Here is a 126,888-nt window from a genome sequence, read left to right as displayed (position 1 = left end):
CCGGTTAGTAATGACCTCTACGACTGCTTGGAGCCTGATAATTCGATTTAGCATATAGATAGGAGTGCGATATCCCCATGATCCGTCCTGTGCCCAAGTAGCCGGCCCATAGTATTCAATAATCCGGGCCGGTGGCCACTCATCCCCCCAATCACCGACTTGGATATCCCTTGGCGACCTACGCAGGGAGTCAAAGAGTTTAACTCCCAAATCATCGCCTTCCTCCCGGGTTATAGGAAGAACGCAGGTCGTATTAGACCCAGGAAGCATACCCCAGCCCATCCCATGGGCAGTTTGGAGTATGCCTGATTACCGCATATCCAAAATAGGCCATCTGGAGCAGGCCCTCCCTGCCTCACAACGTCATCCCACAACTCCTTTACCCCAGGGACGCCCTCATAAGGACCAGGACCACTGCAATTCCAGTATTCGGATTGTTGACCCCGTGGCAGAGTCTGGACAGGATTATTCCAGCATTGATTCCCCTGACAACCACCGCTCCACACTCTTTTCATGCCATCGGAAGGGTCAGCACTTAGCTCGTAAGAGGAGGAATCAGAACGTAACCGAATGCAATTTTGATGATCTCGGTTTGCAATGTACCAAGCAATATTCTCAGGCCACCATACTCGCGTGGTTGCATCCAATATATTCTGACAGGGGCTAATCCCTACCTTCACGGTCCCCTTGCCTTCAATACAGAACTGGCCCTCAGGGCTGTTTGTCAGTCTCCACCCCTGGCTTTTTCTGTCTTTGTCATGAGTCCAAGTGGTTTGCAGCAATTCCCCTATGTCTAAGCTTTGACCAGTCCACGGCCATTGTTCCGACATATGCGGCCCCCCACAGACCCAGCAATTGCTAACATTTAAAACAGTGGCTATTCTAGAGGTGAGATCAATAAACAGGTTTTGTGTAACATCAGGGAGTTCAATCTGTCCTTCTACCTCTTCGTATACAGATGGCACTTTAGGGAGCACGACCGTTCCCTGACGGTCTTGCTCTTTCCCCAACCCCCGATCAGGGATCTGTATCTTGGTCTCCTTGACTCTGTCAACCTGCTCCCTGAGCAACACAGAGGATAGGTCCCACCTCCCAGTTTTGCTAATACACACCCAGTGGTCATTTATAGGGCATCCATGGATTTTGCCACCGTATCCTTTATTATATACCTGATAATAGGGTCTCCCATCCTCCCAACATTCATGGCGTGCACTCACATCGTAACACCTATCGTCCACATAGGAATGGGACACAAATGATCCCGAATAGATTCGAATCCCAAGTCTTACTGTAGTTCGACATTTGTCACATCTCCCCTCACCCTCCCCCACATACAGGAGTAAACTGATCAATATCCCCACCAATACAGTCCAAGTAGAGTTCATTATTGCTGTCTTTTCAGTTTTACCGACAACGGCTTGTCCCCTTGCTCGCATGTCCAGGTGCTTTCTTCTTCAGGCGGAACGGGCCCCTTTATCCTTGATGCGTGGACCCACCCTTTTTCTTTCGTTCGAACAGCTGCCTCAGTTGTTAACAGAACCAGGAACGGTCCTTCCCACCGCGGCTGGAGCTTTTCGGCCTTCCAGGTCTTAACAAGTATCCAATCTCCGGGCTCCACCTTATGCAGGAGGAAGTCGAGCGGCGGAGTCTGAGCCAGGAGACCTTTCCTTCGGAGTTCTGCAAAAGAACGGGATAAGGCCAGTAAATAGGTTCGGATAAATACATCCCCCCCTTGTAGAGTGGGACATCCATCAACCTTACTCCAATACGGTAATCCGAAGAGCATTTCATAGGGGGAAACCCCGACATCTCGGCGAGGTGCCGTACGTATCCTCATTAGGGCAATGGGCAGGCACTTTGGCCAGGGTAACTTAGTTTCTAACATCAGCTTAGTCAATTGGGTCTTGAGCGTGCCATTCATTCTCTCAACTCGACCCGAACTCTGAGGATGCCAGGGTGTGTGGAATTTCCATTGGATACCCAGGGCATTACAGATCAAATGGTGTAGCTTAGAAATAAAATGCGTCCCGCAATCGGAGTCAATAGATTCCATTATGCCGTATCTCGGGATTATGTTCTCTAACAACAGTCTGGCCACGGTTGGTGCATCGTCTTTGGCAGTTGGGAAAGCCTCTACCCAGTGAGTGAAATGGTCTACTATTACTAGCAGATATTTCCATCTCTGTACTGGGGGTAATTCTGTAAAGTCGACTTGGATCCTCTGAAATGGCCTAATCGCTAGGGGCTGACCACCAGCTGGCATAGAACGCATGGTTTTCTGATTAATACGCCGGCAAGTGGGGCATCCGACTACCTCTTGTTGGGCTAATGTGTATATCCCCCTGCATACATAGTCTCTCAGGATTGTGTCACACATGGCTTGCACCCCCCAGTGGGTCTGATGGTGTAATCGGTGCAGAATACCCCAGGTGATCTGTTTGTTCAGTACTTGTCTCCCATCAGGAACCGTCCACTTCCCGTTAGTATCTAGCCGGGCACCCAATTGATCCATTTTATCAATCTCCCCCTGGGTGAAGACGGGTTGTTTAGCGAGGCCTTCCCTCAACGGTATTAACGTTAACAATTGGACGGATTTTTCGACCGCTGCCCGCTTGGCTTCCTCGTCTGCCAGCCGGTTTCCCACCGCTTCCGGTGTCGACCCCTTCTGGTGACCGGGTACATGGACTACTGCAAGTTCCGTAGGTAACGCCAGGGCTTCCAACGTTAGGCTGATCATTTGTTCGTGAGCTAATTCTTTTCCCCGGGAAGTTATCAATCCTCGCTCTTTCCAGATTTTCCCGAAAGTATGAACGACTCCGTATGCATACTTTGAGTCAGTATATATGGTCCCCACTTTCCCTTCCAACAGCTTCAGGGCCCTCTGGAGGGCGTACAACTCACAGGATTGGGCTGACCACTTCCCGGGCAGTCGTCCAGACTCAATCGTCCGTTTCGTTGCACCATCTATAACAGCATAGCCACTGTATCGTACTCCACTGATGCACCGGGAGGACCCGTCGATATACAGTTCCTGTCCCTCACCCAGCGGGGCTTCTTGCAGGTCCTCTCGGCTTTTGGTCTGCAAGTCCACAAATTCCACACAATCATGCTCCTGTTCCCCGTCTGCAGGACGTCCGTACAGAAACTGGGCTGGGTTGCAACTGAGATCTTTTGCAAAATTGAGATCGTTCCCGGTCATCAAAATCGTCTCATACTTTAGGATGCGAGAGTCTGTTAACCAGCGGTGAGCCTTCTGAGCCAGTATGGCACTAACCGAATGTGGGGAGTATACTGTGATCCTTCCTCCAAAGGTAAGTTTTCGGGCCTCTTCTACTAACATTGCCGTAGCTGCCACTGCCTGTATACAGGTCGGCCATCCACATGACACAGGGTCTAACATTTTTGACAAAAATGCAACCGGCTGACGTTTCCCTGCCCGCAGCTGAGTAAGCACACCCTGGGCAATTCCGCCGGCGCTATTAACATATAACTGGAACGGTTCCTTCAGGGTGGGTAAAGCCAATACCGGAGCTCGAATCAGTTTATTTTTAATAATATTAAATCGCTGCTCCTCCTCATCTGACCAGTCCACCTTTTGTCCTTCTTGTCCCAGTTTGTCGTACAAAAATTTTACTAAAGTGGTGTAACTTTCAATCCATATCCGGCAATACCCTACTAGCCCCAGGAATTGTCTGATTTCCTTCTTCGTCCTGGGTATTGGCATACCCGTAATTCCTGATATTCGTTCTGGCGTGATACGGCGGTGCCCCTTACTGACTTGATGGCCCAGATATCTTACTTCTCACTCCACAAACTGGAGTTTTGTCCTGGAGACGCGTAGACCCTGTTTCCCCAGGAAGTTCAACAGGGCAACGGTGTCTGCTCGTACCTCCTCTTCTCTTGGTCCTGAGAGTAAGAGATCATCGACATATTGGAGCAATTGATTCTCCGCGTTACACTGAAATCCTTCTAAGATCTGCTCCAGTATTTGTCCAAACAAATTGGGTGACTCCGTGAATCCCTGCGGCAAGACCGTCCATCTTAACTGTCGCTTTCGTCCTGTGAAGGGATTCTCCCATTCAAAGGCAAAAAGGTTCCGACTTTCTTCGTCAAGGGGGCAACTCCAGAAAGCATCCTTCAGATCTATTATGCTGAACCATTCATGTTCGGGGGGAATTTTACTCATTAACGTGTAGGGATTAGGTACCACCGGGTATCTAGCTTGGACTACTTCATTCAACCCCCGCAGGTCTTGCACCAGCCTATATGTCCCGTCCGGCTTCCTCACAGGGAGTATTGGAGTATTGAAAGGGGACATGCATTCCTCCAGTAGTCCATCTGTGATTAATCTTTCTATCACAGGTTGTAACCCCTCCCGTCCTTCCATGGCAATCGGGTATTGTTTCCTTCTTACCGGGCCTCTTCCTGGTAACATGGTGATTTGGAGAGGTTTGATGTTTAGACCCCCTCTGTTCCCCTCTCGGTACCAAACTTCCGGGTCTATTTGTTGATCATCTTCTTCGGTGAGGGCGAACAACCTTACCACCATTTCCCCGTTACTTGGTACCGTTCCGATCCCTAGTTTGACCTGCAAGTCTCTTCCTAACAAATTAAACCCCGCCGATGGCAGTAGAAGGAGGTCTCGTTTAGTAGTTCTGTTTTCATATCCAATTTCCACGTCCTCCACCACTGGGACTTGTAATTTCTGTCCTCCAATTCCAGATACCCCCATAACTTTTCCTCCTGCTCCGGTGCCGGGGGGTATTTGGATTATACTTGATCTTTCGGCTCCCGAGTCCACCATAAATGTGATCTCCGATCCTTGGGGCCCTACTTTCAAGTTTACCAGGGGTTCCTGTCGATAGTCCTTTTGCCCCAAGGGTAGGAACCCCCGACCTCCCTAATCTTCCTCCATCAGGGCGTACGACCTCACCTCCCGCTTGTAGCGGGAGCACTCCCGTTTAAAATGTCCCTCTTCATTACAATAGTAACATCTGAGTATCCTCTTCGTTTCCCTGTCGCGGTCTCGCGTTCCTCCACTCTTCCTTTGTTCCGGCCATGGTTCTCTTTTCCTCTGCTCTTGCCACGACTCTCCCCTTTCCTGTTTCTGCCACGGCTCTCCCTTTTCCTTTCTTCCAGCTGTCATTTGTTGCACCGTTTGCATCATTATCTTTGTCGCCTTCCTTTGCTTCTCATCGTCCCTTCTCACAAACACCTTTTGCGCCTCTCGTAGTAATTCACTTAAAGATTTACTATCCCAATCATCCATTTTCTCTAACTTCTTTCGTATGTCCGGCCAGGCTTTTGATACAAACTCTACCCGTATGAGTTGTTGCCCCACGTCCGTCTCAGGGTCCACCCCAGCAAACTGCTGCAAATTCTTCCTAATCCTGTCTAGGAAGTCCGTAGGGGTTTCCTCCGGGTTTTGATGATTACCAAAGGCCTTGGTAAAATTGTGCCCCTTCGGGGCTGCGTGTCTTATTCCTTTTATCCAATATTCCCGCATGTCTCTCATGTTGCGCCGTCCTCCCTCCGTGTTCTTATCCCACTCGGGGTCGGTGAGGGGAAACTTCTGCTCCCCTCCTTCTCCCCCCTCTCTCTCCCAGACCAAGAGCGCAGCTTGTCGTATCATCTGACGCTCCTGGCTAGAGAACAATGTTTTCATGATGGAACACATCTCTTCCCGCGTGTAAGTATTCGGACCCAGGAACTGATCCAATTGTTCAGCAAGTCCCATGGGGTCCTCTAGTAGACCCTTCATCTCCCTCCTGAAATTCCGTACTTCAGTACTCGTCAAGGGAACGTTCACATATCCCGTCCTTCCTTCCTCGCCCCCCATGGGCACTTCCCGGAGTGGATTCATTCTTACAATCGAGACAGGGTTTTGTCTGTGACCCTTTTCAGCTTGAGATCTGGTCTGTACCCCTGAGGTAGTTTGTGATTCCTCCCCATGTTCTTCCCCTTCCCCTGAATCGTCGTCACCCGAAGGAACATTCTGTGGGGCAGACGGGGTCACGTAGGGCGGCGGTAAGTGATCTAAAGGGTCCCATTCTTTCTGCCCTTTCGAGTCTTTATTAGTTACCTGCATTTGGCAAGATATCGTAACCGGCAGCCAACAAAGGGCATAATCACTTTCTTCCAGATTAACATCAGGTTTTGAATTGACATATAAAATGAGGGCTTGCCGGACCCAGTCTTCGTCAGTACCGAATCTAGGCCACCACACTGAGTCGCCCTGAATAGGTTTCTGGGACCACTTTTGACAGTATTTTACCATCTTCCTTTTAGATTTTCCCTTTCTTCCACCCTGATCCCAATTATTTAGCATTTTCCCTAACGGACTATCGTCAGGTACCCCGGGGTATGTGTCATTGTCCCTGTTTAAGCCTACCTTTCCCTTAATCACCTTAGATCCCTTATTTCCCATTTCCGAGGACTTCGTATTTTTCCCGTGATAATCTATCACAATGTAGCCAATTCCCGGACCTTCAGTCCCGTGATCGCCCAGGTTCCTTTGCAGGCACCCCCGGTCTTTGGATTCCTGTGTCCTACGTCTCTGTGACACAAATCACAGGCACCCCGTAGGTACACGTTCCTCCTCAAACACGGTCTCTGCAAAATCCCTCACAGGCGAACCCGGTCTCCAGATTCCTGAGTCCCACGTCTCTGTAGAAAAAAATCCACAGGCACCCCGTAGGTACCCAGTCCTCCGGAAACACGGTCCCCGCAAGTTTTGTCTTACCTGGGTTCGGTGCACCGAAATTACTCGATCGTTAACCATCCCCACTGCCTCGGGTACACCCCTCCTTTGTTTTCCTGAGCCTCCCGGATATCACTCGCTCAAGCCGCGCGGGGCGACAAGCAAGGAATCAGGGACTACTGAACTCAGCAGGGTGCACCTTCTCCGATATCCTTCCTCAACTCCCCTTGCGGCCGGAGTGTTGATCCCGGATGACGAGCCCCCAAGTTGTTAGAAACGAAAATCGCTTCTCAATAATCGCTCTAGACAAATTCAGGAAAACAAAGTTTTATTAACAAGTCAAGTCTGCAGAGTCGGGCACCCTTAAAGAAAAGGAGCGCTGAGGCTTACAAAGTCTCCATTATATATAGGACAAGTCCCTCCTCTCCTTGGCTCCAACAAACCATGAGGTTCTCATTCTTAAAAACATCATTATTTTTATCACAAAGTCTGCAACAAAAGGCTCCAGAGTCTCCAAAGTTTGTTGTTTTTCTCACCCTGTAGTCTTATCAGTCAAAGGCTTTAATCTGAAACAGATGTCTCAAGTCGTCCTCCCATCCTGGAGTCTTATCAGCCAAGGACTCATCCTTCTCTGCTGTGTGAATGGCTTCATTAATCAAGAGCCTGCTTGTTTTTACTATCGCTCACAAATTGTCAGCATTCTGCACAATTTAAACTACTCTACTTTTGAGTATATAAAATGGTTGTTAGAAAAGAAACGAAGGTTTTGTCTTTTATTATAGATCAGTCTGTGGTCCAGGCACATCTTAAAGTTTAAACCGAAATTACCTCTCACAGGCACTAAAGTTTTCAATCAGCACTGATTATATTAAATTGTGCAGCAGACTTGAAGAAAGGTTGAATGGCCTACTTCTGTTCTTATGAATCTATAGTGAGTGTTGGTGGATCTGCACTCAGCAGGCTAACACGGGTGTGTCCATCATGACTTGTGCCTTGTAGAGTGTGGTTAAAAATCACATAACACCAGGTTATAGTCCAACAGGTTTATTGGAAGCACTAGCTTTCGGAGCGATGCTCCATCATCAGATAGCTGTGGAACAGGATCATAAGATACAGAATTTATAGCAAAAGATTACAATGTCATACAGCTGAAATTATATATTGAACAAACCTAGGTTGCTGTTAAGTCTTTCATCTTTTGGAACGGTTTGCAGGTTTCGATTCATTAATATGCAAATCGCAGAATTTCTTTTAAGTCACATTCTCGAGAAAACTTAAGGTTTTATTAAAAAAAGTGACATCTCTGCTCAGACAATATGTTAAAGCTGTAAGGTTAGAGTCTGTCTGTATCCCAATCTTGAGTCAGACTGGTTCTATTTCCAAAGTAGGAATTCATAAAATATTACGTGGATTGACTGCAGATTGTGTGCTTTTAAATAAAATAAAACGTCTCTGCAAATTCAAATTCACCCTATAGTCTTATGTGTGTGTGTGTGTGTGCATGAGAGCGTGAGTGAGTGCATGTGAGAGAGTGTGTGTTTGCATGTGTATGCTTGCTAAAGTTTGTTGTGAGTGTGATGGAATATAAGCGTGTGAGAGGGTGTGTGTGGGTGAGTAAGTGGTGTGTGTATGTGTGTGTGTATGAGAGTGGGTCTGCATGAGTGTGAGTATATGTGCTTGTCTGAGAGAATGTATAGTGTAATGGGGTTACCTGTTGTGTGACATGAACTCAAGGTCCCAGTCGAGGCCATCCTCATGGGTTCCAAACTTGGCTCTCAACCTCTGCTCAGCGACTCTGTTGTTGCGTATCCCGAAGTCCGCCTTGGAGGATGAACACGCGAAGATCCGAGGATGAAGGTCCCATCATTATCTGAGGAGTTGTGAATGGGACTAAGTGCTATAAATGTTCAGTCTTTGAATATTTTTGAGGTAAAGGTTGTCAGATTTCTGATTACCAAATGCAGTAAGGAATTATGGGGCTAAGTTTTCAATCAGCCATGATTGTATCTAGTGGTGGAGAGGATTTAATGGGCTGAATAGTTCTACTCCTGTTCTTTGGTATGTTGAAGTTAATCAGATTTTAAGACAGAAAATAACAAGCTAATTGTACAGTAAAAACATATAACCACTACAAGGACTGATCATTGACTTCAGAAAGAAAGTAGAACACAACCCCATCTACATCAATGGAGCAAAGGTTGAGAGCGTCAAGTTCCTAGTAGTGATGAAAATAGACAAACTGTTCTGGACTTCCCATGTAGGTGCAACAGGCAAGAAGGACAACAACCCGTTTCTTCCTCAGGCGGCTCAGGAAATTTGGCATGTTCATAAGGACTCTCACCAACCTTTACTGATGCACCATAAAAAGCATACAAGCCAGGTGCATAAAGGCCTGGGCAACTGCTCTGCCCAGGATCGTATGAAATTACCCAAGGTTGTGTGCACAGCTCAGACCATCACGGAAGCCAACCTCCCATCCTTGGACTCCATTTAGACATTTTGTTGCTGCTGAAAGGCTGCCAACATCATTAAAGACTCATCCCATCCTGGAAATGCTCTCCTCCAACCTCTTCCATCAGGCAGAAGGTACAGAAGCTTGAACACACGAACAGGTTCAAGAGCAGCTTTTTTCCTGCTGTTATTAGACTGATGAATATACTCTCAAACTTCAAATATTATTGATTGTTAATGTTTATCTTGCCTCTTGCACTTCCTGTGCAATGTAACCTGTATGCCTCACTCTGTGTTCAAGGCTTTTCCCACCCTATGATCTGTATGTCCTTGCTTACTATGATCTGTCTATATTGCTGAGAAACAAAGCTTTTCACTGTACTTAGGTACACGTGACAATAAATCAAATAAACAACAGTACTGGTCTAAATAGGTATGTACAAACAACTCTTCCTCTTTTTTTGAAATGTTGTCCAAACATTGCAAATTATCCAAAAACATAAGCATGATGTTAGGTTCTTTTCATGAGGTTTCACACGAGAGACAATTCGCACACACCAACTTCTGCAAACAGTTAAAGTTTATTAAAGCCTGTACAGGCTAGGTGACTCGCTTTGACTCTCCTTGTAGGCATGTGAAGTCAGGTCAAAAGAGGCCCTGAACAAAGAAAACACATCGCCTTCATACGGGTCAGTTGGTAATGTTCACAGATACTCTAGCCACCCCCCCAACCAACCCACGCCCCCATAATTACGTTACCCCATTTACAATAATAGGATGAGGTCATCCCAGAGATAATAGTAAACGTAGATGCCCTAATCCTGGTAAATTGTTATGCAAACAATTTCCTGACTCAGTGATTCCCCCAGATAATGCAGGTGTGACATACCTAACTTCGGGGGATGGCTATGAAAGTATTTCTGAATGGAAGGGTGAATGATAGTTTAATTTGAGAATAGTAAGGGAAGGTTCTAAATGATAGTTTAATTTGAGAATATTAGGGGAGTAGTAGCGAATGACTGTCAAAATGGTGTGGGAGTCATCCACATTCCTGCATGAATGTTGTCCCACCCACTTCCAGGATGTTCAGTTCGTGCAGTTTAACCCTTTAATATTAATGCCCCAGAGAGATAGTCCAACTTAATCTTTCAACATTACAATGAGTGAACCCTCAGAAAATTTTCTCACTACTTCACGTGGGTCTCCCAAAGTCTCTTGCCTTATACGTTGTCATGCTTCTATGATCTTTCAGTAATTTATTTATGAAACACTCTTATAAAACATGAGTTATTTGTTGAAACCTTTGTTGAAAAGCTTCACTTTTATAATGAGCTGTTATAATAACTATTATTAACCAATGAATAATTCATTAACATTAAATTTCACTCTACTTTCACACACTAATGTAATTTCAGCAACATAAGAAGTCCACAGCTTTGTAGTCTGTTTTTTTAATATCTACCATTCATATTTCCATACTTGCCAAGACCTTGTCTAACCACAGCCCCTTTCTGGTCTAGGTGCAACTGTCATCACTTAGGAATTATAATTTCATTAGCTTTATTTCTAGAGAAACAAAACCTTAAGCAGTTTCCAGCAAAACAAATTTTGAAACAATCTTATTCCTTTATTCAAATGGAATAAAAACATGCGCGCGCACACACACACACACACACACACACACAAACCCAAACACTAGACATCATGCTAAATTTTTAACAGAGTGCGGTCAGGCATCTTTGCTTTTGTTGTATCCAGTTCACTCAGTTGTCTTTTTTTGATATAGTCAATCTCATTGGCTGAAGGCTGGTATCTATTTGCTTGTGATCTCAAGAGGAGGCTGAAGTAGATTATCGATGTCATTTCTGGCTGAAGATCGCGGTGAATGCTTTCGCCTTTTAATTTAAATTAATGGTGAGCCCTACAATCTTTGAAGATGGGGTTACTCATAGAGATTCCTTTGTCGCCCACCATTGATAACTGGATGTGAAAAAACTGCAATGCTTCGATTTGATCTGTTAGGAGTAAGAACCTAGGAGTTAGAATAATGACCTCTTTGCCCTGTCTATAAACATGTCATTTCCACTGTTTAATGCGGCTGCAACAGTATGCACGTTGTTAGCATCTTGCTTTTAAGATATACTTGGTCCCACTTCCACATTCTTCATTGAACGATTAATCGTCTCCTGGCTTGATGGTAAAGTGAGGCATATTGCAGGTGAGATTGTTGTTGAATAGATTCTGCTGCTGCCAATGACCTACATTGTCTCCTGGATATGCAGCTTAAAGCTGTTTGATCTGACAATAGACAATAGGTGCAGGAGTAGGCCATTCGGCCCTTCGAGTCTGCACCGCCATTCAATATAATCATGGCTGATCATTCCTAATCAGTATCCTGTTCCTGCCTTATCTCCATAACCCTTGATTCCACTATCTTTGAGAGCTCTATCCAACTCTTTCTTAAATGAATCCAGAGAGTGGGCCTCCACTGCCCTCTGGGGCAGAGCATTCCACACACCACTCTCTGGGTGAAGAAGTTTCTCCTGAGCTCTGTCCTAAATGGTCTACCCCGTATTTTTAAGCTGTGTCCTCTGGTTCAGCACTCACCCATCAGTGGAAATATGTTTCCTACTGCCAGAGTGTCCAATCCTTTCATAATCTTATACGTCTCAATCAGATCCCCTCTCAATCTTCTAAACTCAAGGGTATACAAGCCCAGTCGCTTCAGTCTTTCAGTGTAAGGTAATCCTGCCATTCCAGGAATTGACCTTGTGGACGTACGCTGCACTCCCTCAAAAGCCAGAATGTCTTTTCTCAAATTTGGAGACCAGAACTGCACACAGTACTCCAGGTGTGGTCTCACCAGGGCCCTGTACAGCTGCAGAAGCACCTCTTTGCTTCTGTACTCAATTCCTCTTGTTATGAAGGCCAACATGCTATTAGCCTTCTTCACTACCTGCTGTACCTGCATGCTTACCTTCATTGACTGGTGTACAAGAACACCCAGATCTCTCTGTACTGCCCCTTTACCTAAATTGATTCCATTTAGGTAGTAGTCTGCCTTCCTGTTCTTGCTACCAAAGTGGATAACCATACATTTATCCACATTAAACTGCATCTGCCATGCATCTGCCCACTCACCTAACTTGTCCAGGTCACCCTGTAATCTCCTAACATCCTCATCACATTTCACCTGCCACCCAGCTTTGTATCATCAGCAAATTTGCTAATGTTATTGCTGATACCATATTCTATATCATTAACTACAAAAGAGTTTCAATAAACATTTAACACATTCTGAACCTATCCCATTTAGGTCAATGGTATCGGATCTGAGGCTGGAACGACTTTCGAAGGAACAAGCTGGGTTCTGAGGATGGATGAGCCTGGGTTACTAAATGCTCCCAATCCTTTTAAAAAGTACAAATGCCTTGAAGCACCATCCACCAACACCATATGGAGTTTGGATTCTCAAATCACTCTCAGATGAGTCCCAGTAAACTATTCAAGTCCTAATTACCCACCAGGTACATTTTGGCAACAAATGCTAGACTTGTCAGTGATGCCCATATTTTGGGAATAAATTTAAAATCTCTGCACTGTCAGCCAAGATTCGATAAGATATCACAATTTAAGGAGTGAAACTGGGAGTTCCAGTTTTTTTGTCAAAGACTTTACTTCTTCCAGAACAATTAGGAAAACTAAAAGACAATAACAGAAACTGCTGGAAAAGCTCAGCTGGTTTGGCAGCATCTGAATTCGGAGAGTCACTTGACCCGAAATGTTAACTCTGATTTCTCTCCATAGATACTTCTGAGCTTTTCCAGCAATTTCTACTTTTGTCTCTGTTTACAGCATCCGCAGTTCTTTCCGTTTTTATTTCAGAAAACTGAAACACTGCCTTATTTTGCCATTGTCAGAATTGTAACTATAAGTGATCAAGTATTAATGTCACACATGGTTTATACATTTGCAAATTATTATATAAAGCCACAAATAAGACTCCACTTTCTGTAGACCAAGTGCATGTAAAAAAAAAGATAGTTATGAAAAGGATCAGCATTTAATTCAGTAATCCAGCAATTTTATTTGTAAAGTACACTGGCCGAGTAGTCAGCTGTGGCAAGTTATTGTAACTGTTCAAGTCCCAGGTAAATTCTGGGAAGAAAGGAGAGGAAGTTGGCCACCAATAGACATGGATAAAATGACACTCTTCTTGAATAATTCAAGGATTAATGATTTCAGATATCATAATCCCACTGAAAGCGATCTGGTAAATCTTGGAACTTGAGCAATGTTGGAAAAAAAATCCCACATCTTTTATGGCCCAAGTTGCAAACATGCTGTCCATGTTTTCCAAAGTAGCTGTTCCTCCAATATATGGAGTTCTGCCCAGTTCTCACCAATTTACAAGTCATAAGCAACTTTCAGCTCTTCAGTGTCTTCTCAATGGCGCTCAATTCTTCTTGGGTTAAAGGGGAAAGATTGAATCCTTTAAGTTCAGGTTTTCCTGGAATACAAGTAGTAAGATAATCAGAATCGTCAGCAACAATTGACATCAGTATCCCCATCACCACAGATATTACAGAGGTACTTAGACATACCTTTTTAGTAAATTGAAAAGTGTGGCACTGGCAAAGCACAGCAGGTTAGGCAGCATCCAAGGAGCAGGAAATTTGACATTTTGGGCACAAGCCCTTCATCAGGAATTCCCAAAACATCGATTCTCCTGTTCCTCGGATGTTACCTGACCTGCTGTGCCTTTCCAGTGCCACACTTTTTGACTCTGATCTCCAGCATCTGCAGTCCTCATTTTCTCCATACCTTTCTAGGACTCAGATATGCGCTATCTTTACCGAGCAAGACCTCAAGTAAGCTCCCAAGCAAGTTATTTGATGTCAGCCATATTTAAAATATACAACTGTTCTAGTAGAGCATCTTTACTAATATAAAGCGTTCCAAGATACTTAACAGGAGTATTATCAAACAAAATTTGACACCTTGCTATATGAAAGCTAATTGGACAAGTGACCAAAACTCTGGTCAAAGACAAAAGTTTTGAAGAAACATCATGGTCATTAATGGTATGGAAGGAAATTGAGGATATGTAAGAGGCCAGAAATGGAGTGGTAAAAATAAAATGTGTTAAAGATTTGAAGAAGATGAAGGATAAAGAGGGGTGAGCCCACAAATGGATTGAAGACAAGGATTAAAATTCGTTTTCTCTTCCTCTCAAAAGGCACATTGGCAGACCAGGTTCTGATGTAAGTAAGCAAGAACAGATCTCCAGAGATTATACTGTGAGTTTACCACACACTTGGGACTGATCAATAGCCTATGATTAAATAGTGGAAAGAACAGAGACAAGAAAGACTAGTCCCAACGGGAAAGAATTAAGACACAGTTATCCCAAGCTGTACAAATGTAAAGAGACTATATAAAAACCCATTTACCAAGTATTCAACTACAGTTAGTAAATAGAAGAAATTGGTTTAGAGGATTTTAAGCGAGGAATAAAAACTCATGACAGTTTAGATACAATAAGCTTTGGACATTCATGCAAATTAAAGTAGGGAAGGATGTAAATTTAAAAGGAGATATCAAGAACTATTACTTTACTTCAGTAATTATTGAAATAATCTGTCTAGCAGAATTTTAGAAACACATCTTGAAAAACAGCTACTTACAACGACATTTAGGGCACCAGAGGGATCAGCTTCAATTGACTATCCTTATATCAAACAGTTTTATTTAAATTTCAGGCATTGTCTGACCTTACAAATGTGTGAGAAATTATATGGAAATGTAGGTGAACTAAGCAACTTTGAACGAAACAGGCCATTGTGGAAAATCTGTTCCTTGCTGAACACCTTCATGCATAAGTGTTAAAAGAGGAGCAACAGGGTTCATTCCCTCTCTGCCGCACAGGACAATATCAATTACAGTGCCCCATCATTCCACAAAATCAATTAGATCAGAAAACAGGGTTGAAATGATCAAAGGCCATAGGCAATTGTAGGTATACATAACACATACACAGAGTTAAAGGAACAGGTTAAAAAGTCACCTTGAGCTTCATTCAAACGATTAACTTTCACTTTCATCTGCTTATAAAGCTTATGTATCTCTTTATCCAATTGTTCTTGATCTGAAATATCAAAGTAATGTTCATGTTAAACCAAGGTAAATACTCATTACCAAATTATCACTTATACAAGTTGATAAAACGTCATTTATTGAGATCCATTATATAGTTCCCTAGTTCCATGTTATTTTTGCTTAGCTCAACCTGTTACAGCCATAAACTATGTGTGCCAACTGATCCACGTAAAGACCTCTTCCCATGTATGTACAGACTTCTCTTGGGTACTTGTGTCGAATCCCTTAAAGGCCTCTATCTGATTGTCTCAACTATTTCACTAATGACCCCAGTACTCTTAACAGGCAGAATTAAGGATTAGAATTTTGTTCTTTTAACCAAAAATTGTTTTTATTTTTTGGGTTTTTTAACATATTATCGAACTAAACTGAAGCTGCTTTCAAGGGTTCTTGATCTCATCTTAGATGGTGGGGCAGAAAATAACGGAGACATAGGAAATAGGAGCCGAAGTAGGCCATTCGGTCCTTTGAGCTTGCTCTGCCTTTCAACATGATCATGATTGATCATCCAACACAACATCCTTTAGCCCCAAGTGCTATATTCAATTCCTTCTTGAAATTATATGCTTTTGCTGCAACTGCTTTTTGTGGCAATGAATTTCGCAGCCTCACTACTCTTTGGGTGAAGAACTTTCTTCATATCTCAGTCCTACATGGTTTACGTGGATCCTTAGACTATAACCTCTGGTCTCCTCTGCCATCAGGAACGTCCTTCCTGCATTAACCCTGTCTAGTCTGTTAGAATTTTATAGGCTTCTAGAAGATCCTCCCTCATTCTTCACAGCACCAGCAAACACAATCCTAACCAATTCAACATCTCTTCAAAATGTCAGTCCCACCGTCCCAGGAATTCAGTCTGATAAACCTTTGCCGCACTCCCTTTATAGTGAAAGCATCCTTCTTCCGATAAGGCACCAAAACTACATGCTGTATTCCAGATGTCGTCTGACCAAGGCCCTGCACAGTTGCAGGAAGATATATCAAACCCTCTCACTATGAAGGCCAACATTTAAGTTGCCTCGTTTGTTGCCTGCTGCACGTGCATGCTTCCTTTCAGCAATTGGTGCAATAAATTGAAAAAGAGTAAAGTGGACATCATATTTATCCACATTATACTTTGTCTTGCAAATGCCCACTCTTCCAAATTGTCCAAATCACACCAACGCATCTTTGTATTCTCCTCATAGTTCACCCAGCTTTGTCTCATCTGCAAACTTGGAGATATTACATCATCAAGTCAGTTAGAGAAAATAAAAAAAGTGAATGTTTGAACCACGTTTCTCAAAAACATAGAAAGAAAATAAAGTACTGAATATCTGTTTCACTAAAATTGATTTAGTAGTAATCCAAACACAAAGACTAATTTAACACATTGAATTTTCTGATGTGAAACTAATTTATCCTTCAATAAGGGCTCAGCTCCTCTTTCTCCCAAAGACGAGGATTTTTTAAACAATGCTGTCAGTTGGTTTAATATTATTTGGACTCCATCATTTAGCATAGTTGCCCCACTCAAACACAAACATGTTAAATAACTTGTACACAAACACATACCTTTCTGGATCATGTCTCTAGTTCTAGAATTGGGGAATTTGATAAACATGTTTCCAAAACAAACCATCACATTACCTGAGACAAAAAAAGAGAGACAGCAGTTAGCAATCTAAGTGGTCTTGAGCTTTGATGACCTAACATGACTAAGTTTCACATGGTCAGAAAGGAGAGATCACATCTGGCGTGAGACACAGCCTGAGTGAGTACATAATTTGGGGAATTTGGAAGCAATATGAGAATTTGAAGCAATGTGGAATTCAGTACAAATAGTAAAAGGTGCGTTTTGTTTGCTTTCTTTTGGCTCAAAGTTAGTAAGATTTTTATTTTAAAAATCAGGATAAATTGAAGATCAGAATCAGGGACCCATTCAAAAGAATGACAGAAATAAACCATAGATTCCATTGGTTGGAGATAGTTACTAATTTGACTATTATAGGTTACTTTCGGATAGAAGGTAAATACAAGAATCGTTTAAACAGGCTACAAACTAAAAGACCAAGACAAATCTTTTAAAAAATAAATTCAGTTGCATGGAGAATTATGGAAAAGGTTAAAGTGGGGGAGGGTTCAGCAGAGGTTATTAAAATTTCCACAACAAGTAACAGGAAAGAGTGTGGAGAAGGTCAAGAATCTAACTTCAGGCACAGCAGATCAGGAAACAACTATGAGAAGTGGGAACAGTCAACACAGTACTGAGGGTGTTGTACTTAACACGTACGCAGTATTGAAAACAAATAGCAAGTAGTGATATAGAGTCAGAAAGCATAGAATCCGTGCGGGAATGTTGAGGACCACAAAGGAAAAGAGACAACCATGATGGGAGTTGTGTCCAGGCCTCCTAACAGTAGTGAGGGTGTGGTAAAGAAAGTAAATCAGGAGATAGAAAAACCATTTAATAAAGGCACTGTTACAATAATATGGAGGACTTCAATAAGAAAGTGGACTGGAAAAGTCAGTCTACAAGAAGGTTTTCTACAGCAGCTTGAGGTATAGCTCACAAGGGAACAGGCAATTCTAGATGTGGTGATGTGTATTGAAGCAGACTTGATTAGGGAGCTTAATGTGCAGGAACATCATAGGGGACAGTGAGCATAATATGATTATAAAATTCACCCTGCAATTTAAGGGGAAGAAGTTAGAATCAAATGTAACAGTATCGTTACTGAATCAGAGAGTCTTACAGCACGGAGACAGGCCCTTTGGCCCAAACTGGTCCATGTCAACCAAAATGTCCATCCATGCTAACCCCATTTCCCTGCACTTGGCCCATATCCTTCTAAACCTTTCCTATCCATGTATTCGTCCAAATACCTTTTAAATGCTCTTAATGTACACGCTTCAAACATTTCTGCTGGTAGCTCATTCCATATGCATACCACCCTCTTGTGTAAAAAAAATTTGCCCCTCAGGTTCCCTTTTATTCTTTAACTTAAACTGATGTCCTCTAGACCTTGATTCCCCCAACCCTGGGAAAAGGGGGAATTGAGTAAAGGTAGCTACAAAAAGACATGAGGGAGGAGCTGGTCCAGAGTTGATTAGAGGATTGGGATGGCTTTAAAAAAAAGAGGATAACTAAGAAAGCAGTAGAGTAGAGAAGATGAAATAGGAAAGTAAACTAGCTAGTAATATAAAAAAAATCATGAGTTTTTTAAAAATATCTAAAAATTGAAAGGGAGACACGAATCGACATTGGGCCATTGGAAAATGAGAAAACAGAAGTAGTGATGGGGAACAAAGAAACGGTGGAGGAACTGAATGATACTTTGCATCAGTTTTCACAGTGAAAAGTATCAGTAGCATACCAGAAACTTCAAGAAAGTTTCGGGGCAGAGGTGAGACTAGTGGCAATCATGAAGGAGAAGGTGCTGGGGGAACTAAAATGTCTGAAGGTAGAAGAATAACCCAGACCAGATGGACTACACATCAGGGTTATGAAGGAGAAACTTGAAGAGATTGTAGATGGATTGGCGGTGATTTTTCAGGAATCACCGGAAACAAGGAAGGTCCTGAGAACTGGAAACTGGCTAATGTAACACCCCTGCTTAAGAGGAGAGGAAGGCAGAAGACAGGAAACTACAGACCAGTTAGCCTGACCTCAGTCATTGGTATGATTTTAGAGTCCATTCTTAAGGTTGAGATTGTGGAATATTTGGAAGTGCATGGTACAATAGTGCTGAGACAGCATGACTTCATATCCACTGGAATTCTTTGAGGTGGAAACGAGCAAGTTAGACAAAGGAGAGCCAGTGGATGTGATCTATTTGGATTGCCAGAAGGCTTTTGACGAGATACCACACAGGAAGCTGCTAAATAAGATGAGAGCCCATGGAATTAGGAGAAAGTAACTGGCAATGGATAGAAGATTGGCTGACTGGCAGAAAGCAGAGAGTGGGGATAACGGGGTCTTTTCATGATGGCAGCTGGTGATGAATGAAATTCTGCAGGGGTCAGTGTTCAGACTACAACTACTCACAATATACATTAATGATCTGGATGAAGCAAATGAGAGCATCGTTGTGAGTTTGCAAATCACACAAAGATAGATGGAGGGACAGGTAGTGTTGAGGGAGCTAGAAGGCTGTAGAAGGACTCTGACAGTCTGGGAGAGTGGGCAAGGAAGTGACAGATGGAATACAAATGTGGGAAAGTGCAAGGTAGGAAGCATAGACTATTATCTAAACGAGAAATGGCTTTGGAAATCTGAAGCACAAAAAGGGATTTGGGAGCCTTATTTTAGGCTTAACCTGCAGTTTCAATTTGTAGTTAGGAGAGCAAACGCAATGTTTGCATTCACTTCAAGAGGGCTTGAATACAAGAGCAGAGAAGTACAGCGGAAGCTGTAAAAGACTCTGGTCAGACCGTATTTGGAATTTTGAGAGCAGTTTTGGCCTGTATCTAAAGAAGGATGTGCTGGCGGTAGAGAGGGTCCAAATGCGGTTTACAGGAATGATCTGGGGATGAAGGGTTTGTCATATAAGGAGAAATTGAGAACTCAATCTGTATTTGTTGGAGTTTTGATGGGATTTGGGGGAGGTGGGGTTGACGGTTGAGGGGGTGTCTCATTGCAACTCACACAATACCCAGAGGCCTGGATAGATTAGATTAGATTAGATTAGAGTACATTACTGTGTAGAAACAGGCCCTTTGGCCCAACAAGTCCACACCGCCCCGCCGAAGCGCAACCCACCCATACCCCTACATTTACCCCTATACCTAACACTACGGGCAATTTAGCATGGCCAATTCACCTGACCTGCACATCTTTGGACTGTGGGAGGAAACCGGAGCACCCGGAGGAAACCCACGCAGACACGGGGAGAACTTGCAAACTCCACACAGTCAGTCGCCTGAGGCGTGAATTGAACCCGGGTCTCTGGCACTGTGAGGCAGCAGTGCTAACCACTGTGCCACCGTGCCGCCCACGGATAGAATGGACATGGAGAGGTTTCATTACTAGGAGGGCCTAGGATCCAAGGACACAGCCTCAGTGAGTGTAGGGACAACACTAAAACTGAAATGAGAAGGAATTTCTTCAGTTGGAGGGCACTGAATTTGTGAAACTCATTGCCGTAGCAGGCTGTGGAGGCCAAGTCATGGAGTGTATTTAACATAAATAGTTAGGTTCTTGATTGGTAAGGGGATCAAGGAGTACAGGAAGAAGGCAGCAACACAGGGTTAAAAAACATATCAGCCATGATTGAATGGTGGAGGAGACTTAATGGGTCAAATTACCTAATTCTCTTTGTATATCTTATGGTCTTATGTAAAACCTGAAGGCAATATTTCTGTACTAAAATGAGAAACAAAAAAGGTAACAATTCCAAACTATAAATACAATATTACAAGAAGCACCTTGATAATTTTCTTGTATTTGATAAATCAGCAAATTCTATCCATGCAATATGTCTCAGTGCTTTAAGTCAGTGGGGAGAAGTTACAGCCAACAAGCTGCTATAGACCATCTAGTGACATCTGCTGGAAATTGCGTATTGTGAACACTGGTCAACAGCATTCACTGCTGAATAGACTGCTACCAGTCCATAGGAATAACCAGAAGATAGCTTCAGAAAAAGAATACCAGCATTTTAAACAAATCTTTAAAGATGCACTTTTTAAAATTTCAGGGGGAAAAAGGAAATCCTGTTACTATTGACAGAGATCCTCACAGAGACCAAGATTCAAGTTCAAATGTGAGTTTGTTAAATGACTAATTAGAACCATAATGAGCATGGGTATTCAGATCTCCTGCTAGATTGAAAAGAAAATAATTCAGAGATTCCGCTCCTGATTAGTATCCAATACCTACAAGGGTCAGTGTTGTATAAGGAGGTTAGTATCTCCTTAGGACTGATTCTGAGAGGAGCTAACCAGAGTTGTAAGTCTCCTATGAGTTCAGAGTTATAGAGGGTTCCTAAACAATTATTTTCATATTAACAGCATGAAGCTAAAGTAGTAATATGCATTTATTCTTAAGTTGAGACTGATGTCTCACAAGAAACAATCATGATGTGGAGATGTTGGAGTAGGACTGGGGTGGACAAGGTCAAAAATCAAATGATTCCAGGTTATGGTTCAACAGGTTTATTTGAAATTGCAAGCTTTCTGAGCTCAGCTCCTTCCTCAGATATGGTCTGACAATCATATATTGTACATATGATATAATTATCTTTTCAGTACTTTGTAATAAACATTGTTGTTTAATCCAGAGTCTACCTTATGCATAAAGCATTATTGGGCCATCCCTCCCATGGTGTAGGTTGATCAGTTAATACTAAAAGATGGATTGGTAGTGACAAACCAACACAAGGTATTCTAAATGTCTAGAAGTTAAATTTAGACCACGCATGCACCACTGGGATACAACATGACAACATGGCCTAATTTATAAGGCATGGGGATCCTAAACTAGGAGTTGTGGGTTCAAGTCTAATCTGGGGTGTTTTTATGGGCAGCACGGTGGCTCAGTGGCTGTCACTGTTGCACCTCAGTGCCAGGGACCTGGGTGTGATTCCAGTCTTCTGGTGACTGTGTGGAGTTTGCATGTTCCGTGTCAGTGTGGGTTTCCTCCCGCAGTTCAAAGATTGGCAGGCTAGGCGGATTGGCCATGCTAAACTATACATAGTGTCCATGGATGTGTAGGCTAGATGGATTAGCCATGGCAAATGCAGGGATATGGGGATAGGGTAGGGTGGTGGATCAGGTTGAGATGCTCTTTGGAGGGTCACTGCAGACTTGGTAGGCCGAATGGCCTCTTTCCACACTGGGAATCTATGATTCTATTACAATAATCTGGATTGCATTTCACCGACTACACCCCTCACACTCATCACCTGGATTAACACTTGAAAGAATCACCACTTGGGTAAAGCAAGGCAAGTGGAGCATACATCAACAGAAAAGCCTTAGAAAACAGTGAACACAATTAGAACAGGTAGGGAAAACGTCAAGGAAAAATGTAATGCAAATTTCAGTAAGAATTGAAGCGATCTCATTAAAGAGGTTTAGAATAAAAAATTTGTGGGTGAAACAAGAAATAAGCAATGGAAACCTTTAAAAAAAGATATTTACGTATCAGCTACATTCTCAGGGGAATTGGAGAAGAATAACCTCCAAAGATAAAATTTCCTGGATGTTTGTCTCATTTGCTCATGGGATGTGAGCAACACTGGCTAAGTCAGCATTCACTACTCATCTTAATAACTTTTGAGAATATGGCGAGGAGCCCCTGCAATCTTTGGGATATACGAACATCCACAGTGCTGTTAGGAAGTAGGTTCCAGGGCAACAGTAAAGGAACTGTAATTTAGTTCTAATCAGTGCTTAGAGTGGATCTTGCAAGTCATGGTTATCTGATCATGCTACCCATGTCCGTCTAGGAGGTCGAGTTCACAAGTTTGCAAATGCTATTGGAGATGACTTGGTGAACTTCAGTGTATGTAGATAGTACACACAGCTATTATTGTGCATCAATGGTGAACAGTAAATATTGAAAATGGTGGATAAAGTGCTGGGCTGCTTTATTCCATGTGGTTTTGAACATCAGTGTTTTTGGATCTGTATTCATCCAGGCAGTATTCCATCACATTCTTGACTTGTACCTTGTAGATATTTTCTATGGATGTGTGAGATCAAGAGCAACAGATCTCTTTTAGGAAACAGAAGGCAAATTACTCCTCAGAATTCAAAGCTTCTGACCTGATCTTGTAGGCAGTCTTAAGGTAGAGGTTGGAAGGCAATAGAAAAAGAGATTGCAGATGAATATGAAAGATATAGTCAAATCCTGGATAAGGTTAATGAGGAACCTAAAAAAGGGATTTTACTGGAGAGCGCAGACTTGGCTGAAATACTAATTGAGAACTCTACATCCATATTCACCAAAGTTGTCAAAATAGTTTTATTAGAGTCATTTGTGGTACATGGTCATCAATGACTGGCCATCATTTATTGCCCATCCTGAGTTGCCCTTGAGAAGGTGGTGGTGAGCGGTTTTCTTGGACCACTGCAGTCCACCTGTTGTGGGTTGACTTACAATGCTGTTAGGGAGGGAATTCCAGAACTCTGACCCAGTCACAATGAAGAAATGGCAATATATTTCCAAATCAGGATTGAGAGTGGCTTGCAGGGATACTTGCAGGTGATTTTATTCTCATGTATCTGTTGTCCTAGTCCTTCTAGATGGAAGTGGTTGTAGGTTTGGAAATGTGTTGGCTATGGGTCCTTGGTGAATTTCTGCAGTGCATCCTGTAGATAATACACACTTGCTACTACTGAACGTTGGTGGTGGAGTAAATGGATGTTTGTGGATGTGGTGCCCATCAAATGGGCTGCTTTGTCCTGGATAGTGTCAAATTTTTTGAATGTTGTTGAAGCTGCGTCCATCGAGATAAGTGGGGAGTATTTCATCACACTCCTCATTTGTGTCTTATAGATGGACAGGCTTTGGGGAGTTACTCCCATCAATATTCTTAACCTTTGTGATCTGCTCTTGTAGCCAAAGTGTTTATGTGGCAAGTCCAATTGAATTTCCAATCAATGATAAATCTAAGGACATTGATAATGTTATGACACAGGGTAAACCCCTCTGCTAATTTAAACCAGCAATACAGAAGAGACTCACCTCGTGCCGTAATCTGTTAAAATTAGAGAGGCAAAGATTTATCCCAGAGGTCACTATTTAAAGTAAAAATTAACAACTTTAAGTCCAACAGAGAATATCAAAACCAACAACTCCTTTTGTTAAACCTATCTTTTAGCTCCCATTCCACAATACTGGTCCAATAAAAAAAATCCTGATTAAGATTTACAAAAAAATTAACTTTCAAAACCAGTCAGCTGTCAAATCTTCTTTCTGTATCTTCCTTTGCAGATTTTCCTCTGTCGTCTTTTCAATGTTCTGCTGCGCAAACGTTTTATAGATAGGTACCTTTCAGAGAGCTGTTCTGCTGGCAGTCTGCACTTCTTGGTGGCTTGGCAGTTCTCCCCCTAACTGTTCAAAATGTCCGGTTTTATACCCCAAAACATCGGATTGTTTCATTGGTTTTAATATTATCAAAATACTAAATTCAAATTTGATTGGATTCTGGCATCTTGGGCATAATTTTAACTGATTGGCTGAATTTGAATTTGTTTTTGTGTTTCACAGCAACATACCTGTGCTATTAGTTTCGACTAAGTGTTACATTGTTACCTTGTTTAGAACATTGTGCGCTATGTCAGGCAGTCCTTGCTAGCTTTTCAACTCTCAAAGGTACAGTACTACCACACATTCAAAACAATAGTGGAAGATTCAGTGAATGTCAAGGGGTGATGGTTAGATTATCTGTTATTGGAGATGGTCATTGCATTTGAGCAAGACTTCTTTAGTGGAAGTGGAGTAGATAAATTGGGACAGGATAATAGTCAAGGGAGAGTCAAAAAAGCACTGGCAGCAAAATGTTTTAAAGGTCATCTGGTGCAGGTAGGATGATTCTAGGTTACTGAGGGAAGTTTAGAACTGGATATTGTGGAAGCTGTGGCCACAAGCTTCCAAACCTTTATTCTGTTGTCCCTACAAGCTTTTTAAGGTCAAGGAGAAAAGCTGATTTCATGAATTTGAATGCACGAAGAGTTTGGATGGAGTAAATAAAGGGAAACTGCTTCCAGCGGAAGAAAAAAATCCACACGAATTGAAAATTTGATAAATAGTTGTAGAGACAAAATAAACTTACAGGGCTCTGGGGAGTAAAACTAACTGGATAGCTCTTCCAAAGAACCACCAAAAGAACAATGGGTTGTATGACCTCCTTTTATGTTGGATCATTTTATGGTTTTTCGAGATGGAGTACCTCCACCTGGTCAAGAAGGTGGCTCACCAACTTCGAGAGATCCAACTAGGAATGCACAATAAATGCTAGCCTTCCCACATTCAGAAATTTAAAAATATAGTTAAATAAGGCTTTCATCATTAAATGATGCTTTCCCACTCTCAAATCTGACAGACAAGCCTCACTACTACCATTCTTTCAGTCTTTAGTTTAGTGAATAGTAAAAGATATTCGTACCAGACTTCTCTGTGTTCTTACATAGGGCCCTCAGTGCTTCACGGTTCTGATTTCTCTTCAAATCAAGGTCAACGATCTGAAAACCACCAGATGAAAATACAGAGGTTCAGGTACAATTCATTTTACCCATGTCCTTTGTACCCCTTGGTACCAATTTCAGAAAGCAAACTGATTTCTTTAACTTGATTACTTAATTGTCCAATTAAGTGTTTGAATATTGTACAAAGTTTGCTATATATGTGCACAAGAAAATATTTCACCGAACTGTAACCGGAATTGCTTAATGAACAAAAGGTCCACACTCCAAATGGTCTATCCTCTGTCATCTTCTTGGTCATACATACAATAAATTTAAGTGTTCACATGTTACAGCAGTCAGTCACTCTCTATTCACAACTATAAACTAGGTTTTATCATACATCAATTTGATCTAAATAGTCTATTTCAGATCCAATTTGAAGATGGCTTAATACCTTAGGTGGACAGGAAGGCATGTGGCCTTCTTTAGTCAAGGTACAAGGTTATATTGAAACTGCATAAAACATTACTTATTCAACATCTTTATATTGCTTACGAGTGGTGTCAGCTTTGTTTCTGTTCTGTGTGCCACTTCAAGGTGGCATTCATAGGATACACTGTCTATGTAGGAAGGGATTGGGTAGGGCAGACAAACTCACTTTGAGGGTAACAGGGTTTTAAATCGCATCTGGAGTAATGACCGAAATATGCATTCCTAAGGGTCTGTAAGACCAGCAGAAATCCCAAAACAACGAAGAAATGCTTGAACTGGAGGAGATCATTAACACTAGATGAATTATGAGCAAGGCATTGGAATACAAGGGTAGCTTTAAAAAAATTGGAAAATAAGGACAGGGAATAAGAAACACTCAACGAGAATGGATCTCACCTGAAAATCAAATGTCTGCACTCAACAAGTGGATCTGAATCAGCTTTAATATCATTGTTTCTTTGGGTGTGGGAATGGGGATAGAACAGCAAAAGAAGGATGATGGTTGGTTTACTTAGGACTTAGAGGACATAGGGGAGACTAGAACAATGGTCAAAGAGAATGAAATCACAGCAAACCCTTGAACAGGGTTAATTCATCAAGGTGGAACAATTTCAGAAGGAGGAAAGGTCACAAATCAGTTCCACACAGAAGTCAAAAGGGGGCAGCATAAAGGAAAGTGTACATCAAAATGCCAGGCGTACTGGCCGGCCTGCCAGAAAGCTTCCTCCTACCAACAAGGAGCACCAAGCAATCTGAATCCAACTTGACAGATGGATCTCTCAGAGTTCTGCTATCTCTGCAGATTATAAATTCACAAGCTAGAAGAGCAGAATTAGGCGATTCGGCCGATAGAGTCTGCTCAGTCATTCAATCATAGCTGATATGCTCCTCACCCTATGTTCCTGCCTTCTCCATATAACCTTTGAACACTTTACAATTAAAATCTGTCTAACTCCTTAAAATTTACTCGCTGTCCCAGCATCCATCACACTTTGGGGTAGTGAATTCCACAGAATCACCTTTGGAAGAAGTAGTTTCCCCTCAACTCTGTTTTAAGTTTGCTACTCCTTATTCTAGGACTACGACCACTCGTCCTAGAATGCCCCACAGATGTCTGCTCCAGATCTATTTTATCCTTATCCATATGGATGGCACAGTGGCTCAGCGGTTAGCACTGCTGTCTCAGCACCAGGGTCTCAGGTTTGATTCCAGCCTCGGGCGACTGTCTGTGTGGAGTTTGCACATTCTCCCAGTGTCTGCGTGGGTTTCCTCCGGGTGCTCCAGTTTTCTTCCACAGTCCAAAGATGTGCAGGTCAGGTGAATTGACCATGCTAAATTACCCATAGTGTTAGGTGCATTAATCAGAGGGAAACTGGGTCTGAGTGGGTTACTCTTTGGGGGGTCGGTGTGGACTGGTTGAGCCAAAGGCCCTGTTTCCACACTGTAGGGAATCTAATCTTTTATTATTTTGAGTCCCTCAATTTGATCTCCCCTCATTGTTCTAAATTCCAGGAGAGTATAGACCTAAATCATTCAATCTCTCTTCATAAGACAAACCTCTCATCTCTGGGATCAATCTGGTGAACCTCCTCTGAATCCAAGGTAGAGGATGGGAAAAATTTCTGGCTGTAACAGTGGTTCCTTTTTTGAGGTATTTTAGGCGTTGGAGGTGATTTCTTCAAATTCCAGGAGCAGCAATTACTGTTTCATATGCTGTTACATTTTTTTTTCCAAAGTTCCAAAACAAAGTTAAAAAAAGTCAAAACAACAGCAGTTTTAAAAGGGAGCAGAACAGACAAAAGAAGCACATGGTGAGTTCAGTGCAGGAGAGACAGAAAGGAACTGACACTACACTGAACCTGCACAGTTAATGCCTTTGCTGTTTGAATTCATGTATCGCTGGACATCGGAGTGTGTCTGGAAAAATCAACAGTGAAATTCACAACAAATCTTGGAGGAACTATTTGGGCCAAGTCACAGCACAGAAACAGATAAGTGAACAGATAACCTGGAGCAGAGTTTTGTAGAAGAATAAGATGGTGTTATTTTCTGGGTCTGTAAATTGTGAAGGAGCAAAACAAAAAAAGGCCTTTAGTAGAGTGATATGCACTTCTTGTCAGATCTGGGAGTTTAATGAGACTTTACAGGTTACTGTGGATTATATCTGCAATAATGCTGTTGGTTGCGAATCCTATCAGATCGAATGGATCAGTTGGAGAGACAGTTAGAGGCAATGAGGAACTTGAAACAGCAACGGTATGTGATGGATGGCAGTTATAGGAAGGGGGAAAAGAAAACAAACAAAAAAAAAAATCGCAGATACAGTCATACAGGTGGGTTAACTCCAGGAAAGGTAAGAGAAGTAGGCAGCTAGTGCAGGGGCCTTCTGTGACTATACCCATTTCAAACAAGTATGCTGTTTTGGAAAATGTAGGGGGTGATGGATTCTCAGGGGAACATAGCATGAACAGCCAATTTCTGGTACTGAGACTGGCTGTAACGTAATGAGAGGTATGTTGGGTTCCAAGAGATCAACTGCGTTAGGGGACTCTCCAGTCCGAGGTACAGACGTTTCTGTGGCCAGCAGCAAAAAATCAGAATGGTGTGTTGCTTCCCTGGTGCCAGGATCAAGGATGTCTCAGAGAGGGTGCAGAATGTTCTCAAGGGGGAGAGGGGCCAGCAGGAGGTCATTGTCCACATTGGAACCAACAACAAAGGAAGGGAAAAGGTTGAGATTCTGAAGAGAGATTACAGAGAGTTAGGCAGAAATTTTAAAAGGAGATCCTCGAGAGTAGTAAGATATGGATTACTCCCAGTTTTATGAGCTAGTGAGGGCAGGAATAGGAGGATATAGCAGATAAATGCATGGCTAAGGAGCTGGTGTATAGGAGAAGGATCCACATTTTTAGATCATTGGAATCTCTTTTGGGGTAGAAGTGACCTGTACAACAAGGACGGATTGCACCTAAATTGGAAGAGGACTAATATACTGGCAGGGAGATTTGCTAGAGCTGCTCGGGAGGATTTAAACTCCTAAGATGAGGGGGGCTGGGACCCAGGGAGATAGTGAGGAAAGAGATCAATCTGAGACTGGTACAGTTGAGAACAGAAGCGAGTCAGTCAGGGCAGGCAGGGACAAGGTAGGATTAATAAATTAAACTGCATTTATTTCAATGAAAGAGGCCTAACAGGGAAGACAGATGAAAACAGAGCATGGTTAGGAACATGGGAATGGGATATCATAGCAATTACAGAAACATGGCTCAGGGATGGCAGGACTGGCAGCTTAATGTTCCAGGATACAAATGCTACAGGAAGGATAGAAAGGGAGGCAAGAGAGGAGGGGCAGTGGCATTTTTGTTAAGGGATAGCATTACAACTGTACTGAGGGAGGATATTCCCGGAAATACATCCAGGGAAGTTATTTGGGTGGAACTGAGAAATAAGAAAGGGATGATCACCTTATTGGGATTGTATTATAGACCCCCTAATAGTCAGAGGGAAATTGAGAAACAAACTTGTAAGGAGATCTCAGCTATCTGTAAAAATAATAGGGTGGTTAAGGTAAGGGATTTTAACTTTCCAAACATAGACTGGGACTGCCATATTATTAAGGGTTTAGATGGACAGGAATTTGTTAAGTGTGTACAAGAAATTTTCTGATGCAGTATGTGGATGTACCTACTAGAGAAGGTGAAAAACTTGACCTACTCTTGGGAAATAAGGCAGGGCGGGTGACTGAGGTGTCAGTGGGGGAGCACTTTGGGGCCAGCTACCATAATTCTATTAGATTTAAAATAATGATGGAAAAGGATAGACCAGATCTAAAAGTTGAAGTTCTAAATTGGAGAAAAGCCAATTTTGACGGCATTAGGCAAAAACTTCCAAAAATTGATTGAGGACAGATGTTCGCAGGTAAAAGGACAGCTGGAAAATGGGAAGCCTTCAGATACGAGATAACGAGAATCCAGAGAAAGTATATTCCTGTGAAAGGAAAGGCTGGTAGGTATAGGGAATGCTGGATGACTAAAGAAATTGAGCCCTTTCCTGAAGAAGGACTCATGCCCGAAACATCGATTCTCCTGCTCCTTGGATGCTGCCTGACCTGCTGCGCTTTTCCAACAACACATTTTCAGCTCTGATCTCCAGCATCTGCAGTCCTCACTTTTTTCTTAAAGAAATTGAGGGTTTGGTTAAGAAAAAGAAGGAAGTATATGTCAGGTATAGATAGGATCGATCGAGTGAATCCTTAGAAGAGTATAAAGGAAGTAGGAGTATACTTAAGAGGGAAATCAGGAGGGCAAAAAAGGGACATGAGATAACTTTGGCAAATAGAATTAAGGAGAATCCAAAGGGTTTTTATAAATACATTAAAGACAAAAGGGTAACTAGGGAGAGAATAGGGCCCCTCAAAGATCAGCAAGGCTGCCTTTGTGAGGACCCGCAGAAAAGGGGGAGATACTAAATGAGTATTTTTCATCAGTATTTACTGTGGAAAAGGACGTGGAAGATACAGAATGTAGAAAAATAGATGGTGACATCTTGAAAAATGTTCAGATTACAGAGGAGGAAGTCTTGAAATGCATAAAGGTGGATAAATCCCCAGAACCTGATCAGGTGTACCCTAGAACTCTGTGGAATGCTAGGGAAGTGATTGCTGGACTTCTTGCGGAGATATTTGTATCATCGATAGTCACAGGTGAGGTGCCGGAAGACTGGAGGTTGGCTAACGTGGTGCCACTGTTTAAGAAGGGTGGTAAGGACAAGTCAGGGAACTATAGACCAGTGAGCCTGAGGGACAGGATGTATATGTATTTGGAAAGGCAAGGACTGATTAGGAATAGTCAACATGGCTTTCTGTGTGGGAAATCATGTCTCACAAACTTGATTGAGTTTTTTTGAAGAGGTAACAAAGAGGATTGATGAGGGCAGAGCGTTAGATGTGATTTATATCGACTTTAATAAGGCATTCGACATGGTTCCCCATGAGAGACTGGTTAGCAAGGTTACTCACGGAATACAGGGAGAACTAGCCATTTGGATACAGAACTGGCTCAAAGGTAGAAGACAGAGGGTGGTGGTGGAGGGTTGTTTTTCAGTCTGGAGGCCTATGACCAGTGTAGTGCCATAAGGATCGGTGCTGGGTCCACTACTTTTCGTCATTTACAAAAATGATTTGGATGTGAGCATAACAGGTATAGTTAGTAAATTTGCAGATGACACCAAAATTTTAGGTGTAGTAGACAGCAAAGAAGGTTACCTCAGATTACAACAGGATCTTGATCAGATGGGCCAATGGGTTGAGAAGTGGCAGATGGAGTTTAATTCAGATAAATGAGAGGTGCTGCATTTTGGGAAAGCAAATCTTAGCAGGACTTATACACTTAATGGTAAGGTCCCAGGGTGTGCTGCTGAACAAAGAGACCTTGGAGTACAGGGTCACAGCTCCTTGGAAGTGGAGTCACAGGTAGATAGGATAGTGAAGAAGGCATTTGGTATGTTTTCCTTTATTGGTCAGAGTATTGAGTACAGGAGTTGGGAGGTATGTTGCAGCTGTACACGACATTGGTTAGGCCACTGTTTGAATATTGTGTGCAATTCTGGTCTCCTTCCTATCGGAAAGATGTTGTGAAACTTGAAAGGGTTCAGAAAAGATTTACCAGGATGTTGCCAGGGTTGGAGGATTTGAGCTATAGGGAGAGGCTGAACAGGCTGGGGCTGTTCTCCTTGGAGCGTCGGAGGCTGAGGGGTGACCTTATAGAGGTTTACAAAATTATGAAGGGCATGGATAGGATAAATAGACAAAGTTTTTTCCCTGGGGTGGGGGGAGTCCAGAACTAGCGGGCATAGGTTTAGGGTGAGAGGGGAAAGATGTAAAAGAGATCTAAGGGGTAACTTTTTCATGCAGAGGGTGGTACGTGTATGGAATGAGCTGCCAGAGGAAGTGGTGGAGGCTGGTACTATGGCAACATTTAAAAGGCATTTGGATAGGTATATGAATAGGAAGGGTTTGCAGGGATATGGGCCGGGTGCTGGCTGGTTGGACTATATTGGGTTGGGATATCTGGTCGGCATGGACGGGTTGGACCGAAGGGTCCATTTCTGTGCTGTACACCTCTATGACTCTATGAACTACCTCCAATGCCATTACATATTTCCTCAAATAAGGGGACCAAAACTGCAGAATACTCCAGGTGTGGTCTCACCAGTGCCTTGCAATGTTGCAAAAATCCTTCCTTACCTATATATTTTATTCCTTTAGCTATAAAAACAACATCCTCTTTGTTTTCTTTATTATTTGCTGTACCTGCCTGCTAGTTTTCTGTGACTCATGAACAAGAACACCCCAATCCCTCTGCACCGGAGCACCCTGAAGTCTCTCCCCATTTAGATAATAGGTCACCTTCACATTTTTCCAACCAAAATGCATGACCTCACACTTACCCACGTTAAACTTCATCTACCACATTTTGGCACACTCTCCGAACCTGTATATATCCATGTGTAAGGTTATTTCCTCATTGCAATTTACAAACGTGCCTATTTTATGTGTCATTGGCTGTCAGAGCAAACTTGGCTATAAAGCCTTCTATCCCTGTATCCAAGTTGTTAATGTAGATCGTAAATAGATGGGGCCCAAAGACCGAAGCCTATGGTATCCCACTAGTTACTTCTTGCCATCCAGAAAAAATAAACATTTATCCTGACTGTCTTCTGTCCATCAACCAGTCACTGGTCCAAGCTCATAAATTACCCCTAATCTTATATGATCCAACATTGTGAATTTGTGTAGCACCTTATCAAATGCCTTCCAGAAGACCAGATATACTAAATCTCAGGATCCGCATTATCCACTTTGCTTAAGTGCTCAATCATCGTTTTCAGCTCTGGTGAGAAGCTGGACAACATAATCTGTAAATAATGTGTGGCTCAGAGATCTAATGTGCAAATAACTACTAACTATATTTGAAATGGAAATTAAGGCTTAGCATGAAGGAATCCATTTATAACCCTTGAAATCAAAGCTTTATTGAAGAAACATTTATCAGGTTTTTCTCCTAAAATATAACTCGAACTAAATGTATTTGCAATTTCTTTAGATTATCTATAGTCTCCATAGTGTTTACACAATAACAAATATTAATATAATACCTTCACGGTAATAAGATGTCCCAAATCTCACCAGAGGCATTATGAAACAAATGTCACATTGGAAGATATTAGGGAAAATGACCAGATGTTTGAGAGGATTTAAAAGGAGGAAAATAAGGTAGAGAGGCATAGGAGGAAACTGAAAGCACAATAACCAAAGTGGAGCTATTAAAATTTAGAATGCTCAAGGAGGTCAGAATGAGAACAATGCAGATATCTCATAGGATTATATGGCTGGAAAAGATTCAAAGTTAAGGAGGAGTGAGGCCAAAGAAGGATTTATAGACAGTAGACAATAGGTACAGGAGTAGGCCATTCTGCCCTTCGAGCCTGCACCACCATTCAATATGAACATGGCTGATCATCCTTAATCAGTATCCTGTTCTTTCCTTATCTCCATAACCCTCGATTCCACTATCCTTGAGAGCTCTAGCCAACTCTTTCTTAAATGAATCCAGAGACTGGGCCTCCACTGCCCTCTGGGGCAGAGTATTCCACACACCTACCACTCTCTGGGTGAAGAAGTTTCTCCTCATCTCTGTCCTAAAAGGTCTACCCCGTATTTTTAAGCTGTGTCCTCTGGTTCGGCACTCACCCATCAGCGGAAACATGTTTCCTGCCTCCAGAGTCTCCAATCCTTTAATAATCTTATATGTCTCAATCAGATCCCCTCTCAGTCTTCTAAACTCAAGGATATACATGCCCAGTCGTTCCAGTCTTTCAGTGTAAGGTAATCCTGCCATTCCAGGAATTGACCTCGTGAACCTACGCTGCATTCCCTCAATAGCCAGAATGTCTTTCCTCAAATTTGGAGACCAGAACTGCACACAGTACTCCAGGTGTGGTCTCACCAGGGCCCTGTACAGTTGCAGAAGAACCTCTTTGCTTCTATACTCAATCCCTCTTGTTATGAAGGCCAGCATGCTATTAGCCTTCTTCACTACCTGCTGTACCTGCATGCTTACCTTCATTAACTGGTGTACAAGAACATCCAGATCTTTCTGTACTGCCCCTTTACCTAAATTGATTCCATTTAGGTAGTAATCTGCCTTCCTGTTCTTGCCACCAAAGTGGATAACCATACATTTATCCACATTAAACTGCATCTGCATGCATCTGACCACTCACCTAACTTGTCCAGGTCACCCTGTAATCTCCTAACATCCTCATCACATTTCACCCTGCCACCAAGCTTAGTATCATCAGCAAATTTGCTAATGTTATTACTAATACTATCTTCTATATCATTAACATCTATTGTAAAAAGCTGCGGTCCCAGTACTGATCCCTGCGGTACCCCACTGGTCACTGCCTGCCATTCCGAAATGGAGCCGTTTATCACTACTCTTTGTTTCCCATCAGCCAACCAACTTTCAATCCAAGTTAGGACTTTGCCCACAATACCATGCATCCTAATTTTGCTCACTAACCTCCTATGTGGGACTTTATCAAAAGCTTTCTGAAAGTCCAGGTACACTACATCTACTGGATCTCCCTTGTCCATCTTCAGAGTTACATCCTCAAAATATTCCAGAAGATTAGTCAAGCATGATTTTCCCTTCATAAATCCATACTGACTCTGACCTATCCTGTTACTACTATCCAGATGTGTCATAATTTCATCCTTTATAATAGACTCCAGCATCTTTCCCACCACTGAGGTCAGACTAACTGGTCTACAATTTCCTGCTTTCTCTCTCCCACCTTTCTTAAAAAGTGGTACAACATTAGCCACCCTCCAATCCGCAAGAACTGATCTTGAATCTATCGAACTCTAGAAAATAATCACCAACACATCCACGATTTCTCGAGCCACCTCCTTCAGTACCCTAGGATGTAGACCATCAGGCCCCAGGGACTTATCAACCTTCAGACCCAACAGTCTCTCCAACACCAATTCCTGGCAAATATAAATTCCCTTCAGTTCAGGTCTTTCAGCCACTGTTATCTCAGGGAGATTGTTTGTGTCTTCCCCAGTGAACACAGATCTGAAGTACCAATTCAATTCTTCTGCCATTTCTTTGTTCCCCGTAATATATTCCCCTGTTTCTGTCTTCAAGGGCCCAATTTTAGTCTTAACCATTTTTTTGCCTTTCACATACCTAAAAAAAGCTTTTCCTATCCTCCTTTATATTATTGGCCAGTTTACCTTCGTACCTGATTTTTTCTCTGCGTATTTCCTTCTTAGTAATCCTCTGTTGTTCTTTAAAAGCTTCCCAGTCCTCTGTTTTCCCACTTATAATCGAGGATGGATTTTTTTTTTGTGAAAAAAAAAGAGGAAATGCTTAACAAAGAAGCAATGCTGTTCAGTAAGCTCAGGGATGATGGGCGAATGGTGATAGTTAGATATCTGCAATGGAATTTTCCGTGACCTCAAGTTTACCAGAATATGGGAGGCTGACCAGGATGAGGATTTCAACAGCAGATGAGCTAAGATAGGAATGAAATTATTGAGGTGGAAATAGACAGCCTTAATGATGAAATAGGTGTGTGGTTGAATACTCATATATGGCCAAATCAATTAAACAGTCCTGTTCATTTGAAGGCAACAGGGACAGCTATGGGTATCACATCAAAGGAGCAGTTTATGGAAAGAACCAAAACCAATGATTTCAGTCTTTGCAGTATTTAATTGGGAAAAAATTTCAAGCAAGCATTCTGATAATTTAGCTGCAGCCTAAGCTTGAAAGAGATTGAAATGGAGGAAAGATTGACAATATATGTACATGTGAAAGCTGATGTGTTTTTGGATGATGTCATGAGGCCAAGTATGTAAATGAATAATAGGAGAAACTGAAGGACAGATCAAGCAGATTTGTCTTGGTGATGACAGATTTGAAAGACTGGACGTCAAGGGAGAAAACTGTAAACAATCTTAGCTAACATGGGTAAGGAAGAAGGTGCAACAGTTCAGTTGGAATTGTTCAAGAAGTTAGTCTCATGGACAAGTTGAGCTTGGAGAGGCCATGATGGGAGACAGGAGAAAAACTGGGAAGGAAGCAAATTCAGGGCTTGAGAATAGGCTGCATATGTTGCAGTTTTTCCCAAAAGAGAAAAAAGTGGCAGAGGCAGGTAATCAAATGATCTCAATCTTAATGTTGAAAAATCCATAAATTTGTCACAGTCATTGCAGTTGAAAGCTAAGGAAACAGTTTACAGTAGAGAAAAGTAGCTGGGAGTTATCTATTAGCTCCAAGATTACCCTGGAGTAAGCAGCTTTCTGAAAACAGCAGAATGAGATATCTGGTCCAGCTCAATCTAGTGGTAAATGACTCAACAAGGTTTCAGCCATAGTACTCATGCCTCAGACCATAAGGTGCAGCAACCTACTGAGTCTGGTCCACCATTTGATCATGGCTGATACGTTTCTCAACTCATTCTCCTGCTTTCTCTCTATAACTCTTGATCCCCTTACCAATCAAGAACTAATCTTAAATACACTCCATGATTTGGCCATCACAGCTTTTTGCAGCAATGAGTTCCACAGATTAATAAACCTTGACTGCAGAAATTCCTCCTCATTTCAGTTATAAAGAGTTGTCCCTTTAATCTGAGATTGTGGCCTCAAATTCTAGTCTGTTCTTACTAGTGGAAACATCTTCTCCACATCCACTCTATCCAGACTTCTCAGCATCCTCTAAGTTTCAGTGAGTTCCACCCTTCATCCTTCTAAACTCCATTAAGTTCAGAGCAGTGTCCTCAACCACACCTCATAATAACAAGCCCTTCATCCCTGGGATCACTCTCAGAAACTTCCTCCGGACACTTCCGATGTCAGCACATGCTTCCTTAGCTAAGCGGCCCAAAACTGTTCACAATATTGCAAATATGGTCCGACTATGGCCTTATACAGCCTCAACAATGCATCTCTGCTCTTCTGGAAGTAGACAGACTTGCAACTACAATCACGAGCCCCTCATTTAGGGAAGAGTAGAAATTAATCAAGGCTCTTCCTGTTATCCAATGCATTATGCTTTTCTGATGAGAAATATTTCTCAAAGTCCAGTTAATGGCCCTTTTATGCTGATACCTCCATTAGTGTAATAACCTAGAGAAACGGTGCATCTTTGATTTGTCTTAATTATTTCTTTTGTGTATTTTCTATTGTATATTTTTAAATTTGTAATTAAAATGGCATCAGAGTATGGAAAATTAAACACTTTTCATTATTTCCCTAAATACAAGTAATAATAAATTAGTATATACTATACTAAATGCTAGCATTGCATTAGCCTTCCTAACTGCAAATTGAACCTGCATGATAACCTTCAGAGAATCTTGAACTTGGACTCCTAAGTCCCTTTGCACTTCAGATTAGGAAACAGAGATGAGAGCTGTGCCAAGCATGTGGCCAGGATTAGACAGAGTAATGATTTTAATGGGGCCAAGGGCACAAAAGCTAGAGATGAAGGGGGTGACTGAAGCATTACGGTGACCAGACAGGCAGAGGTAGATGTTCAGGGATTTAAGAGTTAATTTAATTGTGAGGATCCCTTTCCCCATGGCAAGATACACATAGGTTCTTTTTTCCTGTGATTCGTACACACTTGATGCAACTGCAGTATGCTAATTTCTGTGAACAACCGAAATTTATTAAGCACAGTACAATACAAGCTTTCTGGAAAAACCCTTTAATGCATTTCGCAAGGCTTGCGAAACCATGTCAAATGATCTCTCTGAACAAAAGAATAGTTCTTCCTTTATACAAAATCTTTACATCATAGTCAGTAATGCCCACAAGACAACCCCACAGTTACATACCATTCAAGACACAATGCAGTGACATCATTTCCAGAAACAATATAACATAAATCATCCCTTAATGGTCAAATCTGTTGTGAACCATTTTTCAAATGTAGCGAGTAGTCAAAATTCCAACTGAAGTTTTCTACTGGTTTCTGCATAGGGGATGATAATGTAAATTCACTCTGAATAACTTGGAAATGGCCATGTAAATGGCTCATTCCTGAAGAAGTGCTCATGCCTGAAATGTCAATTCTCCTGCTCCTTGGATGCTGCCTGACCTGCTGCACTTTTCCAGCAACACATTTTCAGCTCTGATCCCCAGCATCTGCAGTCCTCACATTCTCCTAAATGGCTCTGAATGGCAAGGGATGGCAATATAAATTCCTTACATTCTACCTGTAAGACAGAGACATCCCAGCCCAGCCTGAACATCCAATTTCCTGCAGGTCAGCAGAGCAAATTGAACCTTTAATATATCATTAGGCTAGATAGAACAGCAAAGGTATTTCGACCACATTATGACAGCTGGCTTTTGAAGTAATGAATAATAAGTGGTTCGTAGAGTTTACAGCACAAGCCATTACTCGGTCTATTACTCCAATAACTCCCAAGGCAGTTGGTACTGAATAGAGCAATGTCACGCTGGTACAAGTCGAAGCTGCTGTCTGGAATTTGAAGACAACAATGCTCGGAGATTTCTGACCCTGCAGCTGACCCGGTCTATATCTATCCTGGGTAGGCTGACATTGAACACAAACACATTTGGAGACGGCCCTGTGCCCAGTAGGGGACACTTGGTCCAGCAGTAAGCGCAGTATGGGCACGGGCATCAAGGGCCTAGGATCCAAATCAGCCTAACCCGAAACGCAATCCAGCAGTGTACCTGCTGTTTATCGGCCAACAAACTCTCCGCCAGCTCTTCCACTTCAGTCAGGTACTTCATCAACAGCTCCGGCTTCCGCGCCATCTTCAGCCTGAACCAACTTCCAACCGTCTCCGTCTGGGCTGTCAATCAACATCCCTCCTCCTGTTTCATTGGCCTGTTTTGCCCGGATATCCCGGTAGTGATTGGCGAATATGTTGCCAATCAACGGTATCCCCGCCTGCAGTTGTGACGATTACTCAACCGCGCAGCATCCTGGGAGTTGTAGTCCTTTCTGGACCATTCCTCCCAAATGATCCAGTCCAGCATTTATGTTCTACAGGAGCCGTCCTGTCTGTACTTTTCTCTCTTTCTACCCTATGTGTTTCTCTGGCTTCACCTTCGTCAAGGTTATAGGCGGAGGTGTGGGAAGTGGAGGAGAACTTCAACTACAATATATGGCGGCACGTTCCTCGTTTTAGCCACTCAATGGATGAAAGAGTTACTCCTGAAATCTTTGTTTTATTTAAACACGAGAATACTGAAAAAACTGATTGTCTATGGAGATGGAAAGCGTTAACGCTTCAAGTCCGGTACTGGAGGGTTTGAATTATGAGAGGATGGATATGCTGGGATTTTTTTTCCCCGTGGAGTATAAGGCTGGGGGGTGACCTTATAGAGGTTAATCAAATTGTGAGAGGCATAGGTTAGGTGAATAGCTAAGGACTTTTCTTCAAGGTAGGGGAGTCCAAAACTAGAGGTGTGGAAGGGTTAAAGGTGAGAGGCAAAAGATTTAAAAAGGACCTGAGGGACAACTTTTCCTCACAAAAAAATAGTGCATTTATGGAAACAGCTGCCAGGGAAAGTGGTAGAGGTATGCAGAATTACAAAATTCAAAAATTATTTGGATGGTACATGGATAGGAAAGTTTTTTTCAGAGGAATATGGGCCAAATACATGCAAATTGGACTATTTCAGTTTAGGAAACCTGGTCAACATGGACGAATTGGGCCAAAGGATCTGTTTCTGTGCTGTATGACTACTCTTATTCGATTATTTACATGCTGCTGCATAACATCCGAAAAGGTGTTATCTTATACTTATCAAGGTTCAGTATGGATTTCAAATAACTTTTCCAACTTTTCAAACTATACCTCTTGAAATAAAGCCTGATGTTTGAATTTCTTATTTTATTGCCTTGCTGACCATGGCACAACTTTAGCAATTTGTGTATTTGTACCTTAAGTAACCTACCCAGACTGGCGCCTTCAAAGTCATAACTGATCTCCCAATTCATCCTACCAAGCATTGGTAGGAGTGCATCTGAATTACGTGTGACTTTTTGGTCGCACTTAAGAAAAGTTATCATTATATTAGAAGCAATTCTGATAAAGTCCACTCAACTCAGACCTGGAATGAGGCTATTATCATATGAGGAGAAGTTGAGCTGTGTAGGTAGCATCCATTGGACTTTAGAAGAATGGGAGGTAATAATATAGATATGTAAGATCCTAAGGGAATTTGACAGGGTGGATTCTGAAAATGTATTTCTGCTTGTCGAAGAGAACTAGGGGATATGGTTTCAAAACTAAGACAGAGGTGAATAGGACTTTTTTAAACTCTTGAGCATTGTGGGTATGTGAAAGTCATCCCTATAGTATGGTAGAGGCTGGATCATTTGAACATTTTTAAAGGTAAGGTGGAAACATCCTTCAGTAACAAAAGGGTCAAACAATTTTGGGAAGCAAAGAGGTAAGTGGAATTAGGGCAACAATCAGATCAGCCATGATCTTATAAAATATCAAACAGAGTTAAGGCCCTGCTCCTGACTAATTTGTATGTTCTTATTTATGCTCATATTGTATCACCTCACATTTATCTGTGCGGACCCTCATTTGCCAATTACATAATAATTCTGCAAGTTCGTATATTTCACTGCAGTCCCTCTTTATTTTAACTACACTGCCTAATTTGGTGTATATTACAAATGTAAGGTATTATTCTTTGCCCTTTCATTCTGCAGTGTAAAGAGACCACACCTTGAGTGCTTTGAGGAGAGAGTGATTTGGTACATATTGCTTATAATTTAGAAGAATGAGAAGTGATCTATTGAACATAATCCTAAAACTCAATTGAAATGCTAGTTGCTGGAATTATTTTACCCTAACTGGGTGAGTCTAGAGTAGTTTTAGAATAAGAGGTGGGAAATTTAAGACTGAGATTAGGAGAAGTGTATTCCTTCAATGGATTGTTAATCTTTGAAATCTTCACCTTAACAGCGCGCATGCTCAGTCCACGAAGAATCAAATCAGAGATCCATTGATTACTGATTAGTCAAGAGATATTTGGAGAGCGTGGGGAGGTGGAACGTGGGCAAATAGTTCATCCATTTGATCGTAGTCAATGGCACAGTAGGTTCGTGAAGCTGATTTAATCTACTCCGGCTCCTATTTCTGAAATTCTAGGTTTAGTTCATGATACTGTGAGGCAACTACATCTCCCAGAGTGCACAAGGTTGGACACTTTATAAAAGCGGTGGCCGAAGGAGGCGCTTCGCTAATGTGAGCCGGGAGCTGTAGAGCAGTGTCTTAGCGGTAGTTGCAGAGCTCCATCCTAACGGCGAGCCCTCCGCAATATTGACACCCTTCTGCAGCAAACAAAAAAGCGACCTTTACAGCTGTCCGCAAGCGCACCATTCCCCGCAGCATATGTTAAGCGATCAAACATCTGAGTTTTTCTTGTAATTGATCGTGGGGTATCTACCAAAAGAAACAAGAGTCCCCTAAAAAGAGCAGGAGCAACAATGAGGGAAATTCTACACATCCAGGCTGGACAATGCGGGAACCAGATCGGAGCCAAGGTAAGAAATCCACCACTAACCACATTCAAATCATTTCTGTTCCTAAAAAAAAATGCAAATCATTTCTGTCAATCGAAATGATCTTATAAAATGCTACTCAGCTATGTCCCATCAAGGAAATGAAACCACGCCCTTTCTACACTGCTTTAAACCGTTAGGATTTCATTCCATCTGACAATTCGCATTGAGACTGCATCATATGGTGTATTTTCCAGCTGGTGCAGCTGTTTTTTTTCCTGGAGAAAAGGGATTCTGCTTAAATTGCTAGGTTTGTGTCTGCAAGTGGGGCTGTGTGAGGAGTAGGACATGCGCACAGGCTGCTGCTGACAGGCTTGCTCGCCTCGCTCTCTATTCCTTTGTCTACTCCACAATTCGACAGAGAAGCGGCCGGTTCTCATTCCCATCTCAATCAAAGCCTCTCACTCTGGGAACCAAGCCTTGGCTCAATTTGAAGCAAACACGGGGATCGATCTTGGGTTTTTTTTAAATCAAAGTTTGGTTTTCCAGGATACTCCCAAATTCCTGAGGTCATGCAAAGCTTTATTTCTCCCCCCCCCCCCCCCCCGCATAAAGCAGGAGTTTCAAGGAAAAAAGGCTCAGCAGACCAATAATATTTTTTTACAAGTCAAATTGTTCCAGCGTTCATAAATGGTTTTTTTGTATGTTTGCAGCATAATATAATAATTAGCTACCCGATGTCCCCTCCTCCCCCTTGAGCGGGTAGTTGCGTTTTATGGGGTAATCGGTTCCATTCTTCCCCCACCCGGGTTTGAGTCTGTTCTGCTTTGGATCTGTTCTACTGCTGAGTCTGCAATATGTGAGGAATCTCCTGCATTCTCCGGCAGCTGGTCCTTTCCCAGTCAGTCCCAGAAAGATGAAGTCTCTCGGGGTTACAAGAGGAAGCCGCTGGCTTTCCCCCGGGAAAGTTCCCATACAGACAGGAAACTGCGGGAGTGGGGTATCCAGCTGTCACATGCGAATGAAGGGTTCACTGATTCCCAATCGAATGTTATATTGAGTGCTGTACGCCTAGGGGTTTGTGTGAGTTGACAAGGAAAACACTCTTATCGTCTCCCTGCTGGTGGAGGGAATCATTCCATTGTACCCCATTCACTGTCGGCTCTATTCTGTCGATGTGCAGCTAAAAAGGGTGTGGTTTATATAGACCGTCGCAAACCCCTCAACTTCAATGGCCTGCGCCCTTCACCATATCTGCCTGTAATTGTTCCAGACCGCATCGCATGCGTGCAGACACGTCCAAGAATAAGGTGAGTAATAATTATCTCATTCAGACTGGGCATTCATCATCAAGCTTTATCAATTAAAACGCTGCATATTCGACCAATAATTTTTCACTTTTCGCAGAAGATCGGGGAGTTATTCCGGATGTTTTGACCAATATTTATCCCTCCATCAATTTCAGGGAAGCAGATTATCTAATAATTTCACATTACCTTTGTAGGAGCTTTCAGTGGACAACTCGATTGCACTGTTCCTACATAAGTGACCATACTTCAAAATCACTTCACTGGCACTCTTAAATGTGATTGTGAAAGAAGCTACATAAATGCGAGTATTTTCCTTACATTTGTGAATGAACTTGTGCTTGTTAATCCATGTTCATAGTTTTGGGAGGTGATCAGCGACGAACATGGAATTGATCCTTCGGGAAGTGCCCGTGGTGAAAGTGGTATACAGCTGGATAGGATCAACGTCTATTACAATGAAGCAGCCGGTAAGGAATCCCGCCACCCAGAGGATTTGATGTTGTCTATGCAACTGTCCATTGCACTGACTGAAAGTTTGAGGGGGAGAGAACCCAAGCACAAAGGTGTTGATCTTTTTGGAGAGAATCATTGATCCCGTAGAACCATTGAGTAAGCTACAAATTATTAAAGATCTATGGGGTTAGTTGCTGTTCCATGCTGAGACAGCACGCCACTTTTATTTCACTTTTAACTGTTTGCTCTTAATTTCTCAATCTGACAGATGTGGTCTGCTGCACTGCCGTCTTTGATAGTCACCAGATTTCTACACTTAAAAGCTTCAGTCCCTGTTCTTTAAACTTCTAGGGTCTGAAAAATTGGTTTAAAAAATGTTGTCTGATTGGAGTAAAATAGCTGCTGTTTCAATGGCAAAAAAATCCATCATTGAGGGACAGCCTTTTCTAAACCTTAAGAGATGAGTACTTTTCAAAAAGCTAAGTCTAAAGGCTGATAATTCAGACAAGAATGCAAAGTAGAAATGAAATATCAAGCTAAGTAAAAAAAAAAATCACAAACAGGATCTTGGATACTCTTGAGTTTTGCCATTTCTCTGCTCACCCATTCATTTTAACAGGCATGGACAGACGATTGTGGGCTGCTGAGTGCATCAGAAGATTATGATCTTGCTTAGAAATTAAAATCAGAATTTAAAAGTAGATAGCAAAAGAGGGAAGAGAAACAGCTGACTAAGAAGTAAAACAAAATGGTAACTTAACAAAGGCAATAGATTGACTACTTTCATCCCTTACTTCCTAATCTATCAAATGTGACACTTGTATACCACTGCCAGATATATTCCAAGTAAAACAGAGGGATGAGAAGAATACATTTTAGTTCAGTATATGATGGGTAATAAAAGCAAAATGCTGGGAGTACTCCAATAGATTTGGATGTGTATGAAAGAAAGAGTTAATATTTGAAGCTGATGGCCTTTTTTCCAGAGTTTTCAAATACAGCAACAGATGACCAGGAGATCCTGGATTTATGATACCAAAGAATTAATGATATTAAGAACACATCTTGAGGAAGTAGTATCCTTAAGATGAAGGAAAGGAGTATTACAAAGGGTTCTGATTTAAAACCACACCAACTTTGAAGGGAGAAGGAAGTAATTGGTAAGAATAGGATAGAGGAAATTATTTGCTGATACATTGGTCAACCAATAGCTGGATCTATTAACGGTATGTGTTAATACTTCACACTCTCTCATCAAGAATCAGACATTTATGTCACAGGAGACTATTTAGCCCATTGTTTCTGTACTGGCTCTTTACTGCATCAATCCAAAATAAATACAATTATACGCTTTCTCCTCATCTTTCCCTGCCTTGTAATATCTCTGGGACACCCGGACCAACCAACCTAACCACCCTGTAGCTCAACATTTCAATTCCCCCTCCCACTCCACCAAGGATATGCAGGTCTTTGGACTCCTCCATCGTCAGACCACAGCAAAACGACGGTTGGAGGAAGAACGCCTCATCTTCCGGCTAGGAACCCTCCAACCACAAGGGATGAACTCGGATTTCACCAGTTTTCTCATTTCCCCTCCCCCCAGCCTGTCTCAGTCAAATCCATCAAATTCAGCACCGCCTTCCTAACCTGCAATCTTCTTCCCGACCTCTCCGCCCCCACCCCAGTCTGACCTATCACCCTCACCTTGACCTCTTTCCACCTATCACATTTCCGACGCCCCTCCCCCAAGTCCCTCCTCCCTATCTTTTATCTTAGCCTGCTGGACAAACTGTCCTCATTCCTGAAGAAGGGCTAATGCCCGAAACGTCGATTCTCCTGTTCCCTAGATGCTGCCTGACCTCCTGCGCTTTTCCAGCAACACATTTCCATTTTTGTAATATCTCTAGTCTGTCTTAAATACTGGAAGAGACCATTAAATATTTATTTAACTTTGTTGGAAGCTTTAGGCTGGGTTTAATGGAAGCAATATGGATCTAATCTTCTGGCTCAAAGAGCTCTGAGTTGCCTCTGTTCATGTAGGCCTTCCCCATTAAACAATAAGCATGTAAGTGGTCGATAAGTTATTCTGGGATCAAAGGAGAATGTCCTGACGGCAGCTGGCCACTGAGGCCAGAAACTCTTCATTGCTTGGCAGTATCCTGGGAAGTGATGGCATGATGTGTGTTGCTATGGTGAAGGATGGTGTTTGTTTGACATTAATTGCCTTATTATCGACTTCAAATGGCAGTGTGAGGCTGTCCTTCATCAGAGCAGAGGCAGGAAGGTCGCTGGGCTTCCACCCATCTACCGGATTAAATGATCCTCACCATTAACTCACTATAGAAAACACCATTAAATTCCACTCTTCTTATTTTCTTTAATGTTGCTCTTGTATTTCTCTTTTCCAGGTGACAAGTATGTTCCTCGTGCAATTCTGGTGGATTTGGAACCTGGGACTATGGACTCTGTCAGATCTGGACCATTTGGACAAATATTTAGACCAGATAACTTTGTATTTGGTAGGAATATAGCAGTATAACTTTTTTATTGCATAAGCAAATGCTTCAGTACAGCTGATTGGAATCTATAGATGAAGTAGCTCAGTGTAATTGGACCAAAGATGGAGCCTTTTTTATTTAAGTACTATTCTCCCTTCAAAAATGAGATTTCAGTCCCAGGTTTAATGTGTGCAATCTTCTGTTACTTACCACTCGGAGGTGAATGAGGTGACTGACCCTCGAGCATGTCTCGTCCAGGGAAGGAAATTATGGAAATGGTACTTGAAAGATCATACAATGATTAGGTAGAGTCAATGTGGGTTTATGAAAGGATAATTGTATTTTCTAAAGCAGATTTTGTTTTAAAGGTTAACTACAAGGGTGGATGATCAGGAAACAGTACAAATAGTATATTTAGATTTTGGGTATTATTCATTTTGTTGAAGTACTGAGGCAATACATAGTTTTACTGATCATACAAGGCTAGTTGGAAAGTAGCTGTGTGGAGATCATAAAGAAGCTGAAGAGGGAGAAATGTAGCTTAAGATAGTAAATGAGGTGGTAGATGGAAGAATGCAAATGTATTCACTTTGGTAGGAAGAATAGAAAACCTTTTAAATAGTGAGAAATATTAAATATTGTAATTAAGAAGAATTTGGGTATCCCTTTAACAGTTCTGCAACTACTGATTTGTTCAACCTCACCTTCACTATTTAATCCCCTAGTCCCCATTATTCTCTCTCATTCTGGCCTAAAAAGGCTTTCCACTCTGCTTGCCTAAGTTCAAAGAATACAGACATGAATATATACCACAGGCAACTAATTTAGCCCTTACTGTCAGATGGCCTCCTCCTTCAAGGACCACAATTTCCCCTCCCACGTGGTCAATGATGCCCTCCAGCGCATCTCATCCATTTCCCTCACCTCTGCTGTTGAACCCCACCCTTTCAATCACAAGGACAGAACTCCCCTGGTCCTCACCTTCCACCCCACCCCATACAACACATCATCCTCTGCCATTTCGACCACGTACAAACAGATCTCACCACCAGCGATATATTTCCCTACCCACTTATCTGGATTCCACAGAGACCATTCTCTCTGCGATTTCCTTGTAAGGTTCATGCCTCCCATCAATCCACCTTCCACTCCTGGCACCTTCCCTTGCCACCACAAGAGGTGTAAAACCTCTGCCCACATCTCCTCCTTGCCACCATCCAAGGCCTCAAAAGATCCTTCCATACCCAACAGATTTTCTTGCACCTCCACACTGTGTCCTTTCCTTGCGATGTGGTCTCCTGTATGCTGGACTGACAGGACGCCAACTTGCGGAACATTTTAGAGAACATCTCAGGGGACATATACGCTAAACAATCCTACTGCCCTGTGGCCAAAGACTTCAACCCCCGCTCCCACTCTGCCAAGGTCGTGCAAATCCTGGGATGCCTCCACCACCAAATTCTAGCCACCCAACGCCTGAAGGAAGAACAACTTATCTTCTGTCTTGGGACCCTACAACCACATGGGATCAATGTTGCTTTCACCAGTTTCCCCCACCCCACCTTATTCCAGATCTAATCCTCCAACCCAGCACCGTCCTTTTGAACTATCCGACCTGTCCATCCGCCTTCCCATCTATTCACTCCACCGTCTGCTCTAACCTATCACCGTCAGACTTCATCTACCTATTGCATTCCCAGCTACTCTTTTCTCTCCCCCCCCCCACCCCCCCCAGCCTTCCATTTATCTCTCAGCTCCCTTGCTCCCCCTCTTCCCCCCCCCCCCCGCCACTGCAAACTGTCTTCTTAAACCCCGCTCCCAAATCTCTTCCATCTTTGTCTCCAACAGAAAATGAGGAGCTTATGGATGTCTTGTTAGTATCTTCCGAACACTTGCAATTCCCCAGTTCAACAGGCCATCCACCTCTAAGGCCCAAGCTTCATTCTTGATGTCATTTTACATCTTTCCCTAGTTTCTCTCTCCTCACACCTTCCTGATCTCATCATGTCCATAAGGCCCACCTCTTGCTCCCTCAACCCTTTTTGATCAAATCCGCTAACCCCCACAACTTCCCTTGGACTTATCCTAACTAGTAGAGTGACCAATTTTCTTCTCTGGGTATTGTTCGTCCCTCATGAAATCTGTTGTCATCACTCATCTGAATAAGTCAACCCTTGATCCCACCACCCTTTCAAACTAACTGTCCATCTCCAAGCTCCTGTTCCTGTTCACAGTTGTTTAACATAATGTTACCTCCAAAACCCATGTTCATATATACCAGAGTTTCATGCTTGAATTCTTCCAATCAAGTTCCTGGCCCTACTGCAGTATTGAATCATCTCCTTTTATTCTTATAAATGAGTCAGAAACCTTCGTAACTCCTAATGTTTAAATAGTCACTTGTACTGCCATAGAGCCCAGCACTATGAGACAAAAACTGGAGAATACAATTAGGGCAGTGAGAGTGTGTGGACATGGTGGGCCAAATGGTTTCCCTCTGTGTTACAACATCTGAGTCTATAAATGACATCTATGTGATTATAAGAATGTTAAACCTTCTTTCTTTAACCTTCTCTACCTATCTGCAGCTTTTTACACCTTCAACACCTATTCACTGACCTGTAACTGCATTTGCTTAGTTCTGTACTTGTCTAAATCATACAGATTTTTAGTCAGAGTCACAGCATGGAAACTGACCCTTTGGTCCATGCCAAATGAAATCCTAAACAAAATTAGTTCCACCTGCTCCTGGCCCATATTCCTATTCATGTACCTATCCAAATGTCTTTTAAACGTTGTAATTGTACCCACATCCACCACTTCAGGAAGTTCATTCCACCTGTGAGCAACCCTCTGTGATTAAAAAAAAATTGCTTCTCATGTCTTTCTTCAAATCTCTCTTCTCTCTCCTTAAAAATGCGCCCATAGTCTTGAAATCCTCCATCCTAGGGAAAAACAACTATTATTACCTCTATCTATATCTCTCATTATTTTATAAACTTTTATAGGTTGTGTCAACCTTCTATGCTTCAGTGGAAAAAGTCCAGGCTATTCAGCCTTTCTTTATAATTCAAACCTTCTGTATCCGGCAACATCCTGGTAAATCTCTTCTGAACCCTCTCCAGCTTAATAATATCCTTCCTATAACTGGGCAACCAAAACTGGACACAGTATTCCTGAAGAGGCCTCACCAATGTCCTGTACAACCTCAACATGATTTCCCAACTCCTATACTCAAAGGACCGAGCAAGAAGGCGAACATACCAAATATCTTTTTAACCACCCTATCTGTATGTGATGCAAACTTCAAAGAATTATGTACCTGCTATTCTACAACACTCAAAAGGTCCTACCATTAATTGTGTAGATTAAAGTGGCGCTGGAAAAGCACAGCAGGTCAGGCAGCATCCGAGGAGCACCACTCTAATCTAGACTCTGGTTTCCAGCATCTGCAGTCCTTGTTTTTTGCCATTAATTGTGTAAGCCCTACCCTTGTTTGTACCAAAATGCAATACCTCACTTTATCCAGATTGAACTCTATCTGCCATTTTTCAGCCCATTGACTCATCTGATAAAGATCCCTTTGTAATCTTAGAAAACCTCTTCACTGTCTATTATGCTACCCATTTTGGTGTCATCTGCAAACTTACTAACTATGCCTTCTATATTCTCATCCAAATCATTTATATTAATGACAGACAAAACAAGACCCAGAACTGATCTCTGTGGAATACCGCTAGTGGCAAGTCTCCAGTCTGAAAAACAACCCTCCACCACTTGTCTCCTGCTGTTAAGTCAATTATGTATCCAACTGGCGAACTTACCCTGAATCCCGTATGACCTAATGTTACTAATTAGTCTATCATGCGGAACCTTGTCAAAGGCTTTACTAAAATCCAAATGAACAACATCTGCTCTGCCATCATCAATCTTTTTGTTACCTTCCTCAAAAGACTCAATCAAGTATGAGAGACATGAACCTTTCCTTTTTTGCCTCTAAATGTCCATAAATCTTATCTTTTATAATCATCCCCAACAATGTACCCACATCCAAAGTCAGACTCCGGTCTATAGTTACCTGGTTTCTCCTTACAACCTTTTTTTAAACAAAGGTACAACATGAACCACCCCCCAGTCATCAGGCACCTCACCTGTAGTTAAAGATGAGTAAATATTTATGCAGCTCCTGTACAGAGCTGAAAATGTGTTGCTGGAAAAGCGCAGCAGGTCAGGCAGCATCCAAGGAGCAGGAGAATCGACGTTTCAGGCATGAGCCCTTCTTCAGGAAGAAGGGCTCATGCCCGAAACGTTGATTCTCCTGCTCCTTGGATGCTGCCTGACCTGCTGCGCTTTTCCAGCAACACATTTTCAGCTCTGATCTCCAGCATCTGCAGTCCTCACTTTCTCCTTGCAGCTCCTGTACACCCCAGATGTTCCCCAGAGATCTCTTTTTGCCCCTGTAGTTCTCATGCTGTCCTCAGCAACGTCATCTTTTGACACAGTTTGTTTTCATATGTAAACAGATTACACTACTCTCCCCCACACCCCTTTCTCAGCTACTACACTAGTGCTAAATTATAAGACTGCTTGTCTCAGGTGAGCACAAACTTCCACCAATCGCTCATTGGGAGGAATTAGGTGAATGCCTTTGATTTCTGTTCTCAACGCCAACCTTCTGTATTTCAACAGCTGGGGCTGAACCAGACCTTAGTGATATTAGTTTTTGATCAAAAATCTATGATCATTAAGACTATTTTTACCTCTGCAACAGTGCCAAGTTATACCCCTGACCCTTGCTCACCTGTTACTGAAACCCCCTCATCCATGTCCTTGATATCTTTAAACCCAACTATTCTAAGGCTTCCCAAATTCTTTAAACCTGGGGTAATTCAAAATTCTGCTGTCCTTCTCCTTGCACTAAGTTCCATTCACCCATCACTTCTACATTTGCATTAGCTCCTGGTCAAGTACTGTCTCAATTTAAAAATTCTTGTTCATTTCAAAGACCTCCTTGGCTGCCTTCATTTCTGTAATCTCTTGAGGAACACAATTTACAAAGCATCTGCCCTCATCCAATTCTGACTTCCTGAGCATCCCTAATTGGAATTTCTCCACCATCATTGGCAGTTCAACATCTATGCCTCACTTTTTTTTTCCCCTCCAGATTCTCCTTAAAGCCTATCTCTTTTGCTATTTGTATTTGCTGTTCATGTTGCATATATGATAGGTAATCATATGAGTCAGGCAAAAAGGACTGTTGGCTTCTGCGGAATTGTACTACCGTGTGCAAGGAAGACCTGAAGAAAATCAACCCTTCAAACATAATATTTTCAACATAGTAGTAATCAGAAATAAAAATGATTGTATAAAAATTAGTTTCGGAGCAGAAAAGCTTTGAATGGCATTGTAACACGTGCTTTTGCATGTACTGTCTTTCTTCTAGGTCAAAGTGGTGCTGGAAATAATTGGGCCAAAGGTCACTACACTGAGGGAGCTGAACTGGTGGATGCAGTGCTTGATGCGGTGAGGAAGGAGTCTGAAAGCTGTGACTGTTTACAGGGATTCCAGCTCACTCACTCTCTGGGTGGTGGTACTGGCTCTGGGATGGGCACCCTCCTCATCAGTAAGATCCGGGAAGAATACCCTGACCGTATCATGAACACATTCAGTGTGATGCCCTCACCTAAAGTTTCGGACACTGTGGTGGAGCCATACAATGCTACCCTGTCTGTCCATCAGCTGGTGGAGAACACAGACGAGACATACTGCATTGACAATGAAGCCCTTTATGATATCTGCTTTCGTACCATGAAGCTGACCACTCCCACATACGGAGACCTTAATCACTTGGTCTCTGCAACCATGAGCGGAGTTACCACATGCCTTCGCTTTCCTGGACAACTCAATGCTGACCTTCGCAAGCTGGCAGTGAACATGGTGCCCTTCCCTCGGCTCCACTTCTTCATGCCAGGCTTTGCCCCACTAACCAGCCGTGGCAGCCAGAATTACAGAGCACTCACTGTGCCAGAGCTAACCCAGCAAATGTTTGATGCTAAAAATATGATGGCAGCTTGTGACCCGCGGCATGGACGCTACTTGACCGTTGCTGCCATATTCCGAGGCCGGATGTCCATGAAAGAAGTAGATGAGCAGATGCTGAATGTTCAGAACAAGAACAGCAGTTACTTTGTGGAGTGGATTCCCAATAACGTTAAGACAGCTGTCTGTGACATTCCTCCCCGGGGCCTCAAAATGTCCTCTACCTTCATCGGCAACAGCACTGCCATTCAGGAGTTGTTCAAGCGAATCTCTGATCAGTTCACTGCCATGTTCCGTAGGAAGGCCTTCTTGCACTGGTACACTGGAGAGGGGATGGATGAGATGGAGTTCACTGAAGCTGAGAGCAACATGAATGACCTGGTATCAGAGTACCAACAGTATCAGGATGCTACTGCAGATGAACAGGAAGAGTTCGAAGAAGAAGAGGGAGATAATGATGAAGCATAGGTATGGTGGGATCATCAAGAAGCCTCTCTATTGGAGAGAAAGTTGTTTTGAGTCAACTATTGAATTCTGCTGATTCTTCCAGCCATTTAATTAAGAAGACATTGTGATGCTAATGGAAATGGAATTCCTTTTTGAAGGTTTGTGTGTGTGGTTTAATATGATCTGTAGTTTTAAAACAATAGTGCCCACAGTAGGCTATGTTCTGAAATTCAACTTTATGAACTGGCCTGAAAAGTCTTATCCTGCAGCTGCTGAACCTGTCTGAGTACCTTGTTTTAGTTTGTTAAGAAAAAGTGAGGTCTGCAGATGCTGGAGATCAGAGCTGAAAATGTGTTGCTGGAAAAGCGCAGCAGGTCAGGCAGCATCCAGGGAACAGGAGAATCGACGTTTCGGGCATAAGCCCTTCTTCCTGAAGAAGGGCTTATGCCCGAAACGTCGATTCTCCTGTTCCCTGGATGCTGCCTGACCTGCTGTGCTTTTCCAGCAACACATTTTCAGCTCTGTTTTAGTTTGTTAGATTGGTAATTTGTGTGCTTCTAAATAAAGATACCTTGTCAGTTCTGGTGTTGACATACAGCCTTTTAAACTCCTTTACTGATTGTTTTACTGCCTGAAAGCCCGTAAAACAATCTCTAAAATGGGAAGCAGATTGCAGATTGGCAACTGCAACAAGGAGGGCAGTGAGAGATTTGCCCTTCATTCATTAAAGTACTAGTATGATCCCTTTTTACTTGCAGACTATTTTGTTTATTTTCTCTCTTCAGCTGAGATAAAGTAAGGATACTTCTAAAAACTATTAAATGTAACAATCGGGCACTATAGCTTTAGATGTAGTCAGTTGTTTTAAAAAGGAAATGTAATTAATAACAAAACCTTCCCTAGAAGAGTAGCATAAAGCACTGTTCAGTAATAAGTGTTGAGATCAGATGGTGTTATGTTGATTTGAGATGCAGAGGTAGACCTTGGAACAGAGGTTTTCAACTCCATGAACTGCCAAAGAGCCCTCAACAGGTTCATACAGCTCTTTCTGGATCGGTGATTGTTCTCTATATTGCATGCCTATCTAAGTTTGTCTTTCTGCGATGTTTGTACTGTGAAAATCAAATCATTCAAATAAATCAATACAACTTCTTTCTTTGTTTTTTTTCTTCTCCAGCTGATTAAAGGGTACTGACTGTAACTACAGTTGCTTGCTTTTACCAAAATTGAGTCAGAGTGGAGAAACATGGGGAATGGCAAAAAGTTCAATCAAATCAAAACCATGATTCCTTTCTGCTGATAAAAATCTGGATATACAGCACCTTGATACTGATCCAGAAATGAAATAAAAGGCCTTTTAATTTTAAAAGTTATTTTGAGGTGCAATTATGTAGATAAATGCAGCAGCCATTTTGTATGCATTGAAATGCAGAGAATGACAATGAATTGAATGTCTGAGTTATCTCCTTTTAGACATGGGTTCATCAATCAAATCTTGCATACTCAGGAGTCCATTTGGGCCATTGTGTCTGTGCTGGCTGTTTCAAAGAACTGTAATTTATTCACATGTCCCAATCTTTTCTCCATTTTTGTATAAATTGAGAATGCTCTTCAAGTACATGTTCAATCATCTTTTGAAAGATGGTATGAAATCTTGTTCCATCGTTCTTCTAGCCAATTATTTATCATTTATGACCTCTGGTTACCAAGTCTTTTATTACAGATGCAATACCTGATACTCCAACAGAGGCCTAAATAGATTTATAAAGGTTTAGCATGACTTTTCTAAAGACATAGAACAGTGGAACACAGGATTTTTGTATTCAGTGACACAAAAGTCAAGTCCCTGTAGACTTTCCTGAACGCTTTATTATCTTGCTCTGCCACTGTCAAAGATTCTTCTGCTCATACATTGCTCATGTCTTGCCATCTTGTTTTTTCCATACACTTGCCACTGAACTGTATTAAAATGCATGGCTAAAGAGGGAAGTTGCTCTAAACACCATTAGAATCTCCTATTCTGTTCCAAAAAGTAGACAGAATATTGGAATGCACAAGAGCATTATTCATGTTAGATTATTCTGTTCGTGTTGCAAAACAGAACAAACCACCAAAAACTGCATGAGGACTGTAATGACCCATGCCTTTATATGTATACAGGTATCTAAGAGATTAGAAGAGACCCCTGAAAAACTAGGGTCAACTTGTACACGAGGTATTTGAAAAATAGCAGCATTTTTGGCCAAAAATAAGGGGTTTACTTATATGAGAGATTGACCTACACATGAGTATATATGGTAGTTTATTTTAGAAATTTCTAAACGGACTACAAAGTAGACAGGTGGCAACTAAGATGTTAAGGGTGACATTTTCTTCTTTGGTCCAACCATTATGAGACTTAGCTTAATGTTGTTACATTGTTCATTACACTTCAGAGATTCTGTAGCCTTATCTAGAACATTGATATTGATAGGGCAGCACGGTGGCTCAGTGGTTAGCAATGCTGCCTCACAGCACCAGGAACCCAGATTCAATTCCAGCCTTGAGCAACTGTCTGGGTGGAATTTGCACATTCTTCCTATGTCTGCATGGGTTTCCTCCCACAATCCAAAAATGTGCAGGTTAGGTGAATTGGCCATACTAAATTGCCCAGTGTTCAGGGATGTGTAGGTTCGGTGCATTAGTCGGGGGTAAACGTACGGGAATGGATCTGGGTGGATTACTCTTCAGAGTGTCAGTGTGGAGTTGTTGGGCCAAAGGGCCTGTTTCCACGTTGTAGGGACTATATGATTCTATGATATCAGAAATACCTGATTGGAATTCGTACCTCGAGCCAAAATCTAACTTGCTTCTTTGCTCCCTAACAATGGTTATTTGGGTACCTACACATTTCAGTTAGACCAGGAGGAGCCGGGTTCAAACCCATTTCCATTATCTAATCAATTACAGTGGCAATTGATCAGACATTAGAGAGGAGGAAAGTTACCACCTCGTAGAAACTGTGATGTTGGGGATGAGGACTGCAGCAGATTGCAATCTGACCTGCCCCATTATTTTTGATACACTTTATAAGCTCATTTATGAAAAATGGTCAGTTGGGCAAAGAACAACGAGATAGCAGCTCTAACCAAATATGTCTAATCCTTCAGGAAATGCAAAATAAAGTTAATTCAAAAACTAATTCAAAGCTTGCATTAAAGTTCTGATGAAAGGTCAGTGACCTGGAACACATTTTTTCTGTCTCCACAGGTGCTGCTGGACCTGCAGAGTATTTCCAGCATTGTGTATTTCTATTTGATTTCCAGAATCTGCAATTTCTTGCTTTTGAATGGAAGAATTCATCATGGTCTTGGTGTTAAAATGCATTTCTTTATCGGAAGGCAATTCACATACCATAAAGTCATCAAGTAATTTTACCGAGTCTGTGACTATAAGTGAATTGCTGGTTTCATGCAGAAAATATTAGTTGCAATTTCAAAATGAAAACTTCTTTGTGGAGCTGATCTCCTTTATCGATACAGTTTGAAAGTATTTACATTGCAGTGGCTTTTCAATATTGCAATTTACTATTCTTGCTATTGATCCCTTCACTGCTCACTTCCCCATGGGAATGGATGAGAATAAACACCAGCTTTCCTGATCTGTCTAATTTCCTTAGATTCACCCAGCAGAAATTGGACTTATTCCATTGAATGTGCAGTGACTGTTGGTATTGGGACTGTCAGGATGTGTATTTATTGATATGTACAGTATACACATATATAAGTACAAAGGGAGTGGAGTTGGCACAGCGAAATGGCTCTTTCAGAGTCACAATAGATTTTATGCACCTCCTGTGTTGTGACAACTCTGATTCAATTTTATATGTTGTAGTGCATCACCACCATGCCTCTGATTTTGATTTGATTATAAATTAATTTGTTCTCACCTTCACAAAATGAAGCTGCAGAATCTCATCGTTCACAATTTAAATTTGTTTGTGAATGGGACAGACAGGAAAGGCTATTAATCCAGTCATGTCAGTACAGCTGTATCAAATTTCAACAGGCTTAAACTGCAGTAATAATAGAACTTGAGAAACAAACTGAGATCTTGAGTTGTGACAGCTGTTACCCCAGCTGCCAAGTCAGTTACTGTAGTGTATAGATTTCCCAAATTATGGAAATGTCAGAAAAACATTCGACACCTCTCTACACCAATTGTAGCAGCCAAAATACTGCACTTGCTAAGACTGGCCAGTGGACAAGGGATGGAACCTAGACTGATCTGTAGTTTCATGGACAGCTGGCTGTTTCCACTAGCTCCAATGTTAATAGTTAGGAAACTCTCACAATTCTGAAATGTCTAATGTACTTCAGGTAAGGAAAACTGTCATTTTTACCTGCTCTGGTCTACATGTGACACCAGACCCATCAGAAATGTGTTGACTCATAACTGCTCTGTGAAATGACCTAACAAGCTATTCAGTTGTGTCAACTGCTAAAATGTCTCAAAAAAAGAAATGAAACTGGATGGGCCACCTGATACTGACCAAGACACTGAAAATGACACGAGCAGACTCCAGCCTGAAAAGTCTTGCTTACTAACCTGTGGGGTCCAGTACCAAAATTGGAATAACTACTTCATAGGTGAGTCACGCAACATTCTGGCACAGTCATACTCACCATGTCATAATTCTCCCGCAAGGCGACAAAACCTTTTTTCATCTACCCTGTCAAGTCCTATAATAATCTTGTATTTTTTAATAAGGTCATCTCCGATTCTTCTATATTCTAACAAGTACAGCCCCAAACTATTCAATCTCTCCTCAGAAGACCGTTCCTGGTATCAGCCTAGTGAACCTCTTCTGGGCTTGCTGCAATGCTAGTATATCTTTTCTTAAATAAGAAGCTCAAAACAGTTCACAGTATTCCAGCTGTAGTCAGACTACTACCTTTGAGCAAAACTTCCCTATCTTTGTACTTCATTCCCTTTGAAATAAAGGGCAACATTTCATTTGCCTTTCCTAATACCCACTGAATTTTGATGTTCTCTTTTTGTGATTCATGGACAAGAACTCCCAAATCCCTCTCCTCAGTATTCAGCTTCTCTGTTCCTCCAACCAAACTGCATAATTTCACATTACTCCACATTATATTCCATTTGCAAAGCTTTTGCCCACTCAATTAACCTGTCTATAGCCCTCTGTAGACTGGTGGCATCCTCACTGCTTGTCTTCCCACCTATTTTTATGTCACCTGCAAACTTGATTTAGTTCATTCATTTTCTTCATCCAAGTCATTAATACATACTGTATATAATTGTGGCTCCAGCACTGATCCCTGTGGCCCACTTCCAATTACAGATTGCCACCCTGAAAATGCCCCATATCCCAACTGTCCTCTATCAGTTCATCAATCCTCTACACTTACTAAATAGAGTACATTAAATAGACTAATGTACAGAACCAGATCAAATGCCTTCTGAATATTGTATCCACTGATTCCCCTATATCTATCCTGTGTGTTAACTCCTCAAAGAATTCTATTTTCCCTTCATGAAGCCATACTAACAGTGCTTGATCATACTATGTATTTAAGTGTTCTGCAATTACATTCTTTATAATAGATTGTAACATTTTCCCAACAATAGATATTAACTCGTCTGTGCTGACCAGATATTCTAAATTAATCAGTCCAATTTGCCTGCATTTGGCCCATATCTGTCTAATCCATTACTCTTCATATACCCCATCCAGATACCTTTTTAAATGTCATAATTGTGCCAGCCTCCACCACTTCCTCTGGTAGCCTACTCCGTACATAAACCACCCTCTATGTAAAAAAATTGCCTCTTAGGTCACTTTTAAATCTTTCCCCTCTCACCTTATAACTATGCCCTCTTGTTTTGGACTCCCCTTCCCTGAGAAGATGACATGACTTGGCAATTCACCCTATCCACATCCCTCATGATTTTATAAACCTCTAAAGTCATCCCTCAACCTTTGACGCTCCAGGGAAAATAGCCCTAGCTTATTCAGTCTCTCCATATAGCTCAAATGCTTCACATACTTGTAAATCTTTTCTGCGCCCTTTCAAGTTTAACAACATCTTCCCTATTTAAATACAGGTGTTATGTTCTAAGTTTTCCAATCCTATGGCAGTTTTCTAGAATGTAAGAAGATTACTACCAGTGCATCTACTATCTCTGGAGCTGCTTACATCAAATATTCATTGGTCTTTAGCCCCATGAAATTTCCTAGAACATTTTAGCTATTGATAGTTATTATATTTATTTCCTCTCCACCTTTTTCCCTGGAATATTTAGTAATTTTGGAATGCTGTTTGTGTCTTCTGCGTGAAGACTGAGCAGAATATTTGTTCAACCCTTCTGTAGTGTTCAGTCTAATTTTCCAAAACCATAAGTTAATCCTGTGATCAGCATGCTGCTCTGTGCGGAACTTTGGAGCAGCTGCATGTGTACGCAACTTAGAGGGAACTTTGTTCACCATTATTACTTCCCTAGCCTTATTCTCGAAAGGGCCCACATTCACTTCAGCTTCTCTCTTCCTTCTTTACAGAAGTTCTTGGTAATCTTAACTTCCCTAGTTAACCATGATTGGCTATCTGCTTCCTGGAACCTTCTTCCTGACTGGAATATGTCTTTGTTGTGGCCATGCACTATTTTCTGTTATTGTTCCTCAACCAACTTTGCTGTTTAACTCCTTTCCCAGTCCACTGTAGTCAGCTTGTAACCATGTCACTGTAATGCCTGTAAGATCATACCTGTTAACCTGTATTTGTGCGGTTAATTTATTCTAAGTTTTACATGTGTTCAAGATCCATTAATTTTGCTTTCTTGTCATTTTCCCTTTGACCCTATTTACTGCTGTTTTTGTGTTTGTATCTTCTGTCCCTTCCTGTCCTATTCTGTGTATCATTTGTTCCTTGCTCCAGTCCTACTCTTATTGGCTACCTCATCTCTTTTATTCCAGTATATTTATGATTTTATCTGTGCTATTTCACATACTAATCTTAAACTGAAAACTTCATAATCTTTCTTCCAATTTCCATCCTTCTCTCACCTTTATGATTAGATTAGATTACCTACTGTGTGGAAACAGGCCATTCGGCCCAACAAGTCCACACCAATCCTCTGAAGAGCAACCCACCCAGACCCATTCCCCTGAGTAATGCACCGAACACTACGGGCAATTTAGCATGGCCAATTCACCTAACCTGCACATCTTTTGACTGTGGGAGGAAACCGGAGCACCTGGAGGAAACCTATGCAGACACGGGAAGAATGTGCAAACTCCACACAGACAATTGTCTGAGGTGGGAATTGAACCCGGGATATTGTCCAACACTGACTCTTCCTTTCATAGATGCAGAGTCATACAGTTCAGAAACAAACCTTTGGTCCAACCAGTACATGCTGTCCATAATCCCAAACTAAACTAGTCCCACCTGTCTGTGCTTGGCCTGTATCCTTCCAAACATTTATTATTCATGTACCTACATCATTGTCTTTTAAGCATTGTAACTACCCACATCTACCACATCATCTGGAAGTTCATTCCACACATGAACCAGTCTGTGCACAATAAAAAATATACCCCTCATGTCTTATTTAAACCTTTAGCCTCTCACTTAAAAATATGGCCCCTTGTTTTGAAATCTCTTCCTCAACTTCTCTATTTTCATTTCTGGAAATGGATTATCAAAATATTCATTGCAAGTCCACTGGTACTAGCAACTATTTTGAACACACTTCCTCTTACCCTAACCAGTGCTTCAGATATGTCTTTCATTATTCTTAATCAAGGTATTATCTCTCCCCACCAATGTTGACAGGATCCTCAACCATGTCCAATCTATTTCTTGCACTTTCAACTTTCCCTTTCCTTCCTAGAACTGATAGGAATCCCCAGTCAAAACCGAAAGAACTGCAGATGTTGTAAATTAGAGACAAAAATAGAAATTGCTGGAAAAGCTCAACAGATCTGGCAGCATCTGTGGAGAGAATCAAGAGTTAATGTCTTGGGTTAAGTGACCCTTCCTCAGAACTAAATAAGCTCTGGCAGCATCTGTGTAGAGAATCAAGAGTTAACATTTTGGGTTGAGTGGCCCTTCCTTAGAATTGAATAAACTCTGATTTCCCTACACAGATGCTGCCAGAGCTGCTGAGCATTTCCAGCAATTTCTATTTTTGTCTCGGAATCAGCTTTCACCCACGAGTCTTTGCAATCAATGCATCATCCCTCATTTCGATTACCTCTATCATAATGTCACCGCCAAACACAAAATGCACTCACTCCCCTTTCGGCATTACAAAGGCACTGTTCCCTCTGCAGCCCTATAGTCCACTCTTCAAACAGCTCCAAAACACGACATTCTCTTGCAGTACGGTTCCATGCAATTGTAGATTTAACACTTGCTCTTTTGCCTTCCACCTTTCACTATTGTAAAATCTCTCTTCAGTTATTACTGTACTGAATGCTCGCAATGTGGTTTGCTCTACAATCAAACAGACTAGGTGATTGCTTCAAGGAACACTTCTCTTTGTCTACCATTTTAATTTTCCACCTTGTTCTTACTCTAACGTGCAACAGTGAAGTGAATTAATGCAAGTGTGAAGAACAGCATCAAATTTTTAAATAGCGCTTTAGTATGTTGGACTCAACTTCAAGTTTAATAATTCTAGACAAAAAACTCTGGCCTTTTTAATTCATTTCATTTGGATATTTTGTTTTTAATCTTCTTTCCACTTTTGGACGATAGGATGGCAGAAAGATGAACTAACTATCTCCTCTAGTCACTGCTTCTGTTTCTATGATTGACACATTATCACTCAGAGTATTCACTCTGCCCCACTAACTCTTTTGTCGTTTAATGTGCCCTGCCATCCATTCTATTACAGGGATTCCCTATTGTACTTTTACCATATCCCACTTTTTTTTTGTTTCATATCTAGTATGCTTTTAACTTCCCACAGCTGAAAGCCCTAGCTGTTTTACTACAAATGTTGCCTGAATTTTCTTTGGGAGATTAGAGTGCACAACTGGCTACTGCGTCTTCCACATTACAGCAGTTCAGAAAGTATTTCATTGTAATGCACAGAAATTGATACTGAGATTGTGAACAGCGTAAATTAAATTCTATTTTTGGATACGGTTATGCCATTGATAGTAATTAAGATTTAGGATATTCGGATATTTTGGGTGTGTATTGGGGAGGACAACTGGAATTGTGGGTTATCTCAGATCCCATAGATTAGAAGCAAGTCATCCTACAGAAGGGACTGACTCAGAACAATGATTAAGATTGAGGCTTAGGTTTAGAGACGTAGTCAAAAACCCACTTTTAAAGTGATTGATAGACAAACAACTAAACAAAATGAAACATCAAAGATATGTTTGAAACATATGAAACAAAATGAAACATCAAACATCACAAAACATTTTCAACCTCCCTGAGGGTGACTGAACCTGCAATCCGCCGAAGTTCTTCATCCTTGAGCGCGAGGGAACTGAGTAAACGTTGGAAAAGTTAGCATGCGCCAGTCGGCGCAAGCGCAGATGATGATTTTAGAGCGCGCGTGCGGGTCGGTGCAGGCGCAGACGGTGAGATTGGTGCGGGCGGGTGGGTTGGCGCAAGCGCAGACTGTGGAAAAGGCGAGGTGCGGGGCAGGTGAGACATGATAGTTGTAGGTGTGAGTTGATGCTTTTAGCAGATAGGAACATAAGAACCAGGAGCAGGATTAGGCCACCTGATCCCTCGAGCCTGCTTCGCCATTTAGTAAGGTCATGGTTGATCTTTTTTGTGGACTTACCTCCATTTACCCGGCTCTCACCATATCTCTTAATTCCTTTATTCAAAAAAATCTCTCTTAGCTTTAAAAACGTCAACTTCTTCACTGAGCAGGGAATTCCATAGATTTACACCATTCTGGGTGAAGAAGTTCCTTCTCAATTTAGTCCTAAATCTGCACCCTTTAGTCTTGAGGCTATGTCCTCTTGTGTGAATTTCATCTGCCAGTGTAAACATTCTATTTTTATCTTATCTATTCCCTTCATAATATTATATGTTTCTATAAGATCATCCTTCATTCTTCTGACTTCCAATGACTATAACTCCAGTCCACTCAGCGTCTTCTTATAAGCCAACCCCCTCAACCCCGGAATCAACATAGTGAACCTCCTCTAGCGCTAGTACATCCTTTCTCAAGTAAGGAGATCCCAAACTGCACACAGTACTCCAAATGTGGCCTCACCAGCATCTTGTACAGCTGCAACATAGCCTCCCTGCTTTTAAACTCAATCCCTTTAGCAATGAAGGACAAAATTCCATTTGCCCTCCTAATTACTTGTAGTACCTGCAGACTAATTCTCTGTGATTCTTTATGAAATATGGTCTAAATAAACTGGTTTTGTCATGCCAAGCATAATTAATTTGTTTTATTTTAAACCTATTCCAGCATTTTTGTCATATACTGCACCCGTCAGTATTTGCTATATCAAATTCTTGAAGTGCTCACTACTGAAACCCTTCCAGTTAAATACTTGTTTGACAACAAATACCTGTACTGTGTGTCTAGAAATTTCCTCTAATTAAAAATTGAGATAACTAAAGCTATTGTTTTTGGCCCCCTAACACAAAATCCGTTCCCAGGCAACTGACCCCCACTCCCTCTCCCTGAAAACTCTGAGGCTCATCCAAGCCATTTTAGATTTAGTATTTTTACATCAAATTGTTGTTGGAAGCTGAAATGTTTATTTGGCCATTGGAAGAGTGAACCTGGTTCTGTGGTCCATTCCGAGAAGGTAGGCAAGTTTAGCTTAGATATTCATGTGGAAGTGTGATAAAGAACAAAGAAAATTTACAGCCCAGGAACAGGCCCTTCGGTCCTCCAAGCCTGAGCCTGTGATGTTATGGAGAAAACAGAGGCTTATCTCTTAGGTATGGGGCTGATTAATAAATATTCTTGGATGCAGAAGATTTAGAAAAAAAACGAGGAAGGAAAGAAAGAGAGGGGGAGGTAGTGGTAATAAGAAAACTGTTAGAATGCTCGAGAGAGAGAGGATATGCCTGAGAGCCCCAAGACAAATTTATTTGAATAGAGCTAAGAAATAGATATACCCTGATATTTTTCTATGTATTCTATAAGCTGCCAACTGTGAAAAAGATGGAGATGAACAGATTTGTAAGAATATTACAGAGAAGTGCAAGATTTAGTCAGTCATTAAAATATGGGGATTTTAATTATCCTAAAGTAGACCGGATAGTAATAATGTAAGGATGGGAATGAACAAGAGATTATAGTGCCTGATCAGGAGAATTTTCTACATCTGTATGTTTGCAACCTAAGAATAAAGTAAGCAATCCTCGACTGTTCCTTGGAAATGAGGTACACCAATTAGACAAAGTGTCACAAGGAGATCATTTAGGAGACAGTGATCATTGAGGCTGCAGAAAAGGACAAGGAGCAATCCAGAGTAAGAATAAATGGGGAAGGTCAATATGGGAGAGAATGGATTTGGCCTAGATAAGATTTACAGTCAAAATAATAACTCTATTTAAAAAAAAAGACTATTCAGATATAGTAAAGGTATATTCCCAAAAGGGGAGAAGGAAGAATAAACAAACCCAAAGCTCAGTGAATGATGAAAGAGATAGTAAGATGAAACAAAAAGAGGCTTTAATACACTAGATGGCAGTTGGATAATATATTGAGATTCAAGTTTGATATATATAGTTCAGAGGGAATTTTAAAAACAAGAGCAGCAAAGAGAGTGTATGAAGAGATTGGCAGCTAACATAACACAGAATCCAAAGTCTTCTGTAGACATATAAATTGCAAAAGGGTTGTAAAAATGGGAGTAGGGCTGATTATGAACTAAGAGGATTTATGCATCAATATAGAGAGGTTAGTTGAAGTACTTAGTGAGTACTTTGCATATATTTTTATCAAAAAAGATGTGTCTTAAGTTATGGTGAAACAGGAAATAGTTGGGAGACTTGATGAATTCAAAATTGATGAAGAGGAGACGATAGTTAGGCTGTGCAAACCGAACCAAGGAAAAACTTTCCCAAGAGATTTGATTTCAGTTCTGGTGTGCAGTTTCCCAGGAGGCTAGCCAAATGATCCTGGAACAAGAGAGAAGAAGTTGCCATTGCAGATGCTTCCACGCAGTACACTGTGTGGTTGATTAATAAAATAAATTAATAAAACAACACCAAAATGAGGTTTCAATGCCTATCATTCTCTGTCCATCCCAAATACATTGCCTCTTCCTCCTCATGGTAAACCATAACCCCATGCATCTCATTTTATCCTTCTACCCCTCCCTATGCCAACTTATTCCCTCAATGTCACCTTGTGTTCCTGTACCCTCCCTCATAGCCCAACAAATCCTTCAGGTCACTGAATGCTCTGTACTTAACCCCCACAACATTACTGCCAACTTATGCCCCTGTACCCACCCCATGCTAACATATGCACCTTTACCATCCCCACATTCTTCCATATCGTAGATGCCAACCAATCTATCCATTCATCCCCATAGCACTTTATTTTCCTTATCACAACTTAGTGCTAACATGCCAACCCATTTGTACTGCTCTCTGTGGCCAAACATTAGGAACCACGCTGACATAAAATAAAATTGTCTGTTTATGACATCACTGTTTGAAATCAAAGCTCTTGTTGAGTAAACAAAACTCAGTACATTGAAATTCCTTAAATAAATCTTTCATGAAAATAAATGTTTCACTCTTACTAAATTACTTAAAGAAACAAACATTTGTATTTTACAACCACTTGAGCTGTCAATCAGACTATTCACTTAATGAACATCCAACTGTGAAATTAGTCATGAAGCACTAATCCTATACTTGTAACTGTTGGGCTATGTCAACAGATAAAGGGAAAGTACACCAATTTTTAAAAAAACTATAGACTTTTCATTAACTGTAAAGCTCAGGAGTTAAATAACTTGACAGTTCCTTTGGGATTATGCACCCTTAGGCATATTCATCTACAATTTTAACAGTCCCAAAAGGGTACCTGCTCCACTCCAGTACCTGATCTGTGCAGTACTCAAAAGATACCTGACCCCTCTCGAAAGTACCTGCTATTCCTTGACCCTAAAGGTATTTGCGACCATATCCAAAGGTGCATCCTGGTTATTCAAACAAATCCACAAACTTCAGAACAACTCTTTAACAGATGTGCACATTCCAAGTTCCATGCTACTGGAATATAAAACTCCATTTCAGTAGAGATAGCCGATGATTTAAATGGCCAGTGTCTCCTTAAAATTTGCCGTATGTCAAATCAGATTTGACCCAAGTTGGATCCTGCAAAAATGGGAAGTGCAGTGTTTGGTTGTGGGACTTGCAATTGCAGGCCATCTCTGCTGTTTATTGTGGTGAAAATCTTGCCCTGATTCTTCATAATTTAAGATCTCACAGAATTACTAACTAATTCACCTTGTGCTTGCTGCTTCCCACCTTCAGCTCACCTCTCCCAATTCATTGCCTTCTTTGACTTTTTGCCGATTCTCCTACATGCCATTTCCCTTTATATAGTTTGTGCGCAGAAATTATTGAAGAGGATGGGGCAGTTTGGCCTCAGCTGGAGTATTCTGTCCAGTCTGGATCTCACACTTTTGAAAGAAAGTGAAGGCATTAGTTTGCAGAAAAATATCATGGAATTGTTCTAACTTCAATTATGTAGCTAGATTGGAGAAGCTGCGATTATTCTTGGAGAAGAGAAAATTGAGAGGAGATTGAATGGAGATGTTCGAGATGAAAAGTGGTTTGGACAAGTAGATAGGGAGAAATTGTTCCCATTGGACAGATGGAGAAACAGTGATTGGCAAAAAAAAAAGAACAACAATGTGATGAATATCTTTACAGTGAATCATTCGGATCTGGAATGCACCTGAGATTGTGATGAGGACCGATTCAATTGTGGCCTTCCAAAGAAATTAGGATCATTATCTGAAAAGGGAAAATTTGCAGAACTAAAGGAAACAGATCAGGCGAGTTGCAATAGGTGCATTATTCTTCCAGAGAATTGGCGCAAATCCAGCCAGCCTAATGGCATCCTGTAACAATTCAATTAGTCTATGAACTCTGACCCTGCATCAATTCATCTACTCCAGAAACCTGCACTTGAGTCTTTGTTACCTTTGGCCTTGGCCCTTTTCCCACATTCCTGTCCTCTGTATTCTCCCCACAGTAAATTAGAGACAATCCAAAAATCTGCTGCTTGTGTCCTAACTCCTGTCAAATCCCATTCACCCACAGAGCTGTGCTGCTCATGTATAATGACTCCAGGTGAAGTAAATCTTAAGTTAAAAGTTCTCATCCTTGTTTTCAAATTTTTTCATAGCTTCATGCCTCCCTGTTTTTGTAATTTTATTTTGAGATATCTAATTCTGACCACTTGAATACCCCCTTAGCTCCATCATTTCTGGCTGTACCTTTAGTTTCCTGGGAGGTCTGGAAATCTCTTCCTTCATGAAGCTCCACTTAACTTCTTTTCAGTTAGCTACCTCTTTGATAAAGCATTTTGCTTTATAATGCTCATGTGAGATAACTTAGGGTATTTGTTTTCATTTATTCTTTCATAGGATCTGGCAAATCCAGCATTTATTGCCCTTTCCTAATTGCCCTTGAACTGAGTGCTTGGCTATTCTAGAAAGCAGTTGACTGGAGTCACAAGTAGGCCAGACAAGGTAGGTCAACAGATTTCCTTCTCTATAGAGAAGCAGTGAACTTTTTTCAATAATTTAATGGTGACCACTATAGGGACTAGCTTTTTAAGTCCAGATAAGATTGATTGAATTTAAATTTCATCAGCATTAGCTACTGTGTGTTACTGAACAATTTGTTGTTATAACCTAGTCATAAATGTAATTATACTGCCACTGGTTCAATGCCCTCAGTTCGTGGCAGACTCTGCTGTCCACATCCAGTCCCAATAGAAATCCTGTGCATGTAGCTTTGCTAACCTACATTGGCTTCTGATGCCTCAACATCTAAAATGAAAAATTATCTTATTCAATTGCCTTGAACTCCCCTATCTCATGAACTCCTCTAATGCTACAATCTGCATCACACTATTGTATACCCTTACCAATCCCATCACCTGTGATTAATGGTTGTGTTTTCAGCTGAGGGAATGATTCTGCTGCTTGAAGAATCTAAAACACAGGGACACAGCCTAAGGGTAAGGAAGTGTTGATTATTTAAGATAGCGATGATGCGAAAATACTTCACTCACAATTCTCTACTCCAGAGGGTTGTGGATTCATAATTTTTTATTAGATTTAAGGCTGGAACAGACAGATTGTTTTCTCTCAGGGAAACATTGGAGTTAGAGAGTAGTTTGAGAAAGTTGAGAACAAGTCCAAAGTCATCAATGATCATACTGAATGGCAGCACAGACTTGATGGGTCATATTTGTCTGCTCCAGCTCCTGTTTATTGTATTTTTGCATGAATTTTGAAGCAGGCATTGAACCCAGATTCCTGGTATCTTATCGGGCAAGATTTATTTGCAGATGTCCTGCCAAAGCTCCATCCCATCAGGCAAAGAAAATACTGGAAATAACATTTAGGAAGAGAGAAACAGGGTTGATATGTATACTGATGACATGTCATCAGAAAGTTTTATATGTATGAAATTTTAGCTCAAATTGCTCACAGACAGGAACTGGAAAGTGGTAGTAGTGTAACTGAGAACCTCTGAAGAGGTTCTTGATAGGCAGGGATGGGTAACTAAACCAAGTCTAGGGCAAGGAAGACCAAGGCTCCATCCTGAGACTATTTGCATATTTTTTCTGTTTTTTTTAAAATTACAGACAGAGAGCTCAGTTTTCCAAGATTAAAATTCTCTACACTTTAACTGATACTTTCACAGCTTGTGAGCAACAATTGTCAGTTTTTGACAGCTTAGAAATATACACACCTGATCAGGAAGCATAACAAAAGCTGACAGATTTAAAAAGCTATGGCAATAAGACCTGTAAGTGCTGCCCTCCTCGGCCCACAACTAAACCAATATTAACTATTTATAAACTTACTTGACTAGGTTTCTACTTTCTAATAGATTAATCCTCACAGGAAAACTCAGTTACTCAGACTACTGACTAATACTGCATCAAAAAATGGGACAAGATATGGTCATGGAGAAAATGAAGCAGGATTGTACAAACTATTTTACTACACTTGTCTTAACTGCTGCATTGCCTGGTTTCACTAATCAGAGTTAACACATGAGCGACAAAAGATTCATGGCATGTAAACATGTCATCTCTAGGTTGGGATTGTACATAGGTGACATATTGGAACTCTTGATGATTTTTCATTTTTTAAAATTGTTTTTGATTTGGAAATATGAGTTGACAACTGAAGGTGACCTTTGCACTGTGAGCATCAGCATTGTATTTTAAAAACAAATAAACAAACTTATATTAGTTTATAAACCCAAACCTAAAAGTTAATTGCAGGTTGTTACTTGTTCAAAGAATAGTCTAGACATTTCGTTCCAGAGATGCATTATGCCCAAACAGATATTGAATGTTAACTGCAGAGAGGGCTAACCAATCTAACAAAGGGAAACCAAAGCTTGAATTGGTCTTGAATTGTGTGTTTCAGAGGATTGTGTTAGCCAAAGCTATGGGAGAGAGTTTGCTTGCTCCCTGGTTATCCTCTCAATATACTGAAAGTTCAGAGAATAGAATCCCAGATATAAATATTAAGTAAATATTCCTTGGAGACCATGGGAAACTATTTGTATGCATGGGTGACTTTGCAAACTAAGCAAGATACAATTCCATGTACCTGTTATGTTATGGATCATACAGTCTGCTTATCCGAACTGTCCAGTTACATATTATTTTTCTTTTGATTTATCCCTTAACTGTGTCTCTTTGTCTATCTTTGTGTGACTGGGGCTAGAATAAAAAAAAATTGGGTTTCAATCATAGATAATAATTAGATTATCTTGTTGCTTAACTTTCAACTGGAAAGATTGTTTAATCTTTTGTTTAGCCTGTGTACTTAGTGTCTGATATTAGTTACTCATGAAGTCTGGTTCTGGTTGTTCAAAATGTCTGGTTAGGAACAATTGGTGTCAATTTTGATGGTCATTGAAGGTTTTCATTTTACTGCATTGTAAATACAGGGATAAGGAGGCTGATTTGATTTGGCTGCTGTCTTCGTGTTGGAGCTGATGTTGCTGAAGATTAAAATGTTGAATGAAAACACTTTGGTAGGGCTAATGGGTTCCCACTTACAATGTCTACTCTCCATGTTTCCAAATTTGGTGTATTTGCAAGGTCTTAAGCACTAGATTGCTAGTTCAAGCAGAGGGTAAAAGGTTTACTAATTTGAGCAAGAGGACAGTGGTGTTGCTGATGAACTGTAAGAGCTCTACGGTTCCAGCAACAACTATTAAGGTAATAAATTGTCCTTTTTTTGCAGCGAAGATGAATCGAGACTTGAAGTATTGGAAGGAAGCAGCTACTGTCATCTTGGCTTCAAGTGTACGAAATTGCTTTGGGAATAAAGATTCCACCAGCACACAGGCTAGTTGGCCTCCACGTTCGGTACTTAAACAAGAGAGAAATGTAATTCACTCATTGGTGGAGAAGACTGTCTTTGATTATGCTGTACTTATGTTACAGCGGAGTGCAAAAAGCAGTTTCTTGCCTCATGCTCAGGTATTCCCTGGAGGTATGGTCAATCCGTCTGATTTTTCCAGTGAGTGGATTCAGATGTTTCAGCCCTTTTGCAAGCCACCTAACTTTAAACTTGGTATAGTCAGGCAAACCTCCAAAAGAGCTCCAATTTTTGCAACGGACAGGAGAAAGCTAGGATCTGAAATCCCTGGAGAGGTGGCTTTCCGTATTTGCGCTGTTAGAGAAACCTTTGAAGAATCAGGGATTCTACTTGTGAAGCCAAATGCCCCTGAAACATGTTTGAGCAGCCAAGGAGCCATAAAGCTCACACAGTACGACCAAAAGGAACTTGCAAATTGGAGGCCACTTGTGCAGAAAAATGCAGCAAATTTTATAAAGCTTTGCAAAGAGCTGGACTGTATACCAAATATTTGGGCATTGAAAGAGTGGAGTAATTGGTTAACTCCCACTTACTTGGAGAGAAAGCGTTTTGATACTGCATTCTTCATCTGTTGTTTGCAAGAGATTCCTTTCACATTGCAAGATGGTTATGAAACTGTTTTCTACAATTGGATGTCCCCACCTGATTTTATTAAAGGCCACAATTCAGAGAAATTCTACATCCCTCCCCCGCAGTGGTATGAACTGAACAGACTCTGCCAAATGCCCCATTTCCAAGATCTGCAGCAGTTTAGCCAGCATCGGGCATTGGAAGGCTGTGAGCGATGGCTTCCAGTCCGTTTCCTTGCTTCTGATGGTTATGCAATTTTGTACCCTGGGGATGACCTTTATCCAGAGGATCCTGATTACACAGGAGAAAAGAAGATGAACGTCAGTTCCTCAAAAACTCTGGAACAATTGAGGTTAGAGGTTACCAAACTAAATCGCGCAGAGCTGAGAGGTCTGCATGGCATAACACTGTACGTGAATATTGAGCCGCAGTATAAACATCTCCCTCCACTAACTATGGGGTCATGTCAAAACTGTCACCTGTAAATTGTCTCTAATATAGAAAAAGTTATTTTGAAATAAATATTAGTGAGTATTCTTGAAAATGATCAAACTTTATGTGGTGTTTTTGTATAGTACTGGTGAAGGTAGAAATATTTTTTTAAAAAAGGCAAATTTGACAAGGCTAAAGTACAGCAGTTCTAAAAATTTGCACCTATTAATCCTGCCAAAAGCTGGTAAACTCTGGGTAGGCACATGAAACATGGATCAGAATGAGAAAGTAAAAAACCAGTCATGAATCATAGAGGATGCTCTTCACCATGTAGAATTAGCTATAGAGCATGCTTTCACGAGACATGAGCAACCCGATGATATCCAAAGGATAGCTTGTCTGTGTCAAGATTAAATGGAAAATAATCTGACTGATAATTCTTCACAGATCACTAATCCCATGCCAGATGTTTGACTAACTTAATCCAGCAGTTTCATCAATACCCTTTATAAGAAAGCAATACTGCTTGTCCAGTTCATGTGGACCCAGAAAGCCAAGTTGCCCGAGCTATGGGATTGGCATCTACCACTCAGTTCCTTCAGCTTCTAGGGGCTGTGTCCTGCCTGTCTGTGGTGCCTAGAGCTCTGTGGCATCATCGAGCCAGATTCCTGAACAGGGAGGGATTTCATTTATTGTCCAGCTCAGTTATGACCAGAAGCAGCAATTCCTGGAGATGTGTACCCGATATCCAGGAAATGTTACGGCATTTACATTCTGCACAACTCTCAAGTTCCTCAAATGTTCATTATCTTCCGAACTGGCTATTGGGTGACAAGGCATACCACAGAAGGCATGGCTAATTACCACAGTAGAAAACCCTCAGAATTGCATCACTATAGTGCTGTTCATGCATACACTAGGCCATTATTGTACAAAAAATTTATCCTTTGAAGATGTGCTTCCATTGTCTAAACTGGTTGGGAGGAGCACTGTTTTCTGCTCCCCATGCAACCTTACTCTTTGATGGGGTGAAATATTAACGAGGGGAGATGGCTGGCTGTGGGACGGTCACAGTCGTGCTTGGAGATGTTCTGCAAAGTGGTCACCTAGTCTGTGTTTGGTTTCTCCAATATAGAGTAGGCCACATTTGGTACAATACACAAGATTGAAAGAGGTACAAGTTAAATCCTACTTCAACTGAAAAGACTGTTTAGGCCCTTGGATGGTGAGCAGGGAGGAGGTGAAAAGGCAGGTGTTGCACCTTCTTCATTTATGTGGAAAGGTGTCATGGGAAAAGGGGTGGTGCTGGTGGTCATGGAATGGGTTGGGGTTTAGATTACTTACAGTGTGGAAACTGGCCCTTCAGCCCAACAAGTCCACACCGACCCTCCAAAGAGCAACCCACCCAGACCCATTCCCCTACATTAACCCCTTCACCTAACATTACGGGCAATTTAGCATGGCCAATTCACCTATCCTGCACATTTTTGGACTGTGGGAGGAAACCGGAGCAGGGGGGGGGAGAATGTGCAAACTCCACATAGACAGTTGCCTGAGGCGGGAATTGAACCCGGGTCTCTGGCACTGTGAGGCAGCAGTGCTAGCCACCGTGCCACCCACAAAATCTTTAGATAGGTTTACAAACAAGCGATCGGGTTGGAGGCTGTGTTTAATTCTAGCTGATGTTTTATTCAGCTGTTTATACAATCCTTGTAGCTGTTCAGCCTATCAAGTCCACACTATCCCTCCGAAGAGCTTCTACCCATACTCACCTCATCCCGGAGAGGATGATCCCTGCGAAATGCAGAAGGGGGAGTGAGGAGAAGGTGTGTTTAGTGGTGGCATTCTGTTGGAATTGTCTGAAATGGCTGAGAATGGCCCTTTGAATGTGAAGGCTGGTGGGATGAAAAGTGAGGGCAAGGAGGACCTGATCACACTGTCGTGAGTGATGGGAAGGAGCAAGTCGGAAGCACAGGTGATACATCGGATGTGGTTGAAGGCCGTGTCAACCACATTGAGTGGAAAACCATGATCATGGAAGAAGCAAGCCATGTCAACAGCACTGTTTTGGAAGGTGTCATCATCGGAACAGATGTGACGTAGGTGAAGGAACTGGGAGAATGGGATGGAGTCCCTGAGGGACATGGGGTGTGAGGAGCTGTAGTGAAGGTATCTGTGGGAGTCAGTGGTTTTATAGTGGATGGCAATGGACAGTTTATTCCCTGAAACGGAGACAGAGAAATCAAGGAAAGGAAGGGGAGTGTCGAAAATGGATAATGCACAAGTTATAGAGGGGTGGAAATTTGAGGCAAAATGAACAAACTTTTCAGGGTCCTGGCGAGAGCATGAAGCATTACTGAAGCAGTCGTAGATGGAGCAAAAGAAGAGCTGTGGGAGGGGACTAGTATAGAACTGGAACAAGGATTGTTCCACATACCCCATAAGGAGACAGGCATAACTGGGACCCATGTGGGTGCCCAAAGCCACTCCTTTAAATTGGCAGAAGTGAGATGAGTTAAAGGAGAAATTGTTCAGTGAGAAAACAAGTTCAGCCAGGCAGAGGAGATTGGCAATAGATGGGGAGTGTCCAGGCCTCTTGTCGAAGAAGAAGCCAAGAGTTCACAGACTGTCCTAGTAGGGGATGGAGTGTAAAGGGATTGTACATCTGTGGTGAACAGGAGGCAGTTAGGGCCAGGGAAATATTCATGCAGAGGATGTTGCATGTATGGAATTAGCTGCCAGAGGATGTGGTGGAGGTTGGTGCAATTACAACAATTAAATGGTACCTGGATGGGTTTAGAAGGATATGAGCCAAATGCTGGCAAATGAGACTAGATTTATGTAGGATATCTTATCAGCATGGATGAGGTAGACTGAAGGGTCTGTTTCTGTGCTATATATCTCTAAAACTCTATGACTCTAACTGGAAATTGTCAATATGGTGGAGGGCATCAGACGAATTGCGGAACTAGGTGGGCAGGCTTTGGACAAGCGGAGAGAGGAAATGGGCTTGGTGGGGCAGGAACAGACTGTTACGATGGGCCTAAGGGGGCAGTCTGGCTTGTTGATTTTAGGAAGGAGGGAGAAGCGAACTGACTGGGATTGAGCGACTACAAAGTTGGAGGAAGTGGGAGGAAGATCTCGGGAGGTAAAGAGGTTGGTGACAGTCCTGGCAACAATGGCTTGATGTTTGGATGTGAGGAAGTATCCGAGAGTTGCCTTTAAGTCTCTGCAAAGTAAAGATCAGTGCACCAGATTACACCAGCACCATGTCTTTTGGGGGGTTTGTTAAGAAAGTTAAGGTTGGGTCTGAGAGAGAACAATGTGGCAATTTCAGAAGGAGACAGGTTAGAGTGGGTGAGAGAAGCAGAGAAATTGAGACAGCCGAGGTCATGTCAGCAGTTTGCAATGAAGAGATTGAGGGCAGGTAAGAGATCAGGAGAAGGGTTCCAAGTGGAGGGTAAATACTTGAGGTGGGTGAAAGGGATCAGTGGAATGCGGGTGGGGGTTGCGGGTTGGAAGGCCCCTGCCCAATAAAGTGAAAACGGAGATGAAAGGGCTGGGACAAACAGTTCAACATCATGGTGAGCTGGAAATTCATTAAGGTAGAGGTATAAAGGTGTGAAGCCTAGTTCTTTTCTGGGAATGACCTTGTGACTGTCAACGGATGTTAATACAATTGTGAGCCAATTATGTCACAGAAGTATTCCACCCTTCAATGGAATGCTTGCTTTCTATCTTTAAAAAGATTAAAGTACACTGTTTTCATTATAAGGAGAAAGTGAGGACTGCAGATGCTGGAGATCAGAGTCGAGAGTGTGGTGCTGGAAAAGCAGAGCAGGTCAGGCAGCATCTGAGGAGCTGGAGAATCGATGTTTCGGGCAATAGCACATCCTGCCTGAAACGTTGATTCTCTTGCTCCTCAGATGCTGCCTGACCTACTGTGCTTTTCCAGCATTACACTCTCGACTGTGTTTTCATTGTAAGTTAATTCATTCCCCTTGCAACAATAAATTCCTGCTCTGCATCCTGTCCACAGCATCATAATGGATTACGTGCAGGATTATGTGCAGGCTGTGCTTATATGAATCAAATTTCAATTTGCAAGGGGCATTGATCTTTTAGAGAAGTAGAGGGTCTATACTTTGTTGATTGACTCCTGAAACCTATCCAGCTTAAGTTCCTACTTTCTAGAGGTTATGTTCTTCTCAGAGGGTGACGAATAGGTTCAGTGCTATTTACACAGCTCCATACAATCCATACTTGACTGTGTATGGAAATCACTGCCCATCAAAGTAGTCTACAACAAAAACATAACCAGAAGCCATATACAACTGAAAGAGACCACAGGACTATCGAACGATGTGCTATATTTGTGCCAAGTTTTAGCTTGTACAGAAGATTGACACTTATGCATCCAAAATGCCTTTGCCTTGGTGCCACCTTCGCAGCCACACCTGAGTTTGAAGAGGTCTGCTGACTGTTTTGTTGGCTTGCCTCAGATGACTTTGGTGGGCATACACTGGAGCCTAGAGGTCTGTTGCTTAGGTGCAGGTATAACCTTCTTGGCCTGATCTGATAGAAGAGTTTGGGTTCCTGGCTGAGGTGAGATAGTGTAGCAGACCACCTCTGGATTGTCCTGAAATGACAGTCCCTAAATGCCTGTCTTTTGCTCCTTTTACCTGCTGGAGCACAATGGCATTTTCTTGCCCTTCAAGGAGGTGGTTACCTGGAGGGAGGTCAAGATCCCTCAGCCCACTGTTGTCTAGCCAGTGAATGAATGCATGCATAGCTCTAGCAATACTGTGAAGGTCCTTGCACATATCCATCAAATACTGATTGTTCTGCTAGACCGATCTCTGCATGGTGGCCATCACTATTCCATGGAGGCAGTCCAAAGCCACAATAAGACAAAACCTGAGCAGGCTCCTTGGCCCTTCACTGTAGTCTGTGCATGATTTCTATCACCGCTGCCAGATGTTCACCTCCTTGTCCATGCATATCCACCGGCTCAGTAATTGCTGAGTTCGGGGCTCTTATTCTGTGCTGTACTCCAGTAGTTTTCCGAGTGTCAGAAACCTCACCTGTCTCTTCGTCCTCAGTTTACAGGCCCATATCAGTGCTGTGCTCACCACAATGTGACTCCAAACTTTGTTACATAGATTACCCACTGAAGTGAATGTTTCTGCACTGGTGGAGGTTGGTGGCATCCTGTTGGAGATGGCAAAAATGACAGTGTATGATGCTTTGAATGCAGAGGCAGGTAAATGGGGGGGGGGGGCATTCTCCCAGTCCTCTGTCCATCTCACCTGTTCTGATTATCCTATTTCTTTTACATTAGATGGGCACAATCAGGCAAATAAACTACCCTAGTGATTAAATTGATCATATTTCAGACTTGTAATGACTTGTGGAACAGTGAGGCTTGATTTGCAGTACATTATTCCCACTAGGGTTCTACCTCTCTGCATGCATATGTAATTGCCCAATAAAATGTGACCTATCTGAGTGGAAATATGTTGCAATTTAAGCTCGACTCCACTAAAAACTAAAGATTCTGTTCATTGTTTCTGAACCAGCAATCTGAAAATAGAATGTTATTTTATTCAATAGGTTTTAGTAAGGCAGTTTTAGAATTAAGTTTGCAGGTGACCATTAAATCCCATGCTTCAAGAAGAGAAAGCATCAGTACTGTATTAAAAAAAAAGCCTTGATTATATTGGTTAGCACAGGGTTAAGGTTTGTTAAAGGGTACAAATTAATAATGAAGCAACAAATCAGCTCTATCATTATAATGCATTAACAAGGTGGACAAAATGAACCACAAGGAACAGCTATTAATGGTAATAACATTGAGCAAACAGTTTTGAATGTTTATTTGTTAATTTTAAAGCTCACATTGAAATTCTATTTCTTTTGCTTAATAGTGAAACAGTTGTGAGCAATTTTTGACAGTCATGCATGCAGTTTAGGAAACTTAACAAAAGCTGATGGATCCAAACAGTCTTTGCAACAAATCTTGTAACGGGGGGTTACAAGAGTTTGGACTCAATAAATAGCAGGGTAGTGGCTTGTCATAAATTCAGATACAAGTATTATCCAACTTGCCAGTATTTTTACAACAGGGGAATAATACTTGGCTCTAATTTTTATAAGAAGAATTATATCTTCAATACTGTGTAGTTTTGTTCAGTCTGAAGAAGCCTGCTTTGAAGGCAATACAGTGAAGTTTCATTAAATTGGTTCTTGGAATCTATTTTTTTTTATGTTGAGGGAGCCTAAGTAAATTGGGCCTTCTCTGAAATTCAGAAGAATGCAAGTGATCTCTACGAAACATTCAAGATTCTGATGGGACTTGAATGAGTAGACACTGAGACATTGATTCCCCATGAAGAAGGGCCGTAGCTGAGTCTGAGAGGCTTGGCAACTGTTAGTGGTTCCCGAAGAGTGGCAGAACCCAAATTGAAGAGAAAGAAGAAATATTAAGCACAGGGGACAGCCTTAGGATAAGGAGCTGATCATCTAAGGACAGATCTCAGAAATTATATCACTCAAATAATTGTGAATCTTCAGAATTCTCAAGCCCTACAGGTTGTGGATATTCCATTACTGAGTACATTTAAGGCCAGGCTAGATAGACTTTTGGTCTCTTAAAATGGGTTGAAAATCTCAAGATTGTATTGAATGGTGAAACAGGCTCAATTGGCCATATTTCAACCATGAAAAGGTGTGAGGTGATGCTCTATGGAGGTCTAAAATATCAAGGGATTATGCATAGTAGGATCCTGAAAATATTGAAGATTGGAGGAACTTTGGTGGACATGTTCACAAAGAAGAGGAAAAGATGTACTTTGACCTCATTGATTATAAGAACTAGGAGCATTTGTTCCCTCACCAACTGACACAGGCCGGTGATCAATACAAACTATGACCTTTAGGACTGGGTCAGTATTGGTGCTACTGATTCACACTTATTGATGGATATTGAAATCTCCTATCATTCTATTACCCTGACACCCTCAGTGCCTCCTCCAAATGGTGTCCAACATGGCAAACTCATTCACTGTTTTTTTTGCGTGCAGAGGGGGCTGGATGAGTGGGTGGCGTTGTGGGTGATAAACACTAGATTACTATTATATGTTTGATGTGATGTCGTAAGACTACTTGAAGTTTGGCATCAACGCTGAAGACTCCAAGGGCAACTCCCTCCTGACTGTATACCACTGTGCCACAGCCTATGGTGGATCTGTCCTATCAGTGCGTGTTTGGGACATTGTCATGAGCATGGTAATGTCAGGCTGTTGCTTGAGTATTTTGTGTTCATCCTTTACTTTGTGGGACTGCTTCAGCCCTACAACCTCTCCCCTATCCTTCTGATTCCAGTGATTTGAGTTGGCTCTTCAATTAATGCTGTGCCTTCAGCTGCTTACCTTCCGCTCTTCCAGCTTCCTCTCCTTTGAGTCCCCCCTTGAACCCAACCTTTTGGGAATCAGCTATTAGTCACCCTTCCTTTTCCCAGATTTTGTCAAGGTACCTGGATATTATAATGTCAAAAAACATTTTGGAATTTCTAAAGATTGTAAATTGTTATTGCTTGCATGGAACTTCACAGAGACAAAATGGAAAGTGAAACAGGGAGAATCCCAATTTCATATGTACATTTAAGGCAACCAATGGTAAATTTAATTCTATTATTATAAAAATGGTCCTGTTGCAATGCCAGCTGCAACTCTTTCTGTTCTCACTGTATGGTCATCCTGACCCATAGATGGAGTAATGTTTGGTAGTATGTAACATACCAGCTCAGAGATAGGCTATTTTTATTTTTATTTATTCATTTGTGGGATGTGGGCATTACCGACTGGCCAATGTTTATTTCCCGTCCCTAGTTGCACTTGAGAAGGTAGTGGTGTGCTGCCTTCTTCAACCACTGCAATCCACTCAGTGTGTGTGTTAGGGAGGGAATTCCAGGATTTTGATCCTGCGACAATGAAGGAATGGCAATATATTTCCAAGTCAGAATGGTGAATGGCTTAGGAGAACTTGAAGGTAGTGATGTTCTCATGTATCCATTGCCTCTCTCCTTCCAGATGGAAGTGGTCGTGGGTTACAAAGGTGCTGTCTGAGGATTTTCGGTGAATTTCTGTAGTGCGTCTTGTAGATCATACACATTGCTATTACTTGAGGTCAGTATTGGAGAAAGTGGATGTAGTGCCAATCAAGTGGACTGCTTTTTGCTGGATAGTGTGCACCTATCCAGGCAAATGGGGAGCATTCCATCACATTCCTGACCTGTGACTTGTAGATGATGGACATGCTTTGGGAATCAGGAGGTGACTTACTCACTGTAGTATTCCTAGCCTCTGACCTGCTCTTGTAGCCAATTTATTTATGTGACGAGTCCAGTTGAGTTTCTGGTCAATGGCAACCCCCAGGATATTAATAGTGGGGGATTCAGCACTGAATGTGAAGGGCAGTGGTTAGATTCTCTTCTTGGTATGGTCAGAGCTTGGCATTTTTGTGGCACAAATGTTACTTGCCACTTGTCAGCCCAAGCTGGGATATTGTCCAGATCTTGTTTCATTTGAACATGGACTATTCAGTATCTGAGAAGTCATGAATGGTTGCTGAACGTTGTGCAATCGTTGGCGAACTTCCCCACTTAAAACCTTATAATAGAGGGAATGTCATAGATGAAGCAGCTGAAGATGTCTTGGTCATGGCCACTATCCTGAGGAACTCCTGCAGAAATGAACTGGAGCTGACATGATGACCTCCAACGACCACAACAACCTCTTCCTATGTGCCAACTATGACTCCAATCAGTAGAGAGTTTGCCCCCTGTTACGCATTGATTCCAGTTTTGCCAGGGCTCCTTGATGCCACATTTTGTTGAATGCAGCGTTGGTGTCAAGAGTTGTTATTCTCACTTTCACACCAGGGCTGCATATTCTTTATATCCATATATATTCTTTGTATTCAACTCCCTAACCCAAATTCCTGAGTTGTGAAGAAGAGTCAAAATCTTAACTCTGCATTTTCTCCACTGAGTTTTCCCAGCAGCTACTGATTCACAATTTTTGTTGCACTGTCATGTCCTTTCTGTGCACATGACTGGGAAATGCAGACTTTAAACACGCAGACGTGGCGTGCCTGGGACCGTGCGCAGGCGCACTCGGTGAGCTCCGCTTCTAAGTGTTCAAGTTCGGACATGGAGTTGTGTTTGTGCTAATGTTCCGGACTGTACACAGCTGCTAAAGACACGCTGTCAATTTTTGACAGCTTCGGAAACTTAACGACACTGTGATCTGGAACAAACCTCGGTAAGAAAACCCTGTCATACAGTAACGGACTCGGAGTTAGAATCAGTACCTACACTTCAGCCGGGAGGTATTGCCCAACATTATACAACAGGGAAGGGTGGGCACTCTAGGGTAAAACCCTGAAACTGCCGCCCGATTCAGGGGAAAGGAAAGGCCCAGGTGCATTTCAGCTGTATCCAGGCTGGAGGAATGTGAACCTCAACTGGCCTGCCACTGCACATGGGGAAGTGGTGGTAAGAGGCTGGGCAGTCACAGTGTTTGGGGGGGCATTGAGGAGGGAAACAGGAATTTGGGGCAGAAGGAATGGGATTTTGAGGACAAAAAGCCTGATTTTAGTTATGGGTTCAGGGGTTGAAATGGCTTGAGTGGGTTGGTTGCAGGAGTTTGAGGCAGTGGATAGAGGAGTGGTGGCTTGGGGTTTGAGTTAGAGAATTGAGGTAGGGTTTGTGGGAGCAGAGAGGTGGATTGGATTGAGGAAGAGTGTTTTCACTGAGTGAGAGAGGTATTTGAGATGAATCGTTTGATGAAACTCAAGGCCTGTCCAGCAGCCCAGAGGAACTATTCTTGTGATTTGCAAAGAAAAAAGATTTTTCAAATATTATGTATTTAGCTGGGCCTTGACTGGCCTGTAACTCAATTCTTGATAACTTTGTGACAGGTAAACCAGTGGTTCTTCTTTCCTCAGGTTTCCACGTATCTAATCTAATCTAATACTGTAATTAAGTTGCAACAACATGAAGTGAGAAAGACTGAGATATAGCAGGACATTCTTGGAATTAAAGAGGATGATTTACAATCTTCATATAACATACCACAACACGGTACAGGCCCTTCAGCTGTTGATGTTGTGCTGACCTTTTATCCTCCTCTAAGATCAAACTAACCAACATACCCTTCATTACGCTATCTTCCATATGCCTTTACAAGAGTTGCTTAAATGTCCCAATGTATCTGACTCTACTACCACCACTGGCAGTGCATTCCACGCACCCACCACTCTCTGTGTCAAGAACCTACCTCTGACATCTCCCCTAAACCTTCCTCCAATCACCTTAAAATTATACCCTCTCGTTATAGCCATTTCCACGCTGGGAAAAAAGTCTCTGGCTATCCACTCTATCTATGCTTCTCATCATCATGTACACCTCTATCAAGTCACCTCATCCTTCTTCGCTTCAATGAGAAAAGCCCTAGTTCCTTCAACCTTGCTTCATAAGACATGCCCTCCAGTCCAGGCAGCATCTTGGTAAATCTCGTCTGCACTCTCTCTAAGGCTTCCACATTCCTTCCTATAATGAGGCAACCAGAACTTAACACAATATTCCAAGTGTAATCTAACCAGGGCTGTACAGAGCTGCAGCATAACCTTGTGGCTCTTAAACTCAATCCTCCCCTGCTAATGAAAGCCAATACACCATATGCCTTCTTAACAACCCTATCAACTTGGGTGGCAACTTTAAGGGATCTATGGACATGGACCCAAGGTTCCTCTTTTGCTCCGCACTGCCAAGAATCCTGCCTTTACCCCTATATTCTGCATTCAAATTCAACCTTCCAAAATAAATCACTTCACTCTTTTCCAGGTTGAACTCCATCTTCCGCTTATCAGCCCTGCTGTGCATCCTGTCAATGTCCCGTTGCAACCTACAACAGATTTCCACACTATCCACCACTCCACCAACCTTGGTGTCATCAGCAAACTTACTAATCCAATCTTCTGCTTCCTCATTGCAAGTCATTTATAAAAAACACAAAGAGCCAAGGTCCCAGAACTGATCCCTGGGGAACAGCACTGGTCACCAAATACTATGGGCCAACAATTATGTATCCAGACAGCCAGATTTCCCTGTATCCCATTCCTCCTCACTTTTTGAATGAGCCTCTAGGGGGAACCTTATCAAGCGCCTTGTTAAAATCCATGAATATCACATCCACTGCTCTACCGTCATTAATGTGTTTTGTCACATCCTCAAAGAATTTAGTAAGGTTTGTGAGGCATGACCTTCCACTCTCAAAGCCATGCTGATTTTCTAATCAAGCTGTGGTTTTCCAAATAATCATAAATTCTGTCTGTCAAAGTTCTCTCCATAAGTTTTCCCACCACAGACATAAGACTGATTGATTGGTCTGTAGTTATCAGGATTATCCCAACTCCATTTCTTGAACAAGGGACTAACATTTGCTGCCCTCCAATCATCTGGCAGTACTCCAGTGGATATTGAAGATGCAAAGATGGAACAATTTTTTTCTCTCATCCTGTAGGAACCTTCTGGCCCAGGGGACTTATCTCTTCTTATGCTTTTCAAAACTTTCAGCACAACGTTCTAGGCACCAACCCAAATGTAAGTTTGCTCACTGAGCTGGAAGTTTCTTTTACAGATGTTTCATCACAATACTGGTTAACATCATCAGAGAGCCTTGGCGAAGCACTGGCGTTAGTGACCCACTTTCTATTTATGTATTTAGGTTTCCTTAGGTTGATGATGTCATTTGCTGTGATGATGTCATTTCTTGTTCTTTTTCTCAGAATGTGGTAAATGGGGTCCAAATTGATATGTTTGTTGATTAGAGTTCAGGTTGGAATGCCATGCTTCTAGGAATTCTCGTGCATGTCTCTGTTTGACGTCCTAGGATAGATGTGTTGGCCCAGTTAAAGTGGTGTCCTTCCTCATCTGTGTGTAAGGATACGAGTGAGAGTGAGTCATGTTTTCTTGTGGCTAGTTTTCTGCCTGTTTGCCCAATGTAGTGTTCGTTACAGTTCTTGCAAGCTATTTTGTAAATGACAATAGTTTTGCTTGTATGAAGTCTTTCCTTAGCTGCTGGTTTAGTGTATTGGTGGATTTGTGGGCTACCATGAGACCAAGAGGTCTGAATAGTCTGGCAGTGATTTCCAAGATGTCTTTGATGTAGGGGAAAGTGGCTAGGGTTTCTGGACATTTTGTCTGCTTTTTTGGGTTTGTTGCTGAGAAGTCAGCAGACTGTGTTCATTGGGTACCCATTCTTTTTGAATATGCTGTACAGGTGATTTTCCTCTGCTGTTTGTAGTTCCTCTACAGTGTGTGGTGGCTCATTGAAATAATAATTTAAGCAGTTTTGTTTGTGGGTGTTGGGATGATTGCTTCTATAGTTCAGTATTTGGTCTGTTTGTATTGTATTCCTGTAGACGCTTCAGCTGTGATACTATCCCTGATTAGCAATGCCACCCCCCACCATTCCTTTTGAAACATCCAACAACCATTCCTGTCCCTGTGATATCCAAGTCTCCATGATGGACACAACATCATAGTACCAAGTACTGATCCATGCTCTAAGTTTGTCACCCTTATTCCTGACCCTTCTTGCGTTAAAATCGATGCACCCTTCAACCCATCTCACTGACTGCACCTTTGCCCTATCAATTGTCTGTCCTTCTTCACAGACTCTCTGTATGCTGTATCTGGCTTCTCACAACCTACTCCATCATCTGATCCGTAGCTCTGGTTCCCAACCCCCTACCAATCTAGTTTAAACCCTCCCAATCAGTTCCAGCAAACCGCCCATCCAGGATATTGGTGCTCCTCCAGTTCAGGTGCAACCTGTCCTTCTTGTACAGGTTCCATCTTCTCTAGAAGGTATCCCAATGATCTACATATCTGAAGCCCTCCCTTCTACACCAGTGCTGTAGTCACGTGTTCATCTGTACTTGCTGTCTGTTTCTAGCATCACTAGCCTGTGGCATTAATAGCAATTTTGAGATTCCTACACTGCTTGTCCTGCCTTCTTGCTTAACTCCCATGTTACACAATGCACTGCCCAATTTGACTGTTCAGGAGTTGAAATCCAGATCTGTGATCAAATTTCCACAAGCACAATTGTTGTGTATTATTTTGATTGAGATTGGCGGATCTTGCAGAGTTGACCAGATTGGATTATGGAGTGTTGTTGGGTGGGGGTTGGGGGCGTGGGGGGCAGTACGTAAGCTTTCTAGTAAATCTGCTGTTTTTGCGAGTTCCTTATGGAAGATTTGAGCCCTCTATGTTAGAAAGTGTTGGGGTTGTTGGTGTGAGCAAGAAGACATTAGGATTGCTGATGAGCTGTAAGAGCTCTACAGTTCCAGCAACAAGTAATAAATTAATAGATTGTACCTTGTTGCAGCAAAGATGAATCGAGACTTAAAGTATTGGAAGGAAGCAGCCACTGTCATCTTGACTTCAGGTGTTCGAAATTGCTTTGTGAATAAAGATCCCACCAGTACACAGACTTGTCAGCCTCCACGTTCAGTGCCAAAACAAAAGAGAAATGCAATTCACTCGTGGTTGGAGAAACCTGTCTTTGATTATGCTGTACTTATGTTACAGCGGAGTGCAAAAAGCAGTTTCTTGCCTCATGCTCAGGTATTTCCTGGAGGTACGGTCAGTCCGTCTGATTTTTCCAGTGAGTGGATTCAGATGTTTCAGCCCTTTTGCAAGCCACCTAACTTTAAACTAGGTATAGTCAGACAAACCTCCAAGAGAGCTCCAATCCTTGCAACGGACAGGAGAAAGCTAGGATCTGAAGTCCCTGGAGAGGTGGCTTTCCGTATTTGTGCTATTAGGGAAACTTTTGAAGAATCAGGGATTCTACTTGTGAAGCCGAATACCCCTGAAACATGTTCAAGCAGCCAAGGAGCCATAAAGCTCACACAGTACGACCAAAAAGAACTTGCAAATTGGAGGCTGCTTGTGCAGAAAAATGCAGCAAATTTTATAAAGCTTTGCAAAGAGCTGGACTGTATACCAAATATTTGGGCATTGAAGGAGTGGAGTAATTGGTTAACTCCTACTTACTTGGAGAGAAAGCGTTTTGATACTGCATTCTTCATCTGTTGTTTGCAAGAAATTCCTTTCACATTGCAAGATGATTATGAAACTGTTTCCTACAACTGGATGTCCCCACCTGATTTTGCTGAAGGCTACATTTCAGAGAAATTCTACATCCCTCCCCCGCAGTGGTATGAACTGAGCAGACTCTGCCAAATACCCCATTTCCAAGATCTGCAGCAGTTTAGCCAGCATCGGGCATTGGAAGGCTGCGAACGATGGCTTCCAATTCGTCTTCTTGCTTCTGATGGCTCTGCGATTTTGTACCCTGGGGATGACCTTTATCCAGAGGATCCTGATTACACAGGAGAAAAGCAGATGAACATCACTTCCTCAAAAACTCTGGAACAATTGAGGTTAGAGGTTACCAAACTAAATCGCGCGGAAGTGAGAGATTTGCATGTTATAATACTGTACGTGAATATTGAGCCCCCGTATAAACATATCAATCCACTAATGGTGAACCCAATACTTTCCAGTTATCTGTAAATTCTTCCAATGAATCAACAAAAATATCTGTCAAAAATGTTCTTAAATGATCAAAGTTTATTTTTGAATGTCTTCAAATAGAACACTGGTAACAATATCAAAACAGAATTAGAACATTACAGCGCAGCACTGACCCTTTGGCCCTTGATGTTGCACCCACCTGTGGAACCAATCTGAAGTCCATCTAACCTATACTATTCTATTCTTGTCCATATGCTTGTCCAATGACCATTTAATTGCCCTTAAAGTTGGTGAGTCTACTTCTATTGGAGGCAGTGCGTTCCATACCCCTACTATTCTGAGTACAGAAACTAGCTCTGACATCTGCCCTATATCTATCGCCCCTCAATTGAAAGCTATATCCTCTTGTGCTAGCCATTGCCATCAGAGGAAAAAGACTCTCACTGTCCAACCTATCTAACCCTCTGATTATCTTATGTCTCAATTAAGTCACCTCTCCACCTTCTCTCTAACAAAAACAGCCTCACGTCCCTCAGTCTTTCCTCGTAAGACCTTCCCTCCATTCCAGGCAACATCCTAGTAAATCTTCTCTGAACCCTTTCCGAAGCTTTCACATCCTTCTTATATTGCAGTGACCAGAACTGTACACAATACTCCAAATGTGGCCGCACCAGAGTTTTGTACAGCTGCAGGATGATCTCATGGTTCCAAATCTCAATCCCTCTACCAATAAAAGCTAATGCACCATATACCTTCTTAACAACCCTATCAACCTGGGTGGCAACTTTTAAGGATCTGTGTACTTGGACACAGAGATCTCTCTGCTCATCTACACTACCAAGAATCTTACCATTAGCCCAGTAATCTGTATTCCTGTTACTCCTTCCAAAGTGAATCACCTCACATTATTCTGCATTAAACTCCATTTGCCACCTTTAAGCCCAGCTCTGAAGCTTATCTATGTCTCTTTGTAATCGATAACATCCTTCATTACTATCCACAACTCTACTGATCTTAGTATCATCTGCAAATTTACTAACCCATCCTTCTAATTCCTCATCCAGGTCATTTATATAAATGACAAACAACAGTGGCCCCCAAAACAGATCCTTGCGGTACCCTACTAGTAACTGAACTCCAGGATGAATATTTCCCATCAACCATCACCCTCTCTTTTCTGATCCAAACCATTAAATCACCCTCAATCCCATGCCTCTGTATTTTGTGCAATAGCCTACAGTGGGGGAACCTTATCAAATGCCTTACTAAAATCCATATACACCACATAAGCCCACTTTTCCCTCATGCACATTTGGTCACCTTCTCAAAGAATTCAGTAAAGGTTGTGAGGCATGACCTACCCTTCACAAAACCATTTTGGCTATCCCTAATCAACTTATTCATCTCTTGTAACCCTTTCCAACACTTTACCCACAACCGAAGTAAGGCTTCCAGGTCTATACTTTCCAGGGTTGTCTCTACTCCCCCTCTTGAACTAGGGGACAACATTTGCTATCCTCCTGTCTTCTGGCACTATTCCTGTAGACAATGATGACATAAAGGTCAAAGCCAAAGGCTCGCAATGTCATCCCTGGCTTCCCAGTGAATCCTAGGATAAATCCCATCCGGACCAGGGGATTTATCTACTTTTCAGAATTGCTAACAAATCCTCCTTATGCACCTCAATCCCATCTATTCTAGTAGCTATATCAAAGTATTCTCCTCAACCACACTGTCTTTTTCTAGTGTGAATACTGAAGAAAGGTATTCATTTAGTGCCAACCATAACTCCCCTGACTCCATGCACAACTTCTCACCACTATGCTTGATTGGCCCTAAGCTTACTCTAGTCATTTTTTTATTCCTGATATAGCTACAGAAAGCCTTAGGGTTTTCCTTGATCCTATCCGCCAATGACTTCTCATGCCCCCACCTGGCTCCTCTTAGCTCTCTCTAGGTCCTTCCTGGCTAATTTGAAACTCTGAAGTGCCCTAACTGATCCATCACATCTCATCCTAATATAAACCACCACCTTCCTCTTCATTAGTAAACCACGGCTCCCATGCTCGACAACTTCATTCCTACCTGACCGGTACATACTTGTCAATGACCCGCAGTAGCTGGTCCTTGAATAAGCTCCACATTTCAATTATCCCCATCCCCTGAAGTTTCCTTCCCCATCCTATGCATCCTAAATCTTGCCTAATTGCAACATAATTGCCTTTCGTCCAGCTATAACACTTGCCCTGTGGTATATACCTATCCCTTTCCATCTAACCAAATTGTGGTCACTATCACCAAAGTGCTCAGCTATCTCCCAAATCTAATACCTGGCCAGGTTCATTACCTAGTACCAAATCTAATGTGGCCTCGCCCCTTGTTGGCCTGTCGACATACTGTGTCAGGAAACCCTCCTGCACACATTGGACAAAAACTGACCCATCTAAAGTACTTGAACTACAGTATTCCAGTCAATATTGGGAAAGTTGAAGGCCCCCATAACAACTACCCTGTCACTCTTGCCTCTAATGAGGATCATCTTTGCTATCCTATCCTCTACATCTCTGGAACTATTTGGAGACCTATAGAAAACTCCCAACAAGGTAACTTCTCTCCTGTTTCTAACCTCAGCCCATACTACCTCCAGTAGATGAGTCCTCAAATGTCCTTTCTGCAACTGTAATACTGTCCTTGACTAACAATGCCATACCTCTTTTACCATTTTCTCTGTTCTTACTGAAACATCTAAATCCTGGAAGCTGCAATAACCATTCCTGTTCCTACTCTACCCATGTCTCTGAAATGGCTGCAACATCAAAATCCCAGGTACCAACCCATTCTGCAAGTTCATCCACCTTATTCCATATGCTCCTGACGTTGAAGTAGACACACCTCAAACCAACTTCTTGCCTGCCAATGCCTTCTTGTGATCTTGAAGTATTAGTTCTGACTTCATTACTCTCATCCTCCCGTATACTCGAACTACAATTTCGGTTCCCACCCCCCTGCTGAATTAGTTTAAACCCACCCAAAGAGCATTAGCAAATTTCCCCTCCAGGCAAATTTCACCTCTGGTTCAGGTGAAGACCATCCTGTTTGTAGAAGTCCCACCTCCCCCAAAAAGAGCCCCAATTATCTAGAAATCCGAAATCCTCCCTCCCTGCACCATTCCTGTAGACACGTGTTCAACTCCTCCCTCTCCCTATTCCTCCAATTAGGGTTTTTGTCATGTGTACTCATGTATGTGTACTCAAAGATACCTCGATACGAAATAGAAAAATAAAGCAAAAGTACCATAAATTAGCAACTATTAATCATTGAAAATGATTGGAAGAGACAGATGGCATTTTAGGAAAAGATTAAGATATAAGTGGCACAGTGTTTGGGTGGAGAAAGTTAGTCTTGAACAAGATCCCAGTGGAGACTAACATGACATACCTGACTCCTAATAGTTGTAATTGTGCCTAACTGGTTAATGTTAATTGTACCTATTGCTATCACACAATAAATGACAGCTTACTTCAGACAAGTATTTCTTATTGCTAAGACTCAACATAGGTCTATCCTCTACCATTGATAAATAGACTAGCTCTTCAGCTCCACACTCCTGATCTAAGGGTACACCATGCAGGGAGGGGCAGACAAGTGACAGGGCCTTCTCGTTGGTCTGCTCCTAGGCCTGGTCAAGGTGGCCTTTAACAGGCCCAAACAGCAATTTGTGGAGAGGCTTATTGTTTCCTAACTGTCTGCGCCTCTTTCACAGTTATATCTGTGCTTGTGCTTTCCTAGAGAGGGAGCATGTAATGCTCACCAGTATGATAGACGCCTGTAGACTGTGGGCATCACAAGGATTAGGGTGGGGGAGCTTTATGTTCTGTTTAAATGAGTAGAGGGAGCTTTACTGTACATCTAATCCCATATTGCACCTATCCTTGGAGTGTTGGATGGGGACAGCGTGGAAGGAGCTTTACTTGCACTTTAAATAAGTAGAGGGAGTTTTGTTTTCAGTTTAAGAGTATCTATCTAACCTCATGCTGTACTTGATCTGGAATGTTTGACAGGTACAGTGTAGAAACAGCTTTATTTTCAGAGTAAAAAATAAAATTGTACAGGTCTCTATGATCGGTGAAATCCACTGAGGATGAGGTGCATCATCACATTTTGAAAATTATGTTTTAACTTAGTTTTAAGTTTTTGTTGGCTTTTTGATTTTTCTTGTTATAATGATCCATCAGAGGATGTCTAAACCATATTGTTTATTTATTAAAAGAATAAAAAAGAAAATTGATGGCGGCCAGAACCACAACCACAAATTGTCAATTAAACAGTCACCTCCCATACTATTACTTCTGGTGTCACACGATCTCCTACGATTTCTCATCTACATATTAACCTCTACGACATAATCTGAAGGCACAACATTACTTTTTATTAAAGTTAGTTCTGCTTCACTATCCACCTCTCTCAACTTCTCCATTGTTGCTAAATTATTCAGCTTCTTATCTGGCTGCATGAGCAGAAACTTCCCTTATGGTCACTGACCCATATTGAGTTCAGCTCTCCTCCCCCAACACACATCTCAGTAATCAGCTTGAGGTCCATAACCATCTAAGATATCTGTGCTCCTTTAATTCTGGCCTCCTATGACCCCATTACAGCATTCACTGCAGGTTAGCAGAAATATGAAAGGGCAAGACATATATATGAGCTCCTACAGCACAAATCTCTCCATTGCAAATTGTCTGCCTCCTCATGTAAAAACTGGGTCCACCTTTGACTAAAGCTTCAGACGATCTTGGAGGAGCTCCAGCCCCCATGAGGTATGTAATATGCAGAACACTAGCCCATCAATCACACTGACTCTCATGAACCAAACTCGCAGATACAATCTTGGAAGAGACCAAGGCTAAATGAATAAAATCTGAAATGGACCTCAAAGACAAACTGATGTCGATATGTGTAATGTTTTTCACAATTCCTCAACCACATTGGTATCTAAAGTTTAAAGAAATGCAAACCATAACTGGAAATGTTTATATGGGGTGGGGCTAGGGTTGTGATCACAGGCACAGACTACCAGCTCGTGAGCGGAACGTCTGACAGCCAAAACATATCACTTTCTTCTCTTTAGGCTCATGTGAAGTGTTTTGGAACATTTCATTGTTAAAGACACCAGACAACTATAAGTTAGGAGCAAATCAGTGCAGTTGCTGGAATCTGTACTGAAAACAACAAACGCTGGAGATCATTGCGGGTCAGGCAGCATCCATGGGGAGACAGCAAGCTAATATTGAGTCTAGATGACTTTTCATCAGAGCTGACGTGAAGTGTGGAGGGAGGCAAAAACTGTGGATGCTGGAATCCAAAGTAGACAGGCAGGAGGCTTGAAGAACACAGCAAGCCAGGCAGCATTTGGTGGTGTAGAAGTCGACGTTTCGGGTGTAAGGGTAGCATTTATGCTATAGATGGTCGTGCAGTGTAGGAGTGTATAGAGTGCTGGGTGAGAAAAGGTATTGATAGTTCAGATTAAGTGGTCTGGGAGGTCTGTGAAGAGAAATCAAAGTTAACGTTTCGGATCCGATAACCCTTCCTCAGAACTGATGGTAGCTAGGAAAATGTCTGTTTATATGCAGAAGGTAGGGTGGGGGAGGGACTAGGGAGTAAATGATAAGTATGGATAGAGTCGGAAAATGGCACTGGAAAAGCACAGCAGGTCAGGCAGCATCCAAGGAGCAGGAGAATCAATGTTTCAGGCATAAGCCATACAGCTCAGAGACAGAAGGACAGACAAAGGAGTAGTTAATGATCTGGCTGAGAGGGTGAATAGCTGTTCATGGAGACTGTTAGTTATTCTAACAATAGGTAGAATGTAACGGTAGACTTTGTGATATCAAGGTCTGATATATGGTAGGGGGCTAGGACAGGGAGAGTTCCGGCCCTAAAATTGTTGACCTCTTATTTTGAATCCGGAGGGCTGCAGGGTCCCCACGCGGAAAATGAGCTGTTGTTCTTCCAGCTTGCCCTGAGCTTTGCAGGAGCACTGCAACAACCCAGGGAACAGGGCGGTGTGTTAAAGTGACAGGCAACTGGAATCTGTCTTTTTTGCAGGCAGAACGTAGATGTTCTGCAAAGCGATAACCCAGTCGACACTTCGTTCCCCAATGTTGAGGAGACCACATTTTGAGCAGTGAATGCAGTGGATTAGTTTGTGAGAAGTGCAGGTAAAGTGCTGCTTCACCTGGAAGGTATGTTTGAGCTGTTGGATATTAAGGAGGAGAGAGGTTAATGGGCAGATGTTACACCTTCAGCAGTTGCAGGAGAAGGTGCTGTGGGGTAGAGGGATGTGTTGAGAGTGAAAGAAGAGTGGATCAGGGTGTTCCAGAGGGAACAGTCCTTACGGAAGATTCCAGTGAGGCTCTACGCCTGTTTTGGAATTTTCAGTTTTCAGACTCCGGCCGTCCCCTCTTTACCATGGAAGTGATAGGATGCTCCTTGTCCTTATCTATCGTCCCACCAGTGTCCACATCCAGACGATCATCAGCCGCCATTTCCAGTGAGATGCCACCACCAGACACACATTCATCTCCCTTGACCATCTTCCACAGAGACTGTTCCCTCTGGGACACCCTGGTCCACTCCTACACTCCCAACACAATCCCCTCCACGGTCTGCCCCCAATAGCACCTTCCCCTGCAACCATCTAAGGTGTAACACCTGCCCATTTACCTACTCCCTCAACATCCATGGCCCTAAACATACCTTCCAGGTGAAGTAGCACTTTACCTACACTTTTCATAATCTAGTCTACTGCATTCGCTGCTCACAGCGTGGTCTCCTTTACATTGGGGAAATGAAGCGTAGACTGAGTGACTGCTTCGCAGAACATCTACATTCTGTCTGCAAAAATGTTCTGAGCTTCCAGTTTCCTGCCACTTCAACACACCACCCTGTTCCCTGGCCAACATCTATCTCAGGTTTGCTGCAGTGCTCCAGCAAAGCTCATCACAAGCTGGCAGAACAACAACTCCTTTTCCACTTGCCGACTCCGGAGTTAATATTGAGTTTTACAATTTTGGGGCCTGATTCCCCCATGTCCTAGTCCCCCTACCCCACACACCAGGCCTTACAGTCATAGAGATGTACAGCAACGAAAACAGATTGTTTGGTCCAACTAGTCCATGCATTGGCTCCTCCAGTCCTCACCTTCCACCCCACCAACCTCCATATACATCGCATCATCCTCTACCATTTCTGCCACCTACAAACGGAAAACCACTTGGTTGATGATGCCCTTCAGTGCATTTCTCGCACCTCTGCTCTGTAACCCCACCCCTCCAACTGCAACAAGGACAGAAACCCTCCTGGTCCTCACCTTCCACCCTACCAACCTCTGTATACATCGCATCATTTCCATCACATACAAATGGACCCCACCACCAGAGATATATTTCTATCCCCACCCTTACCCGCTTTCCATAAAGACCGTTCCCTCCACGACTGCCTTGTCAGGTCTATGTCACGCCGCACCCCCCCCCCCCCCCCCCGAACAACCCACTCTCTCCTCCTGGCACCTTCCCCTGCCAACTTGGGATTGCAAAACTTGCACCCACACCTCCCCCCCCCCCTCCATCCAAGGTCCTAAAGGAGCATTATCCATCCATCAAAGTTTCATCCGGCACTTCCACATGTGTCATTTATTGTATCTGTTGCTCCAAATGCAGTCCCCTCTACACTAGGGAGACAGGATGTCTACTCGCAGAGCACTTCAGAGAACATCTCCAGGATACCCGCACCAGCCAACCCCACTGCCCTGTGGCCATCCACCAACTCCCCCTCCACTCCACCAAGGACATGTAGGTCCTGGGCCTCCTTCATCGTCACTCCCTATCTACTTGACACCTGGAGGAAGAACGCCTCATCTTCCACCTCTGGACCCTCCAACCCAAAGGCATCAACGTGGATTTTACCAGTTTCCTCATTTTCCCTCCCCATCTTATCCTAGATCCAACCTTCCAGCTCAGCACCCTCCTCATAACCTGTCCATCTTTCTTCCCATCTATGTGCTACACCCTCCTCTCCAACATAACACCTTTACCCTCACCTCCATCTACCTATCCCACTCTCAGCTACCTTCACCCCACCATCCAATTTATGTCCCCACCGCCGAGGATCCTGGCTTCATTCCTGATGAAGGGCTTTTGCCCGACATCGATTCTCCTGCTCCTCAGATGCTGCTTTTCCACATTCTCGAGTCTGATCTCCAACACCTGCAGTCCTCACTTTCGTCCCATTGTTATCACATAGTCTTGCCATTACACGCTACCCAGTGTTAGCCACTAACAGTCTCCATTAACCCTCTTAACTGGATCGTTATGGAGTCCTTTGTCTATACAACGGTTCTTCTCTCTCTTTGGGCTTTGTCCCCACCTACCGTTTACTCTTTACCCCTTCTATCTTCTGCATACAAACCGACATTTTCCAAGGTACCATCAGTTCTGAGGAAGGGTCACTGGAACCGAAACGATAATTCTGATTTCACGGATGCTGAGCTTTTCCAGCAATTTCTGTTTTTGTTTCTCATTTACAGCAGCCGCAGTTATTTTGTTTATTTTTAAATATAAGTTGTAGTTGAGCGAGGCCCAGTTACCAGGCAACTGGGAGCAGCTCACTGGTGACGCGGGTGCGAGCACCGCCATGACTGAGTGACCACCGCGGGGGCGAGCACCGCCATTACCGAGAGCCCGTCGCGGGAGCGAGCACCGCCATGACTGAGTGACCGCCGCGGGGGCGAGCATCACCATGACCGAGAGCCCGTCGCGGATGCGAGCACCGCCATTACTGAGAGTCTGTCGCGGGAGCGAGCACCGCCATTGCTGAATCCGTCGCGGGAGTGAGCACCGCCATGACTGAGTGACCGCCGCGGGGGCGAGCACCGCCATAACCGAGATCGCGTCGCGGGGGCGAGCACCACCATTACCGAGAGCCCGTCGCGGGTGCGTGCACCGCCATTACTGAGAGCCTGTTCCGTGAGGTCGAGTCGCGGTTACCCGGACCTGGTCTCCAGGCCAAGCCGTCCGATCAGTGAGTTAGTGAGGGTCTGTGTTTTGGGGCTGGGGTGGTGACCGGTCACTCGGGGGAAGGCATGGCCCTTTTACAGGCCCTGTGAGGTAAAGGTGAACCGACAAGGTGGTATCCCAGACCTTAGGGTGCTCAGGCTGGGGTCTGTTGGAAAACCACAGGCCTTTGATTGTCTAGATTCAGGGAATTGGTCCCGGTGCTGAGAAAGAAAATCCCCCTTATGTGGGTGGGTCAGGGTTTTACCCCCAATTCTACCCTGGGATTGTCTGTAATATGGAGTGTGATCAGCTCAGCAACAAAACAAAATCACACTTTGCAGCAGCTGGGAGAAAGCCACTCTGTATTAAGCTGAGGCCTTTTTAAAATTGTAAATCACATGTTATCACTTCTTCCGATTGCCATTGGTTCTCTCCAGTCTTGCCTTGTGTTGTTGCTGGCACAACGAAATACAATAAATTTTCTTCTCCCTCTCTGAAGGCTAATGTAATATAGACCAAGCAGACCCTGGGCCACTGTCCCATTGGAGAGAGATGACTGATGGTGGTTTAACTTAAAGGCCACCTGCTATGCCGCGGCTGAGGGAAGAGGTTGAGAAGGAGAGTCTTTCATAGTAACTTTAGTTAAAAATCACACAACACCAGGTTATAGTCCAACAGGTTTAATTGGAAGCAACGCTCCGAAAGATAGTGTGCTTCCAATTAAACCTGTTGGGCTATAACCTGGTGTTGTGTGATTTGTAACTTTGTACACCCCAGTCCAACACCGGCATCTCCAAATCATAGTAACTTTAGTCAGTGTGGGGATTGAACCCATATTGTTGGCATCACAATGCATGCAACTTCTCATCCTGTGCCACATGGTGCAGCAGTTGCTGTACAAAAGTTGTGAATGGTCAACTAAATCTACACTAGGCAGTAACAATGTGACCACCACCTCCAAAGGTGGAATGTGAAGGGTGACCATGATGCCCAGATTGTAGACCATTTCATATCTGTCTGCCAGCTAACATCTCATTTATCTGTTCAGCATCTCTAAAGACTGTTGAATGAATAGCAAAACTAGAAATCCCATTATGTTTTTCTCATCGTAAGGAAACAGCAGTGATGTACTATAATTGCAGCAACAACTGGGAAAGCAAATTGTAAGCTGGCCTTTATGCAAGAGGATTTGAGTACAGAGGGATTGAAACTGTTGCTGCAATTATATAGAATTTGATGGGATCACATCTGGAGTATTGCACGGATTTGACCTGTATCTATGGAAGGGTATACTTGCATAGTTTGATAAGATCCTAGATTAAAGGATCGTCCTTTGAGGAGACTAGGCTTACATTCTCAAGAGATTAGAAGAATAAGAGGTGATCCATTTAAAGCATACATGTTCCTACAGGACTTGGCAGGATAAATGTAGGAGGGATATTTCTCCTGGCTGGGGTTTCTAGAACCAGGGGACTCAATCTCAGAATAAGAGGGAGGCCATATGGTATTGAAATGAGGATGGTGAATGTTTCGAACTCTCTGCTGCAGGAGGGTAGAGGCTCATTTATTTTATGTATTTGAGACATAGACTTCTAGATATTTAAGAAGCAAGGGATAAGGAGGTAGCATAGGAAAATGGTGTTAACATTTAAAGTAATCCAAAACAACTACACTGCTGATGAGCTGAGCTTTTTCATGAGTAGCTGAACCAAGTAGTTTAGATTAGATTAGATTAGATTACATACAGTGTGGAAACAGGCCCTTCGGCCCAACAAGTCCACACCGCCCCGCCGAAGCGCAACCCACCCATACCCCTACATTTACCCCTTACCTAACACTACGGGCAATTTAGCATGGCCAATTCACCTGACCTGCACATCTTTGGACTGTGGGAGGAAACCGGAGCACCCGGAGGAAACCCACGCAGACACGGGGATAACGTGCAAACTCCACACAGTCAGTCGCCTGAGGCGGGAATTGAACCCGGGTCTCTGGCGCTGTGAGGCAGCAGTGCTAACCACTGTGCCACCGTGCCGCCCACAAAGGGATTGTCAAAAAGATCTGATTCTACATTAGTTACCATCCAGTGACATCCTAAAGCAAATGCATATTTGTGCGGGCTGAATTTAAAATAAAACAAGGAATTTGAGTACACTAACTCCGGCTGATGAACAGCCTGCACATACTCCCCTCTTTGATCACAGATGGGTGATGGTATTTTGAGATACACATTTGATGCAGCTATCTAATTTGAAAGTTCTCTCTGTGGCTTTACCTGATATGGGGTTGATTAACATTCAATACTAAGGCTAATATGTCACACCTAGCAAACAACAGTCCTGTCACCCATTTTTCAAGTAATGATCTCACTACCTAGTACAAGGACAATGATTAAGGATATTGAAGGCCACTCATCTCAGTGCCAGAACGTCACTAACAAGTTCCTCAGTAGGGTCCTAGATGCAACCATCTTGCTTAATCAGTGACTTTTCCTCCATCATAAGGTCAGAAGTGAGGCTGTTTGCTGATGACTTCAGTGTTAAGCACTTTTAGCTAAAATATGTTAGGACTCATTTTAAGTAAGTTAAAAATGAAAGTGGGAAAAATTCTGAAGAATGGTACAAACTATGCAAGTAAGTTAGTTCACTGAGCTTGAAGGTTTGTTTTCAGACATTTCGTCCCCATACTAGGGAACATCATCAGTGAGAGTCTCCAGTGAAGCGCTGGTGGTATGTCCTGACTCTCTCTTTATAGGTCTTGGTTTCTTAAAGTGGGTGATGTCATTTCTAGTACTTTTTTCAAGGGAAGGTGGATAGGATCTAAATTAATGTGTTTATTGGTGGAGTTCTGGTTAGAATGCCATGCCTCTAAAAATTCTCGTGCGTGTTTTTGTTTCACCTGTCCTAGGATGGTGCAAAGTACTCAAATATAACAGGTGCTCATAAAGTATTTGGCACTGGCTTAAATCAAAATGTCACAAATTATGAATTTTTTGTATTTTAGAAAGGGAAGTATAAATATTTTTGCAATGTACTGTTCTTCTCAAATTCCATAAAAGGAATGTAATGTTTCTGGCTGTCTTGAACACACACACACAAGTAAATACTGGATTAATAACATAGTGAAACAATAATGACAAAGTGCTAGAGATCTTTGATTCTTTTGGAATGGAAGACACTAGAATATAGAACCACTACAGTGTGGAACAGGCTCTTTGGCCCAACAAGTCCACACTAACCTTCTGAAGAGTAACCCACCCAGACCCATTCCCCTACCTTTTTTACTCTACATTTACCCCTGACTAATGCAACTAACCTACACAGCCCTGAACACTATGGGCAATTTAGCATGGTCAATCCACCCAACCTGCACACTTTTGGACTGTGGGAGGAAACCCATGTAGACAAGGGGAGAATGTGCAAACTCCACACAAGGAAAATGATGGGTTTTATGCTGTTGCAAAGAAGGGCAGGATGAGCAAATGAAACAGATGGTGAAGGTGCTCCGCAACAAGTGGCAAGGGGAGTGCTAATCAAAGTGGAGGACAGAGTTCATGCTCTGAAATTGTTGAGCTCAATGTTGAGTCATAGAATCCCTACAGTGTGGAAGTAGGCCATTCAGCCCATCAAGTCTACACTTACCATCTGAAGAGCATCCCACCCAGACACACCCTCACCCCTGTCCCCATAATCTACCTCACCTGCACATCTTTGGACTATGGGAGGAAGTTGGAGCACCTGGAAGAAACCCATGCAGACAGTGGGAAAATGTACATACTCTACGCAGACAGTGTCCAAAGAGTAGAATTGAATCCAGGTCCCTGGTGCCATGAGGTCAAGGTGCTAACCACTGAACCCCTGTGTTGCCTGTATGCATAGAATCATATAGCATGGAAACAGACCCTTCGGTCCAACTCGCCCACGTTGACCAGACATCCCAAACTGACCTAGTCTCATTTGCCAGCATTTGGCCCATATCCTTCTAAGCCCTTCCAATTTGCTGGTAGTATATTGCATAAACTTGAGATTGTGCAGATTGTTTACAAACTAAAAATTTCAGGCAACAGCTGCTGCTCATGAAAGCACACCTCAAACCATGATATCCAAAGTTATCGCTGATTCCCTGATAATAGGAATGCAGTTCATTGCCAATATTGGGTATTCTGCTTCAGCTTATGCACATTTTTGTTAAAGTATTGAAGTGGCTAGCACAACTGGTCAGAGATCAAAGGATTTTAAAACAAAATTCCACTCCGAATTTTTGTTCTATAAGATTGGTGGAAATGCTTATACGTGTGTTGATTGCATTGGATGATGATACCATGGTCATATTCATTGTTTGGGTTTGTATATCAACTGCCACAAGCAAGCGTTTGTCATGAAGGCTGCAATGTGCCTAAGTAGAAACTGAGGTGCTATTCCTCCAACTTGTATTGGGCTTAGCTGAAGCACTGCAGCAGGCCTGACAGAAATGTTAGCATGAGGGCAAGATGGTGTATTGAAATGGCAAGTTCCTAGAAGGAGAGTTATTGATTGAGTGGAAGTGTTTTGAAAGTGGTCACCTAGATTACATTTGGTCTTGCTAGTGTTGAGGAGTCTGCACTGTGACCAATAAGTATAGTGAGCATGTTTGAAAGAAGTACAAGTAAAGTGTTGTTTTGCCTGGAAGCTATGCTTGGGTCTTTGGACAATGAGGAGAAAGGAGGATATTGAAAGCAAAATTGATGAGGGTTTCTAATTGCAATTTGAGAGCAGGAAACAGCACTGATACATTCATCAATGTTTTAGAGAAGGAGATGTGGGACGACACCCAACTAGGACTGAAACAAGGAATGTTTGATGTACCCCACAAAGAACAGGCATTCCCACAGCTTCCGATAGTCACACTTTTTATTGGAGCGAGTGAGATGTGTTGAAGAAGAAATTGTTCAAAAAGAGAACAAGCTCAGCCAGGCCGAAGAGGCTGATGTAGATTGCTCAGGGGAATATTCAGGCCTCCTATCAAGAAAGAAGTGGAGACTCCTTAGACCATCCTGATGAAGAATGGAGATGGAGAGAGATACAGGTTCGTGGAGAAAAGGAGTTGTCAGGATCCAGGAAACTGGAAATTGTGGCAAGTGTCAGAAGAGCCACAAATGGAGGAGAGGAGAGACGTTGAATCAAGTTAAGAAGATGGCAGCAGTCTGAACAATCTGCTGTGTTAGGCTCCCTTGGGTCCAGCAGCATCTACTCACGGAGTTTACAAAACTCTGTGAAAAGATTGAGGGAGTGCTGGAACCAATCACTGCCATGTTGGCAAAGCAAGAGCAGGAGATCCGGACCTTGGATCAATACATTGGAGCAGTGGAACAGAGGACCGCCATGGAGGCCACGACAGAGAGTCACAGAGTCTTGGAGGTGTACAGCATGGAAACACAGCTGAGAGCTCAGACGGGCAGGTCTGAACCCTGGAAGGCCAGGTTCGGGCCATGCAGGAACAGGTAGATGACCTCAAAAATCGAGGTCGGAGAAAAAACATTTATGAAATTTGGGCTTACTTGAGCAGGAGGAAGGAGGAAATCTCGCCGAATTACTCGAGGGTTGGCTTCTAGAGCTGCTGGGCCTGGAGATTGAGTCAGGCCGCAAAGGTTTGGAGTGGGCTTACCAGGTCCAGGCCAGCTCAACACCCCCACCCCCGCCCGGTCCTAGTGCAACTCCAGTGGTACAAGGAAAAGCATACAATAATTGAAACAGCCAGAAAACTCGGAAAAGATCCACAGGCTTTGGCTTTTAATGGCTTGAAAATAATGTTTTTTCATGACTTCTCTAGGGCTGTAATTGAGAAAAGGAAGGCCTTCGATGAGGTAAAGAAAAAACTAAGAGATTTAAATATTCAGTACTCCCTGAGGTATCCGGCAGTGCTACGATTCAACTATGGGGGAACCGTCTACAGTTGTGACTAGGTGGAAAAAGTAAAAGAATTTTTGGATTGGCGAAATAATACACTGGCAGAGGAGGACAGAAGGGAAGGGTCGTATGGACGATGGCATCATATGATTTTTTTTGTATCTTCTTTCTCTGTGTTTTTTTCCCTTTTTGGAGTCTCGGGTTTTATAGATTTGATATTGGTGTACAATCCGGTGTGTTTTATTTTGTGTGTTTTATTTTGTGTGTTTGGAGGTTATTAGCGATTCTGTTCTGTTTTGCGGGGTGAGGGCTGGGTACTCCTTGGATGTTAAGATGTGTGGGGCTGAGATGGGGGGGCGTCCATTGTTAACTGGTAAGAGCGTAAATAATGTGTTTGTTTTTCTCCCTTGGGTCTGGGGCACGGCCTTAACTGGAAAGTGCTAGGATGGTTGAGAGGTCGGGAGTGAATGTCCCCTATGGGCAAGGTGGGGATCTCTGGAAACTTGTGTTTTTTTGTGTTCAGCTGTTTAATTTAGCAGTAGAGGTTAGTTTTTTAATCTTAGTGTTTGTAGGAATAGTCGTTAGATTTGATTAAAGTTCTTTTTTTCCCCGCTTGTTGCACATTGATTGGGCTTCTTCCCAGGGTGCTCTGGGCTGTAGTCTGCGGTCATGGCTAACGATCTGTTCAGGTGGTGCACCTGGGATATAAAGGAGAGTCACTTCCCCCATTAAAAGGAAAAAGGTACTCTCAAGTCTCAAGAAGGAAAGGATTGACATTGCAATGTTGTAAGAGACACGTTTGACTGAAAGGAACACCTGAAGTTACAGCAGTGGGGATATGATAGGGTATTCATTTCCTCCTTTAACTCCAAAAGCAGAGGGGTGGCCATACTAGTATGAGAAAACTTTCTGTTTCAGGTGACAGATCAAATCAAAGATGAGTATGGACGGTTCATGATTCTTAAGGCGTGGAGAAGAGTATGGCATTCCGAAAGTTTATTGTCCCCTAGCGCACCCTCTCAAATTTTTAGTTAATGCAGTCTCTAAGGTAATGGCGCTTAGGGTGTGTCGTATGATTATAGGAGGAGACTTTAATTGTCTTATGGACGCTGGGGTACTAAGAGGGCTGTCTGATACACCTCAGCAGTCTAGGCACTTGGTGGACTTGTGTGAGGAGCTGGGGTTAGTGGATGTGTGGAGGTGCCTCCAACTAAGCAGGAGGGACTTCACCTTCTATTCCAACCCACAAAAGTGCCACACAAGAATCAACCTGTTTTTTGTTCTGTCAGTTTTCCTGGACTGGGTGTTAGCCTGCAGAATTGGGAATATAACTATTTCGGACCATGCGGCAGCATATTTAGACGTTAAGGCCAAAGGTAATGGAGTAGGCCCGCGGCAGTGGCACATGGATCCCTTTCTGTTGAAAGACGACAACTTTGTACAGTATATCACAAGGGAGTTCAGGGTCGCGGTACGGCCAGTAATCCATCAGTGCTCTGGGAGACCACCGAAGCATTCTTAAGGGGTGTGATTATTTCATACTCAGCAACGAGAAGGAGATAGAGGGGTGAGCAGCAGCAGATGCTTGAGGCCTGGTTGAAGGCAGCCGAATTACACCAGACTATCCGTGGTTAAATTGCAGTGGACCTCAGCTCTCCGGGCTGCTCTTGACTCAGTGCTCACACAAGTAGCAAAGCAAAGTCTGTTTGAATATGGGGATAAACTAGGTAGATACCTAGCCTACTTAGCTCGGAAGAAAAGTGCCCCGCAGTCCATTGACTCTGTCGGGGAGAGGGCTGGTAATGTTACTCATGATCTGAGGAAGATTGGTGGTGGGAGGGGGGGTGGAGAGGGCGGGGTGGGTGGAGACCCAGTAAATACGGGTATAATTACTGTTGCCCCCATGGACGGGAGCCTTGATGGAAGCGCGGCAAGTGGAGTAATATAGTGCAATGTAGTGTAACTTAAAATTGGTTGATTGTAATCTAATTTAGTTTGAGTTTGTGCTAGTTTGGATTAAGTTAAGTAAATAAGAGTCAACAACAATCTGGAGAATAGTAGGCAATTTATTGTTAACATTATTGTAATATAACATAATAGTGTGATATTATTCCTACTTTTCTGTACTTTTGTACTTTTCTAACTGTTTTTCTTTTTCTTTTGGTTTGTGTTTTTTTGTAAAAAAAAGAAAAACATTTAATAAATATATACATTAAAAAAAAAGAAATATGTTGATTGGGACAGGAGCAGGTTTAAATGATGAATTTGCCATGCCAGTCCCATTTGTAGATTTTAGGAAGAGGATAGATTGTGTGAGGTTGGAGGACTAGGTCTCCAGAGGAAATAAGGTCAGTGAATCATGTCTACATTGAAGAGGATGCAGGAAGAAATGATCTCTTCAAACAAAATGGAATGGCACTGAAAAGATGATAATGGGATTTTAAAATCTGTTGAACACAAATTAAATCTGTCAAGAAGTGCAGCCAGAATAAAGTTGACCTGGAGTAAGCCATTTCACCAGTCACTAATGACTATGGTATGGGGAAGTACTGGAGAACTATCGACTGAAAAGGAGATGATTCAGTGGTGAACCTGGAATGTGACATAAGATAGCAACAGTATGGAACAATAAAATATTTTAAACTAATTCACAGGAAAGGACAATGGATCATGAATTCTAATTATGGAACCTTAAGACTAAGGTTAGGAAGTTCCTGTGGGCAGTCATTTAAAAATCCAGATTATCCTACGATTTGAGCTGTGAAAATGGTGCAACTTCTTTAGGTTGCTGAAACTTTCAGTGCATGGTATTTTTGGTGTTTTATGTTGAACATGCAGAAAATACATCCATTCAAAAAGCCTTGTAGACAAACACACACAGCTGTAAACTCATGCAAATATAATGGAATCCTGTTATTAAAGGTTTTTTTTCATTCACAGGATGTGGTTATTGCTGGCTAGGCCGGCACTTATTGCCCATCCGTAATTGCCCAGAGAGCAGTTAAAAGTCAACCACATTGCTTTGGGACTGGAGTTACAAGTAGGCCAGACCTGGTAAGGATGATAGTTTCTTTCCATAAATAAAAGATATTAGTGAAACACATGGGTTTTTAATAGAATCATAGAGTCTTGCACCACGGAAACAGTCCCTTTGGTCCAACTTGCCCATACCGAACACGTTTCCCAAACTAAACTAGTTCCACTTTCCTGTGTTTGGCCTTTATCCCCTAAACCTTTCCTATTCATATACTTGTCCAAATGTCATTTAAATGTTGTAACTTAGCTGCATCTACTGCTTGCTCTAGCAGTTCATTCCACATACAAAGTTGCCCCTCAGCACCTTTTTAAATCTTTTGCCTCTCCACTTAAAAATATGTCCCCTAGTTTTGAACTCCTCCACCCGAGGGAAAATCTTTGATATTCACCTTATCTATGCCTCTCATGATTTTATAAACCTCCTATAAGGTCACAGTTGACAATGGTTTTATGGTCATATTTAGACTCTTAATTTCAGATTTTTGTTAAATTCAAATTCTGCCATCTGTCATAGTAGGATTTGAACCCAGGTCTCCAGAACATTTACTTGGGTCTCTGGATTAATAGTTTCACAATAATGCCATTCAATGATTGCCTCCCTTTGAAGGATTCTTCACAGCACTGGAAGTTCTGCAGTAGGGCTTCTCAAGAGTAGGGAGAGAAATCTTAGCTAGAATTCCTGCCTTATACTGCATGTATGGTCAGGGTTTTAAGATGAGCAGCATATAATTAAAAGTGTGTCAGGAATGGAAGTGGTTTTGATTTGATGATCACATCATGCATGGTTACATTATCTGCTGATAACTCATTTTAATGTTTGTTTTTAATCCTTCAGAATAATTACACACAAGAGAAATCCTTGAAATGTTTCGACCTAAAGTTACTCTAAAAGATCGGCAACACCTTTACCGACTCATTATTGGCCAGCTGCTATATGATGGATACATGAATATTGCATCAAACCTGATCAATGAGATCAAGCCACCATCAGTTTGCTCTCCCTCCGAGCAACTATTGCATCTCGCAAAGCTTGGTAAGTAGTTTGTGTTACTAGCCCACTTGCAGTTGAGCTTTAAAGTATTTTGTGATCTCTCCTGTTGGCTGCTCACTGAATACTGTCACATAACTTCCAGATGACTTGCCTTGGTAACTAACTTTGGAGTGTAAGCTTAAATGGTGAAAATCAGTAAGCTACTCAGTAACTGGAGGGCACTTTAGTTAAGCCTGATCCTATCTTTGTCTAAAGTCAGGACAGCACCTTAAGTGGCCAGTTTAATGCTTGAATGCTGAAAGCTTCATTTCTGTTGGGATGCATGATCATGAATATAGTTCATAAAGTGCTGTGCTTGCCATGTTTCAAAATTTGATTTAATAAATGATTGAAGAGTCAAGTTTGAAATAATCAAACTTAGCAATACATTCAAAGTCACAATGCGATAATTTGAAAATGTGCACTTTTTTTTTGACCATCCCTAGGATATGGGCACCACTGGAAAGATTAGATTAGATTAGATTAGATTAGATTAGATTAGATTAGATTACTTACAGTGTGGAAACAGGCCCTTCGGCCCAACAAGTCCACACCGCCCCGCCGAAGCGCAACCCACCCATACCCCTACATTTACCCCTTACCTAACACTATGGGCAATTTTTAGCATGGCCAATTCACCTAACCTGCACATCTTTGGACTGTGGGAGGAAACCAGAGCACCCGGAGGAAACCCATGCAGACACGGGGAGAACGTGCAAACTCCACACAGACAGTCGCCTGAGGCAGGAATTGAACCCGGGTCTTAGGCGCTGTGAGGCAGCAGTGCTAACCACTGTGCCACCGTGCCGCCCACAAAGATGACAGTTAGTTATTTACCAAGCCTGGTTTCTGTTCTTGAGATTTTTTACTTTCAGAAACTCCCTTCGGCTTACCACTGAGATATGCTTTTAATCATATTCTGGTAATCTTACCTCAAACTTTGCTTGGATTTGGGGAAAAAAGACTTGCAATGATGTTGTGATTTACATGACCACTGGATGTCTCAAAAAGCACTACAGGCAATATGCTTAAAACTCCATTTTGATGCATTAAAATCTTTTCATAAATAAAAGTTGCTGATAAAGAAAGTGTGTCCTGAAGACTGTGTTGACTATTTGGTGCCAAGGTTTAGGATATCTCTTATTAGCTGGAGAGGAATTTAGAGTGGGAGGCAGAGGATACAGTTATCGTTGTACACATAGGTATCAAAGACATAGGTAAAAGTAGCAAAGAGATTTAACTGCAGGATTATGGACAGCTCATGGCTAAATTAAAAAGCAGAACCATAAAAGTAATAATCTCAGGATTACTACCTGAGCCTTGTGTAGATTGGCAGAGGATAAATAAAAGTAGCGATGCACATCCGTGGCTTAAGGACTGGTATGGCAGAAATGGATTCCGTTTAGGGCACTGACATCAGTACTAAGAATTGAATCATAAAATCCCTACAGTGTGGAACATTTGGCCCAACAAGTCCACACCAACCCTCTGAAGAGTAACCCACCCAGACCCCTTCCCCTACTACTCTACATTTACCACTGACTCATGCACCTAACCTACTCATCCCTGAACACCCTTGGGCAATTTAGCATGGCCCATCTACCTAACCTGCACATCTTTGGATTGTGAGAGGACACCGTAGCACCCAGAGGAAACCCACACAGATAGGCTTCATTTGAATGATGCTGGGATTGGTGTCTTGACGAATCCTACAACTAGGGTTTGGCAGGAAAGGACAGAAAATGTAAACAGAAGAGTGAAGCTGGGATTAGAACCAGAATAAGTAATGATGGTTAAAATGTCAAAGCGTAAGGTTCCTTACAAATTGTCATGGGTGATTTTAATGTGCATATTGTTTGGACAGATCAGATACCCAGGAGCAGTACATTACACGACTGACCCAGGAACAGGCTATTTTAGATCTAGTAGTGTATAATGAGATAGAATTCGAAGGGTTAACAATCACAACAGAGTAGAATTTCATAACTTTTGAGGGAAAACAACTCTTGTCTCAGTTACAGAGGAATGAAGAAAATGTTGTCCAAAGCAGCCGAGGAAAACAGAGTAAGGGGATAATCAGTAGATGAGTAGTGGCAGGCGTTTGAGCAGATATTTCATTTCATTCAGCAAAATTTTATATTAGTTAAAAAGAACAACTCAATGACATTTTCGGTTAATAAAGGAGAGTATCCAATCAAACACTAGATTGTACAAAGCAGTGAAAACTAATGGTAGGCCAGGGAATTGGGATTTTCGTTTTGGAACCAAAGGCAGGTTACTAAAAAGCTTTAATAAAACGGAAGAAATTGCTTATGAAAGAAATTTGGCAAGAAATGTATAAAGCAACAGCAAGAGCTTCTGCTGGTATATAATAAGGAAAGTAGTTAAACTGAAGGTAGGACCCTGGAGGATGTGACTGTGGAGAATTGATAATGGAGAACAGGGAAATAGTATATAATTTAAACTAGTATTTTGTGTGAGTCTCCAGGATATCCACGGTGAAGGACACTATAAACAACCCAAATATATCAGATAATTAATAAGAAAAGTTTTGTAACAGTCTTATCACGATTGGCAAATTATTTGACAAATTAATGAGACAGAAGGTGGACAAGTTGCAAGTACCTGATGACTTGCAGCAAAGATATTGGAGCCATTGATCAAAATATTCTAGAACTCAGTGGATTCCAGGAGTATTCCAGCAAATTGGAACATTGTTAGTGTGATGCCATTGTTCAAGAAGGGAGAGAGAAATAAAGCAGAAAACTATATGTCAATTAGGCCAATATGTGTTTGGAAAAATGTTTGAATCCATTCTTAAGGAATAAATAGCAGGATGTTTAGAGAAAGCTAAATATATGCAGACAGATTCATCATGGTTTTATACAAGGGAAATCATGTTTGACAAATTATTCAGATGATAAAACAAGCAAGTTGGTAAAGGGGAACATGTAGACATAGTGTATTTGGATTTCTAGAAGGCATTTGATATGGTGCCCCACAAAGGCTATAGCCGAAAATAGGAGCTCACAATGTGTGGGTTAATGTATTAGCATGGATTGCGGATTAGTTAGGGTGCACAGAAAACATCAAATTGGTATTAATGGGTCTTTTCCAGGTTGGAAAGATGTAAACTGAAGTGCCATAAGGATCGGTCTGAGGGCCTCAATTATTTACGTATCCACATTAATAATTTGGAGATTATGGCAACATGTAATGCATGGAAATTAACTTGAGGATACTACAATGGGTTGGACGGCATGTCTTGATGGGAACTTAAGGAATCAGCTGCAAGATATAGTTGGGTTTAGTGAATGAGCAAAAACTTGGAAGATGGATTTTAGATTAGATTAGATTCCTACAGTGTGGAAACAGGCCCTTCGGCCCAACCAGTCCACAACGACCCTCCGAAGAGTAACTCACCCAGACCCATTTCCCTCTAACTAATGCCCCAAGCACTATGGGCAATTTAGCATGGCCAATTCACCTGACCTGCACATCTTTGGACTGTGGGAGGAAACCCACGCAGACTCTGGGAGAATGTGCAAACTCCACACAGACAGTCGCCCAAGGCTGGAATCGAACCTGGGACCCTGGTGCTGTAAGGCAGCAGTGCTAACCACTGAGCCACCGTGATTATGATATTTTAAAAGGCACTGTAGGCTTGAGGGGCTGATTGGTCTTGCTGCTCCTCTCTCAATTGTTCTTCTGTATGATTTAGTTACTTACTGAACTACTCATATGACAGACGTATAATGGAAGGATTAAAGATAGCCACATTCCAAAAAGCTTGGTTTCAAATGTTCCATGGCTATATTCCTGCAATTCTATAATCTCTTCCTCATCTCCAACTCTTCTCCAGTTTTAGTCTCTTGTACGTTCCTGATTTTAATTGTCATGCCATTGGGATGCCTTTATCTGGCTTGTAATCTCTGCAATTCCCTCCCCAAGCCTCTCCGCTTCTATACCTATATACCCCTCTCTTGCATCCTTTAGAATACTTCTTCATATTTTACTGTTTGAATTTTGTGGTCACCCATTCCTGTATTTCAGCATGGTTTTGTGGCAGTTTTGAAAACGCATCTTGAAGTACGTTATATTGAAGATGCTTTTTGAGTTATTTAATTTTTTGTAAATATTTTTTAGATAGGCACCAACGTAGCGCAGGTTTTGGAGCATGAAGTTATGTTTATACCAGAAGGGCTGTTGTAGCGCAGTAGTAGTGCCCCTACCTCCCAGCCAAGAGCCCCGGTTCGAGTTGCACCTGCTGCAGAGGTGTGTCATAACATTTCTGAGCAGGTTGATTGGAAAATATCTACACTTATTCTAGGGCAAATCAATGATATGTGGCTAAACTCTCAGCAGAAGTGCTAGAGATTAGGAAAGAGAAGAGGACTGAATGGATCTTTTATGAGAGTTCAGAAAGTTCTAAGTTGTAGTTCTGAAACATCTTATTGACATTCTAAATTCACACTGTAAATTTTACTTTGCGTTAGTTCTAAGCCAACTTTGATTAAGTTTCCTTTGACTCTTTGATTCAAGAATGGTTGTTACTTACAGGGATGGAAAATGACGACAACACTGTACAGTATGCTATTGGAAGGTCAGACACCGTGGCTCCTGGTACAGGTATTGACATGGAATTTGACGCTGATGTTCAGACTATGTCCCCGGAGGCTGCTGAGTACGAGACATGCTACGTGACATCACATAAAGGGCCATGCCGTGTCGCCACCTATAGCCGAGATGGACAGCTGATTGCTACAGGCTCTGCTGATGCATCTATCAAAATTCTGGATACAGAGAGGATGTTAGCAAAGAGTGCCATGCCCATTGAGGTACAGCAGTAATGTGATCATGGATGTTTTGCATGAATTCAAATCAATTATGAAGTATGACATTTTTTTTCTCCTAATGCAGTTAACTTTCAACTCCTTGGCATTGGTAGGTCACTGATAGCGTTAGAAATAATTAAAGCAATCTTTGCAGATGTTTTATTGACAACAGATGTTTGCATCTTTGAAATTAAATAATCATTTAAGAAATAGTTATTGTACTTCTGCAAGCTATATGCTATTGTGAAACTCTGTGTACTGCACTTCAAAAACAGCAAGGGGGCACTCTGACCAAAAGCAGTGTGCAGAAAAAAAGTTTGTCCTGTTAAAAACGAAATTCATTTGCCCAGAATCTGATGTATTCACTGTTCGTGACTGTCCCGTCTACTCCCTGGCCTCAGTGTGATGCTGAATGATGTCATTTTGTCCAGTTTTAATTTACAAGTTTACAAGAGATTATACTACCGAGATAGGGACTACAACTAGTGAAGTAGCTGTAGCTAACATGGGTTGGTTGACTTCAATAGAAAAGTCAAATTGTTTGTAATAAATTTTTATTACTGTTTTACACAGGTGATGATGAATGAGACAGCTCAACAGAATATGGAAAACCATCCTGTAATTCGCACCCTGTATGATCATGTAGATGAGGTCACCTGCCTTGCTTTCCATCCTACAGAACAGATACTGGCATCAGGGTCAAAGGATTACACACTGAAACTTTTTGACTATTCCAAACCTTCTGCCAAAAGAGCATTCAAGTATCTTCAGGTTAGAGATAAAAATGATGCGTTATTGACTTAAACTACAAGTATGTGTTCAAGCCCCATTGTGGACTTAAACATGTACTCTAGAGTCCCACATCACTGCAGCACTACATTGTTTAAAACTCTGTCTTGTTAAATTGAGATCCTGTCTGCTTATTTAGGCAGATGTTAAAGGTTCCATGGCATGGGCTTTTTCCCATGTTTCTGACCAATCTTTCTTCCTTAACCTACAGTGCAAAAAGCAGACTATCTGGCTACTTAATCGTATTCTATTTGTAATGCATTCACGTACCCAAACTAGCTTATATATTTACCTATCTGAAGCAGTGACTGTGCTTCAAATGTAATAGTTGAAATTTCTGATGCCATACAAATGCATTTTTTTTCTTAACACCCAGATAGTGATCTTTTTGACATTTCCACGCTCTTATTAAATTTTCTTTTGTCACTCAGTTCACAGAATCTCAATTGGTGCAGAAGGAGGCTATTTGGTCCATTGTTCCTGCACCAGCTCTTCATTAAGCATCATTATCTTGTACCAATCTTCTGCTTTTTCTCTAGTCCTTTCCACCCTGTTTCTATCCATGTAACCTTTTCAGAGGAAGCAAGGGAGGTGGGTACAATTACAACATTTAAAAGGCTGGATGAGTATATGAACAGGCAGGGTTTAGAGGGGTAAGGGCTGAATGCTGGGAAATGGGACTAGGTCAGATTGGGATGTCTGGCCAGTGCGGATGGGTTGGGCGGAAGGGTCTGTTTCCTGTATGACTCTCTAAGTAAATATCTCAATTATACCTTGTTCCTCCACAATTCCATATCTTTACTACTCACTGTTAGAAAATTTTTTCCCCTCATCACATTTGCTTCACATCACTAAATCTACACCCTCTCGTTCTTGTTCTTTTTATGAGTGGGAGCAACATCTCCCTATCTACTCAATCCAACCAATGGAAAACTTCCATCAAATCTCCTCTCAGCCTTCTCTTCAAGTTCTTTGAGGATGTGACTAGAAAGGTTGATGAGGGGCGAGCTGTGGATGTGGTGTATATGGACTTCAGCAAGGCATTTGATAAGGTTCCTCATGGTAGGCTCATTCAGAAGGTCAGGAGGAATGGGATATAGGGGAGCTTAGCTGTCTGGATACAGAATTGGCTGGCCAACAGAAGACAGCGAGTGGTAGTAGAAGGAAAATATTCTGCCTGGATGTCAGTGGTGAGTGGTGTTCCACAGGGCTCTGTCCTTGGGCCTCTACTGTTTGTAATTTTTATTAATGACTTGGATGAGGGAATTGAAGGATGGGTCAGCAAGTTTGCAGACTACACAAAGGTTGGAGGTGTCATTGACAGTATAGAGAGCTCTTGTAGGCTCCAGCGGGACATTGACAGGATGCAGAGATGGGCTGAGAGGTGGCAGATGGCGTTCAACCTGGATAAATGCGAGGTGATGCATTTTGGAAGGTCAAATTTGAAAGCTGGGTATAGGATTAAGGATAGGATTCTTGGCAGTGTGGAGGAACAGAGGGATCTTGGTGTGCAGGTACATAGATCCCTTAAAATGCCACCCAAGTGGGCAGGGTTGTTAAGAAAGCATATGGTGTTTTGGCTTTCATTAATAGGGGGATTGAGTGTAAGAGTCGTGAGATCTTGTTGCAGCTCTATAAAACTTTGGTTAGACCGCACTTGGAATACTACGTCCAGTTCTGGTCGCCCTATTATTTTTTAACTGAACTCAAATTTCAGCATCTGTCATAGGAGGATTTGAATTTGTGTCCCTACAGCATTAGCCTGGATTTCTGGATTACTATTCCAGTGACATTACCACTATGTCATTGCCTTCTCAAAATTCCTGTTGGACTCTATGCTGCTATTAATAAAGCTGATGCTTTATTAACTGCTGTCTCCAGTTGACTTAGCACCCTTGATGATCTGTGCACATATACATCTAGGTCCCACTGCTCCTGCACTTCCTTTAGGATTCTGCTCCCTAATTTATATTGTCATTCAACGTTCTCATAGTTCTTTGCATTGGACTCATCTGCCACTATCCAGCCTTTCCATCACCTGTCAATGTCCTTTTGGAGGTCCACACTGTTCTCCTCACAGTTTATATCTATTTTAATTTTTATATCTTCTGCAAACTGTGATATTGTCACCTGTAAATCAGGATCCAAATCATTATTATACATCAAGAAAAGCAAGGGTCCCAATATTGCCCCGAGGGTGGTGGGGGGGTGGGAGTGGCGGGGTGGTGTGAGGGGTTGTTGAGGTGGGGTGGGGGAGGGGGTGGGGTGGCGGGGTGGTGGTGGTGAGGAGGTGGGGTGGGGGGTCGGGGGATCGGGGGTGGTGGTGAGGGGGTGGGGGGGGTTTGGGGAGTGGTGGGGTGGGGGTGTGGGGAGGGCAGGGGTGGTGAGGTGGGGGTTGGGGGCACGGTGGGTCAGGGGTGGGGGAGGCGGTGTTGCACGGGGTTGGCTGGGGGCGGGGTCTCGTATGCAGTGTACTGCTGCAGTCTCCTGAATGGGGAGCAGACTTTAAAAGCTCTGAGCCCCAGAGGAAAGGCAATTAATCGATTAAGCAAATAATCGATTATCCGAGCGAAATAGTGCCCACCCATCATATTTGGATAATCAAGGTTCTCCTGTAATTGTTTCTGGAAGCTTTCCAATCATTGAAATTAGGTTGATAGTTATCTCCTTTCACTTCCCACACCATTGAATTTTTGAAGTTTAGTTTCCCAGAGGATTGCAGCATTCCAGTACCTGCCCAACTGGTCAATTCCAATGTTTGACCCTCTAGTCTGATGAACTGTAAGCATTACAACCAAACCCACCCTATCCACAGTTATGTACACTTTTCTAGCAGAGTCACCGATAATGAATCGGAGAAGGTATGACTAAATTTTCTCTGAGGCATTGGCAGGAAACAAAGGAGGAAATTAATTATCATTATTTGCAACTTTTTTTTAATATGTTTTTAGGAAGCAGAAATGCTCCGCTCCATCTCCTTTCATCCTTCCGGAGACTACATTCTAGTGGGAACACAGCACCCCACTCTGCGATTGTATGACGTCAATACCTTCCAGTGTTTTGTGTCAAGCAATCCCCGTGATCAGCACACAGATGCTGTCTGTGCTGTGAGCTATAATCCCAGTGCCAATATGTATGTGACATGCAGTAAAGATGGCAACATCAAGCTGTGGGATGGAGTATCGAATCGCTGCATCACAACCTATGAAAAAGCACATGATGGTGCAGAGGTGTGCTCAATTATGTTCTCACGAAATTCGAAGTATGTTTTGTCAAGCGGAAAGGATTCTATTGTGAAACTGTGGGAAATATCAACTGGCCGCACAATGGTTAAATACACAGGTAAGAAAAGCTAATTAAAATTCAGCTCTGGACTGAAATTTAACTATGGCTCGGTCACCTTGAATACATAATGCCTTTGAGGACAGAAGGCAATCTTCTTTGTATGTTTTTCTTTTGTGTGCCAGTATGTGTAATTGAATTTAGTCATACTGCTTTTTGTAACCTGAGGCTGAAAAGAGTAAAAGAGAAGACAGTAAACTGGAAATAGCTAATGCTAGGCATGATTCCAAAATTTGAACTTGAGTGGAAGGAGAGGAAGACATATTAAGAATGGTCTAACAAACACACTAGAATTCTGGAACATCCTTACAACTTGGAGGTGCCGGTGTTGGACTGGGGTGTGCAAAGTTAAAAATCACACAACACCAGGTTCTGGTCCAACAGGTTCATTTCGAAGCACTTAGCTTTCCGAGCACTTGAGTTTTAACTCCTTCACCACCTGAGTTTTAACTTGGAACATCCTTACGTGACTTGGTGTCTGAGAAGTCTATGCACAATGAATATTAGTTTGTTAACTAAAATACAGCATGGTTATTAGTTTGATCATATGGATCGTTTGTTACCAAAATAACTCAAATCATTTTTATCCTTGCTGTACCAAACTTGACAACAGTTTTTCAGTGGTTCCTATTCAAAAGGTCCACATACTGCATATATAGCTACCTGAAAAATTAAGAACTATTCATGAATAATCAAAGTTCTTAAGTTATTTTCTCTGATGTTCTTAAAACTATGTAACTGTTTGTTAGAGTGCAAAGAATTGAAATATTGGGAGTTTTGGCAAGAGGAGATAAAATATAATTAATATGTTTCAGGTATTAAAGTAACAGTTAATTGGAATGCAAATATATCTACAAGGCTTTCAGCATAATGTATAAAATATTTCTATTTATGTCAACTATGTAATATTTTGTTTGAATAAATTAACAGCTCCCTGATAGTATTTATGCTATGGAAAAAACACATTCTATATCTCTCCTTATCTGTTAGCAGTGCATTGTGAGGTCTAATACAGAGTTTTATTCAGTATTTTCAGGATAAGGCAGTAAGCAGACAGCCTTAAAAGATTATATATAAAATTGTTACTTTGTTCTACTCTGACTTTACCAATTTTCTGTTTATCCCTATGTATGTAGAGTCAATTATAGTTTCATAGATGAGAATGTAATGTACAAGTGTGCATACATTATACACATACAGTTTTAAAATGCTATTTTTCTGTAAATTCAGCTGAAAAGTTTTAAGAGGCTGTAAACATTATAGAAGAGATGTTCTTTGGTCCTAGAAGGCATAAATGTAGATCAATCTCTGGGACCGGATTATGTATATCCTAGGACGTTGTGGGAAGCTGGGGAAGAAATTGTGGGACCCTACAGAGATATTTGTATCATCTACAGCCACGGCTAAGATGCTGGAAGACTTGAGGGTGTCTAATGTTGTGCCTTTCTTTAAGAAAGACTGCAATGAGAAGCCTGGGAACTGTCGACCAGTAAGTCTGACATCTGTGGTGGGTCAATTGTTGGATGAGATTCTGAGGCAAATTTTACATGAATTTGGAGAGGCAGGGACTGATTAAGAATACTCAGCATGGCTTTGTGTGTGGGATCTCGTATCTCACAAACCTAATTGTATTTTTTGAGGATGTGACCAAGAAGATGATTGAGGGCCGAGTGGTAGACACTATCAAGATGGTCTTTAGTAAAGCCTTTGACAAGGTTCTACGTGGTAGACTGCCTATTAAAGTTAGATCATATGGGATTCAGGAAGAACTTGCCAACTGGATACAAAAATGGCTTGACAGTAGAGACAAAGGGTAGTAGAGGGCAGCTTTTTGGACTGGAGGCCTCTACCAGTGACGTTCTGCAGGGATTGGTGCTGGGTCCAATGTGTTTGTCTTTTATGTAAACTATTTGGATGAGACTATAGGAAGCATGGTTGGTAAATTTGTGGATGACACCAAAGTTGGTGGTATAGTAGACAGTGAGGAAGGTAATCTAAGAATACAATGGGACCTTGATCAATTGGGCCAATGGGCCGAGGAGTGGCAGATAGAATTTATTTTAGAATAATGCGAGGTGTTGCATTTTTGTAAGACGAACAAGGGCAGGACTTACACAGTTAATGATGTGGCTCTGGGGCTTGTTGTAGAACAGAGAGACTTAGGGGTTCAGGTACGTAATTCTGAGGTTTGCATCACAGAGTGGTTAGGAAGGCCTTTAGCACCCTTGCCATCATTGCTCAGAGTTTGGAGTATAAGAGTTGGGATGTCATGTAGTAGCTGTACAGAACATTGATGAAGACATTGTATAATTTTGGTTGCTCTGCTATAGGAACAATATTAGTACATTTGGAGAGGGTGTAGAAAATATTTACGAAGTTGTTAATACGACTGGAGGGTTTGAATTACAAGGATAGGCTGGGACTTGTTTCACTGGAACGTAAGAGGTTGAGGGACCTTATAGTGGTTTATAAAATTAAAGATAAGTGAATACCAAAAGACTTTTCCTTAGGGTTGGGGAGTTCAAAACTAGAGAGCATAATTTTAAGGTGTGAGGAGAAAGATTTAAAAGGGATGTAAGGGGCAACTTTTTCACACAGACTGTGGTTTGTATGTAGAATGAACTGCCAGAGGAAATGGTAGATGCAAGTACTGTTACAATATTTAAAAAATATTTGCACAGGTTTATGAATAGGAAAGGTTTACAGGGATTTGGTCCAGATGCAGGCAAATGAGAATAGTTTAGTATGGGAAACTTGGTCAGCATGGTCAAATCGGATCAAAGGGTCTGTTTCCTTGCTGTTTAACTGTATAACCTGTGTGCTGAAAGAAGCTGTTTCATTGAAGCCTGGTGTTAGGACCTTTCCCAAATTCTTGAATGTGAGCACATGATATTTTATGATATTTTAAAATCACTATGGTTTTGAACTTTAGAATCTTTACTGTGGCACTACATGGCATATTTGTTTTTGTTTTGGAGACCATAAGATAAAGTGATGTGAGTTTATTTAATTCTGTTGCACTAAACAAATGGGCAAAAAAAAGTATTAGATTCCATTCTTTTGTGTTCGTTTTCAGAATTTGAATGTGGGCTGTCATTATTTTTGTAGTGGTGCTGTTGGTTGGTTTCTGCAGTGGTATTTGAGCAATAGATCATTAATATTATGTATCTTAAATAGTCATGTGCTCATTGATTCTGTTAAATGACTGCAAGCTAGACATCTTTTTTCATGTGAGGAAAATTAAAAATACAGCTCTAGGACATCTGCAGCCAATCAATCATAGGTAATCTTGTTCATGAAATCTAAATGCAATTCTGTTTATCCTTGTATTTCTTAGTTGCTATTTTGTACTGTATGAATTCTGTAAGTTTTGAGATTTGGAAAAACTGCCCTTGATGTGTTTACCATATTTGTTGATAAACTGTAAACCACAGTGCTAAAAGTTTCCAGTATTAGAGAATTTAGAACTTTTTTTTAGCGAGAAACATTGTCAGTTTTGTTTTGAGCTTATTTCATTTAATAGCAGAATCATGTTATTTCCTAATAATTTCTTGATCGTCACTCCTAACTTGAATTGATTGCACCATAACAATTCATCATTCAGTTAGAATGTCACCAAAGGGCCCAGCCTCCAGCATTTAACTTGAAAACTGCTGTTAGCAAACTAATTCTAGGATGAAATAAAGCTACCCTGACCAACTGCAAACACAAAATGTCAAAAAGCTTTGCTAAAGTCCATGCAGACAATGTCTACTGCACTGTCCTTAACTGTCTTCATGGTCACAGCCTCAAAAAACACAACCAAGTTAAAAATCACACAACACCAGATTATAGTCCAACAGGTTTAATTGGAAGCACTAGCTTTCTAGCGCTGCTCCTTCATCAGGTGGTTCAAGCTAGTGCTTACACTTAAACCTTAGACTATAACCTGGTGTTGTGTGATTTTGTACACCCCAGTCCAACACCAGCATCTCCATATCATGACAACGAAGTTTGAGAGACACGAGTTCCCACACAAAAAAAGAGTAACAAAAATGTGACACAAAATATAGTGTTAGCTAGCTAGCTAACTGATGCCTTATTGTTACACTGCAATTTCCAGTATGGTTCTGAGCCATAAAGATCAGGAAGATACTGATATCAGCCAGGAAGAGAATCAATTGTGTTTGAAATGGTCTCTTCACCAGAAGGAGTAATGCCAGGCACTACTTTACTGTTGATCACTGGAGAGTTTCCACTGCTGGAAGTTCTGTGCATGTTATTGTCACAGGAATTAGCTCGGCTGTGCAGTTTAATACACTTGAAAAGTTACAAATAATCCAGAAGTATTCTTGGGAATCTTAAGCTAACATGAATATTTCCTTTGAATGAGGAAGATAGAAAAACTTTGGAAATGGAAAGTTCCAATTTAGTGACAAGTGAGCATAAATATTTCTGTCAGTTTGTACTGACTGACTTTAGTGATTCGCAATATTGTGCAGATCTAGATAAGCAGTAAAGAAGTTTTTCTGTTGGCACTTGCTGATTGGGAAACTGTGCAGGTTGCTCCGCTAATGTTTCAGCTTCTTCACGTTGTGAATTAGCTGGTGTTTGGTGTTTGAGGAAGACCACCTTTACACTACAGCAACTCATGTCAATATGTAGCCAATGTCTTTCCAAGGAATTTTCAAGAATCTGCCACGCTTATCGGACTATAATGAAAAGTGGCAACCTGAAGGATGAATATACAAAGATATAGAATTTATAAAAATGATCAGAAAAGTTGGAAAGAAAACAGAAAATGAGGAAGGAAATTGTGACAAATAGGAACGGGAAAAGGAGAAGGAAATGAATTTTAACAAAAATATAATTTAACAAAAAGGGAAATTAATTCAACAATAGTCAACATAAAGATATAACAGCAAATGAATGAACTGTAGGCAATCCCCTTCCACCTCTAGGGAATTTCATGTTGTGGTAGAAAATATGGGGATTGCAATGTGTCAATGTCTAGATTAGTAATGCAGCTTGCATTTGTGTAATGTCTTTTAATATAGTTAAAAAGACCCAATGTTTTTCACAAATATACTCTGGAAATTGACATTCAATTTAAGGAGAGGTAATGATATGTGTCCAAATGTTTGTTTAAGATATGGTTTTTGAAGGATAATAAAAAAAAAGGTGAGGGGATTTAAGAGGCAAAAAGGTTCTACAGGAGCAGCTTAATGCACTGCCAGCAGTAATTGGATAAAGGACTGAAGGGATACACGGGTCTTAGAGTCAAAGGAATTCAGCAGGATTAGGATTCAAGATTTACCAAAATGAAGCAGAACAGCATGATGAAGGAAATTAAAAATTCATTTTTATATTTAAATTTTGATTCCAGGCAATTAAGCCAGTGTTGTTCAGAGAGAACAGAAGTCATCGGTAGGTGGTGTTATTTGCTATAGAATACAATAGACCAGGAGAGTGATGAAGGAGATTAAACATAAAGTGAACTTTTAAATTTTGACTTCAGAGAATTAAGTTAATGAAGGTCAGAAGGAACAGAAGTCAATGGTGGGTGCTTTTATTTGCTATAAAAGAAGATATGGACATTATAGTTTGGGCAATCTGAAATGTTGAAGGTTGTAGTTGTGATCCAAGATATTTGTGCCCTTTGGAGATGTCTGGATCCTCAAAGCCGAGTACAGACATTGCATAACAAGCAAATCATGTATTTTCTGTCACTGGAGCACAGGTTCAAGAGACACTAGAGACGTAATCCAGGCGTTGCTTTTCAGAAGAGATTTTAAACCAGCATGATGTGACCCCTTACAGCTGGATATAGAAGATTTTGTGGCATTGTGAAAATGAGCAAGAAGTTCTTCTGGTGTCCTGCCGAATATTTATCCCTTAATAATAATAATAATAATACTAAAAACAAACTAGTTATGCATTCCACTGTAGTTTCTAAAATTTTGCATATGAATTGGTTTCTGCATTTCACTACAATGCATTAATGACTACAAAAATGAATTGATTGGGTATAAAGCTCCCAAGGACAATTTGCACTCAAGAAAGGCACTAAAATGCAAGTCTTTCCTTTACTTAAGTGTGACTGTATATTATTACATGGGAAACCAGGAACTTTGCCAGCATTTTAAGAAAATGCATGCTGAAATTTCATTATACTTTCTGATTTCAATAAAAATTATTTTCTTATTTGCACAATATAAAGAGGAATGTAACCAAATAGTTGATTTAAATTTTCATTATGTGGAATACTGGAATTTAAAGGGTTTTTCCTAGAAAATACTGTCCAGTTTTATCTACTTTTCCATCAACAGTGAAAATCAGTAGCTTTGAACTTTTCACTTTTCACAATTCCACACTTAGTGTCATTGATCTTACAGATATTGAGGAGCTCTTGGACTGCTGACAGATTGCAAATTTTTGAATTTATGAAGAAAATTTATAAATTGTAAGCTCTACAAAAGAAAGAAGCCCAAATGATGTGTATCAGTGTCAATAAGATGAAGTCATACTTTTGCACTTTGTGTTCTGCCCACATTTGCACAGGATGTGCATTTTCTATGCAGTTTGAGTTTCTTCAGTTTAAACAAGTCAGCCTGCCCTTCTGTGAGGCAGTGAAAAGTTTCCTCTTGCACCGGACACCTAGTTTCTAGTGGTCATATCAATGCGATACAAGAATTAAGCTTTGCTTTTTCTTTCTGCTGTCATCACAGACACTTTGGAATGGACCATAAGGAAAATCTAGTATAAGTCTTCGTTGATTCAGATTAATTGTTCTTACTCGCAGTAAACCAAGAAACAAAATGTTTTGCATATTCACTTTTTCCTGCTGTCTTGTCTTTACATCTATCCTCTATTCTCCCATTCCTGAAATCGTTTGCTGGGCTATGCTCATAGACACCAGTCACATCCTAGCACTTTGTCTAATTGACTGTTCTTCATCGAAAAGCCTTAACACTGAGTTTACGGAAAGAAACTTCATGCCAAAACCTGATACCATTCTCAGCAAATGTCAGTAGATATTTATTTTGAGCAAGGATCACTGGATCAGAAGTTAGGATCACTAGCTAATGTCATCATCCATAGACCTGGGCACTGAAATTAATTGAAGCTGCTTACTGGTTGTAGTTCCATTCTAATTTAATTCCACAACTTAAAAGCTGTAATTAACTAACTTGGTGCAAACTAGAACAGTGTGTTCTATGTGGTGAATTGCACACTGGAGAAGTGTATTGAGTCAGTCTTGGGATGTGAGACATCAAACTAGAAACATTGAATTAGAATTGTTAACTACCAAATTAAAATTGTTTTCAAATTCTTTTCTACTGTGTTACCCAGCCAGTCGCGTCATCCTGTTTTTCAATGGTAATGTTAAAAGTTCTGGTTTTTCAGAACTCACCAAATGATCAAGAGGTTTATTTTTATCACCAATTTTCCCCTATCCACGTCTAAGTTACAGTTTCATAGAAACTGAAGTTCCTCAGTGGTCAGCTTTTATTTTGGTAGGCCACATAGTATTGGGGAATATTTGCAAATATTAATTTCATTTTCCATTTGAACTTATGGTTTAACTGGGGCCTTATCTGTCACAGGTGCAGAACTCCTAAAGGCAGTCTTCTCAATGTTTCTAGCCCTGTGAAATTAAAACTAGACAATTCAGTGAATAAGAAATATGCACTTTAGGGATCAAATGTTACTGAATTTTCTGGGCTTCAAGCACCGGATTAGTAGACTCCTTGGGGTTGCATGTGGCTCTAGAGCTACCTGTTAGACAATGCCTTCTTCATGTGCAATTCTGGACAGGGACTGTTGAATGTCCATTGAACTTTTCAAAAGAACTGAAGAAATTACAGTTGAAGTTAACCTCGACTTCACCTGTTGTTCAAAACAGCAGTTCCTGGAATGCAGTTGAAAATGGGCCAGTTTTCCCTTAATTTACCTTATTTGTAACAACTACATTTATCCCACTAACTAACATACAACAGACCAGGAATTCAACTTGGAACTTGTTGGTCCACCTGCTCCACATTGAGTCATTAGAAAAGCTTAGGAGGGAAAGGAAAGAAGAAGTTCCATACAGTTATTCATCAATGTCACCAAAATAGTCCAATAGTTTGTTTTTTATCTCTGAATATTTGAATCTGATTTACTTTAGGCTAAAACAATATGTGGAGGTTTAAGAAACGTTCAGACAGGCTGGCTGGAGTTAGTTGTACAAAGGGTAGCATTAGATGATTTGCACTAAGCTGTTAATATTTAAATATCCAGCATTTTCCTGGTCAATTACATTTATAATTGCCCTTTCCCAGGATTGGCTATCAATTTAGTACTGTTAAGGGGAACCAAATCATTTAATTTGGATCTTTGGTTTGGGCATCTTTGTAGAAATGGTCCCGTGTCACTTCATACAGGTCAAGTAACCAAATTCATTCTGGAATAATGGTTAGTTGTAGAATGTTAAGTTCACATAGACTTAGGATTGAACTTGGAATCCTATATCCTGAATAGTCAGTTCTACTTGAGAAACACATTTACTGCATTCCTTATTCTTTATATTGAATATGTTGAGTTTCTTTCAACCAAATTGTCTTTATTTTAAATTGCTAGTTCCATGCAATTTGGTGAGGGAAGTCTAAATGTTGTTGTAATTCACGTATAAAGACGATGGATGACTGACAGTTAGTATATTAGAAGAAAGTGAGGACTACAGATGCTGGAGATGAGAGTCAAAAGGTGTGGTGTGGTCAGGCAACATCAAGGAGCAGGAGAGGGATAAGCCCTTCATCAGAATGTAGTACAGAGAAACCTCAATTATCTGGCATCTAGTTATCTGAATTTCGGATTATCCGGCAAGTTCACAAGATCCCGATGCTTGGCTAAACTATGTTATCCACATTCAATTATCCAGCATTTGGTTAACAGAACAAAATATTCCTCGCCAGTGTCCTTCGAATAATCAAGGTTCCTCTGCGTATTAGTTACAGCTAAAGGAAATGAGTAGAAATAAAAGATTGACAAATCTTTGAATTTATGTTTTCTTTCCTCCCATTTAGGAGCAGGGTTGAGTGGCAGACAGACGCATCGCACCCAGGCTGTCTTTAACCATACTGAAGATTATGTGCTTCTCCCCGATGAAAGAACAATAAGTCTTTGCTGCTGGGACTCACGTACAGCTGAACGCAAGAACCTCCTGTCTCTTGGACACAACAATATTGTTCGTTGTATTGTGCACTCTCCTACCAATCCTGGTTTCATGACCTGCAGTGATGACTACAGGGCCAGGTTTTGGTATAGAAGATCCAGCACTGATTGATTCATACAACTTAAGTATGAGGAGGTGGAGAAATGAATCCTGGTCACAGTACACTGAGAAGAAGATGGGAAGCATTGTAGGAAATGAAGTTCTTTCATCTAGCTCTATAAACCGCCTTCTTGACATTCTCCAAATTTTTGACCTGAGAGGGTTAACAGAATTAATTCTGAAGTATTGATTTGCTGTTGCTAAAACAGTGCATTGTTTGTATGAAGGTTCCCAGCTTGATGACCTCCGTACATTTGTAATTGTTTGAAATCCATTTGGTTTTGTTCACCTTTTATTCCTTGATTATGACAACATAAACATTTTGTCGTAAGGGAAACTTCAGCATTGTTTTGTGTGTTTTCAAACACTGTCCCACAATTGCAATTCAAAAAATGTTATTCTTGCTTTTCACTGTCATAGATCCACTAAAAGCCATTTTTTAGCCTCCTAAGTCAAACATATGTCTCCATCATTTACAAGTGGCTTTAAAATGGGGGCTGGTGTTGGAAAAGATCACCAATTATAACTTACAGTCCTTTTCATATTTTTGTCTCAAGCTGAACTTTTGTATTTCTGATGACAGATTTCATTGAGATAACTTATGATCAATGGATTCCTATTCCAAAAGGATCAAACAATCAACTCCAGCATCTACCCTGTCTATGTAAGCCATAAGATGAATGTTGGCACACTATTCATTCAAGGGGCATCACAGCAGAAATAAAATTCTGTTCTCATTCTGTATGTGTTTTCTGCATGAAACCTCTGAAAAGACTGGCATATTACATAGCTATAACTTGTATAAGTGCTTCTGTGCAGGTCCTAATTGTTGTAAGTCCACTGCACAAAAGTGCCTCCAGTTCAGTGCAATGTTAATAGTTTCAGTTCAAGACTCTATAAGTCGACTAGTGTAACATTTGAAGAAATGTTACAGGGGTATAGGATATGAGGTCCTCTTGATTTTCTGATATGAGTCAAGTTTGTTCAGTTTTGATAGGAGCATTGTACTTAACAAAAGAAAGAAGACAATTGGGTAGGGTTCTCCAACCTGATTCTGTCTGGTGACCATTACTGGAAAGTTACAAATTGTGAGGCTAAGGTAGTGCCACGTATGATATATGTCCCTTCTAATGTGGTGAAATACAGCTGTAACATTCATTGTGAGATACTGCTTAAATTTAATGACAAGGTTTCGGAGACCAAGGGGCCTGTGTAGAACTTTATATCATGATGATGTTTTTGCCTGCACTGAATAGCAAATTGGTGAGGGAAAATATTGTGTTCCATATTACATTACACCTTTAATAGCTGAACAATAAGTGGCTTGAAGGTGACTCTACACTTGCTTTCAGTTAATGACCAGTGTTGCTTGTTCAATCAGTATTCATGTGCAATGTCTACACCCCATTTAATTGTTGGCAGCTATAATTTTGAGATGTTTATATCACTTAATATCTTACAGTCTAAATTGGACATTGTATTCATCTTAACTAAAGTCTTACATTATTGGTGATATGCAATCTCATTGAATCCTATCCATTTTTCTTAGTAACCCATTAGTCATTTTAAGAAGCTATTAGTAGTTATGTTGCTAGTTTAATGGTAAGTAAATAGAAATTGAAACTGCTATGCACCTTTTATTCCTCTGTCTCTTTCTTTTTCTGCATTCAACTAGCCTCTGACTGTGATTCTACAGTTACATATGGCCCTTTTCTACATGTTTCTATTTCTAGTGAGTGGATCCAGACACGTTGTTGAGAGAGTAACCAAACAGTGGAACACACTTTGAGCAAGGGTTTCTGAATTCCGATACTCTATCTAATTTTCAATTTATGCACCCACTCTTTCCTTATCCAGGATGCTGCAGAAGATTGTGGTATCTTTTCTGTATCTTATCAGTGAACTAGTTGGTATTGCCACTAATATCACTTTCCAGGGTTTAGGCACTTAATTTACTATGATATTTCATAGAATCAAAGAATCTCTACAGTGTGGAAACAGGCCATTCGGCCCTACAAGTCCACACCGACTCTCCGAAGAATAACCCAACCAGACCCATACCCATATTACTCTACATTTACCCCTAACTAATACGTCTAACGTACACATCTCTGAATACTATGGGCAATTTTAGGTTGGCCGATTCACCTAACCTGCACATCTTTGGATCGTGGGAGGAAGCTAGAGCACCCAGAGGAAACACACACAGACATGGGGAGAATGTGCAAACTCCACCCAGAAAGCCACCTGAGGCTGGAATCGAACCCGGGTCCCTGACACTGAGGTCAAATACTAACCACTGAACCACAGTGATGCCCCTTTAAAAATTTGCATATAAATTCTAAGCCTGTTTGGAACTTAGATTTGCCTGGTGCACTGTCCAAGTAGTTGATGGCCAAGCCTTAGCACATGTCCGAACCCAACCCTGTTATCCTGGTACTGTGTAATGTCAGCTACTTTGACTCTCAATCTGTGTTTTTGCTGTGTCCCATTCAAGCCATGCAAGTTGGAGAAGCTCAGATATATTGGTGAGAACAAAATAAAGTATGTTAAAAACACAGATTTTCATATTTACATAATGTATTCCATGCACTCAAGTCCCTCTATTTCTGCATCCCCTTAAGAATTGTACCCTTTGTAGTGCATCTCCATGATCTCTCTACGAAGACAAATTGCTTCACATTCCTCCACATTGAACTTCACCTGTCTCCTGTCTGACCATTGCACCATCATCAGTGTGCAGTGTTTCCAAGTTTCTTAACATCCTCAAATTTATAAATTGTTCTCTGTATGCCAATAGGCCTAAGTGATCAAAACATATCAGGAAATGCAAGGGTCCCAATGCCCGCTCCAAACCTTGGATAGCAAAGGTACACTGATGGTTGTAGGATCCACTTTACAGAGACTGATTAGCATTATACTTCACAGCAAAAACCTGGAGTGAACCTGAAATTTATAAGGAGTAGGAGACCGTAAAGATGGCAGATGCTGGATGCCAGAATCAATAGATATGAAGCTGGAAAAGCAGAATAGGTCAGACAGCATCCGAGGGTAGGAAAGTCCATGTTTCAGGCCGAAACCCTTCACCAGCACTTTTTAACATTGGTCATTCAATAACTTGACGTTTTGAGTTCTTTGGTAAATTTTTTCTGTCCTGAAGAAGGGCTTATGCCCAAAACGTCGATTCTCCTGCTCCTTGGATGCTGCCTGACCTGCTGCGCTTTTCCAGCAACACATTTTTCAGCTTTTTTCCCTAAATTTTTTCAAAGGCAGTTTATTGATTGCAAAGCCCTTTGAGATCCTAAGAAAGTAAATTGGTCCTAATGCATACAAGATGCTTTTAGTTGTGTCTCTCTTAAAAGTTCTTTATTTGACATGGCTAGAGTTTTTCTGTTTAAAATCCACTTCATTTTGTAATGACCTTTTTAAAATGATTTTTTTTAGTGCACAATGAATCTGAATTGAAACAATAGGGTCATGTATTTGACCCAGGTAAATATTTTGTTGAAGATTTTTTTATGCAGGGCCAGTGTGTGGAGTGAGATGGCTGTAACCCTGAGCTCCATATTGAAACAATGATTGCTTTATGTTGCCATCATTTTAGTACGTCTTTTTGTCCTTTTTTCAGAGTTCTTGGCAGAAACCCACATCTCACGGTCTGCTCTTACACAGTGAAGTTGTATGCACTATAAATTAAGTTATACTCATGCACCCCATGTAAACAATTGAAGCTTCTATTTTATCAGGAGAGGAACCTCTGACTGTGAGAAATTGCTTCAATGCTGCATAATATTTATTTCCTTTTGTACCTATCTGTCCAAAGTCCCTAATCTCTATCAGGTTTGTGTTTTGAGATACATTAAAGTTAAATTGACTACTTTGAGGAGTTTTCCTATCATTTCTGATTTGGAATGTGAAGCGCATTGAAACCTTCAGGTTTGTCAACCATATTATTGGTTAGTGGCCAAAAGCTCTGCATGTTAGCCTTCCTTTCCCCACTGCACAGATAGAAAACTAACTGTGTTACCCTCTCTGTGCATACAGGATATCTGTTACGTACTGCATACTTCACAGGGATATGGTAAACCAATATTTGACTTGCAGTTGCATAAGATGAACATGTGTAGAAAAGAGATTACCAAGGTATGGAGGG

General features: G+C 41.7%; 4 protein-coding genes and 1 pseudogene across 9 annotated transcripts; 4 read left to right on the top strand and 1 right to left on the bottom strand.

The window, feature by feature from the left end:
• Positions 1-13,207: 13,207 nt before the first annotated feature.
• Positions 13,208-38,831, bottom strand: pdrg1 (p53 and DNA-damage regulated 1). The gene is made up of 5 exons (XM_043710136.2): positions 38,697-38,831; positions 25,405-25,480; positions 16,865-16,939; positions 15,219-15,299; positions 13,208-13,661 (listed from the first exon to the last, which is right to left on the bottom strand). The coding sequence occupies exons 1-5, from the start codon at positions 38,778-38,780 to the stop codon at positions 13,579-13,581; spliced, it is 399 nt and encodes a 132-aa protein (XP_043566071.2). The 5' UTR covers positions 38,781-38,831; the 3' UTR covers positions 13,208-13,578.
• Positions 38,832-41,245: 2,414 nt separating this feature from the next.
• Positions 41,246-52,618, top strand: LOC122559998 (tubulin beta chain-like). Its single transcript, XM_043710137.2, has 4 exons — positions 41,246-41,535; positions 43,162-43,270; positions 45,665-45,775; positions 51,198-52,618. The coding sequence occupies exons 1-4, from the start codon at positions 41,479-41,481 to the stop codon at positions 52,259-52,261; spliced, it is 1,341 nt and encodes a 446-aa protein (XP_043566072.1). The 5' UTR covers positions 41,246-41,478; the 3' UTR covers positions 52,262-52,618.
• A 17,103-nt stretch (positions 52,619-69,721) lies between these two features.
• On the top strand, positions 69,722-70,951 carry LOC122559945 (acyl-coenzyme A diphosphatase NUDT19 pseudogene; annotated as a pseudogene).
• Positions 70,952-80,041: 9,090 nt separating this feature from the next.
• On the top strand, positions 80,042-89,760 carry LOC122560000 (acyl-coenzyme A diphosphatase NUDT19-like). Of its 2 annotated transcripts, XM_043710145.2 has the most exons (3): positions 80,124-80,179; positions 82,442-82,521; positions 84,314-89,760. In XM_043710145.2, exon 3 carries the CDS (start codon positions 84,319-84,321, stop codon positions 85,504-85,506), a length of 1,188 nt encoding a protein of 395 aa, XP_043566080.2. In that variant the 5' UTR covers positions 80,124-80,179; positions 82,442-82,521; positions 84,314-84,318; the 3' UTR covers positions 85,507-89,760. The 2 variants fall into 2 exon arrangements, with proteins under 2 accessions (XP_043566079.2, XP_043566080.2); XM_043710144.2 differs by lacking the exon at positions 82,442-82,521 and having other exon boundaries at positions 80,042-80,179.
• Positions 80,048-126,618, top strand: cstf1 (cleavage stimulation factor, 3' pre-RNA, subunit 1). 5 transcript variants are annotated; one of them, XM_087994983.1, is made up of 7 exons: positions 80,051-80,179; positions 82,442-82,521; positions 104,280-104,477; positions 109,035-109,312; positions 109,883-110,080; positions 113,050-113,440; positions 122,488-126,618. In XM_087994983.1, the coding sequence occupies exons 3-7, from the start codon at positions 104,309-104,311 to the stop codon at positions 122,745-122,747; spliced, it is 1,296 nt and encodes a 431-aa protein (XP_087851109.1). In that variant the 5' UTR covers positions 80,051-80,179; positions 82,442-82,521; positions 104,280-104,308; the 3' UTR covers positions 122,748-126,618. The 5 variants fall into 5 exon arrangements, with proteins under 5 accessions (XP_043566074.1, XP_087851109.1, XP_043566073.1 ...); XM_087994982.1 differs by lacking the exons at positions 80,051-80,179; positions 82,442-82,521 and adding exons at positions 94,454-94,548; positions 103,349-103,462; XM_043710139.2 differs by lacking the exon at positions 82,442-82,521 and having other exon boundaries at positions 80,048-80,179.
• Positions 126,619-126,888: the final 270 nt, after the last annotated feature.

This window comes from Chiloscyllium plagiosum, unplaced genomic scaffold (genome assembly GCF_037043375.1).
Source record: "Chiloscyllium plagiosum isolate Xiang-an unplaced genomic scaffold, Cpla_swu_hap1 HiC_scaffold_15, whole genome shotgun sequence".
Classification (NCBI taxonomy): domain Eukaryota; kingdom Metazoa; phylum Chordata; class Chondrichthyes; order Orectolobiformes; family Hemiscylliidae; genus Chiloscyllium; species Chiloscyllium plagiosum.
Note: the sequence above shows the minus strand (reverse complement) of the source record. Positions and strands in the feature narration are given on the sequence as shown.

What these genes read in the sequence shown, in the direction of transcription:
- pdrg1 (XM_043710136.2), bottom strand. Translation starts at nt 38,780, where the DNA reads ATGGCGCGGAAGCCGGAGCTGTTGATGAAGTACCTGACTGAAGTGGAA. An exon ending in TGTTGGCCGATAAACAGCAG is followed by an intron (nt 25,481 to 38,696) that starts GTACACTGCTGG and finishes GGTGGTTTTCAG; the next exon opens with ATCGTTGACCTTGATTTGAA. An exon ending in TAAGAACACAGAGAAGTCTG is followed by an intron (nt 16,940 to 25,404) that starts GTACGAATATCT and finishes TTTTTGTCTCAG; the next exon opens with GTAATGTGATGGTTTGTTTT.
- LOC122559998 (XM_043710137.2), top strand. Translation starts at nt 41,479, where the DNA reads ATGAGGGAAATTCTACACATCCAGGCTGGACAATGCGGGAACCAGATC. An exon ending in GGAACCAGATCGGAGCCAAG is followed by an intron (nt 41,536 to 43,161) that starts GTAAGAAATCCA and finishes CCATGTTCATAG; the next exon opens with TTTTGGGAGGTGATCAGCGA. An exon ending in CTATTACAATGAAGCAGCCG is followed by an intron (nt 43,271 to 45,664) that starts GTAAGGAATCCC and finishes TCTCTTTTCCAG; the next exon opens with GTGACAAGTATGTTCCTCGT.
- LOC122560000 (XM_043710144.2), top strand. Translation starts at nt 84,319, where the DNA reads ATGAATCGAGACTTAAAGTATTGGAAGGAAGCAGCCACTGTCATCTTG.
- cstf1 (XM_043710139.2), top strand. Translation starts at nt 104,309, where the DNA reads ATGTTTCGACCTAAAGTTACTCTAAAAGATCGGCAACACCTTTACCGA. An exon ending in AGAGTGCCATGCCCATTGAG is followed by an intron (nt 109,313 to 109,882) that starts GTACAGCAGTAA and finishes TGTTTTACACAG; the next exon opens with GTGATGATGAATGAGACAGC. An exon ending in CACAATGGTTAAATACACAG is followed by an intron (nt 113,441 to 122,487) that starts GTAAGAAAAGCT and finishes CCTCCCATTTAG; the next exon opens with GAGCAGGGTTGAGTGGCAGA.